The following is a 144,179-nucleotide window of genomic DNA, read 5'->3' on the forward strand; positions in this document are numbered from 1 at the left end:
AGTGATGGACATGGTTGGATTAAATCTAGTGTCTAGGGTTGGGCATCGTTTGAATTTGAACGATTCCGATTCCTGTTCCGATTCCTCGTTTCAATTCCGATTCCTAACGATTCCAATTCTTTTAAGAGGAGCTGCTAACGAGAGGTTTCTGGACAAAACTCCATGAATTTTAATCCTATGAACTTTTAATTTTTATGAATTTTACTAGGAATTTATCAAATCTCAAATCTATGTACTTGAATTGAAATGTTATACATTTTCTTTTCAAAAGAGAAAGGAAAAAACACATTTCCACATCCTGAATGTGTGATGCTACAGTTTAAACATGTTACTGATGTGCTAACCTGGTGCACAATATCAAACATACAATAAGAAACAACTGGTAAAACTTAGTCCGGATCAGCAGCAGGTACAGTAAGAAAAGAAAACAGAAACAGTTCCGTCACACACTGTTCATCATGGTTAACAATAATAATAATAATAATGTTGTACTTTATTGATCACCTCTGCATTTCACCCGTTTCCCCTTCAGGGACAGCAGTGGCTGCCACAACATTGCAGGTGCTCTGGGAAGCAATTTGAGGTGGAGGAGAGTGGGCAAACTGGGCCTGGCAGGGGGCGGTGCTCGCGCAAACCCCTGCAGATAATGGCACATCCCCCACGAGGGCGCCCGCGCCGAGTCTGTCAAGCCACTTGGAGCAGGCCGCGTCGCTAGGTGGGGGAGGCAGACTGCAAGGGTTTGGAAAGGGTGAGACCTAGACTTCCCCGGAAAGAGCAGGGCAGCCCTTGACCCATCAGTGTGGAGGAAGGGGTGACCGTCAAGTTTTGCAGTAATGCAAACACTTCAGGTGGATTCTTCTTTGTTGGTGTTCGGCAGCTTCTTCTTCTCCTTCTTCTTCTTCCGTTCGGTGGACTGGGTATCAAAAGTAGGAACCAAAATTTAAAAAATTTGAATGATCCCAAGAGAATCAAAAAGTTAGTTCTGGGTCCAATCGATGCTCGCTGCCCAACCTTACTGGTGACCCTCCGATTACAAGCCCACTTCCTTAACCACTACAAGATGTAGCCAATCGAGAGGCAAGCTGACTGATGAACACTTAATGCTTCATTCCACGAAACTTGGAACTCGTCATTTCCGAGTCTAAATATCCAATCTCCGAGTTCAACCGAGTGTTTTTTTGGTTTAATTTTAAGTCATTGACTAAAATGCAACTTAGTTTTAGTCAAAATTTTGCCACCAGGACTATTTTATTTATAGCCTAGGTTTGTCAACTAAATGACTTTAAGGCTTAAGTCGACTAAATCTGTTCCAGATATAGTCAACTAAATAATATATTCTTTAAGTTTCAATTACCATTTATCAACCTGATATTGATGGTAAGTGTGGAGTGAAAGAATAATGCCTTAATTCTGTAACGTGCTTTGAGTGTCTATGATAAAGCGTTATATAAAATCCAATGCATTATTATAGTTTTTATTAATATTAACATTTGTAAATACACAAAAACAAATTTGTGATCAATGCATAATATCACATGTTCACACGAGTTCTGATTGGATTTATTTATGTGACAAAATTGTAGTCTTATTTTTATTAGTCAATGAAAATGTAAATATATTTTTGATAGAATGTTCAATGATGTATTCTTAAATAGTCATAGTCTAGCTATTGTAACAAAATGGAGTCAACAAAAACTACGACAAAAATTACCACTGCTTTACAGAGTAAGACCTCCGACTTTAGGTGGCGTTCCAAGTCCCTTTTTCAAGTTAAAAATCTGTTTGAGATTTGTATCTTAGAGGAAGATCGGTGCCAGGACAGAATGGTTCTAAACACGTTGTGCGAGTGTTTTTATTTTATTTATCTTTAAAATGGGAGTACTAGACTTTTTCCATCAGTCAGTATCACCTAAATCCTCCCTGACCTTTTGGAAAATTGATAACAAAGACACATCTTTAAGTAATTTCTTCTTGCGTAGCGTGATCTGAAAAGAAAACCACAAACCTGACACTTGATGCCTGATTGAGGCGATGACTCATGCTCATCTTTTACCAGACTTTCTCTTTATTTAATGAACCTTATTTATAGATGCTTCCAAAGACGTCCAAGTCTCCAATATTATTGTGTTTTTATCTGTCGTAAATAAAGGCTTTAGAAGTGAGGAGATGTCTAGACCAAGAGACCAAGAAGGCACTTCCTGAAACCTAACATTGACACTTGCTCTTAGGCAAATATTTCTCCCGTCACTGATGGAACGACCTCAAAAGGAGGCACCGTGGAAATTGAAGGTCTCAGGTTTGGGGGCAGGAGGAATGAAATTGTTCCAAAGTGGATCCAGATGGTTATCCTTCTCTCTTTGGTCTTCATTTCTCCTTTCTTATTCCACAACTCATCACTCAATCATTTCTCAAGATTCTTCTTTTTTTTCTTTGAGTGAACCACAGACCTGGTCATTACTTTGGTTAGTCGTCCTAAGCCAAACGAAGTTAATAAAACAAAATCTCAGAGTTCAAAAGAGACCCCCATGAGTAAAAACATCCCTGGGGCTCCACCTATTTACGCTACTTTATCATTGATTAATAAAACACTGTAAGAAACAAACAAAGAAAAGTACACAAAATGATAACAAAGACACACTAAACCACCATTTATACACAAAATGACGACAAAAACAACAATGTTTAAGTACTTCAATAACACAGAAAATGCCAACGAAATTACACAAAATGATAGAAATAGGCACAAAATCACAGAAAAGAATAGAAAAAGACAACAATAACAAAAAAAAAATAAATAAAAACACACAAAAAGGCAACAAAAATTAATCATACTGATAAGAAAATAGCCGAAATGAATTAAAAAACACATGAAATGTTTAAAAACTCCAAGAAAACCCACACAAAAGGACTCCAAAGACAAAACCATTTATTCTTTCCTGTATTGATGCTGAGATTGGTCATTCTTCGAAAGAAAGAAAGAAAGAAAGAAAGAAAGAAAGAAAGAAAGAAAGAAAGAAAGAAAGAAAGAAAGAAAGAAAGAAAGAAAGAAAGAGTGGCTGAACTTTGTGACTGAGGTGAATTAAAGAGTAGTGAGAGAAAATATCCAAATCATGACATCAGAAGCTGGTCTATGTTTAACATCTGCCCTGTATGACACACAACCAAATGTATCCTGTGGGTTATTAATTAGCCTAATAAATCATAATATACTGTAAGCATGACTTTAGCAGCAGACATACTCTCAAATATTACGGCCAGTAGATTTATTTTAAACACAGATTACAATGATCTCCCCTTGGGCAGCGGAACTGTCTTTATTAAAAAGACGAATGACACATGTCTGGAAAGGTGCAGATGCCAAATCTGCTTCACATCATTCACAAGATAAATATAAAGGCCAACACCGGGGGGAGGAGTGGCTGAACTGTGCACCCCGTGTGAATTATAGAGCACAGGAACTAAATAAGTCCATCATGGCATCATGTGTTTAAATGTGTTTAAATGTGAAGCCTGAGGCAGAAAAACAGAGTCACTGAGCTACAGATTAAAATAATCACACAGTCCACCTCAACGATCTGATACACATTAAAAAATAATCACACATTCCCTCACAAGAATATAGATTTACACAAAATTACACACAGCAGCTAACAGAGATAGACCAATGCACACACGGGGCGGAGTTTGAGATTCCTGCCGGGGGGGGGGGTGTAACATATACAGTAATGCAAAAATTATGAGTAACATAATTGATCATGTTGATTAAAGAGATGTCCCGATACAACTAATCCGATATTCGTTTTCTGGCTCATATCTGACCGATATCCGATATCAATATCGAATCGGGACACCTCTATTGATTGCAAAAATTCTCAAATACAGCAGCATATCACAAGTATCATATCATTTAAAAGCTTAGAATCTTCCGTTTTTAACTACATAAACCATTCTAAGACAACCATCATGACAAACACACTTCATTATTTTGTCAAACTCCTCACCTTTAAAGCGATGCCATGTCTGACTGAATCTATATATTTCATCAAAAGTGGACTCAAAATCTTCCTTAGACATTAAAAAACCCAATGAATCCCAGCATTTAGTCCAAAACACAGTAAAACCACTGTAAAAATAAAATAAAATGCAACGTCCCCTTTACAAGAAGAAAGCAGCTCCGCCCTGATTTCTTCTTACTCCTTTATCTCTGTGAGGCTGAACTGTATAATTAAAACTCCTCATTTTTAGATTAATGTTGTAAATTCATGATAAAATCTGCCCACATCACTGCTTTTGACCGAGGGAAAGGATCATTTCCCAACCCAAAAGCCTGACCTCTGTTTAAAACAGGCTTCCTGACCCAACCAGGTAGGACTGGGCCCCATGAGGCCAGGAAAGTGTGTGATGATGATGATGATGATGATGATGTCCTGTAAGTGAATGTAACCAAAACCAAGGTTCCCACAGAAACAGTTTCTACAACCTGTGAAGTGGTGGTTATACAACGTGCAATAAAAGAGGAAGAAGGTAATGGACTGTTACTGTGTTTTATGGTGGAAACAAGTCATGTTACTGACCTTCATGAGTTCTTCAGTATGAGGACAAGTCTGTATATTCTGCACTTATTCCATATGTTAGAAACAAATCTAAAGTCGGTTCAAGACTAGGGCATAATAGCATTAAGTCAACCTATGGTGGTAACTCATTTGTTCAAAAAATATAACTTATGCTTATCGATCACTAACATTGATAAAAACAGAACTAAAATAGGAACTTAGTCGACATGCAAATGAAATTGGTGTATGAGATGCAATAAAAGGTGGGAGTTACTGTTTCTCTAAAGTTACTGTTTATTTCCCTCTCAGAAACACACTGATAATAGATCACAGCTCATCTCTAAGATACAAAGCATCAGCTTTTGAACCCACCCTGGATCAATAGAACAACAAAGAAAACACACACTGCCACAATAATTGTTTGGATGTGTCCTTTTAGCTAATGAAATGTGGACATTGTGGGCCTGTACTACGAAGCTGGATAAGTCTATCAGGGATATCTCTCCGTTGGCGGAGCAGGATCTTCTAACAATAGGCTGAACTGCGGGACTTTAGGACTCACCTGGTCCTGACCAGGTTAAGTATTCAGCATAAGTTACCATGGTGATTTAGCCTGGTAAGAAGTTAGCCAGCGTCGTACTACAGTACACATGGAATAAATCTCGGAAGTTAGTGCGATAAGAGGAAATTCAGCTTCATAGTACAGACCCTGTATTTCAATCCTCAACAACAAATAATAATGAAAAAAAAACCAACATATTTATTCTGAGAAAGAGAACATGAAAACTCCAAACACAAAAAATGAAGACAAAGCTTTAATTCTATGATCTTTCGGCTGTGAGGCAGAAGTAACGGAATTATTTAAGTCATACTTGGAGGAGCAAAGTTATTTTGTAAGCATTGGAAACTTTGAATCTGACAGATTACCAATGTCCTGTGGGGTTCCTCAGGGATCTGTTCTTGGACCTCTTCTGTTTAGCCTTTATATGCTTCCTTTAGGACAAATTTTACAGAACTGTAAGGTTGATTATCAGAGCTACGCAGATGACACACAACTATATCTATCACTGAACCCAGATGACTATGGTCCCATTGAGGTGTTGTGTGACTGTTTAGAAAAAGTAAACTGCTGGATGAGTGAAAACTTCCTTCAACTAAATCATGACAAGATGGAGGTGATTGTCCTTGGTAACAAGGAAAAGAGGACTGCTGTCAGCAAGTATCTGAGTGTGGATCTTTAAAAGCTAAAGACCAAGTCAAAAACCTTGGTGTTCTGATTGACTCAGATCTGACATTCAGCATCAGATCAAATCTATCACAAAAACATCTTCTACCACCTAAAGAACATCTCCAGAGTGAAAGGTTTAATGACTCAGAAAGATCAGGAGAAACTGGTCCATGCTTTTATCTCCAGCAGACTGGACTATTGTAATGGTCTTCTGACAGGAATCCCCCAAAAGAGCATCAAACGTCTACAGCTGGTTCAGAACGCTGCAGCTCAGGTCTGAACCAGAACAAAGAGGTCAGAACACATTACTCCAGTTTTAAAGTCTTTACACTGGCTCCCAGTCAGCCTCAGAGGAGACTGTAAAGTTCTGCTGCTGGTTATAAATCTGTGAATGGGTTTGGTCCAGAATACATCAGTGACATGTTAGTCAGGTATGAACCCAGCAGGTCTCTCAGATCTATAGACACAGGTCAGATAGTGGAGCCCAGAGTTCACAGTAAACATGGTGATGCTGCTTTTAGTTGTTATGCTGCAAAGAAGTGGAACAAACTGCAGCAGAGCTGAAGTCAGCATCACATGTGAACATTTTTAAATCAAAGTTAAAGCAACTTTTTTTCTCTACTGCGTATGATTGAGAGAGAGATTTTTGGTCATGTTGTTGTTAATGTAATGTGTTTGTTGATGATTTTAAATAATTTTGGTGATGATTTAATTATTTTTGGCCGACTTTAATGTTTTTATTGATTTTAACCTGTTGTCTGTTGCACTTTTTGATCATATAAAGCACATTGAGTTGCATTGTGTATGAAAAAAATCTGCCTTGCCTTGCTTAAGATAAAATATCAAATTTAATCATCTAAGTTTATTATGAATTTATCATTAAAATAGATTGTGCACTTAAGGCGGTCCAGTGGTAAATATATATATATATATTTTTTAAACTTAATTTAATTATCAAAAGATGAACTTTCCCTGTGACTCTTTTTCTACAGTTTTTCTACTATGACGCAATAATGATTTTTCTTTTTAGAAAAAAATTTAGCCAAAACCATCACAATATTCTCAGCAATAATTGCTGTTTTTAAGCGTCGTGCTTAAAGTCCAAAATGTTATGTTTTAAAATAAATATTAAATATCTTTTCTATAATTTCAATATTTGCATTTCTACATTCTCATTTGAAAGATACAGATAATTTACAAAGTTCAGGTCGTTCATGTAAAACAAGTGAGGCAGACCTTGTCAAGACATGGTTTTCTCAACAAAATCCAAAAAGTACAAATTGCCCAAGAACTCAGGTGAAGATGAATGCGGAAACATTCCTTTAAATCACGTTGACATTTCAATTAAAAAGAGTGTAGGATCTCTCAAAAGGCTCCAGGGTTTCTGTTATCAGCTCTATCTGAAGGTAGAGGAAATGAGAGCTCAGAGAAACTACATCAACTATTGTTTACACTCTCATAACGCTGATGACTGACGTATCAAAGGATTGCTTACTCTGGCTTTTATAAGCATGCAGAGAAGCTGTAGGTGTAATCTGATTTCAACACTTAGGACTTTGACATTTTTCTAAGTGAGACCGACCGTGTCTACAGTAACTGAAGAGGCCTGGCACGCAGCCAGCACACAATCGGTTAAAAAACATTAGAAACATGACATATTTCTCAAAGTCAGTTGACATTTTGGCTTTCGATTATACAAAGTACATAAACGACTCCATGTGCTGAAAGTGCTACCACTGGAAAATCCCAGCGTAGAGTTTAACCATCACCATGATGTTCTTTTTATTTAATCAGATAAAGACACATAGATCAATAAATCAATGACAATTTCCACAAAAAACAGAGATGCAAATGTTTGAATTTGCAGCTCGAAGTTTGTTTTGATCTCCATTGTAAACACACTCTAATTGACATTGCCAGAAAACTTCCAACAATAGCTTTGTGGGATGTGGAGTCCCCTAGACCACGATTCTCAACTGGTGGGTCGGGACCCAAAAGTGGGTCGCGGACCTGTACTGGGGGGTTCGCGGACAGCTGGTCAGAATAAATAAATATTTAAAGTCTCTCAGGTTGGGTTGTACTTGTCTTTTATTTTGAAATAAACTTTTCTTTTGACAGGCCTGTTGTGAAATGCTTGTTGTACAGGCAAATGTATAGATTTATGTTTAAAAAAAAGACTGTATGAATTAATAAGATTAAATTTGATTGGTTGAATTGTTAAAAAAAAAAAAAAAAGTGGGTCGCGATTTAATGACGGTGGCAAACATGGGTCACAGGGTGAGACCAGTTGAGAACCACTGCCCTAGACAGATGCAAAGAAATGTTTTTACTTCATCTTTACCATTATTTCTTGTGTTTGCCACAAAAAACTCTGCCAAAGTGACTTCCAAATGCATTTATGGTGTTTTCAAGGACTGACAATTTAGGGTCAATCTGGCAGAAGAAAAGTGCACTTGGCAGCAGTTAAAAATGAAATATAAAAACATCATTCAGAACACTAACGCCTATTTAAGTTATCATCTCACCACATTTAGATTTTAATTTGACTTTTTAAATTGTTGAATCATAATGAAGGGGATAGATCAGAATCAGAAAAGATTTTATTTGCCAAATACAGTTTAAAAACAGTACAAGGAATTTAACTTGGCAGTTGGTGCGAAGAACACACGCACCAACACACCGAGGTGGCCATCATGTTTAGATGAAAAGCGGGAAAGCAGGAGGAAAGGAGAGGGGGAAAAAGGCAGGTCCTAAACTGAATTCCCTTTGGGGAGCACAGTGAAGAACTAGTAAAAACCTCCTCAACAAAGTTCCCAGGTGCCAGTGGGGGAAGAGGAGGAGGAGAGGGACGGAGCGTAATTTTGACAAAAACATCCTGGAGAATAGATGAACCTTGTGAGGGGAGCCAATGATGATAAGTGATTTGTTTTTGGCCAAGCTAAGCATGATTTCGTTAGCCTTGAGTCCTGGTCTCCAGTAGTAAATCCAATGAGGTGGCTTTAACTCGAAAGCCGAGCAGTTAGCTTTTCAAAGCTGGACTTGATCTCGCGCAGACATTCCAAAGTAGCATTCTGCTTACTTTTGAGTTCGTTCATCGCATAAGCCTGAGTGTTGAGAGTGTACTGAAAGTGTACTGAGTGTTGAGAGTGTTGAGAGCCCTGCTCAATCCATCTGAAACGTCTGGCAGCCTTCCCAAAACCGCTGCCAACGTAATCCAGATGTTGCGATAGGTCAGAAAACTACCAGCTCCAATCAGCAGCATACCTGCTACTATAATTCCAATCATGTAGATGTCTTCCACGTCCTCAACAAAAAGGATGGACAGACACACCACCCGCCACTGATCCCAAGAGTCCATCATGTATCCCGCCGCAAACATTCTGTCCGGACAGGCGGGCTCACCTCTGCCCGTTCTTTTTGTCAAAACTATTTAGAAGATTGCATTGAGAGACCAGCTAATCAATTTCATAATTTCGGTTTTTGGCTAGAGATGTAGAGAGAGGCTATCAGATTCTGACAAAAGACAGCACAAGACAAAACAAGCAGCAGCAGGGCAGATAAGGCAAGGAGGAAGCAGAGAGAAAAGTGTCCGCCTTCGTCAAGAGCAAAAAAAAAGTGAGTATTCCTTTAAATTGACATATCATATTAAAAAGAAGTAGGCGTTTTAATGGAGATCAACCTTTCTGATTGCTCTGCATACAGAGCCTTTCCCTAAATGCCTAAGATCCACCATGTTGTAAAGAAAACAACTTTTTGCAAAAAAACGTAAAGCAGCACAACATTAGTAACGATGTGAGTGCACGTCTGCGGTGTGTCATGTTCCAAATGTGTGGTCAGAGAAGAGTGTCAACGTACATTAACGTGTTCCTTGAGAAGCGGTAGCGTTCCCAAACATATTCCTGAAAGAAAAAAAATCCCGTCTTGGACGAATACACTTCTCGCAATCTAGAGCATCTTTAATTAGTTGAGCCTCAACATCAATCGGATTTGGAACAAACGAACAATCCATGACAGATGGGTGTTCAGGTGGGCGGAGCCAGGTAGAAACCCAGGGTTTCTTAGACAAAACCTGTTGTTACCAATGTTACCATGGTGACAGACTCCGAGTAGAACTTAACTCGCTTTATACAACTGGAAACTGAGCGTTTCCCTTATTTGAGCCCGAATATACTCAGAGTTCTGGAATACCCCCTGGTCTATTTATTAAGGGTGTGCCAAAATATCGATGCAATGATATATTGCAAGTTTTCGTCTAGCTGTACGTTATCAATTCACTGGCGCCAAATATCAATATTTTTTTTTCCCTTAGTACACAAGTTAAGTATAGAACTTTATAAAATCCTCATTAACGGAATCGCGGACAGAATCAAATGGACAGAATCAACATGAAATGCGTCACCGTGAGGCAGGGAATGTTTTTTTATGGGGAAATGTTTCCGGGGAGCGCTCATCCCCCATCGCCCCTCCCATCCTGGCCGCTTCAAACAGTGCCTAAACCACCCAAAACACCATCTAAACTGCCAAAAAACTACGCAAATCATCAGTGACTCCGAAATACAGAGCCGACCAGTGCCTGCTTAACTTTGCTGTGCCTGTGAAACTCCGTCCGCTTCCCGTCCAGTGCTGCATCGCTCCATGAAAACATGAGTCAGCTTCACCTGCTTAGAGCGTTTAAACAGCATCTCATCAGAGCTACAGAAGATCCGTGGGAAAAGTTGCGTGTTGTTGTGGACGAGACCATCGATGCCAGGGTAATGCACGTTTTCAGAAGACAAGTTCATTCTGCTTGTTAAGCAGCGCTGATATGTGTCCATGTTTACAGAGAAGTTGATAATACTAGCACTGATATGAGCATTTTCTGCATTCATTTTGTTTTTAATGATTTAAAGTTAATTTGCACAAACATCATTAACAATGTTTTGGTGAAGCTTTATTTTTTATCAGTCGTCTCTGAAAGACTTAAACACAACACGAGAACATTGGACTAGTTGTAGGTCAGTGAGTGTTAAAAAGAGCCACTGTGCACTATACACTTTGTTCATGTGAAATATTGACAATATTTTCAACTTTCAATTCAATTCAACTTTTTTTATATAACGCAAATGACACCAAAGTCATCTCAAAGTGCTATCAAAATAATAATAATTTTGTAATTCCTGTGAAATGGATTCAGTGCAGTCAGTAAAGTCTGAAATTCTTCAGTGACACAGATATCGTAATGTGTTGTGGATCAAATGCCCCGTGATAAATCGATATCGCAGAATTGCTCTATAGTGATAATATCGTTACCGTGGGCAGAAATATTGTGATAGATCTTATAGCGAGGTACCTGGCGATACCCAGCCCTACTATTTATATTCTAGTTTCCAATGTTGTCACACTGTTTTGCATTTTTTTCCAAGTACCCAATCCCAATTTGCGTACCCCACCTTGGAAACCTAGGGTCTACACACTACGTCTTTATCTAATAAAAACGATCATCTCCAACAACTTATAAGCATTATTATAGGTCATTTATATTCTGGCTGTTAAGATATCTTAGGAATGCTAGCGTGGTAACTTTTCTTTAATTACTCCTTTTTTTTTATTTTTATCCAACACATTTAAAGAAGTTCACACGGCGTTTTCTGCAGAAACAGAAAGTTTGTGTATTTTCTATTCTCAGTATTTCCTAAAGTCTTTCCACTCATTCTTCTTTTTCCAGACTGGCACAGATCGCATTTTTTGGGGGAAATGTGCTTTTCTAAGTGTGCAGAATGTAGATTGAAGTGTATAGCAGCAATGTGACCTGAATTTACAACAGCTGTCCCACGTCATGAGGTGTCTAATGTTGTTAGTGTCTAAATTAATGCTGTCTCCATCACACACACACACACACACACACACACACACACACACACACACACACACACACACACACACACACACACACACACACACACACACACACACACACACACACACACACACACACACACACACACACACACACACACACACACACACACACACACACACACACACACACACTCTGTTTATAGCTGCGATGTGAACTCAATTACACAGCCCATTGAGAACGTGGCTGTTTTGCTTTTATTTGTGTGACTTTTGCTCCCAGCGTAGCCTCAAACAACTGCAAACACTTACACTAGATTGACAGACAAGAGGAAACTACATTTACAACAGAGTGACACACACACTCACACACATCTGGACCACGGAGTCTAAGAATCGTATATACTGGAGTGTTTTTCAGGCTGCTGCCCTCGTGTTGCTGACCCTAGACCCGCTCCGATGAGGTGAGGTAAGATTTGGAGCAATGCGCGGTCTTGGTAGACACTCAACTGTATGTTCTCAAACTCAGTCCTACGCACACTTACGGACATATTCTAGTCATAACGCACACTGACAAACACCTGGAGCTGGTTACTGGTCCTAGAGGGAGACGTGGATGCCCCGTGCATGCCTGAGTGTATAAGTGGGGAGTATGGGGAATACAGGGTTGGAGGTTATTCAGCGCTGGAGGCTGTGTTGAGGTTCATTTTATATAACTTTTTTTTTCTGCTTTCTGAGCCCTTGAAGCGTGAGGCCCACTCCACCAAAGTCTGTGGAAATTAAAGCAGCATCTGCTACTAAAGTAGCTACGGCCTCACTATAGGCAAAAGTCTTCTTTAGCACAAAAACAACAGTGGGATTTTGTCGAATGATCACAAGAACATTTCTATAAAAATATCGTTTCACACAACTCTTTGGGAGCGTACAGTGGCTGTGTTCGAAATGTCAGGCTAACGTACTACTCATACTAAATTTGACGTTTAAATTAGTATGTAATGTGTTCATATTAGATAGTATGGAAAGATGGAGTACGCCAGAAATACCAGGATGTATACTATATTTAGGTGTGTACAGTGGGCACACTAGACATACTCAACCGCCCCATAATGCATTGGGAGCTGAATGTGAAATCGTCCTGGGACCAGCTTCAAGCAACCGTAATTTCCGGACTATAAGCCGCTGCTTTTTTCTCACGCTTTGCACCCTGCGGCTTAAACAATGACGCGGGTAAATTGTGGATTTTTCCCGGTTTTATAAGCTTCATGCCGCCACAAAATTTGGCTCCGTCACATTAGACCAATCACATTGTTAATATTAAATCATTCTTGATCGCACTGAATCATTCTGATCACTCATTTTGTCATGATGCACACTGCCTCATCTTAGCAACGACATGGAAGAAGTAAAAGTCAGCCAGTTTGCAATAGATGGATAAACAGCATAAAGTTGTTAAGTCTCCTCCTCACTGCTCCACGTCTACATATCAGTACATTTACAGCTTTTTATGGTCACTTTTTACTGGAACCAGACTGATACACCACTTCATCGGCTCTTCTTACCGTGAACTACCGTGGTTCACGGTAAGAAGAGCAGATGAAGCGGTGCATGAACTTCATGTAGTAAAGGAAACTTACCAGTTGAAACAAGAACGTTTCCCTGTTACCTAACATGAGTACAGCAGCCCGCCTACCTGCCAGTTCTGATTGGCCGAGTTGTCTGAAGGGTTCCATCATCAGCCAATAGAGTGCGGCCTATGTTATGCTGCGGCATTTGTGTGGATTTTTCTTAGAAAATTGCTCAATTTTTGTAACGCGGCCAATAAACAGTGCGCTTCATAATCCGGAAATTATGGTAATAATCAAACTTCCCCTTTGCAAAATAAAAGCATCTCGTCTTCCATTAGTTTTAACTCTTTTGTAAATAAGTTTTGGGTCTTCCGAAATCTCTGAAATGTGTGAATGAAATGTGTCTATGTGAGTTTAATGGATGAAATGAGCACATGCTGATATTCTACTTGGTCACGTTCTCACTTCAAATGTTTTCAGAACTTTCAAAGTAAAAGGTGGAGAATCAACATAAATATTTAGCCTCAGTGTGAACAAGGTTTTTAACGCTGTAGGTTCCAAATGCATCTTGGGAAACTTGGAAATATACTAATCATTTAAACCATACTTATAATATACTAGTACAGTGCCCGTCGGAAGTATGCATTCATGTGGGAGCAAAAGGGGTATAATTGCGTATTTTTGTATCTTTATGTTGTGTTTTTGTGCATTTTTTGTATAATTACAGTTTTTTGTTACCATTGCAGTGTGATTCTGGAATCTTCTTGTGTATTTTTGTATCTTTTTAGTGCAGTTTTGTGCATTTCTGTTGTTATTTTGTGTATTTTTGTATCTTTTTAGTGCAGTTTTGTGCATTTCTGTTGTTATTTTGTGTATTTTTGTATAAATATTTAGTTTTGTGTATTTTGAGTCATTTTCATATGTTTGTTGTTGTTTGGTATTTTTCTGTAATGTATGTATTTAGGAGTAATTTTGTGTGTTTTTGGAGGCTTTTTGTATATTTTTATGCATTTCTGTTGTCATTTTGTGTACTTTTTGTTTAAATAATGTTTAGTTTTTAGTTTTATTTTACTCATTTAGTATATTTGTATTATAAATACTGTGTGTGCGTGTGCGTGTGCGTGTGTGTGTGTGTGTGTGTGTGTAAAAAAGAGAGATCTGAAAGTACCACAAAAAATAAACGATTTGCAACACCAAATCTCTCTCAACGGCTCTGTGTGAGTTCACTATGTACATCCCGATGTAGTGCACGCACGCACGCGCATCAGCCGTGTATGTGTGTGTGTGTTTACATTGCAGCTGCTAGCATCTTTCTTAGCACATAGTAGAATATGAGAAGAAACGCTCACCGTTGCGCAGAACAAACAATAATCATAGAGGACCCATCCGCTCACAATAACGTTACATTCCTCTGTCTGAAGAAGCAGAATGTTTGCGATAAGGTAACGACCATCAGCACAGGCACCGCCCACACTCATGGAGACGAAGGAGGAAGTGAAGTCTGTGACCCGAGATTTAAAGTAAGTTTGGAATCACGGGAATAAATTAAATAATCATGAAATATTAACTTAAATGACTTTTAGCGGTACAAAAACCTTTTTAATATCGACCCTTTTTTTAACTCAAACAACTGCGACACGGTGACGTCATGAACCCGGAACCGGAAGTGGTGCGCTCTCACCGAGGGAGCCGTAATTATAAAATTAATGTTTTGACCGTTTTGCGTCACCAAATTACTCCAAAATAACAGATGCAAACACTCGGAGTATTTGGAACGTGGATGAATAGCAGTTGATTCACAGTTCATCTGTTTCGCCTTCAAAATGGATGCCGGACGTCGTCTCTCAACAGATGGTGCGCTAGCGCCCCCTCACACCCTGAGGTCAAAAGTTGAATAGGTTTCATTTCAGGGCCGTCCAGAAGTGAAATAAAATTAAAATAAACATTTTGAAATGACCAAATTACTCCAAAATAACAGATACACACACTCGGGGTATTTTGAACCCATCGAGCGAGTTTCAGGTCGAACTGGCCACGCATCGGGGATATATTTGCTCCACACACACATATCCATCCACACACACACACACACACACACACATCCACCCGCACACACCTCCCTTGAATTATAGTATAGATGATAGTACATACTCATTGAGTGTGTAGTGTATTGTACAGAGTGTGACATTTCAAACACAGCCATAGTGTTTCACTTAAGTGTGGACTATAGGCTGGGCAATATATAAAGATACAAGATATATCACGTTTTCTATTTTTTAGATTTAGAACATTACAATATCGCGATATGTTTTTTTATAGCTTATTTTGTTTTAAAACACCTGTTTTCACTAGTTCTCAGAACATAAATGAACCTGTGTGGCATTTTGCATCAAGAAATTTAACCCAGACCTGTCTTTCTGGTCAGACTTTATTTGAATTAAAATGATCGAGATTTATATCTTATATCGCCATTTTGAGAAAAAAATATTCTCCATATCAGCCAGCCCTGGTGTGGGCATGCAAATAATGGCATATACAGTACAGCTGATATTTTTACTCATTTTGAGTCAAAAGAAAAAAGAAAAAAAAAAATAAATATATATATATATATATATATATATATATATAAAATACAGCCTGCATATGTGTCTAGGAAACACTTTTTTTTCATAAAAATATCATATTCCTATTTTACTAGTTACTAACAAACAACTAACTGTGTAACATGTAACATTTGTTTCAATTATGTCATACTTTACAAAAATCCACCTTGAATTTTTAAAATTATATATTTTATAAATATACTATATACATATATAATACAACCAATACACCAAATCTGCAACACTTTGTCTCAGTGTTTCAGTGACATTAACCATTTAAAGATGGTTAATTTAATACTAAAATTTTATCATGTGCAGCAGTATTTATCTCTACTAAGTTATATCATCTTTGCGAGTTTGAATCCTGGAAAGTTAATCAGATTGTTGATGAAACTCATTGGTGATTATAGAGCTCCTGAGGGCCCCTCACATGGTCCATGCGGGCTACCTGGGGCCCGCGGGCACCATATTGGTGACCACTGGGTTCGACAGATGTTGGTCAAGACTTTCACACAGTAAAAACCAAGTTTAAAAGTGTAGAGTTTAGTTTAGTTTTTTTTTGCTCTTCCTGTTTGATCCTGAAGCTCCGCCTCTTTAATCAGGTCAAGATGTGTAATTAAGATAAACAATCACACGTGTGTCAGACGCTACAAATACAGACAAAAAGACGCGATTCTCCATAAAAACTCATCTAGTAAACCATGCTGTGGTCTTTATACATAATAATAATAATAATAATAAGATTAACTCTAACATGTATTCACTACTCACCAGAGATGTTTTCTGTCTTTTCTCTTCATGTAGAGGAGCTTTTATTACCTCCTCTCTGTAGTCTGTGTGTCTGTAGATACAGCTCAGTGTGTCGTAGTAGTAGTAGTGCCCTCCTTTCTCTCACTCACACACACACACACACACACACAGCTTCTCCTATAGTGGGACTAGCACATTATTATTATTATTAAGAAGAGGAAAGTCCTGCTCTGAGTGGATAGGATGTTTCTCCTCCATCACTTCCTTATGTAATTAAGATGTCTGATAAATAAACACGTCCCACCACAGAAACCTGAAATACATTCTATAGTTTCATTTCATATATACAGAGTTGGGAGATTTCAACCAAAACTCATATCTCGATATTTTATTCTCAAAATGTCATTATATGATATAAATCTTGACATTTTTAATGAAAATAAAGTCAGACCAATAAGACAATTCTGGTTTAAATTTGGTGATGAAAAATACCACAGGCAAATTTATGAACAAACAGCAACACAATGGCTATGTTTACATGGGAACTGTAATTCCTCTTTAAAGCAGAATAAAAGTTAATTCCTCTTTAACCTCACCTTGTAAACACCTACTGATGATGTGTTGTTGCAATAGAACAAAAAAAATGCGATATATATTTATATACAGTAGGGATGTAACGATTCACTCCCAATACATTTTTTCATTACGATACGATTCTCTCACAATTTATTTTACAAAATGGGACTGTAAACAAATGACTGAAAATGTTCCTTTATATAGAAAATACTGTATTATTTTCCTTTTATTTTTCATTGCCAAAATAATCCCATGATAAACTATTCAAAACAATGCAATTTAACTAAAAATAAATCTTAAATGAAATAAATAAAGAAATAATACAAATGAAGAAGAAGACTATTAATTTAAATTCTGGTTCTATAGTAAACAATGCAAAACTGTTCTAGTTCTTTTTAAAAGTGCAACTGAAAATGTATTTTGTGCCTTAACAATTGGACTTTAAAAAAAAAAAAAAAACAGTCATTGCACTGTATTTACATCAGATATTTGTTTGGACCAGCAGAGGGCGCTGGTAACCCAGTGGTCTGTTGGCATGCAGAAATTCTAGCAGTGAAATAGAGATGCTATGCGCTAGCAGACCGAGCTAATAGAAAACCGTTTCTTTTATAGATATTCGGGTAATTTTACAGGTATTCTTTTGGTGCTAAAGGGGTAAGGAATCATTTATGAACATGTTTAAGAGTAGAAGGCGGCCAGAAAGAAAGTAGTAGCAGATTCCGCCTGCCACCTACGCTTCTGGACAAGAGAAGGATAAATATGTATCTGCTGTTTAAAAAAAAGTACTGCGATTCAATTTTCAGAAATTTGATGTGAACCGTGATACCTATGAATCGATATTTAACTGCCTTACGATTAATCGTTACATCTCTAATATACAATATAGTAATAAATACATTTCGATATCAGTATTGGCTCTAAAAATCCCATGTCAGTTGAGCTCTACCTTAAACCAATAGGAATATTCTAATGTGAATAAAATACATAAAAAATACATAAATTACAAGACCCTGAAAAATAACCTGTATCCAATAAATAAAATTTATAATATTTGTAAAGGGCAAAATAACCACTAGTTTAGTCTGGAAATGACTCCACAAATTTCTACAGCTTTGTGTTAAAAACCTAAATGTGGAGAAAAAAAAAAACCCCAAAAAACATTCAGTTATAATTGCGGATGCGGTTCTTTATGCGTCAGCTAAAAAAGTAGTAGTTCCAGAATAAGTACTATATATATACTGGGAACAAAAAACACTTCAAGTTTATATTATATACTTTAAAGAACACATTAAAAAAGACACTAAAATCACAATATTTATTCTAACACAAAAAGGAAATGATAGACCTGATTTAGGAAATGTTTTCTTCAAACATCTTCTGACTTTTATTGTAATGTGGTGACAAACTTTAGTAATATTAAGTAAACAATGAGTGAATTATAACACTTGTTAAAAAATCTGTGACTGCAGGTGGCGACAGTTCCAACCCCTGCGGCTTCTCAGCGGACATGTACTCCCCCTTAAACACGTTTGTAATTCTTCTCCAGTCTGCATTTACTTCACCCACCAGAGCGTCATGTTTAAGGGGGAGTAAAAAGCTCCTCAATAACTACAAAGAGGTTTAGACTTTTTCTCTACCACGTAGAAGCCGCAGCGGTCACAGATTTTTTTGGGTCACAGACTTTGGCACAACACCACCAGCCCCTGGGACACGGGACATGCTGTAGAAGCAAAATAAACCCATGAACACTGCTGCTTCACCTCCCGTCGGTAACTGTTAAACCCCGAGGCTTCCTCAGAGCCCAGCGTTTAGACTTTGTTTGGGCTGTTTTTACGGTGGCTTCAGCTTCCTTCACCAAAGCCAACAGGTGTTGTGACAAAGTCTGTGACCTGAAAAAATCTGTGACCGCTGCCTTGTGCCTATTGAATTATTAACAATTTGTAAAAAAAAAAATTTTTAATACCAAAGTGCGTGGGATGTCCTGAAAATTGGTTGAAATTACATGAAATTACCCAATATTCTTCTTTAAATGGTTCAGTAGCTAATTTTGGATCAGACAAATTTCACTTCTCGTCAAAAAACTTAAAAATATCAAACTATGAGTGACATTTTTTTTTAAACACATTTAAGGTAAAATAAATAAAAACACATAGGTTTAAATGAAAAACTGCCAACAAATAAATATCATTTTCTCCAGTGCAGTTTTCAAAATAGGTCAGGTGATGACAAGTAAACATACTTTTAATACTCATATTAAAATGCTGTAATGATTAATCCCTAATGTAGAATTAGGAGCAACTCCCCACAATCCATGTTGTCTTTATTTGCTCTATTTGCAACAGAATAAATGGAATAGTTAGAGTTGTACAATCAAGGTGTTAAAACCACACAAACATTAAAAAAACAAACGCTAGCTCGTTGTATTAAAAAAGAGGAAACAGAAGCCAACATCCGCTAGACGCCAGGTTCATTAAATACATTATTTAATCTACATTAATATGCACACTTTAACTAAAAAAAGACTATCAGATATCTTTAAATGTAAAACACAAACGCAGCCAAAAGGTTTTATACAATAATATTTTCTGTTTAAATTATCCATTCATTATTATTAATCCTTTTAAAAGTCCAGTAAGTTTTCTTAAGGAACGACGGTAAAAAAAAAAAAAAAAAAAAAAAGTATTATTGATTAAAAAAGAAGAAACTAAATGCAAAAAAAGTTACAAGAACAGTTATGAATATAGCAAAAATTACAATCACACATTATTTAAACTAATTTAGGAAATATTTAAATAAATATATATAAAAAAGTGTGTAAAAAATAGTGAAGTAACCCAAAATATAAGTATTTTTAACGTAAACAGTTAAAAACAATGTTTATCAGAAAAAATTATACCTTTGGAAATATCTAAAATTAGTAGAATTATACACTGAGTGTTTTTAGTTTACATGGTGAAACATTCCAAATAAAGTCTAAAATTGTGAGAAAATATTCTTTAAATCTAGTAACCAAGATGCAGGATTCAGTTACTTTAGGTTCAACTGTTGATCACAGGAGAAGAAGAAAAATGATGGTTGAGGAATGAAAAAAAAGAGAAGCCAATCTTCAAATCTTCAGACTGAACGCATGTTTCTTGCAGAGAGGTTTGTCCTTCTTAGAGAAGAAACCCTGGCCTTCTAGTGTGGTGCAGCACACCTGGAAATAAACACACACGCACACACACACACATGCAGTCAATAGGAATTATTATAATAATAACAAATGTTGCACTAGACCACACGTGTCAAACTCAAGGCCTGGGGGCCAAATCTGGCCCTTAGAGCATCACACACTAATTTAGTTTTAGATATCTCCAAATTAATACACTAATTCAATTAAACTCCACAATATTACATACTAATATCATAAGGTGTCAGTCAATTTTAATCTTAAATTGTTAAAACAACTCTCAATTTTTCCCAAAGTCTTTAATTTTCCGTAAATTATTCCACAAAATTTCCTCCAAATTACATAAAAATTGATCACGAAATCAAATAAAATGAAAGTGATGTCACTTATTGCTTTAATATTATCAATGCCGTACATATTTTATAAGGTGCTTATATATGGAAGTGCAAACTAGAGCACAATAATGATTAAATTATTCATTATTATTAATTTGCCTAAAATCTGTATTTGGCCTAAAACGAGTTTGACGTCCCTGCACTAGACATATTAAAAGTATAAAGCAGACTAAGTGATAAATAAATAAAAAGGTATAGTGGTGACTTACAGCACAAACAAAGCACGTATCATGCCAGGTGGAACCAAGAGCCTCGAGGAATTTGTCTCCAGCCTCGATGGGAAACTCACAACCATGACAACTGGTTCCAAACAAAGTGTAAAAGTCTGTTTCACAAACAAACAAACATCACACACAACAATTGATGATTTACACTCGTGATCTGAATGAAAACACAAGCATTTCAAATCACTGGGCCATCCTCTAAACCAGTGTTCTCAACCTTGGGGTCAGGACCCCATTTGGAGTCACAAGACACTGGGAGGGGGTCACCAGACGCCTTCAAGAAACTTAGAATATTATTTGAACAATTTGAGCCAATTTTTGCTTATTTTTACCCTTTTTCTGCAACTACACCAAACTTACCATATTTTAACCTATTTTAATCACTTTTTCTTGCCATTTTTTACTCTTTTTAATCCATGTTATGCTACATTACTTCCATTTCTGCCACTTCTTTGTCTAAGTTCTGCATTATTGTCCCACTTTAAATACATGTTCAGCACTAATAAACCATTTCCACCACTTTTCCACCTTATGTCACAAATGTTGACCCATTATTTTCACTTTTAACCTATTTTCACCGTATTTCATGCTTATTTTTTTTTTTGCTAATTTAACCACATTCATGATTTGTCATGCCCATTATTTGCCAGTTTGAACCAATTGTTCTAATATTGACACTTTGAACCATTTTTACCCACTCTAATTTCCACCTTTTAACCAATTTCTGTTGATTTTAAGATCATCACTTTTTACACATTTTATTTCTGACTAAAACAAAGATTTACATCTTTAAGATGACTATGTACTATGACACAAATGATAATAAACTTCCTGGATAACAGTGGATATTATTCAGATCAATGACTGTTCTTCAATAATCATGTCTGTGTTCAAACACCTTCAGCTACAGTGGGGGGTCCCCAGTCTCTGGAACCTTTATTTTGGGGGTCGTGGGCTGAATAGGTTTAGAACCACTGCTCTATTCATGGTTTGTAGAAGATGGAGTTGGTTTGCCACGGGCGACTAAACGTGGCTTTCTGACCATAAATGGGTGGTTTGGTTTTCTTTCTTTCTCCACCGACTCTGCCAGCATGGCATGTCTAATAATCACCATAATGGTCTGTAATCTACGACCCACACAAAACCAACACTTGTCATCTGGAGCACTTTAAAAGCCCACAGGAAGTAGGCAAGTGTGTCACACTCTATACAAAATAAAATACACACAGAGAAGAATCACTGTTCAGGAGGTGAAAGGAAAGAAAATCATTTCATTTATTCAGATAAAACACAAACTGTAGAATAGTTTTGATTAGAGATGTGAGGATAAATCTTAAATCGGATAAAAACGATGGAAATAAGAGGAGATTAAAATCAGTAAGTGTTTTGATACTCTGCTCAAACAATAGGGGGCATGCAGGATATGAACTCAGCTTTATTTAGAGTCACACGTTCTACACGTTCTACACGTTCTACGTACAACTATAAGCATGCCAGGTAGCTTCATGTGATGCTACATGCTACGTAGCGGTTGCTGCTCCCTCTGTGACAGCACACAGCTCCACAACCAATCAGCATCCATTTGTGTGTCTTTATCGAGCTGATAGAAACACGTCACATGTTGTTTAACTTTGCACGGTGATAAATTAAGAAATATGTCCTTCATTTTGGTTCAAGAGTTCAAAAGGTTTGTAAGAAAGTTGTCGGGAGAAAATATATTTTTGTTAAAAAAAGTTATTCAGAATTTAAATGATATAATAATAATCTACTTTGACTAATCATTTTTTTTTCTTCTCCAAAATATGATAGAATAGATTTATTGATCCCGCAGTGGGGAAATGTACTGTCATTACAGCTCAGATGAAGTGCCAGAAAATAAGACAACAGAAGGCGACACACAGAATACCCAAAAAAATAGTGCAATAAAGGTAAAATAAACAATACAATAATAGAGGCTATATATACAGTGCCTTGTGAAAGCATTCGGCCCCCTTGAACTTTTCGACCTTTTGCCACATTTCAGCCTTCAAACTTAAAGATATAAAACAGTAATTTTTTTCAAACATTTTTAACAAATAAAAAAGTGAAAAATTGGGCGTGCAAAATTATTCAGCCCCCTTAAGTTAATACTTTGTAGCGCCACCTTTTGCTGTGATAACTGTTGTAAGTTGCTTGGGGTATGTCTATCAGTTTTGCACATTGAGAGACTGGAATATTTGCCCATTCCTCCTTGAAAAACAGCTCGAGCTCAGTGATGTTGGATGGACAGCGTTTGTGAACAGCAGTTTTCAGTTGTTTCCACAGATTCTGGATTGGATTCAGGTCTGGACTTTGATTTGGCCATTCTAACACCTGGATATGTTTATTTGTGAACCACTCCATTGTAGATTTTGTTTTATGTTTTGGATCATTGTCTTGTTGGAAGACAAATCTCCGTCCCAGTCTCAGGTCTTTTGCAGACTCCATCAGGTTTTCTTCCAGAATGGTCCTGTATTTGGCTCCATCCATCTTCCCATCAATTTTAACCATCTTCCCTGTCCCTGCTGAAGAAAAGCAGCCCAAACCATGATGCTGCCACCACCATGTTTGACAGTGGGGATGGTGTGTTCAGGGTGATGAGCTGTGTTGCGTTTACGCCAAACATAACGTTTTGCATTGTTGCCAAAAAGTTCGATTTTGGTTTCGTCCGACCAGAGCACCTTCTTCCACATGTTTGGTGTGTCTCCCAGGTGGCTTGTGGCAAACTTTAAACGACACTTTTTATGGATATCTTTAAGAAATGGCTTTCTTCTGGCCACTCTTCCATAAAGGCCAGAGTTGTGCAGTATACGACTGATTGTTGTCCTGTGGACAGAGTCTCCCACCTCTGCAGTTCATCCAGAGTGATCATGGGCCTCTTGGCAGCATCTCTGATCAGTTTTCTCCTTGTATGAGCTGAAAGTTTAGAGGGACGGCCGGGTCTTTGTAGATTTGCAGTGGTCTGATGCTCCTGCCATTTCAATATTATTGCTTGCACAGTGCTCCTTGGGATGTTTAAAGCTTGGGAAATCTTTTTGTATCCAAATCCGGCTTTAAACTTCTCCACAACAGTATCTCGGACCTGCCTGGTGTGTTCCTTGGTCTTCATGATGCTCTCTGCGCTTTAAACTGACCTCTGACTATCACAGAGCAGGTGCATTTATACGGAGACTTGATTAAACACAGGTGGATTCTATTTATCATCATTAGTCATTTACAGTAGGTCAACATTGGATCATTCAGAGATCCTCACTGAACTTTTGGAGAGAGTTTGCTGCACTGAAAGTTAAGGGGCTGAATAATTTTGCACGCCCAATTTTTCAGTTTTTTATTTATTAAAAATGTTTGAAATATCCAATAAATTTCGTTTCACTTCATGATTGTGTCCCACTTGTTGTTGATTCTTCACAAAAAAATTACAGTTTTATATCTTTATGTTTGAAGCCTGAAATGTGGCAAAAGGTCGAAAAGTTCAAGGGGCCCGAGAACTTTCGCAAGGGACTGTAAATATAAATAAATAATAATAAAAAAAATTATATGAAAAGTAAAAAGAATGTAAAGAACAACTCTATATATTCAAATTTAAAGGAGATACTGTAAGTGCATCATTACATCCCAATCTTTGATTTGAATTTTTTATTTTATTTAATTTTTTTATTTTTTAAATTGGTTGTGTATCCTTGCACACCGAGTTTTGATGGATTTATTACCAAGAGTGTCACCATCCGATATTGTTATTGGGTATTGGTCCGAAATCAGCAAAAATAAATAAATAAAAATAGAATATATATATATATATATATATATATATATATATATATATATATATATATATATATATATATATACATTTTAGATTATTCTATTATTTTAAATTTTATTAATTTTTATTTAACTGTATAATATTATGTTTATGGCTAAAATGTATGAAATCCATTGGTTAATAATAAATGGCTTTTCTCAAACCTATTGTTGCTAATTATTGTCGTACTTTTCGGACTATAAAGCGCACTTAAAATCCTCTAATTTTCTCAAAAATCGACAGTGCTCCTTATAATCAGGTGCTCCTTATGTATGAAATTAATATGTCAAAATGTTTTAGTACAACTTTGGTAAACTATGAAGCTGCACTGCTTGATGGATTTTTGTTGCTTTAGGGCTACCGTAGTCAGGCGCCTCGTGGAGTGATATGTACCTGTACTGTACTTCAACATACTGAACTGAAAAAGTGAGTGTATTGTTCTATATTTTATGTGTTAAACCTGAACAATGTTGAGAGTTATTGTTAATGAGTTGAATAAAGTTTGACTTATCTGACTATTTTGTTTTGCTTAACGCGTCTTAATAATAATAGCAACAACAACAACAACAACAACAACAACAACAACAAACCGGTGCGCCTTATAGTCCAAAAACATTACACAATGACTATTAAAAGTATGCATTATTCATACTCGGATGATATCAGATCACTATCGACATCAGACTGTAATATCGGTATCGTATTGCACGTAAAACGCATCGGGACAACTCTAATTCTGACCACTAATATTGTGCGATCTCTTTCAGACGCACCTTGTTCACAGTACGGTTCTCCATCCTCCAGGTGGAACATGTTGTTTCTGATTGGCTGCTGACAATAAGCACACAGGAAGCAGTAGACGTGCCACGTCTGTTTGAGGGCATTCATCACCTCCTGAGAAACAAAAACAAAAGAATCTGTTTAAATCTGTGAAATGTGCTTCAATGCTTCACTTTAGTTATTCTATAAGTTTTAGATCATCTTCAGGGTCATTTTAAAAGAATATAAGGGAACATTTGTGTCATAAAACACAGTTCTTAGGGAACATCAGACAGGAATGTTTGTCATAGTCTCATTTAGATATGAGCACATCACATGACGAGGCTTAAAAAGACACAGTGGTTTGTTTCCCAGCCTTAAACTGATTCAATAGAAAGGTTGGTGGGCTGCAGTGAAACCAAGGATTAGAAGGAGTGAGAAAAAGCGGTTAATGAGCAGCTATAAGCAGCTATAAGCTGGTTGAACATGTGTGAGAAATGGAAGGTTGAAAGGGATTGAGGCTAAAAAGTTAAAACATGTGAGGGATGAACGTCAAAGCTGTGACGAGAGCACAAGATGAAGTAGCACCTGTTGGCCTCCAACACTGTAGCTCTAGATAACTCTAGCCCTGGCTCTAACTCTAACTAACCTTATAGCTCTAAATCTGACTCTAACCTGAACTCTAACTCAAGCCCTGTAGCTCGAGATAACTCTAACCCTATAGCTCTAACTCTAGCTCTAACTAACTCTAACTCAAACCCTGGAGTTCCAGATAATTCTAACCCGAGCTTTAACTCAAACTCTAACTCGAACCCTGTAGCTCTAGAACCCTCTAACTAACCCTATAGCTCTAACTGTAACTCTCATCCGAGCTCTAACTCTAACTCAAGCCCTGTAGCTTGATATAACTCTAACTAACCCTATAGCTCTAACTCTAGCTCTAACTAACTCTAACTCCAACCCTGTAGCTCTAGATAACTCTAACTAACCCTATACCTCTAACTCTAGCTCTAACTAACTCTAACTCCAACCCTGTAGCTCTAGATAACTCCAACTAACCCTATAGCTCTAACTTTAACTCTAACTAACTAACTCAAGTCCTGTAGCTCTAGATAACTAACTAACCCTATTGCCCTAACACTAACTCTAACCTTAGCTCTAACTCTAAATAACGCTAACGCTAACGGTAACTCTAACTCAAACCTTAACTCTAACTAACTCTAATGCAAACCCTAGACTTTAACAAACTCTAACTCAAACCCTAGCTCTAACTTTTACTAACTCAAACTGTAAGTCTAGATCAAACTAACTAACCCTAACGCTAACTCAAACCCTAGCTCTAACTCTAACTTTGACTTTAACTCTAACTCAAACTCTAGCTTTAACTCAAACTCCTACTCTTACTCTAACCCTAACTCTAACTCTAGCTCAAACCCTAACTCTAACTCTAATTCTGAAAGTACATTGATGTCTAGAGAGTTTTGATAGTTGTCTCATACATTGTTTTACACATTTACTTCACATCTGTGGTTGTTCTAAAGTTTTTCATAGCCTAAAACAGTGATTTTAAATCATTGTGCTCATGCAGACTAGTAGTTTTAATATATGACCAGAGCCATAACCATTAGTTGACAGAGTATTGTTGATAGTCATTTATTAGAAGGCAATAGAGACGACAATAGGGCAGCAAAGAGGATGTTTTTCACAATAAAAGGTGTGCAGTGGTTCACAAAAGCTTGAAATCCTGTCCTGAATTTTGAGAAAGACAAGTAAATATCTTGTTTTTATTGGTATGTTCTCACCCCAAGTATCTTGGTCTGGCAGCGGCTGCACGTTGGTGCGAAGAACTCTTCATAGCAGTGTTCACAGAAAACTGTTCCCTGTTCTTCAACGAAACCAATGTCTGCCAGAGACGTACGGCAGCGAGCGCAATTAAACTCCTCCTTGTGCCACGACTTCCCCATCGCCACCAAAAATGGTCCTCTGAAAAATAAACAAAAACAGTCTTCTGATAAATAAACAAAAACAGTCTTCTGAAAAATAAACAAAAACAGTCTTCTGAAAAATAAACAAAAACAGTCTTCTGATAAATAAACAAAAACAGTCTTCTGAAAAATAAACAAAAACAGTTCTGAAAAATAAACAAAAACAGTCTTCTGATAAATAAACAAAAACAGTCTTCTGAAAAATAAACAAAAACAGTCTTCTGATAAATAAACAAAAACAGTCTTCTGAAAAATAAACAAAAACAGTTCTGAAAAATAAACAAAAACAGTCTTCTGAAAAATAAACAAAAACAGTCTTCTGAAAAATAAACGGTGTCAGATTTGATCAGGAATAAAAAATAAAAAAATGGTTTTGAGCTTAATTAAACTCAAGAAAACCTGAAATTTACAATAATGTTGAAATTCATTTAACTGGAAAAAAAAATTTTGTCAATAGTTTGTATATTAGCTGAGATAATTAATGATTAATCAATTGATAAATTATGATTTCGTTTTTGAATTGTTGCTCTTTTTAGTTTTAAAAAAATTATATTTCTATTGGTTTTCAGCAGCGCGTATTGTTTCAGGTTACAGTTTATAGTTCAGTTTATTCATTTGTAACTATTTTCTTCAGGAAGTTTTTGGCTCGTTTTCTTTTTTGTTTTGGTTAACATAACAAAAAACTTGTACATTTATGAAAAATCTTAATAACATCGTAATTTTATGACATTAAAGTAATGTTTCAAGATTAAAGTCATAATATGTCAAGATTAAAGTCATAATATTTCAAGATTAAAGTCATAATATTTCAAGATTAAAGTCATAATATTTCAAGATTAAAGTCATAATATTTCAAGATTAAAGTCATAATATTTCAAGATTAAAGTCATAATATTTCAAGATTGAAGTCAGAATATTTTAAGATTAAAGTCAGAATATTTCAAGATTAAAGTCAGAATATTTCAAGATTAAAGTCAGAATATTTTAAGATTAAAGTCAGAATATTTCAAGATTAAAGTCAGAATATTTCAAGATTAAAGTCAGAATATTTCAAGATTAAAGTCAGAATATTTCAAGATTGAGGTCAGAATATTTTAAGATTAAAGTCAGAATATTTCAAGATTAAAGTCAGAATATTTCAAGATTAAAGTCAGAATATTTCAAGATTGAAGTCAGAATATTTCAAGATTGAAGTCAGAATATTTTAAGATTAAAGTCAGAATATTTCAAGATTAAAGTAAGAATTTTATGAGAATAAAATGGAATTACGAGCTGGATCTTGTCTGCATTTAGTGAGATTATATTTCTCTTCAGGTTTCACACATGGTGAAAAACTGAGACTGATTTGGAGCAAATAGCTCCAAGATTTAAGATATGGCTTTATTCTCGTAAAATTACGACTTTATTTTCAAAAAATTACGACTTTATTTTCAAAAAATTACGACTTTAATCTCGTCGTGCTCAGATTTCTTTTTATCTTAATGTGCCGTTGTCATGACGAACATCTTTAGTCGACAACTTAGCACAGTCCTCCAGCGGGCCAAAATGAACACTCTGGCAGACCAGGTTTGGCCCGTGGCCCTTGAGTTTGACACGGTTGTTCTCGACGTCTACGTAAAAAAATTCAAACATTCTTAGAAACACTGCTCCCATCCTCCTGGTGCTTCTTCACAGAAAACATTCCAATCTGAGCCTCTCTGATAATGTTTAAGAACAACATAAACTAATTTGTTATTTTCACAGAAGGATTTCATTAACTTGATTTTGTTAACCATTAGATTAGAAAAACTCAGGCTTTATTGCTTTCCCACTTTTTTTTAAAATCTTGACTCTGTATCATTTCCATCTCCAGGTTTTAATAAAGAAAGTTTATTTTGTAATAGTTTCTTTAATCAAGCATGTTTTGCCATATTCACGTTTTTAGTTCCTGATCCTAAAATTAGCGTTTTAGCTCCAGATAAAGTAGGAAACTGAAGTAATGCTTGTTCTGAGTCAGTTTGTGTGTAATCTTGTTCCACTGGATAATCACATGTAACCTAATATATGGAACCTCAACAGTTTAATCAGCAGTTTGTTTACTCCAGACAGTTTGGGACTAAATCTTTCCATGTGCCAACTGTGCAGTAGATTAGTTCAAGTGGACTTTTCCTTCTTTTGACCACAGTTTAATGCAGGGTTTTTCAACCTTGTGGTCGTGATCCCAAGTGAGGTCGCCTGGAAATAAAATGGGGTCGCTTAAAATGCCTGGTAATAATAAAAAAAAATACATTACTGATTAAAAATGTATTTTATTTTTATTGATCCATTTTGCATGACATAATATCACTGAAATAGATATACATATAGGAAGAGACAGAAAGCTCAGAGCTTAAATAAATCTTCTTTTTCAAATTAAAACACCACACACAATCTGTACTTTCACTTTCTCAAATATAAATCTACTTCAAATAAAATGCAGTATAAAAATATCTGAGCTGGCGAATATTGTGCACTAATGTTCACTACTCTGTATTTGTAACACAGTATAAACAATATGATCAAAAAAACTAATTTTAGAGAAAAAAGTCTGGAGGATCACCAGAAATGTGTAATATTAAAATGGGGTCATGTCCCTAAAAAGGTTGGGAACCACAGGTTTAATGTGTATGAAGCCATGCTAATAATGTGACCACTGACCAGGTTTTTATCAATATTCAGGCAGTGATATTAACTTATTCATACACAAAGTATATAGGTTTATTGTTATTATTGTTGGACAAACTCCACTGTTAATTACCAGCTTTTTAATATTATCTATTTTTATTTTGTGACATTTTCTGAGACCTTATGTACTTTGTCGTAACTTTAGTGTTGTTTTATTAAGAAATAATATTATTTAAAAAGTCATTGTAGATGTCAACATAGAGCACTCAGAGAGCACAAACCTTGACCAAACACCAAATCTCCTCTTTGTCAAATACTGGCAGTTATTCTGGATCAATAATCCTGATCATTAATCCATGATCATTCACAATTTAAAGGTTTGAAAGAAATGTATATCCCTGTTTATAACGATACAGCAGGTCCAAATATATGAACACCCCTATTTTTTTGGAAAAAAAAACACAATTAAATGTGCAATCCAAATCCAACCTGGTGGAGGAATGAAGGAACCAACCAGACGTCATTTAGTCAAATTTCATAAAAATCGTTCAATTGCAAACTGCAATATGAATTTGTACATTTTCACCAATAATGAGAGATAGAGATTTTTTAATTTTTTAAACTAATTCAGGATCAATATATGTGGCCAGATCCCCTCCAAAATTTAATGGAATCTTCCATGGCATAAGGCACATGTGTCAAACTGATGGCCTGGGTGCCAAATCTGGCCCTTTGGAGCATCGAATTCGGGCCGCAGGAGAAAGTAGAAATGAATGAAGAAAACATGAATTATTGTGTGAAAGAAACTCAACAATATTTGCAGGTGCTCACAGTTTTCCTGAAGCTTTTATCACATGATTGCAATCATTTTTATTGTTAAACTGTTGAAAAAACTCAACTGTTACAAAAATCCTTCAATTTTCCTCAAATTATGACATAATATTTCCCTTTATTAAATAAAAATTGGTCACAAAATCTAGGAAATTTAATGTGAAGACCCTGTTGGGCCTGATCTCTATCACTCTTTGCTTGGATATTGTTGTTTTTTTGTTGTATATTTGGTATTTTATGGTATTTTATGTATACGTAGAAGTGCAAATGACTAAATTACTCATTTTCCTGCATAAACTATGTGGCCCACTTGAGACCAAACTGCTTCGTATTTGGCCTCTGAACTAAAATTAGTTTGACACCCCTGGCAGAATGTTTATTTATTTTATTAAATCTGTGAACTACTTTTGACTCGGGCTGAACGATTTTGGAAAATCATCGAATTGTGATTTTTTTTCCCCTCAATATTGCGATAGCGATTTAATATGCGGTTATTTTGTAAAGGGCGTCTTGTCATGTATTTTTCAATGAACACAAGCAATAAATCAATCTGTTTTATAATCAATCAATTCAGATTTATTTAATCTTTAAATAAATACAATATTTGTGATTAGAAAATCACGTTTTATACAATCGCAAATACAATAAATTGTTCAGCCCTACTTTTGACATAATTTTACTGACAGACAAACAAACAAACAAATGCTGGTACAAATATTACCTCTTTGGTGGAGGTAAAATTGTCTTTCATTGGGTTCTTTTGCAGAAACTTCTGGTTCTATTCTATGTAGTGATTTGTATTCTACGTTCTATTGTTCCTAAAATATAATATGTAATATGTGTAATTTACCTGATGACCTTGTTGCAATGGCCACACATCGGGGTACGAGCACCAGCAGGGTAATGTTCTGCCATTTGGACGAGGGTGTCCTCATCTTTAGGGTGGGGCTGAGGGGCGGGCCGATGCGGGACTGGACCTTGTGGTACCGCGGCGCTACCATTACCCTTCATAGCAAAGGATGGCGTAATCAAACCTTTCTGAGAACAGTAGCCTAGATGAGAGCAAAACAAACAGAACATGGAGCATGACTTTAGATTCAGTGGTTCTCAACTAGTATGGCTTTGGGACCCACGTTCCGTACATACAGAGAACACTTTCAACATCTCAAATGTATTTAATGAAACTATGTTGCAGTTTGAACCTCACACATGGTGCATATATCAGTGTACACAAAATTACAGTTTATGATGCACGAAATGTTGTCCTGCTAGTGAGGAAAATGGTCCTTTTCCATTTAGATTTCACATTTAGATTCAACATTTACATTTAGATTCAACACTTACAATTAGATTCAACATTTAGATTCAACATTTAGATTCAACATTTACATTTAGATTTAAAATTTACATTTAGATTTAACATTTAGATTCAACATTTACATTTGGATTCAAGATTTACATTTACATTTAGATTCAACATTTATATTTATATTCAACATTTACATTTATATTCAACATTTACATTTATATTCAACATTTACATTTACATTTAGATTTAATATTTAAATTTAGATTTAACATTTAATTTTAGATTCAAAATTTACATTTTGCATCAACATTTACATTTTGCATCAACATTTACATTTTGCATCAACATTTACATTTAGATGTAATATTTACATTTAGATTAAACATTTAGATTTAGATTTAACATTTAGATTTAGATTTAACGTCTACATTTAAATTTAGATTTTTCATGTTTACACATTTTTAACAATTATACAGAACACACTGTTTTACGTGAATTTCTATCCCAAATGAAAAAAAATAAATACAAATTAGCTAAAAGTTCAAAATATGTTGGCAATGAAAAAGTAAATCTTAAATTGGCTTGACCAAGGCAGTCCCGAAAGTGGGTCGTGACCCAGCAGTTGAGAATCACTGGTTTCAAAAAGCCAAACTGAGGCAGTAAAATAAAGGATGATCACATGCACCACCTAAAGAATAATTAATGTGCTACGCGTGGTTGTCTGTGTGTCTTTGTTTCCTTCCCAGGTCGGTGAGTTATTGGACCTCGGACCCCCATTGACTACAGAACCATCAGAACCAGTAGAACCAGCAGGTGTCATGGTGGTGCACACAGCTGGTCCTACTGCTGTTGTCACATCCATGGATTCACAACATCAATCTTCAACACCACACTGAATCTTTCAGCCTTAAAACACATTCCTGTATGTGCGTGCACACACATGACCAACACACGTGGACCACCAACACATTCCTGGAGCTAAAACTAAGACACCTGGTAAAACACGGAGCCTAGCTCTGGATCTAAGCTCTAAAAAAAGAAGCTGAAGGGTTTTTGTATCTGACTTTAGACTGTTTATGTCAAACTCAAGGCGTGTGGGCTAAATCCGGCCCTTTAGAGCATCAAATTGGGCCTAGTCAAGAAAGTATAAATGATAGAAAAAAACATGAAACATTTTTTAAATGACCAGCTAAATCAGTTGAAGATATCCCAGCCCCTCAAAATACAAAAAAAAATCTACTAAAATCCACAATTTTTGCAGAACTCAGTTTTCCAGGTTCTTATATCACATGACAGCAGTCTTTTTTTTATTTTTATTGTTTTATCTCAAATTGTTGAAAGAACTTTACATTTTTCCAAAATCTGGCAAATTTTCCCCAAATTATTCCACACAATTTGCCCAAATTCCCAAATACAGGGAAAGTTAACTTTATACTTTATCATTTAAATATAATGTATATGTTGAAGCGCAAACCAATGCACATTAATGTTGAATAGGCTCTTTTATGGCCCACTTAGGATCAAACCGGTCCAAAAAAAGATCTGTTTGGATTACAAGAATGTTGGCAGAGCTGTAGAGGATCCTATTAGAAATCTCTCCAAAACATAGACGTCTACAGTAGCATGGAAGGTTGTGCATTGCCCCATGAATATGACAATACGATACGATTCACGATTTGCATGTCACAATGCGATATATTCCACTACTAAATGATATACAGAACATCGCAATATCAGAAATGACACATTTCACCTTTACAAGTACAAAATGGTATAAAATACAATTTAAAAAAAAATAAAAAAAATTAACTTGTGAGAACAAGTAAATGGTAACTAGTACAAATATCAAAAACAAGTGGAATGTTTATCAAACTGTCAAATTATATTTTTCAAAAAAGTTGCTTCTAAAACAGATTCTGATTCTGTTAAATTGAAATCTTTAAAAAAAAGAAAAAAGTAACCACATACATTTATCAAAGTTTCCACAATGTTTGATAAAAAATAAAGTGCTCCAGCTGGAATGCATTGAGGAGTGAGGGATAGTTCAACAAGGTGGTGCGTTCACTGACACCTCGTGACCGGGTGTTTGTGTTATACACATGTAGGCACAATTGAATTTTTTCGTTTAAAGACATGATTAAAACAATCGATTTGGAAATTTTTTGGATCGATACGATAATTGTAAAGCACGATGGAGGACGTAAGTAGAAAAGTAGCCGTTGGAAAAAGAGTGAGTTCTTATAATTAATAAATATTTATTATATTATATATATTATCAGTGCCACACACATGCCAAGATGAGATGCCTCCATAACAGTATTTACTTTCGTAAACAGTGCGTACCTCCGTGCGCACGTAGTACCCCAGGACCTCTTTTGTGCACGCCCGTCACTTCAGGGTCGCATTCCGTTTATACTCCAAACTGAAAGAGGACACACTTAGGGGCGGATTCACAAAGATCTGAAATAAAGGGAGGTAAACCAGGTGCGTCCCTAAATCCTTTGGTGGTGCAAATAGTTCCAGATTTAATGAGTTGCATTGCGTCCGCTGCATTAATTTATTTGCATTTCCTCCTCCCATTTTTTTGCATCCCTTGTAAGATTTGCCTACTTTACATATTCATCAGAGGGGAACACACTAAATGGCATATTTGAACATGCACAGTCCTGATTCCCTGGGGTTTGTACCCCTTATTAGCACGTGGAGTGACATTTGCACATGTTTTAATACCCCTAAATCTTTAGTGAGTCCACCCCTTATTGTGTAAAATGATTAAGCACCCACACACACACACACACACACAAAAAAAAAATCATAAATATCCAAATTGAGTATTAAGACTTGCAGTGTGAACGTAGTCTAAATCTGCAAAAGTGTATCCAAGATGAAGTGGTTAAACCTGAGGATCTGTTACACTACCATTCCTCTCCCTGGTGATTAGTGATGTAATATAATATATATTTTTTAGATTCAGACTATTTAAATGCACTCAGCTATGGAAGCCCATTTCCGCCACTAAAAAAAAAATCACCAAGGAAAGTCATAATTATGAGAAACAAAGTCATAATTACGAGTTAGTATGTCATAATTATGAGGAAGAAAGTCATAATTATGAGATAGAAAGTCATAATTATGAAAAAGAAAGTCTTAATTATAAGATAAAAAGTCATAACTATGAGATAGAAAGTCATAACTATGAGAAAGAAAGTCATAATTATGAGAAAGAAAGTCATAATTATGAGATAGAAAGTCATAACTATGAGAAAGAAAGTCATAATTATGAGTTGGCAACATTTTTGGTACATTCACCAATGGCACTGACCAGAAGTCAATAAAACGTTCTACTTCAGCCACATCAGTTTAACTCTTTCAACGCCAGAGCCTCTTTTTGCTGAGTATCTTTTCTATGGTGAGTTTACTCAGCACAATTCCATGTTAATATACAAGCAAACAAAGTATTTCATCATTTGTATCTACTTTAATAGTCTTATCAGCCATCAGTATCTCATAATTATGACTTTCTAACTCATAACTATGACTTTCTATCTCATAATTATGACTTTTTATTTCATAATTATGACATCTCATAATTATGACTTTCTTTCTCATAATTATGACTTTACTAACTCATAGTTATGACTTTCTTTCTCATAATTATGACTTTCCTTGGTGATTTTTTTTTTTTTTTTTTTTTTTGTGGCGGAAACAGGCTTCCATACTCAGCTATGTGTGTTTGTGTCAGAAACAGAAAAATGCCCAAAACAAGCAGTTCTTTCAGAGTTCCTGCTGAGCACTGATAAGAGTATAAGTGTTACACAGCAGCTCTACATTTTACTTTGAAACGTCCATTCATTAATCTCGACAGGTCTTTTCCATAAATATTATCTTTTTGACAGAGTAGAAGTGCTGCATGTGAGTGAGCAAGGCGCCGCAGGCAGCACTGGGCCTTCTCACCTGCAGCTCACACACACACACGCACACGCACACGCACACACACACACACACACACACACACACACACACACACACACACACACACACACACACACACACACACACACACACACACACACACACACACACACACACACACACACACACACACACACGAAAAGGAAAAGAAAATGCAACGACCTATTTCACAACATACGTCACGCCTCAGCCACTAAAAATAAGCCTCCTTTTCCTCGCTAAGCCACTGTAACAACATTCATAGCTACAGTCATAAATCAGTTTCTCACTATGTCAGGATTGGGAAGCAATGAGAAAAATAAACCCACTCATGTTTCTGCAATAGCAGCGGAGAATGTAGAAATCAATGATAATGAAACCTAGACCGACACTGCTCACTGCCTCCTGTCTGACGGTTTATTTATAGGAAGTCTTCATTGGTATGTATGAAGTTTATGTGAGACGTGGTATGAAAACACATCTGGAACTGAAGTGTGATTTAAAGTCTTTGGGTAATTTAGCAGAAAATACAACATGAGTAAAAACAGAATGTGCACACAGATACGTACTCCATGGTATACTAAGGCGTAGTTTTCGATTTTTGCCGGGGGGCAAAAAATATAATTCACTGTATGTGTAACATTCAATAATGCAAAAAACAAAATTGTAACTGAATTGATCATTTTGACGACAAAAAATTGCCTCGATGCCTGGATCAATGTTGTAAATTCATTATACAATCTTTCTGCTTCATTTTGCTGCAGTACCATACATGACCTGCTAGGTGCAGTGTCGCTTCACTATTTACATTGTGAAAACGAAGAAGAACCAACCTAAAGTCTCAAAAGTTTGCGACCATTTCATTGAAAACAACCGGAGGAGTGATGTGTTGGGAAACTCGTTGCCGATTGGAAGCTTGGGCGACTTCCAGTGACTCAGGATGCGTGATTGAGTCACTGGAATCGCGTGAGTTGCGTCGCTAGAAGGGAGGTCGCTCAGTGTTGCATCATTTAACATTGATTTTGAATGTAATCTAGTCACCAGAGTCGCTGAAGTTGTGTTCAGTGTAAATCGTGATTTTTGCGTTTCTTTGACAGAAAAGGACGACAGTGATTCGCTAGACACCATTTTTGTTGTAGTTTGTTCCCAATATTCCCCGTGATATCACCTCACTCTGCAGATATTTGATGAACACTTTTGAGCAGCAATTGTAATCTTTTACATCTTTTTTTTCTTCCAGCAGATGCTTTTTGATTCATTGATCTACGAGGCCTACAGAACACACGTCTTTATCTAGAACTGTGGGAACGTTTTGGTCTCCAGCAGCTTTAAAATAGGTCAAATTTACACGTGTGTTCAATTTTCAAATACTTTAAGCGTAGCTGACGTGTGTTAGGCTGGAAATGAAGGAAAAAAAAGCCTCAATTATAGGCGGGGCTCCTGTTAAGACACGCCCAGTTTATACTATAAAATCTCCAAAGAATAATCTATGCTATGCTATGCTAACTACCTACTCTATACTCACTATAGCTCTCTATTCACTCTGCTCTCAATCCAACCGACTCACCACAGATTGTGGAGCCCACAGGTGATAGTTTTTATAAAAGGGGCGGGGCCAACAGTGGTGGTAGGTGCCAAACACTGCCTCCAAAACGCCATTGATCTCCATTCTCAACCAATAGCAACAATCGACCATAATAGCCAGATTTCAACCCACAGAGGGCGGTCACTTCTATTTTTACAACAAAATACACCAAATTTAGAGACTAAAATTCCAAGAGTTGGACAACAATCAATCAACAACACTACCTTATACCCAAATACATTTGTTTTCAGCAGAAAAGGGGTTCTGTTACTTTTTAAGTAAGACATGAGAGCATAGTTCATGTAATCTTACTAAACTATAGCTGAACTGGTAACTACTAGGCCTACTGTATATATGCAGAATATCTGCTGTTAAAGGTTCGATTTCATTAAGTTCAACCATCCCTAGACATTTACTGTATATTTGATTGTTAAAAAAGAAACAGGAATGTGTTCAAAATCACATATTAACGTACTACTTAAACTAAGTTTGACATCAAAACGAGTATGTAATGTGTTCACATTAGGATGAAAAAATTGAGTACGCAAGAAATACCCTGATGTATACTGTATGGGGACATTATTTACTGTGAGTATGCACAGTGAGCACACTAGTAGATCTGGACGATATGGACCAGAACTTATATCTTGATATTTCTTCTCAAAATGGCGACGTAATAAATCTTGATATTTTTACTGTAATAAATTAATACCAGAAAGACAATTCAGGGTTAAATTTGCTGATGAAAAATGCCACACAGGCTCATTTATTAACAAATAGCTGGACATTTTGTGACACTTTAGTTTTTTTTTTAATGTGATTTCAAACACAGCCTAATTTGGACGTCTAAATGAGTATGTAGTAAAATATGATTTTAAAGATTTTTTAAATATGTGTAAAGTTGACATGTCTTTCAGGTCCCTGGGCAATTTGTTCCCTAAGTGAAAAGCTCTAAAAAAGACTTTTCTTGTCTTCCATTAGTTTTTAACTCTTTTCTAAATAGTGCTCTTGTTTTGAAGTTAACAGGAAGTTTAGTCAGTAGCACAAAGGAGGGTCTCTGAAAATCTCCAAAATGTCAGAATGAAATGTGTCTACGTGAGTTTTATGGATGAAATGATCACATGTTGATATTCTACTTGGTCACTGTCTCACTTCCAATGTTTTCAGAACTTTCAAAGTAAAGGTGGAGAATCAACAGCGATATACTCATTAAGTGTGTAGCACTTAGTCTTTCAAATACATCCCATGATGCATTGCGAGCATAGCGTAAAACCATCCTGGTACCCGCTTCAAGCTAAAAATCAAACATCCCCTTTTCAAAATAAAAGCCTCTTTTCTAGTATTCCATTTGTTTGTTTTTTTTAACTTTTTTGTGAATAGGACTATTATTTTGAAGTTAACATAGTCAGTAGCACAATGGAGGGTCTCTGAAAATGTATGAAATGTGTGAGTTTTATGGATGAAATGAGCACATGTTGATATTCTACATGGTCATTTTCTCACTTCAAATGTTTTCAGAACTTTCAAAGTAAAGGTGGAGAATTAACAGAGATATTTAGCCTCAATGTGAACAAGGTTTTTAACGCTGTTGGTTCCAAATGCATCATGGGAAACTTGGAAGTCTACTTCAGTGGGAACGCTCATCATCCTAATCATACTACAGTGTATACTAGACAGTATATACTCATTGAGTGTGTATAGTGTGTAGTACAGAGTGTTTACCCTGAGGTGTAGCAGGTCCTTTGATCATCGTCCTGATAATTGCTGACTCATGGGTGTTCACTTCAGGTTCTTCACTTTCTTCACTGTTCAGAGACACAAGAAAGACACATTTTTACGGTTTACAAAATGAAAATATCAATCACATCTATATTACATAGCACAGTTTAAATAGCAACATATTCAGGTATAATTACAGTATAAATGAGTCACTGTAATGGGATTACATGGGAAAAACATCTCAGGAATTAAACATTGCCACTTCCTGTCCTCAGAATCCGTTTAAAACCAGGAAAAGTAACACATACAAAAACCCAGTATGGTTCACGTTATACTTCCTGGATTTTAAATGTCCAGTAATGTAAATCCCAGAACAAAAAACACAACTGTACAGTATTTGCTCAGTGCCAGTCAGAGAAAAACAGTCGAGAACACAGAAATATTCATGGTTAAGAAACAAGTTAATATGATTTGTCATTTTTTTACATTTTCATGTATTTGTCAGAATCAGAATCAGAAACGTTTTAATGGCCATGTACAGTTTTAAGGACAGTACAAGGAATTTGTCATTGTATGCATCTCAAAAATAATTAAATTTAATTTTAATTTATATATATATACGCACTTAATTTTTGTATATTGCATATTGTATTTTGTAAATTTTGTATATGCACTTTTTTGATATTAATATTGTACTGTTTTTTATGTATAAAAACAATCAGAAGAGTCAGGTAAACCCAATATGTATTTTTGTTTTTAATTGAAAACTTATTGATTATAGAAAATGAGAGCAGAATAATTTAACATCCTGTTAAATTAAACTAAAGTGTTGGTTGGACTTTATTCAGATGAAAATGTGAATATATTTGACATTAAATGTTGTTTATGGCCATAGTTAATTTATAGATGATTTCCTTACAATAAACAACAGGAATCTATGAAAGCTCACCTGTACTGTACAGTGTCCAGGGATTTATTTCACTTACACTGGTTGAATTATTATTATTTTGGATAAAAAGTCACTGAATTGATTTGGATTGAATTGTTCTAAGTCATTAACATAATCCTTGAATCAAATCGTTACACACCTAATATATATATATATATATATATATATATATATATACTGTATATACACACCTTTATGGCAAGCAGTCTAGGAAATTTAATATATATATTTATTGACTCTGGTAATATATGGAATGAATGAAAAGTCTGAATATGTTTACTGTATATGAAAGTTTAAGCGTAGCTTAATTATTTATTTATGTATTTAATTGTGGCACTCCTCGTCCTCCAAGTGTGGTGAGCGCCCTCTACAGGTTCATGAGGTGACATAACTTTTAAATACATTTTACAATATATTTACAGTAACAGTAATGTTGGTTCACTTTAATTGGGATAAAAACTAGTAAAACTAAACTGACTGGACTATGATTTATCATATTAAACTTAAAACCTGAAAAAAAAACATGGTTTCTTCATAAAACATCATATTATTACTGTAACGTTGGTGAAGCTCTTAATTGTTAAATGTTACATTATATTGCAGTGATTGGTTTTAGTTAGATTTAAGAAACAACTGAAACAAACATGTGGTGCTTTATTTGTGTGTTTTATAATTTAAAGCAAACATCGGTAACTGGTGGCCCGGGGGCCACATTCGGCCCTCGGTCTAATTTTATGCGGCCGTCAAAGTAAATGTACAAAATGACAGAAAAATACACAAAACAAAAAAAAAAGAATTACAACATTGCAGGAAAATACTGTAAAATACAAGAATAAAACACAGAAAATACTTTAAAACACACAAAACTATCACAAAAATGAACAAAACCACAACATTAATACACAAAATTACTCAGAAAAATATACAAAATCACAGAAAATGACAACAAAAGTACACCAAAAGACAGGAAGAACAAAAAAACAAAAAAAATGTCTCCGCAAACCCACAGTACTAACAAACAAGCAAAACGACAACAGATATACACAAAAAATATGCAAAAGGACAACACAAATACACAATATGACTCCAAAAAACATACACAGCAAGACAACATACACAGAATGACAGAAAAACACACAAAATGACTATAAAAACTCTTTGTTTTTTCTCAACAATATCTGCAGGGGTCCACATGTACGTATATCACATGATTGTAGTCATTTTTAATGTTAAACTGTAGAAAAAACATAAAATTTTCCTCAAATTATGACATTTTCCTTAATTCACTTATTGCTTGGATATTGTCAGTTTATTACATATTTTGTATTTTATGTATATGTAGAAGTGCAAAGTATGTCACAATAATGTTGAATTACTAATTTTAAGCATAAAATGTTGTCCCCTTGAGATCAAACTGCTCCGTATTTGGCCCCTGAACTAAAATCAGTTTAACACCTCTGATCTAAATAAACAATTTGATAGATAAATAAATATATTTGATCGTTTTTCCAAAACTTGATTAATTTTCACTCTTTTCACATTCTAAAGTAGTCAAATTTGATCACTAAGAGGTGTTTTTAAACATGTTTGAACCTGGTTTACTTACCACAAGTGTTTAAAGCTGAAGGTAAAAATGAAGCTTTACAAAAACCAACGTACGGTTCTACTGTATCAGGGTGGATCATCCTAATCCAGTTATGGAGCTATTAAACCATTATATGATTCATGTCATTCATCGACATAAATGATCTTCATTTGCTGACAGCAAGTGACAAACAGAGCAGGAAACAGGAAGTGAACCAGCCTTTCACTCATTAACCAATTACAGAGCAGCTCATTAATATTACCCACCAATCAGACCAATTACAGAGCAGCTCATTAATATTACCCACCAATCAGACCAATTACAGAGCAGCTCATTAATATTCAGACCAATTACACGTGAGCCTGAATGGATGAGGTCTGTAATTGTTTTTTTATGGAGCGTTCTGTTGTTTCTCTACAGTCATAGAAACCTATAGATCATTTACCGTCTGAATAATAATAATAACAACAACAACAACAACAACAACAACAACAACAACAACTCACAAGGCAAATACGTATTTGGCTATTTGAAAAAATTGGCAAAAATGACAACCTGTATCTGGATTTGTTGACAAGTTTGTTCTTTTTACTAATTAAACTGAAAGTAATAATGCAGGAAAAACAGAAAACTGACCTTGACCTTCGCTCAATGTCATATTTAAGGAAATGTTGAAAGGAAATGTTGTTCAATGGTACCAGTCTGAGCACAGTATCTCAATTTATGGCCAAATTATGGGGAAAAAAGTTTTTTTTTGTGACATCATGAACTTTGACCCCTACAAATCTTTTTACTGGTAGGTCGTACAGCTTTGGTCCAATTAAATAAAATACTCCACTTGAGATGAGCTTTTCATAAATGTAAGCATCAAACTTGTACAATAAATATTTATAGATATGGAAAATGTAGGTTTTTGACACTTGAAATCTTGGCTCCAAAAAAGGTTGACATCAGTGACATTGACCCAGTGAGATAACATACATGTCATCAGTGCTGCATTCATTTAAAATTGTGTTAAAATTGTAAATGAGTCGTTTAAGGCACTGTTTGTCAACCTTGGGGTTGGGACCACATATGGGGTCGCCTGTGAGATCGTAAACAACTTATATATACACTTTTATGGCAAACAGTTTAGGAAATTAAATGTATATATTTATTGATTGGGAATATATGGAATGAATGGCAAGTCTGAGTATATATTATATATATATATATATATATACTGTATATGTTAGAATATGTATATTTGAAAGTCTGAAAAATTATATATATTGATACATATACATAATTTTCCTGGATTTAAGATATACTGTATATTATTAAATTGTAATATACAATATTGCATTTCTTTTTTTTTAAGAAACAAATGAAAAAAGTCTAAATGTACTTTTTCTATACAGTTAGTCAGTATTGAATGATGTAGTAAAGCTTATCTGGTCATTTATTTATTATGAAAGAAAGAAAGAAAGAAAGAAAGAGAGAAAGAGAGAAAGAGAGAAAGAAAGAGAGAAAGAAAGAGAGAAAGAAAGAGAGAGAGAAAGAGAGAAAGAAAGAGAGAAGAGAGAAGAGAGAAAGAGAGAAAGAGAGAAAGAAAGAAAGAAAGAAAGAAAGAAAGAAAGAAAGAAGCATAAAGTTTTATTAAATGAAAAAAATAAATGCTATGTCAGTTTTGTGGTTTGTTGTAAGAAATTAAAAAAATGTGGTTTTCCCCCATGAATATTTTTAAGAAACCATAAATGCAGATTAAGGACAGAAATAATTGTAAAATAATGAAGGTTGTCAATTTATCTCCAACACATGTACAATTAGTTAAAATCCTGAGGTGACATAAATAAAAATGTAAATTACCATGAAAGATGAAATAAATATAATTAGAGTTTAGTTTGTAAATCCCTTCAACATAAAGACAGTTCATTTATAAATGTAGCTGTGGTACATTATATGGTGAAAAATAGTGTTCTTTTCTAATGAGTACTGCCCCCTGCTGGAACTGTGTGGTAGCTGTCAGTAATAATAATAATAATAATAATAATAATAATAATAATAATAATAATAATAATAATGCATTAAATGACTACAGTAAGTGATTTATTGTTTCATATTTGTTTGAATGTATATTTGTATAATTTGTCTTGTATCATTGATTGCAGAAAAAACTGAACCTTTGTATTTATATCTTAATAATCAGCTTTATTTTTAGGATATAAATTAAAACAAGATCAGTTGCAAAACTGAGTTTTTAAACGTTGAGGTATGTTTGTAAAAAATAAATAAAAATTCATACTATTTTTTACAGAAGTGTTGGATTTTAAAAAAGATTTTTTAAGTAAAAATAAATAAAATATTTAAAGAAAAGAAAAATCTCTTTACGCACTGAACTGGTCAGTTTGTAAGACATTATGATTTATATTATTTATATGGGGTTATACCTGAAACAGCAACTTTTTTTAATTAATATTTAGTGATGGGAATAAAAAATCAAAGAGGAAAAGAATCAAAGAGACACCAGAGACAGAAGAAAGGAAATAAAGAACATTTACTAGTTTATTAACTACAAGGAAGAGTTTTCAAACTTAAACACAAGGAAGCAAAATAGCAAATATAATTATTTTTAAATCCCTACAGATTACACAATCTACAGTAAATAACAGTAAAAGCACAGGAGGAATATGATACATAGGGAACAAAGGAAAATGCTTTTTATACAGTCATTTAGCACATCATTATTTCATTAATAGTTCATAATGTTGAATATTTATGGCTTCCTTCATGCACGGATGTGTTTATGGAATAATACACACACACAGACACACACACACACACTGTTGTAAACACATCAAGAACACACTGAAAAGTGCCTCCCATAGCAAACAGGTACAGATACACCCTGGGATCATCACAACATTTCATTATATCACTTTTTTCCGTTAATTAACATTCCTCAAAGTCACACTCCTCCTACAAACTGTTCTGTATTGTCTTTGTTCATTTGTAACAAGATGCTTTATTTATAAGCAGCAGACGTATTTGATAAAGTACCATTTTCATGTCTTTATGCAGGATGTTTTTGGAATTAAGAATAAAGTCTCAGGGTTCTAGCCAGCACTGTTGAGCGTAGGGGCCCTACTTTGTGATTTTAATCATATACGTTGTGATTTTAATCCCCTACGTTATGATTTTAATCCCCTACGTTATGATTTTAATCCCCTACACTGTGATTTTAATCATATACACTGTGATTTTAATCCTCTACGCTGTGATTTTAATCCCCTATGCTGAGATGTCGGCCCCTACAATGTTTAAACCAGCGTAGGGGACTTTTCTGTAGTTTTTTTCCTTTTTTAATCAGTACGGTCCTAATAATTGTTGCACACTTGGACACAAAAGGGACTTCCAGGGGTGCACGAGTTGTTTTAACTCTCTTTTTAATCTATATAACCAAGAAACACGTACGTCAGCCGCACCGTCTATTTAATACATTCAATCTGCTCGGATACTTCCGTCTTCACCTGAAAACCCCTGCAGCTACTTAGCTGCCCCCAATGTTGCCTGTGTACATCCTCCGCTTGGTGACTGTCAGTGCTGGATCCTATCAGATTCTTTCAACACATGTGCGAAACGCATCTACATGCAGCGTTCGGCTTATTTTACAGCAGTTTGTGTACTATTCAAAAGGTTGAAACCCTGCTATTTAAAAGTAATTAGTTTGTGCAAGATTTCCCAAATTATTGAAAATGTATGTTTTTAATGAATTTCAATTTTTTTTGTTTTTTATTTTTATTTTCTGTTTGGTTTTTCATTGTCAGTGTTGAGTAATGTGTTTTGATCCGCTTATGTATAAATCGTCTTGTGGCAATTTTTCCTTTTTGTGTTGTTCTTTTCAATTAACAATTAAAAACACAACAAAAACAGTCACATATTTACATGTGTACTATTAACGCACATGTGATCTGAAAGGATCAGGCACCGACAGTAACCAAAATCTCCGTCCAATAGAAACAATGCTTCAACCAGATGTAGCGTGGAGCATCACATGAATCAGTCTTTTGATTAAAATGTTACTTCTTGTCTGTACAGTGTGTGTGAGTATTTATTAGTGAAGGACCTATACCAAGCATGAGTAACTCTATAACTACATTCATTATCTCTCAATGCAATGGACCAAATTTTTTCAGCAAATTGGAATTATGGTTGCAGGTATGTTGCTGATTGGAGCTGGCGGTTTCTTGACCTATCGCAAAGTCTGGATTAAGTTGGCAACTGTTTTGAGAAGACTGCAAGTCACTTTCTGAAGGATTGGGCAGGGCTCTTAACACTCAGACTCATGCGATAAACATACTCAAAGTAAGCAGACGCTACTTGGAACGTCTACGCGGAGTGGAATTCAACTTGGCGAAGTTAAACTGCTCAGCTTTTGAAAAGGCCACCATATTGGATAACTGAAGTTTGAGAGATGGACCCAAAAGCTGAAGTTTTGAAAAGGAGCACAGTCTGGGACCTGCCTTTTTCCCTCTCCTTACCTCATGTTTTTCCACTTCTTATCTAGATACGGAGTGCTGCCTTAATGGCTTGCGACTCATGCTGCGTTCACACCGGATGCGTCACAAAATGTCTGTACGTCCAGATCACATACAAAGTCAAAGGACAGATGCGTCCTAGATGCGAAATCTTTGCTGTGCGGCAGTGCGGTTTGATCTGCATGTCAAGTGTGTTGGCCGTGTGAGCGCGCTCCCAATTATACGCATATCTGCACATCCACCCATTCACAACAGTTGAAAATATTGAACTCCTGCGACTGTTTCCCATGACGAAAGCCAATCAGTGTTTGTTGACAATGATGTCAGGCCATCAACACGGACACCGGTCTGTTCATACATTCAACCATGGAGTAGAAGCTGTGTGTGACCACCTGGAGCCTTTATAACCAGGACCGGACTAGGAAGAATAAGTCGTGGAGGAGAATCAGTGAGGAGGTGGTAGTAGTAGATAAAGGTTCTCTCTGTAACACTGAGCTAGCATAGCATTAGCTGCTAATCACACCGGCTTTTTTCACTGGTGGTTTATGTTTATGAGAGGAGAAAAATGAGCACAGCTCCTCGCTTCAGCAGGCAGTGAAACTCACCGAGTTGGATGATTCGTTGGTGGGCGGGGCTTTGCTTCAGACGTGTGTATGAAGCGAATTGGGGACATTTTTTCATCCTGTGGACCCTGCGGTACGTTTCGTGCAGCAGATGCATTCGGCGCCGCAGAAGATTCGGTGTGAACGCAGCGTAACGGTACTTCTGCTCCTGTACTCACATTTTATGTGATTGGCTTTTCATGTTTCTTGGACGGGATGTAACTGGAACCAAATTTTCCCTCGGGGATGAATAAAGTATTCTGAATCTGAATCTGAATCTTCACCAATTCAACAAATAACTTTTAGCTTTAAAGTAAGGCTGGAACAACAATATAAAAACCAAAAACTTAAGCTTTACTTCACAAAATTTGGCCGTCAGAGAGTTAAACGGGGGGATGCGCCCGGACCCCCTTACAACACTCGACCTCACGATCCCCCTACGCTGTGGACAATTCCTGGTGAGAACCCAGGAGTCTTATATGATTTCTTATTTGACATTTCTTTTGTATTTCTTTGAGATGTGTCACACAGATTGAGATATGTTCACAAATAAGCATCAGAATTTAGGCAGGCCATGTTTTCAAAGGTCTTTAAAGTCTTTCTTGCCTGTTTAAATCGCTTCTTGGGGACAATTGAAACTCAACTCAAAGTATGTTAAGGTTTCAGTTTTACTGGAAATGTACTTTGATCTTCTGACATGTTTCGAGAGTCAACCACGTAATTATAAAAGTTCTCTGTATAGATGAAACCTTAACATATTATTTAAAAAAAAGAAAAGAAAAAGAAAACATGTTATTATTACTAACCACTGTGTGGATACGGACCTAAAATATCCCCTAAAGATAAATTCAGAGATTTTCTGTAACAACTGATCAGCTGTCATATTTGGTCAGGAGCTGGATCTGACAATATTTTCTGTATAATTGTAATTTGCATATTTGACTTTGACATGTGAACATACCCCCAGGGTTGGGCTCAATTACATTTCTCATTTACAATTATGTCTTCAATTAATCCATGTTCAATTAAACTTGGTTACGGTGACCGGCGTTTTTCCAATTACAACTATTAGTTTTTTCCCCTGAAAGTGAATTACTTTCTCAATTACTCAAGATCATTTACAATTAATCACAAATACTGAGCCAGAAATAAGTAACTACATAAAACGTAACCTTCATCTTGTGTTAGCTTTCTGTTAGCATCTCTAAGACCATGTATTAAATCAGCAGTAAAATAAACTAAAATATATTATTTATTATCTAATTGGTTTTTCATCTGTTGGTTACCTTGCTAGGCTTCATAATCATCTAAATTATTGGTATTATTAATAATTTTGGTGTGGGCTAGATTTATATATATTTAAATATAAAATGATCTTGAAGAGAAGTGAGGTCGTGGGAATTAACTATATATATGTATTAGACATAGAACTGTAACATGATTTCACAGGTTTGCGTTTAATTACATTTTAATTGACAGTTTTTATAGAAATTTCAGGCCAATTACAATTACAAAGTCAATTATCTGAACACAATTACAGTTCAATGTTAGTTATAATAGAAACAGATTAAAAAGTTACAATAATGAATTAGAATTACAATTACGTCATAATTGTGACAATTATAATTGTCCCCAACCCTGGATAAAAAGGGCCCTAACAAGCCGTCACTCTTGGGTCACGTTGGTTTAACTACTTTCCCCATGAATCCAGTCTTCAACACACACACGCACACACACACGCACACACACACTGACACACACACGTATGTTCTACTGGACGTTAAGGGTGCGAGCAGACACTCCATGGTGCCAGTCTCTCAGCTCGTTGTACTTGGGGCCAATGACCAACCGATTGGTGGTCTTGTTCTCTCTGCCATGAACCCAACAACCAAGAAAGAAAGAAAGAAAGAAAGAAAGGAGAGAAAACAGACACAAGAACCAACAAAAAAGCGTTGAAGGTCTAAAGTTTTCCCGTTGTTCTCAATCATCAGATTATTAACCAGAAACCAAACTTTAAATCCATTAATGTGATCAATAATCCATGGTTAATCCAGACCAGAAACAAATAATCCACAATCAGGCCAAACACCAGCGGGTCAGTTTGTAACGTTATCACCAAGAACTCACAGTGACCTTTGGAAAGCCTTTGAGCAATTATTATCAGCATTATCAACCACAGTTCAGCTCGACTAGTCCTCAAGTTTAGAGTTGTACTCAGTTTTAGTTTAATAATTTAATACACTTTACTATTGGAGAAAAACATAGTCGGTAACACTTTGATTGAAGTTTTATACGTAAAGGCTGACATTGCGTTGTCATTATTTGTCATTAGCATGAATAAGGCATCATGAAGGCTGTCATTGAGTGTTGTTCGCTTAATTATGACACCTTTGGAGCTATGTTGGCATTTTTGGGAACAATTGTCTCGACAATGCTTTCCCAAGAATGCCAACATAGCTCCAAAGGTGTCATTTAGCGAACAACACTCAATGACAGCCGTCATGACAACTTATTCATGCTAATGACAGATAATGACAGTGTAATGTCAGCGTTATGGATAGAACTTTCAATAAGTGTTACAAATTAGTCACTAGTGCAGTGGTTCTCAACCCAGTGTGGATCGTGACCCCATTTTTACACCCCAAATTTTATAGCAACGCCAAATACTTTATTTTTTTAGAATTAGTCTTTATTAGTCATGTTTGTTATAGTGTGTACCAAATAAGATTTTCTCATGCTGTATTTTATTTATTAATTAATTAATTTATTTCTTTTCTCTTTCTTCTTTTCTTTACACTGCATTTTATTTAAACTATATTTACAGTATATTTGAGGAAGTGAAAGGCCAGAATACAGTTTGTTTAAAAGTGTGTGTTGTGTTTTAATTTGAAAAAATAATAATAATTTAAACAAAATTATACATCAAATATATTTTTATTCAGTCCCGGTAATTAATTTTATCAGTTACTTGACATTTCTGGTGACCCCATTTAAATTCCAGGCAACTCATTTGGGGTCATGACCCCAAGGTTGAAAAACACTGCATTGGTAGTATAAATAAGCATTATATGCTAATAATGGGGCGGGGAAAAGCTAATTTAGATTTACATTTACATTAGGTCTACTAGTACTACTAGTGAATCTATTGGCTTTACTAGCGCTACTAGTAGACTAGAGATAATCTACTAGAATTCTTCTACTAGTAGACAATTTTGTGTTGCTAGTAGTTTTACTAGAAACATTTTAATTTAAAGTGTATTCACACACTAATAAATCAAATTTAAGTTCCGTACATGTACTCCACATTTAAACACCAGCTAAGGTTGGTATCATGCATATCAAAATTCATGCTGAAATGGTTTTTATTTGTAACAATAAAATCAAGCATCACCTCAAACCAACAAGAGCAATTAATACACAGTTGGTTATTTTACCCAAGCAATGAAGGCAGTATGGCCGGTTTTCATTCATCTACTTTTATAACATGCTAGGACAACAATGAAAATTAACATTCACCAATATTGACTTTGAAAAATGTAATTTTTAAGAAAAGCAGCATAAATAAATAGTGGAATATTCCCCATTTAGTTTTAAATCAAGTGTTAGAATGTTATGTGGGACATCTGAGTGAGTAAGTGACAGAATTTTTATCTGCAGTATAAATTTTGTTTTGCAAAACCATGCAAACGTTCTGGACAAACTTGACATTTTTTATTGTAATTGACATAAACTTACTTAGTCTTCTTGGCTGCATCATCGTCCTCATTTTGAAGAGCAACTGAAAAGCAGAAAGCATCAAAATGAGAGATATTAACACAAGTAGGGGCCACAACAAGGTGATTGTATCTGATCCAGAGGCCAGATCATCAACAGTCATGTCACCATTTACAATAAGAACCAATCTGAGCGTTGACAAAGGAAAGAACACAGGGTTTTAGTACATTTGTGTGATTGTTTTTTTATTTTTTCCTGTCATTTTTGTATATTTTTGTTGTTGTTTTGCATATTTTAGGAGTCATTTTTTGTGTTTTTGTTGTCCTATTGCAAATCTTTTGAGTATTTTTGTTGTTGATTTGCATATTTTTGGATGATGTTTATGTTTTTCTTCTTCTTTGGTCTATTTTAGTGGAGTTTTTTTTGTATTTTTGTCATTGTTTTGCATTATTCTGTGTATTTTCGTTACCCTATTTGATATCTTTTGTTGTTTTGTGTATTTTTCGTTGCAGTTTAGCATACTTATGGATTAATTTCGAATCTTTTTTTAGTGTGACTTTGTGCATTTACATTGTTGTTTAGTGTAAGTTAAAGTATTTCTTTGTAATTTTGTCATGTCAACATTTAGAATGAGGACAAACTTGAACGCTGGCAAAGGAAAGAAGAAAGAGTTTTGTTCTTTTTTTGTGGTTGTTTAGCATATTCATTTAGTCATTCTTTGTTTTTTGTTGTCCTATTTGTTGTTTTGCATATTTTTCAATTAATTTGAATTTTTGTTCTTTGGCCTATTTTAGTTGTCCTTTGTGTGTACGTGGAGTCATTTTGTGCTTTTGTGTTGTTGATGTTGTACGTAGTATTTTACTGTAATTTTGTGTTTTTTTTAAGTCATTTTGCTTGTTTCCACCATTTACATTGAGGGCTGCTTGTTGCTCATGTAGTTCTAGTTTTATTAGCAGCTCAGGCCTTGCAGTTATACCTGTGAACAAACATTATATACATTGATGAATCTACGAGACAAACGCTGACTCACTGTTCTCTGTTCCTGTGATCTGAGCCAGAATCCTGAAGGATCTGGACTGGGTGGTTCCTGTGCGTGGGCGCCAGTCCTCAGTGTCCTCAGTGATACGCTTCCTACTGGCATCAGCGTGAGTAGGAACGTGGTAGAAATGGATGTCTGTGTCCACGACATGTTTCCTGGGAACGCTGACAATGGAAGACAATTATGAAACCTTACACAACATTGTTTACTCTGCACATTTTTTACACATAGCACGGCAGTTATACATTAGCTTAAGATGTTCACTTCTGGAAGAAAGCATGAGCATTTGTACATGGGGTTTTTGGGTATACTGAATACATTTTCAATGGTTCCCTCTCAAAATCAAGAAATCCAAGATGGCCGCCATCCATATTGCCAATTTCTATTTGACGTAGAAACATGATCTTTGTGGCAAAATATAGGTTTTTGGGGACAAGAATTGCGATGAAATAGTTGAAAATGCTACAAATGCATATAGTGAATGGTCTTATTAATGGGTAAGACTGAAAATAAATCATCTTTAGCACAAAAAGTAATGAAATGTGTTCATGTGTTAAAGTTTTTTGTTTATTTCCTTTTTAAATGTGATGAGCAGCAGCGCTGACTATGTGGGTGACAGTGACACCCATAAAAACTGCCAAATCTTCTTACCTCTACTTTTTGCACTTGTGTTGAGGTTTTATATAAAATCCTCTGTGATTTTGCCAACATTCAATGTTTAATGTCTAATGTTACAGAGAAATTCCCCTTTTTCTGACATCACTGTACCGTTATATTAATAATCTAGTATGAATTATACCACTCTTTCATAAAGACTGCCTTTATCTACTTTAATTTACTGTAAGAGCTCACACTCATCTTCCACTCACAAATCAACATGAATCCAAAATAAGTAGGATTTTATGAAATTGTTACATTTTAAGAAGAAAAGAAATAAAACTACTGTACATAATGTTGTAGACATACACATGTACAATCATACAAAGCATTCCTAGGTGAATGAAATATGTTGACTGAAACATAATGAGGCTAAAAATGTCTTGAACCACCGGCAGCCGGGAGTGTGCATGCATTCAGCCTGGGTGAAATAAAGTTATTCTTATACCATAATCTATGTTGTTGGACTTTTAAATGCTTTTCATCCTTATGTATCATTTTATTCTATCCTACCTGTGTCTAACTTAGTGATTTACAGCAAGTCTATCCCTCCATGTTAAAGTGTATTTCACATTAAAGCACATGTATTCAGTGTTGTATCATATATCATGTAGAACATCATAAATAATAATAACTGCTTAATTTGAGCTACTTTACTCTCTCATTCTTTAAGAAACAGGAGGTTCTGAACATTTCAAGCTGCATTTTGGATTTTATCAGTTCATGTTTTGGTACTGCAGCTAAAATGAAGCAGAAAGCACTAGAAGGCACTTTAAATGTATCTCTTTTTTGTAGCAAAGTTACAGTGTTCACTTAAGTCTTCAAGGTGCAGCTATTTCAGTTCAGTTATTTACTTGTTTGTGAAATATTTTTATCAAAATAAGAAAAATGTCAAAAGTAATTTTGTTAATGTTTTCTCCTTTATGTAAAGCGTCTTTGTGGGTATGGTGAAGACCACTATGCAAGTGTTAGAAAGTATTCTGATAATAATAATAATAATAATAATAATAATAATAATAATATCAATTACTTGGTATTAAAAAATACAAAAAATGCCATATAAGGGGACTGTTACGGCTGGTGCCTCATGGCCTCTCAGCCTGCCCTTCCTCCTCTCCTAACACACCTGACTCACATCAGTAATCAGGTAGGAGAGGGAGGAGGAGCTTATAAAGGGGAGAGAGGACCAGAAGGAGGGAGGCACAACAACTGACCAGCAGCAGACATGTGGGGAGAGTTCTTCAGCTCCCCACTGGAGATCTTTGTAAGTTTGTTATTTTAGTTTGGACTGGAAATTTCTGGTAGTCCTGTTTTCGTGTTCCGGTAGTTTTAGTCTTTTGTATGTTTTTGTAGTTTAGAGGGTGGACGCTGGGACGATGGCCCTGTATAGGGTTGGCCCAGTGTCCTCCCTACTTTTGTTCAGTTTGGCCAGGGTCTCCAGTCCCTTTAGTTTGTTCTGTTGATACTTTTAGAATTTTGTTAATAAATACTTTTGATAAACCTTTGATTTCTGTGTGGAGTCTTGTTTATGTTGAGGCCCCTCGAGCCTTGACATAACATCCTAGAGGGGGTTGTAACAGGGTCACCCAAAGAAAATCTGGCCTAGGGCGCCAATGAGGCTAGGGCTGGTACTGTAGAGAAAGATCTAATATGGCAACCATCTGTGTTAGAAATTCAACAACCCTCTATAACGTCAATATTGTTGAGTGAAAACAAGAGAATGGTTTTCAAAAGTCAGGATGAAAAGGGAAGGAGGGAAATTGTGATGCATCAAGTTGAATAATCAGCACATATCAAAATAACTGTATTTCAAGCCGATTCACCGCAAACCTACATTTTGCCACAAAGATCACGTCTCGATGTCAAACAGAACTGAAGTTATGATAAGGTTGAAATTCACAATACAAATAGTGGCCATGTTGGATCTTCCTCTGAGCAAAATTTACGGTATTTTAAGATATAATTCACCACTGAGATCATGTTTCTATGTCAAATCAAACCAAAGTTACAACAAAATCCAAAATGGCATTATGGATGGCGGCCATCTTGGATTTCTTGATTTTTGAGTGGGAACCATTTAAAATGGATTCAGCATACTCAAAAAAACCCATGTACACATTTTCATGCTTTCTTCCAGAAGTGAACAGGTTTTAGACAAATCTGCTGGGCTTAATGTAAAGATGAGACGAGCAAATTAATGATGATATGAGGTTGTTTCTTTTTGTGAGAAAATGAGTGATCAAACAAAGCAAATCTAGTTTTTAAAATGTAATTTCAAATGAGATATTTCATGTTACATGAGTTGGCACACTGCACACTTTGTTAAAGATAAATGGTCAGTTAGATTTTAGCTAGATAAAGCTAAACCTATATTGGATACCTTGGGGCTCTGGGTTTTCTTAAAACCAAAGACAAACACATAGAAATTATCATTAGGATTTTTAAAGAAAATAAAAATAATGCATAAAATAACAATGAAAAATAACAATAAAAAGTCTTACTTCAAAATACTTTGAGGTCCACTAGGAGAAAAAAAATACAGTAAAAAGACAAATATTTGAGAAAATATAATAATAATAATAATAATTTGAAAACAAATTCAACACTTTAGTTTAGGGAACATCTATTAACCATTAATTAGTTGCTTATTAGCATTTGTAACATATTGACTCTTAATTATTCATTATTAAGTACTTATTAATGCCTTATTCTGCATGGCCTTAATATACAACCAGTAAGCCATGAACTAAGAGTTTTCCCTGAATAACCTCAGAAATATTACTTATTAGTATTAAGTAAGGAAATTGTTGTATATGAATTACAATCTTAACATGCTATGGTTAGGATTAGGGTTAGGATTAAAGTAAATCCAATCCTAATCCCAACCCTAACCCTCATTGGAGTGTGAGACTGCCATGAAGTGTATAATAAGGTATTAATAAGTACTTAATAATTACAAATTAAGAGCCAATATGTTACTAATGCTAATAAGCAACTAATTAATGGTTAATAGATGTTCCCTAAACTAAAGTGTTACCACAAATTTGTAATTCAAGCAGAAAAGAAATAAATCCATGCTGTTCTATTTGTGTCCACGTGGTGGTGCTGTTTCACTATTAAAAATGTTCCATATTGGGGCCTAAGTGTAAGTGTGAAAAATAATTACATTTGTGTATTTTATGTTAATTAAATAAAGATAAGTGCAACTGTGCCCATTGGCAGCAGAAGCTGACACTGAATAGTTGATGAAATATTAACAAATCATCACCAAGTGTGTGTGTGTGTGGGGGTAAAAAATAACATGCGTGTTTAAAGGAACTGAAACTATTCCTGGAATCAGTGTCAATAAATCACCAACCCATGGCACGCATTGAACCAACAAGTGATTTATGAGTGTGTTTCAACACGTCCGTGTTAAACCAGGAGCTGAGGGGGTGTGGCTTTATCAGCTCATAGTGAGTCTGGTCACACACTAATATTAAACCTGAACGTGTAGAAGAACACAACACAGTAAGTGTCATTGTGTGAGAACAAGATTAGCTTTGGAAAGTTATCAATCTGTATGGAAGAGGATTAGGGCCTATTTTTGTGGAGAAAATAATTTGGCAAAATGTCAAGAATAAAGTTGAAATATCGAGATTGGGGATGTCGGGCATTCGGGTAAGTAGTGACGTTTCTGCCTAGCAATGTCAGTTGCCATTAGTTTGAGGGTTTCACCATGCTGGACAGCTGCTGTGTGTTTGGCTGTTTGTCCTATGGCAAAAATAATTAATATATAAAGTTTTTTATATTTACAAAAGAGAAAAAAAACGCTGGCTTTCCAACATAGGAGGGCGGAATTGCTGGAGTCTGGTAGGGTGGACAAGGGTAAAAAACTTCCCATTCCTACGTGTGCTATCTACATTTCATAACGAGTAAATGAAGTGAACAGTTAAGATCTGAAATGAGGAATTGGGGGTTTTCGGGGCATCTTGATGGCTTTAGTTTTCATTCTAGATAGTAACATGTTGTATTCATATCTGGTGTAAAGTCCCATGAAATGGGCTTTATTTGACTTTTTGATGGAAATGAAATTTACAATACTTTGAAATTCCATACAAAACTTTAATATAACTGACAGCAAGTCATATTTAATACATTTAGAGTAATTTTAAAGATTTATTGAAACAGCAATTGTGGTCTCACAGCCGCACCACTTTAAAAGATTTTAACATTTTATATTTATATGAATCTTATACAAATACTGAGCTATAAGTCACTCCAGCATTTAACTAAAGGCAGTTTTTTCATCGGACATACAGGTTACTGATGAGTAATTTTCCTCCATCTCAAGATGGCGCCCGTTTATTTACTACTGCTAACGTCATTTGTGACGTAAGCCCATCTTCCCGAATTAAAGTTGAAATGACGAGAATTGGGTTGAAATATAATGTTAAGATTAAAGTTAAAATTTCAAAAATTAACTCTCAATACAATATTGTGATAAAAGTCAAAGGTTTGCTAATGAAGTCAAAACTACGGAAACTGACTTGGGCCAATTCACCATATATGACAACAAACAGCAGATCATGGCCGTGTATAGATGAATGCATGAAACTATACTTTAAAGTTGGGTTCAATAACAAAGAGATTCTTTCTCTTTTGGCTCATGATCATGGTGTTGAAATCTCTTTAAGGCACATGTCAAACTTTAGGACCGGGGGCCAAATCCAGCCCTTTAGAGCATCAAATTTGGCCCACATAAGAAAGTAAAAATGATAGAAAAAAAATGAAATAATTTGTCGATTGCCAACAAATTCAGTTGTAGATATCTCAGCCCCTACAAACACAAAAAATCGATTAAAAATCCACAATATTTGCAGTCATTTTTAATCTCAAATTTTTGAAAGACCTCTCATTTTTTTCAAAATCTGGCAACTTTCCTCAAATTATTCCACAAAATGTACCCAAATTTTCAGAATCTGCTTTAAGAATTTTGAAGAGTTACTGACAAACACTGGTGTATTATGAGTTTATTTTTGAAATTTCAACTTCATTCTCGACATTTCCTCTTTATTCTTGATTTACCCAAGATTATTTTCTCCATCAAAATTGGCCCTGCTCCTCTTCCGTACATCTGTAATAGACCTACACTGTGAGAGTAAAATCCTTCAAGAATTATCAGAGCTAATCAAAAACTGAGTTAGAAAAGTTCAGAAAATGTCATAATTGAAAAATTATGTGCATGCACTTGACTAACTTTGTGACTCGTGTTGATGCTTCTCCCTGCAGAGCAGGAAAAGAGAGAAAAGGAAAGAGAGAGTGACACTATATGATATACACTGATTTTAACCAGCAGGAAAACACAAACAAAGGTCCCGTCTGAAACAAGCCATACAGCATAAACAGCATATACAGCATTAAAAAGCATGCGACATACAGACAAGATGAAGGACACATGCTATAAAACATGCATTTATAGTAAGAATATCTAACCTTAAAGCTGCTGGTGACGATCCCCAACATTTTTAAAATTGTACCTGTATGTCAATCAAAAGTTGCTCTTATCCACTACTGATGCCAGTAAGCCTCCAAAAACTGACAAAGTGACATTTATGGTGTTTTCATGGATTGAAAACTCTGCTAAAATGTGGATTTTCCATGAGAACGCCTGAATACGGCAGAAAAGTATTGTCTCATGGACTGATGTCATATCACAGAGATATATGACACCATAAACAAACTAAAATAAAAAAAATCATCAAGCTAATCACTGTCTTCATTGTCTGGCAAAGAACCTCCAGAAAACACAGTAAGAATGAAAAAAAAAAACTTCTTATCAGAAATGTAACTTCTATTCCCTGTACGACCAGAGTTAGAACTTAGTCCGCATCACCAAAAGTAAGTCGGACTTGGTTCCAGTGAGGGTTGGACTCGTCCAGGAGGTGCAGACAGGGTGTAGAGGGGGTCCAGTTTGAGTCCATGGTTCTCGACCGGAGAAAGTTGGAGTGCCTTCTCCGGGTTGGAGATGAGGTCCTGCCCCAAGTGAAGGAGTTCCAGTTCCTCAGGGTCTTGTTCACGAGTGAAGAAAGGATTGAACGAGAAATTGACAGGTGAAATGGTGCGGCGTCTGCAGTGATGGAGTCTGCACGGATCCATCGTGGTGAAGAAGGAGCTGAGCCAAAAGATCTCGATTTACCGATGGATCATGGTTCCTACCCTCACCTATGGTCATGAGATTTGGGTCATGACCCAAAGAACGAGATCTCTGGTACAAGCAGCCAAAGTGAGTGGCTGGGCTCTCCCTTAGAGATAGGGTGAGAAGCTCAGTCATTTGGGAGGGGCAGAAGATGGTAACTTCCAAGATAGCAGTCCAACCCTGTATCATAAAATTTACGTGATAACGTGAGGAATTTCATACAATTTGTGGCAAAACCACGAAAAAGAATAAATTCTACTTCCTCCATGTGTTTGCACAGATTTAACCTCTCCTTGTCCACAGTGTCACAAAATGTTTTTGCTTTGGTGCCATCTTTGCATTCTTCTACAGGATTCCTAATCCCACAATGCAATGTGCAAAACTTTTCTGAAATTCGAACCACATGATCATTCGTCAACAAACCCAATTTTTGTGATGGATTCAAAAACAGTGAATTTTAATCTTTGACATTTGTTTGTGCGTAAAGTCTTCCATTTTTGTGACAGAAAAAGCATCTAGGCCCACACTCTGTCATCATCTGTGTAAAAAGAGGTGCTGGGATCGTCACTGGCAGCTTTAAATGTAAATCTGAAATAATTCTCACGAGGGATATGAACCCAACACATGGCAGCATTTGCGGCTTGGCTGTCCATAACTGTAAGGTTATATTGAGTCTCACTAAAAGAGAAACCAATGATGAGTGTTGATGCAGAGAAGAAACTGAACATAACACAACTATCAATACTTTTGTCTTTCATTTGCTTTTATCAGAATTAATAAATAAACCTTCAGCACATTCACTAGATTCAAGAATAAAAAGCTGAAAAACCGACACCACAGTAGAGATCAAACAACCTGTTAAAAGCTGGTTGGTTTAGCCAGAGATAAAGTTAAAGTGTAAATCTACATGGACTGAAGACTGAAATCTTTCTGTGGCTGATTGAGGAGATGAGAATACCATAGAGATCATGTATCCAATGCTAGATACTGTATATATAAACATCATAGTCATAGCATCAGAGCATAACAACAGTCACTATGACATAGGTAGTGTTTTGGGTTAAAGTAAATCAAGTTTACTTTAGATGGTGAAACTGATTATGTTAATGAAGAAAAAACAAAACAAAACAAAAAAACAATGCAGTTTGAATGGAAAAGATGAAATTTTGCCATAATGGAATAATATTGTGCTGGACTTTTCATTCATTCCATATATTCCCAGAGTCAATAAATATATATCTTGCTGTTTTCGTTCATTAATTCTTCTATTTTAATGCTACTGACCGGTACAGTGGAAAGATGGATGGATTAATCAAAGGATGTATGGCAAACATTGTTTTTATAGCAAATGTTATTTTTTTTTTGCAAATAGTGTCTGAATTTTGTACTTATATCCTCACTTATATATATATATATTTAGAAATATACACAAACAACTCTATAGCTTACCAGTAATTAGCTTAGTTGACAACCTTTACAGCCATATCACTGATTACTAGGGGTGGGGCGATACGTTGCGCAACAAGATATTGCGATATTAAAACGTTACAAGAGGTTTTGTTGAGGGTACAAGTGGTATCATGATCTGCAGCTACAATCTGCAGTTTTTATTCTTTATTATGCAGGAGGCATTACACGTTTTTTTCTTCCGTCACAGACGCGTTTCAAAAATGTCCTCTTTCATTTTGATCTGGAATTTCAGCGTTTTCAGATTTAACGGCTTCATCTTTGAACTTCAGCTGTTCAACCATTCTTAAACAGATTTCAATCATTCAAGTTTTAAAATATTTAGCTGTCATTTGTCTTTTAACTGGTATTTTGGTAACTTTTCTTTATTTTCAACTGTTTTTGACCTACAGCCATTCAACTTCAGCGATTTTTCAGCTCCAATCCCATTTTCAGAGTGGATGGATGGATCTTCTTAATTCCCTAATGCAGCGTACTGCGATACATCCTCACAATACCTTCAGGAAATGCAAATATTCTAGTTCCTATTGAGTTAAATAGGTCATACCTAGAGTAAGTATGTAAACATGTCCAGAGTTAAAGTAAAATAAAATAAGGTCATTTTTTGTTTTATTTTTTTTTTTCCATCGTTATAGTAGCAAAGCCTTTATCATCTATGGTATCACATCATAATCCCAGTATATCTGATTTATTACTCAATCTATAATTGCCTTTGTAAATTCCTGGGTGACCAGCTGAGTATAAAGTCCTATCTCCTTTAATATAACACTGTCATAAAAAGCCATTACTGGCATTTGATATATTTTTTAACAAGTTGTGGAAAAATTCCATCCACTAGAAAATAGCTTATTTTATGTATTTTATTTAAATCTGTGAGGATGTCAAACAGACAGATATAGATTTAGATAGTGAGCAGAGCTTTAAGGAACAGAGATAAAATAGTGCAATAATAACCTGTGTGAATCACCTATCAATATTATTACCACTCACCCATTAAACTGCAAGGACAAGGCTCCGCCCTGACTCTCCAATAGGCCCCGCCTCTGCCCCATGGCCACCTCACACGCATTCTCAGTGGAGTAGAGGTTGATTGGTGTGTTATACACCGACGGCTGAGGCGGAACCAGGACGGGGGGGGAGGAGGACGAATAAGAAGGAGGAGGGGGTGGGGGTGGCGGTGCGGTACAGGAGTAGGGGGAGGGGGAGGCAGGGGTGAAAGCAGAGGATGGAGACGGGATGAAAGTGGAAGGAGGGAAGTGTGGAGGAGGAAATTCACTCTCTGATCTGGAGCCTCCGAAAGGTTTGGGGGCCTTGTTGTAGGGGTCATTGGGGAGGCTGGTGGAGTGGGGGGGATGGGTGATGGCTACTGGTTTTATAATGTCCGATCTATCGCCCTATACCAGTATGAGAGAAGAGCATGCACACACAAAGACAAATAAATGACAGCAAAGCACACAGTATATACTGATGTCTCCCATAGGTCAGAAATGATAAAACAACAGATGTAAAAACTCTGATTTTGTGTTTTAAAGTTCCAGTTCAGGCCATCACCTACACATCGTGTCAGTTTCCCCCTTTCTATTTTGTTTCAACGTGTCACGCTACATTGTGAGAACTTTAGCAGTGTTCTCGCCAGCGCTGTTCAGCGTAGGGACCCCCTACGCTGTGACTTTGATGCCCTACACTTTGTTTCAACCAGTGTAAGGAGCTTTTTTGGTAGTTTTTCCCTCTTTTTAAATCGGTACCGTCCTAATAAATGGGGACTTCCAGGTGTGCCCGTGTTGTTTTAACTCTGTTTAATCTGCATAACCAAGAAACACATACATCAGTCGCAGCTTCTATTTGCTCAGATGCTCTTGCCTTCACCTGAGGACCCCGAGGACCCCTGCAGCTACTTAGCTGTCCATGATGTTGCCTGTGTGCATCCTCCACTTGGTAACCAATACTCACCACTCAAATTGGTAACACTTGAAGTGTTATACATAAAGGCTGACGTTACGCTGTCGTTATTATGACACGACACCTGTCATTAGCATAATTAAGGCTATCACTCATTCAGTGCCAGCCGTTTTTGAGCATTTGACTGATTTTAAAGACCCACAGAATATTTTGTATATGACAAACTGAAATCTGACACCAGATTCTGAAAGATTGAAGCCTCTACTTTCATCAGAATTTTTTTTTGTTTTTGTTTGTTTCTGGCTTGTTTCGTTTTGCCGTAATCAGCCGTTGAATAGACCTTTCGCGGTGACATCATCATCCGGGACATTTGCCTTAGCAACGCCCACCGCCATTTTAAGAGGGCTGTACATTTGCCTGACAACCGCTATTTACACTATTTACCGTGGACAACACAAAGGTTTTACTCAATGTTGTACGAATATTTCAGCAGATTAGAGCCAAAGGCCAAGCACTGATATGAAGGGAAGTTACATCTGGTTGATTTGGAATCATGTCCATAACAAACACCTCAAAATTCACGGAAACCTGAAAACATGGCCAGATCTCCAATGGCTGCTATTTACGAGTAGCTCATTAACAGCCCTGGTGTGTACACAATGGAGAAGATGAGGACTTACAAAAGCTTGGATGCATATTTTTTCTTTAAGGTAGGCTTATGTATGTGTTTTTGGGTCTATATAGGCCTGTGTCATCATAATTGGCTCGTTACGCAATGTGGCTATGCTAGGCTAGTATAATAATAATAATAATAATAATAATAATAATAATAATAATAATACAGCCTAGAATAAAACAAAAATGGATATATGAAGCACATTTGTTTATTTAATAAACTTAGTTCATATACAAGTCAAGGCATTGCATATTTACTGATAATTTCATGTTGCTTGTCTTCAAGTTATACATACTACACATACCACATGAAAAATTCCTGGTGTGAACCCTGTTTAGCATGCCCCTTCAGCTAATAGCATAAGCATATTAAAGCTCTGCATTCATATTCAGTGACAGGATAACATGATCACTAGTTAACCTCTAACGCGTACAGCAGCATTTTAAATGGGATTAGAAGCCAAATTTGACATATTTATTCATTTGCTACACTTCTTAGACAAGCATTCACCCATTTTGTGGTGGAAAATTAAATATCAATTATAATTAATGTTATTTAAGCAGACGTTTTTAAACAAGAATGAAAAATAGCATGTACATTTGTGGTATTGTCCCAAAACATGCAATTGAGTTATTACCATATCATGTTGGGGTCAAATTTTGAATAAAAATGGAGAGAAAAAAAATGGTTCAAATTGCTTTTTCTGTTCTAGAACGTAAACTTTTGTGTTTTCCGTTCTTGTTCTGTGATCACGGTGTCAATCCAAATGTGTTAAAGCGGTGGTTGTATGATTGTAGTCAGGGAAACATCAGTATATTTCACAGTTAACTTAAAAAATATATCGTAAGCAAAACACACATCAAGACCCAAACTACGTAGCAGTCATGCAACAAATCATTTTTCTGGTGTTGTTTCAGACGATGGAATAAATGCTGAAAGCTTCCCAGGTGAAATATGCTTCTCATGTGATTCCACGTTGGATTTGTAATGATATAAATCAGGACTTTTTATTCCTGGTCCTGGAGAGAAACTGTACTAGTAGAGAAATGCAGTTTATGCCTCCGTTAAATGATATCTGTAACAATTTCATAAAGCAGCAATTTTCACCTGGAAAGCTTTTGTTGAATTAAACATGTTTATTTCTTCATTTTTATTTTATTTTACAGTACCTTTGGTGCCACGGGGGGCGGGACTTTGGGAACACTGGGAGCCCTAAAAAGTAAGAAAAAGGAAAGGTAAATGACATGATTTACAGTGACGTAAAACAGTTTGATTCTTCTTTTTGAAAAATGGGGATGTTATTCAACACCATGTGGTTAAAACCACCAAAATGATTCCAAATGTTTGCTGTAATTTATGAACTTATTGAAAACAGTTCAGATCCTGCAGATCTTAAAAAAACCTGTGGGTACAATAAATCCAAAGCTGAAAGTAAAGGATTACAAGTATTCAAGTTACTGTAATTGAGTTGCTTTTATAGGTACTTGTACTTTTTTTAATATACAGTAAGTAAGTAAGTAGTTTATTTATAAAGCGATTTTTGCAGATAAAATCACAAAGTGCTGTACAGAGTTGTGGTAGAAGTACAAGTGCAACACAATAGAATAATAAAACAAGAGTGCATAAACATCATAAGAACAGCAACATTAAAGGATAAATAAAAATTAAAATCCAGTAACTAAAAGCTTTACTGTAAAGTAAAGTCTTCAGCAGTTTTTTTAAAAGTGTCCACACAGTTGAGCTCCCTGAGAGACTGGTGCAGGTTATTCCAGAGTCTGGGAGCTACAGCCTGGAACACCAGGTCTCCTCTGGTCTTAAATGTAGTTTTTGGGGTCTTTAGGAGACCCTGACCTGAAGACCGAAGGCATCGCCCTGAAGTGTAGGGGCACAACAAGTCTGAGATATATTTAGGGGCCTGACCATGTAATGCTCGGAACGTGAGAACTAATATTTTATATTCTATGCAAAACTTAACTGGAAGCCAGTGCAGAGTAGCAAGAATGGAGGTGATGTGGGATGTTCTAGAAGCACCAGTTAAAAGTCTGGCAGCAGCTTCTGAACGACTTATTAAAACAAGTAAAAACAGAATTACAGTAGTCAATACGTGATGATATAAATGCGTGTATGACCAGTTCCAGATCTGATTTTGATAAAAGATGCCTCACTTTAGAGATATTACTCAGGTGGTAAAAACAGTTTTTAGTCAGTAATTTTACTTGTAACTTATGTTTTAAAAGTAGTAAAATAATTTGTTACATTTCGACATCCAACCATTGCTGAGTAAATTAATATTACTTTTGTGTTTTAAAATAATCAACAGACATTGTGAATTTAACAAAAATAAGTGACATCACATCATAGCCGACCAATCAGATTAAACCTAATGCATCGCCCCAAAACGGCATTGAATGGAAGTTATTTTCTCTGTTTTAAAGTTCATAAATGTATCTATACTAAGAGCATGAGACGTCTTTGATATTTTTAATTGAATTTATTGGTGTTAATTGATTTAATTTTTTAAATAATTGTACATTTTGACAAACCTTTTATTTTCTACAGACGCCTTTGTGGAAAATAAATGAAGTTCCAATTGTGATAGATTTGGTCTCTGCCTTTTTTAAGTTTCTACATGAGATGTTTACTGTATGTAAGGGACCCGTACCAAGATTTATCACCAAGAATAAATGTGGAGGGTGAAAGTAACTAGTAACTTTTACATTGAGTACTATTGAATTGAGCTACTTTTTACTTGTACTTGAGTATTTTATGTATAACTTACTTGTACTTGAGTACAATTTCAATGAAGTACCAGTACTTCTACTTGGGTAGAATACATCAGTACTCTTTACAGTAAATTCCATCTGAACCTAAAGCCTAAAGATGCCCACAGATTTTATGCGGGAAAATGAGTAATTTCAACATCATTGTGTTACTTCTACATAGACATAAAATACAAAATATGTAAGAACCCAAAAATATCCAAAGCAATAAGTGACAGATATCAGCCCCAACAGGATCTTCACTTGTTATTTCCTAGTTTTTGTGACCAATTTCTATTCAAGTAAACGAAATATGTTGTAATTAAAGGAAAATTTCAAGGATTTATTTTTTTCATTTTTTCCAACAGTTTAACATTAGAAATGACTTAAAGCCCCTGCAAATATTGTTGAGTTTAATTTACACAATAATTCATGTTTTCTCTTCTTTTTTATTTTTCTCCAGCAGGCCAAATTGGATGCTCCAAAGGGCCGGATTTGGCCCCCGGGCCATTAGTTTGACACGTGTTTGTGGGGATGTGTGTGTGCTTTGGTAAGCAGCTGTTTCTAGTTTTTAAAGCCCTGTATCAACCTGATACTCTTGGTGTTTGAGACCCTAGAGCTGTGATCTCCTCTAAAGGTCATCTAGGGAACACGACTGTAACTCCCCTCACTCTCTTACATTTTAGAATCAGTTTTTATTTTCATTTTACTCAGATCATTTACTGTATCATCACTTGACCCAGTTTGTTTCCCCTGACCTGCCTGCATTCAAAATATACTGCAGCAAAAATAAAGTAGAATAATGTTCCTTAGCAGCAGTCATATATCTATAATAATTACTTACTCCAACAAACAATCCACAGCACATCATTTAAATTAACCTTTTTTAAAATCACAGCTTCATTGACTAAGATGAGAACTCCATAAACTATACAAACATTCTCTAACACATAGTAAAAGCTACGTAAACTGTGAAGTAAATGAAGACATGTAAACGTAAATGTCATCAACCCTGGATTCCTTTCAAGGCAAGGCAAATCTATTTGTATAGCGCATTTCATACACAAGGCAACTCAATGTGCTTTACATGGTAAAACATACAACAGCTTAAAATCAATAAGAACATTTAAAAGAATTAGTAAAATCAATTAAAATCATCAACAAACACATGACATCAACAACAAGACCAACAATCTCTCTCTCAATCATACGCAGTAGAGAAAAAAAGTGTCTTTAACGTTGATTTAAAAATGTTCACATGTGATGCTGACTTCAGCTCTGCTGCAGTTTGTTCCACTTCTTTGCAGCATTTCAGAGCAGCTTTGCATTCTAGAAACTTCCACAGGGAGGTTCATGTCCTTCAACCTCCTGAATTCAACCCATGCAGCTCATCATCATCATCATCATCATCATCATCATCATCAGAAACAAACTCTAGCTTGGCCTTTTCCTCTCTCTTTAAGGCTGCAGTATGTAGAATCATGAGACTTGTATAGATACAACCACTCTCCCCCTCCGTTCCCTGAGATGTTAGCGACTTTTTTTCTCCTTAAAGAATAGTGACAAATGTAGAGACTTTATCTTGTGTTAATTGAGTTTTATGACATTTTAGAGACATCAAAGCATGAAAGCACATATCACTCACTGTGTTTCCATTACAGATTTTTGCAAAAATAAAAGCGATTTTACTAAATGTGTATATAAATGCAGTAATAATTTTAAAGTCTAATGCTAAGAGATGTCTGGGTCTCCTCTTCTGTCCACACGTACCGCACCATGCTTTGCCAGAGAGTAGTGGTCATGTGACCAGGTATGTCATGTTCTGTGACTTGTATTTGCGCAAAAAGTGTTTCCATAGCGCATTTGCGACACGTTTCAATATTGAAACGTCTGGAAAAACCTCCTCCTGAAAGCGTGAAAACATTTTAGCGATATTTGAGTGTTTGTTCAATATAATCAGTTATTAAAGCGTTAGAGTTTTTGTGCATTTCCGTGTGTAATGTTATCTCTGCTTTGTAAACAGTAAGAGGCTCACAGCTCCTTCTCTGTCATCATCAGAGCAGACACTTCACGTCCAGACTTTAAATTTTTTGCGTTTATTCTCTCCACCTTGGATTTGTTCCTCTTAGTTTTACAAGCGATTTATCCCGTCTGCTATCACTCTCTCTCTCTAGCTGCTCAAACCTGAATTTCAGAAAAACACTCAAATATCACTAAAAGGTTTTTACGTTTTCATGAGGAGGAATTTCACATGTTTTGATATTGAAATGCGTTGCAAAAGCGCCATGGAAACACTTTTTCTGTAAACACAAGACACAGAATGTGATGTACAGGGTCACATGACCACTTCTCTCTCTGAGAGGATACCGGGACATTTTTTTTTAAATTATTCCTGTAACATTAGACGTTAAACAACAAAGGAATATGGTGTGTTATAAGGAGATTTGGAGGTTTGGTTTATATTTCTGCAGCGAAGTCTAGCGGGGTGAGATATCACAGGAGTTACGAGACTCCTCCCCAAAAACAACGTTCAATGGAAACGCGTTCAAAGCGCAATTATACTTTGTCGACATTTAGAAATATCGTTTTCATTTTGCGAAAATATGAAATAGAAACCAGCTTCTGACTCGGTATGTGGGGCAGATTGGTCGCAGACTGAAAGTGGATTGTGCGCAACTTTTGGCCTAAAATGTAACAACTTCTTACATTTTGTGCGCACACGCGCACACACGCACACACACACAAATATTTTGCCTGCCCCATAATGTAGCAACAGAAATAGCAAAAAGTTGTTACGTTTTGGACTTGTTGCATCATTGACCAGTTGAAACATATGTTTGTTTTTGTTCTTTTTAAATGTATCTATAAGTTGGGTCTTGTTCCATTTTGGGTCGTTATTACATATCGGGCTCTAACAGGACTCGAGTAAAAATGTATTTATTTTCAGTATGAATTCAGAGAGTGAAAGACGGACCTCTTAATGTTTCTGACTTTTGTAGTTTTATGTGACTTTTTTAGCAAAAACAGGGATAAAGGTTCATGGAAGTCACTTGTGCGCAATTGTAATAACTGGAAAATGTATATATTTGAATTAAATATGAAGTCTTTTGCTCCCCTAGCGTCTAGATCATAAATAGTTCCACGAGTGTTCTCAGCCAATCAGAGCGCAGCAGTTATTTCCCTATGATTTCCTATAGGAGGAAAAGGGTGATGTATATACACTGATGTGTACAGTATTTCAAATATGACAGCAACATTCTTGCGTTGCATAGCTTTTAATTAGCCTGCGGCTATTAGTAGAACATATGATGATGGAAGTGTGATGGAGTGGTATGTGTTGAAAGAGAAAGACGACTTCATGTTTGAGAACAGAATAAATAAAACAAGACGCTTTAATCGCTTCCTCTGGAGATTTATGAAGTCAGGGTAATTTTAAGCTTATAAAACCACAACGAAGAAGAAAAAGTTACAAAGAAGCCCTTATTATATATTACAGCACATGTCGTAAGCGTAAAGGAACTTAGTAGAGCTGTAATTATAAAGAGAGTGATAACTCAGCGGTAGTGTTTCATATGTTAAGACCAACCAAACAACAACGTTTAGTGTTGATTTCAAGAGTTAGAAGAAATTCTGAACTCCAAACAGAGGAACGCTGTCAGCATTGCTTGGTATTAAACACGTCGTCACTGGACGGTGTGTTCATAACTGAAAGGTGTGAAGGTCATAGATCAGAAAGTCTGACTGTGACAGACATAACAGCTTACGTGTGAGTTTACACTGTTAAGATTTACAAATCAGTGATTTCTTTACCTCTAGACTCCTGCTATAAAATGTTCTACTATGTTTTGTTGTAAGGTTTGTTATTTGCAAATTGCGACATTCAAATTAACATTCACGATGAGTATCCCATGAATGAGGTGGTGTATGGGGTGGAGAATGTAAAAACATACTTTCAACATTTAGCTCACGTTTCTTTCATTTGAGAAAAATTCATGTAAAACAACATGTTCTATATCAAGTGTTCACATGAAAAATGTACTTAGATCTAAATGTTAAATATAATTGTTAAATTGAAATCAAAATGTTAAATATAAATGTTAAATATAAATCAAAATCAACACACCAGGGCGCAAATCGTGCCCTGGTGTGTTGATGTGTCTTTCACTCCAACTACTGCGTTAAATTCCTTGTACTGTTTTTAAACTGCACCTAGTGAATAAAATCCTTTCTGATTCTGAATTCTAAATGTTAAATGTTAAATATAAATGTTAAATCTAAATCAAAATGTTAAATCTAAATCAAAATGTTAAATCTAAATCAAAATGTTAAATCTAAATCAAAATGTTAAATGTAAATCTATCTGTTAAATCTTATACTAAATGTTAAATCTAAATGTTGAATGTAAATATACATTTTAAATGTAAATCTAAGTGGTAAATGTTCATCTAAATGTTAAATCTAAATTGAAATTTTGAAAGTAAATCTAAATGTTGAATCTAAAAATCGGTCACCATGTGTAAAGCTAATAGTTGTCGATCAGGAGGCCCCGCCCACACTCCACAAACCCCACCCTCCAAGGTCTTCTGTGGGGGCGTGGCTTCGTGATTGACAGGCAATGACCTGCCCACTTTGTAAAAGTTTTTTTTTATTATTAAACATGCTGTTTTACATGAATTTCTGTCTCAAATGAAAGAAAAATTAGTTTTTACATTTGGCACCTCTTAGTGGTGAGACAGCTGCAAATCTCAAATAAATGCCAGAAACTGTGTGTGTGATTCCCTTGTTTTCTTGACCGATTTCTATGGGAACATAAGCTGCATTTTATAGCTGGGTGTTCCCTTTTCTCTTTATTAGGCTTCTGGGATATCTTCCAGTCAGGTTTTCTGATATTTGACCCAAAACCCTAAGCACAATGTTTTACAGAACACACGCCAAACATTGCTCTTTTCTTCCTCGCTCTTTATTTAACAATATCATAAAACAAGGATAGGTTTACTTTTTGATCACATCCCAAACCACGAAAGCCACTGTGGCTGCTGTGAGTTCCCTGTTCAACATTTGTATTTAATCTGTGTTCTATTCCTGCTCCAGTGACATCATTGACCCATGTTTCCATGGCTGTGTGTGTGTGTGTGTGTGTGTGTGTGTGTGTGTGTGTGTCACTTCACCAACAAGCCACGAGGGCCACTCAATCAATGGTGACTGTTGTCTGTGTACGTGGATGTAAGTGTGTGTGCGTGCATGCACGTGTGTGTGCGTGCGTGCGCGTGTGTGCGCGTGCGCGTTTGTGTAACATGTACAACTAGAATATTTGCATTTCCTGAAGAAAATGCAAGTGAGGATGCAGGTGCTGACCCACATCACACTGCATTAGCTTAGCATAGCATTAGCACTAACATAGGATTAGCATTAGCCTAACATTAGCATTAACCTAGCATTAACCTAGCAATGGCATTAGCCTAGGATTAGCATAAATCTAACATTAGCACTAACCTAGCATTAACATTCACATAGCAATTGCATAAACTTATCATTACAACTAACCTAGCATTAGCTGTACATTAGCAATAAGGTTAGAAAAGGTTTGAAAATGTTAAAATAAAGTTTTTAAAAAGTTGAAAAAGCAGAGCAGACCTTTCCGCTGACATCTGGTTTGTCCCAGTCTGAGCATTTTTGAAAACACTATCAAGGCTGGAGCCACTTTCACACTGCTCTCTCCCATACACACAGTACACGGGGGCGAAGCCCCTCCCGAGCGTGGGCGTGGTTCCAACATCTCTAACTGACACGCCCCCAGTGTCTTAGAGCAGAGAAAGTGCTCGTTTTTTCATGATTTTGAGACCTAATTTTATATACTTTGCAATTTGTTTCCATCTTTCAAATTTGTCTCAGTGGCCAATGACACGTTTCTGTGGTATGACAAACTCATAACGCACATTTATTTCTGCTTTACATGGACTTTAAGGGATTAAATGCTTCTCAAAGACAGCAAACAAGCCAACACTCCTCACCTTTAAAGTGACGCCATGTCTGACTGACTATATATTCCATCAAAAACTGTCTCAAAATCTTCCTAAGATATTCAAAAATTCAATGATGGCAGCCGCTTTCTGCTTCATTCTTGCTGCAGTACCATACATGAACTGCTGGATGCAGTGTCGCTTCACTATTTATATTGTGAAGAAGAATTGCACAACAGAAGAAGAACCAACCTAAAGTCACATGACTCGAGCGCCAAAAAATAACTTGTATTTTTAAAAGAGCAACAAGTTAATTCATATATATTTTGTGCAGTCACTGTGTTTCATGTCATTTAAAATCATATTTGTCTATTATGTACATTCTACAGTGACACGTGGTGTTATGTTGTGTTATAGGGTTGTTTAACTGGAGCAACAAGAACCAGTTTCATCACTGCACAAATCTACATCTGTTTCTATTAAAGTTGTTACACAATGTCTGGCTTTTGGGGATTTTAATATTCATTAATTACCTTTAATTTACTTAATAATTGGTGGCGATGACCACAGATTTTTTTTTTTTTACCAGCAGTCCCTGTAAGAGTTCTTTCTGGAAAATTTATCTTCTTATTCTATAGCTAAAATGTGTGCAGCTCAAGCCACGTACAGTATATGAGAAAGCATCAAAGAAGAGAAAAAACTGTATCTTTTATAAACTTTCCACGCATAGTTTTAAAAACTACTTATCTTAAAACTAAAGCAGACGGGTGTTAAAGCATTGAATACTAAATAATAATAATAATAATAATAATAATAATAATAATAATAATAATACATCAAATTTATATAGCGCTTTCTCTTAGACACTCAGAGTCACTTTACAGAATTAAGGGATTATTCTTTCACTCCACACTTAGTGGTGGTAAACTAAATGTGCCAAACTCAGAGCATCCAATTCGGCCCACATATGCTGTTGTAAATTGTTAAAAAAAAAAAAACTATATTTTTTCCAAAATCCTGCAATTTTTCTCAAATCATTCCACAAAATCTCCTCAAATTGAATAAAAATTGGTAAAAATAAATCAAAAATCAAAGGACATTAAGTATCCATCACTTTTTGCTTAGATATTGTTGATGCCTTCCATACACACACATTAATACATATTTAGTTTTACCCATGACATTTAGATTTAAATTTAACATTTACATTTAGATTTCGATTTAACATTTGGATTTAATACTTAACATTTAGATTTGACATTGACATTTTTATGATAAAAAAATATCACAAATTTCACAAATATCGCTGTAAATCTGGTCAAAAGTACCATTAACAAATGTGTCGCTTAATGTTGCCGTTTATTTGGGTATTCACAACTTTATAAACAGATTTTTTTTGTTTTCCCGACTAAAACCTGCGGCCCTTTTTTGATCAAACTGGTCCGTATTTGGTCCTTGAACCTACACGAGTTTGACACCCATGTTTTAAGGTAAAACTATAGAAGAGCAAAAAATAAAGTTTAATTTTAAACTAACTTTATTAGGACACTGTAAATCCAGTGTATCTACATAGTGTCAAACATATGTACTGTATAACTACCATTGGAATGTCTCATTGAAATTACACGATTGAAACCAAGACAATAACTCTCCTAAAAGTCAGATAAGCACTGCTCCGTTTTATGTACAGACCCTCAGCAGAGGAACAGGACAAACTATTTCTTGGTTGAAAGCAACTCTTGGTACTTGTTGAGGCTCCAAACGAACGCAGTCACTCAACAGTGACTGAAACTGGACAAAGGACGTCAATATAATACAAGAAAGTTTAAAGAGGCCTTTTTCTTAGCTTAGATGCCATTTCTACACTTGTAAATGCTTTGGAATCAAGATTTGAGCTAAATTATTGTGAAAGGAAATATGATTGAGTTTATTCGATTATCATTTCATGCCTTTTTATATATTTTCTTTAATCTGGCTGCTGACACTCAATTCCTACTCAGCCAAAACAGCAAAAGAAGAGAAGTCCTGAGCCTGCAGCTGAGCCCATATATCAGCTCAGAGACTGACTGTTCATCTAAATGATCCACAGATGGACCAGGAAGTCTTTTTCTAGAAGATCTGGACTGGTTTCCACACCAGGGGTTCCAGCAATCAGTTTATGTCATTGTTGCTCTGAGGAATTCAATGCAAGATTTATCTTGATCTTCTTTTCCTTGAATTGGTGTCAATACTGAGGTTAGAGTTACCATCTCACTTTATTAGCCTAGATCTCTTCCTTACGTTAATATTTCATAAATGTATCTATACTTAGAGTCTGAGAATATTCATTATGTTGAAGTTAATTCATTGGTGTTATTTTATTTAAATAATTTTATACAGATGCCTTTGTGGAAAATAAATTAAGTTCCAGTTGTGGTAGATTTGATCTCTTCCTTTATAAGTTTCTACATGAGATGTTTACTGTATGTAAGGGAACCGTACCAAGATTTATTTACAAAGATAAGAGTGGGGGGTGAAAGTAACTAGTAACTTTTACTTTGAGTACTAGCTAATAAAGCTACTTGTTGCTAGTACTTGAGTAGGATATATCAGTACTCTTTACATCTCTGGCCCGTAGTTATTGGAAATGGCAAAAATCCGTCCCAAACACAAGCAATCCGGAAAAGTTGGCAAAGTAATCTATTACACGCACACACACACGTCTGACAGACACTACAACTCAAGCAGCTGTCTGAGTTATTTTGGGAGATGGATGTTGGTTCTCACTCAACCACTAGAATCCAGTGAGTGGTTGAGTCTCAGATAGAGCCAGTGTGTGTTTACATTTTATGTTGTTTTTCCTATGTAATCCTTGCCTTGTAAGTGTATACTGTACGCTCATGTGTGTCGTGCACAGCCACATGATGGGGAAATACAGTCTAACCCCATGTGTGATATCAGTTTCCTAAAACTATAAGAGGGGTTCTCAACTCCTCTCACCCTGGGACCCACATTTTGCCACAGTCATTAAATAGCTTTTCAAAACACACATATATAGAATATTTTTCAAAACATAGATCTACATATTTTCCTGTGCAACATGCAAATTTACAGCATGACTGTCGAAATAAAAGACACTTTACTTGAAGTTTTCTCCATAAACGCTGACATTATCTGTCATTAGCATGAATAAGGTCTCATGAAGGTTGTCATTAAGTGTTGTTTGCTAAATTATGACACCTTTCGCTAACTTATTTCAGCTTTTTCTCAATTATGACACCTTTTTTGGGCTAGGTGGAGGGATTTAGTGGGGTTAGGTAGGGAGACCAGATATTTCAAACCGAGACAGTCATTTAACCAAAGAAAACAACACATTTTTAAAAGAAACTCTTTGCATATGATTTTATTTGTAATGAAAAAGGTCACATGAATTACATTTTTTTTTTAATTCCTTTTGGATTAAATATATTATTGCAATGGCTGAACAAAATTTAAAGTGGCCATCAGTTTAAAAAAGCAACATTTTAAGTTAACATGAAATAGTTTTTAATAATAGAAAAAAGCTTGGGTTAAGTTACACAATAAACTAAGAGTAATTTGATGCAATAAAGACCTGAATTCACAAGGCGAATACGTATTTGTCAATTTGAAAAAATTACCAAAAATGACAACCTGCGTCTGGATTTGTTGAAAAGTTTGTTCTTTTTACTAAACAGAATTGAAAGTAATACTGCAGGAAAAACAGAAGACTGACCTTGACCTTAAATATGACCTTGAGCGAAGGTCATGGTAACATGTTGAAAGGAAATGTTGTTCAATGGTACCAGTCTGAGCACTGTATCTCAATTTGTGGCCAAGTTATAGGGAAAAAAATATTTTTTAGTTTGAGTTTTGACCCCTACCGATCTTTTTACCAGTCGGTCGTACAGCTTCGGTCCAACGAAATGAAATACTCCACTTGAATTGAGCTTTTCATAAATGTAAGCATTGAACTTGTACGATAAATATTTGTAGAGATACGGAAAATTTTGGTTTTTAACACTTGACACAACCTTAACCTTGACCTTAACAATTTGGCTCCAAAAAAGGATGACTGCACATCCTTGACATTACCCCTATGAGGTGACATACGTGTCATTAGTGCTGCATTAATAGCCTAGGAGGAGTTCCATGACAAAGGAGAAAAATAGTATTTTCATGCTGAGGAAAACATGTCTATTTCTGTGACCCTTATCATGTGAGAATTTGTGAAAGCTTTGGTTCCATAATAGTTGGTTATTTGATATAAAACACGTCCCTGTTTCAACCTGTTCATAAAGAAACACTAATGGGAGGCATCGGCTCTACACGGCTCCACACTCCTCGCTTTCGGGACCTGCTACTGTTTTTCCGGAATGTTTCCATTGAGCATCAACCTGACGCTACCAGACTCCACAGATTGCACTTTTTGCTGCCATCCTCACAAGATTCAATCAATGGTGGTCAAATGCTTCCTCTCTGTGCGTGAGTTGATGACTCTACGCTGTGATGACTCTCTGACCCAATCAGTGTCTGCTTTGTGCCAACGTCACATGTTCAGACCAGGGCTGATTTTATCTGAACCAACATAGGAGGTACTAAAAAAAGCAGCACCAGGACCACGGAGGAGGTACTTCTCCCAGTGGCAACGGGAGGAATGAGAGTAGAGCTGAGCCGAGTAGAGCCGATACCGTCATAATACTCTCATTGGATGATGTATATCGCTCTTTTTAGCTCTCTACGAAATGACACCAGCATTAGTGACATGTCTGCACGGGACAACGTGTCTGTAGCAAGAACAGAACGCTTGAATAACATTAGCTTAGAGGAAAAAAAGTGCTGATTTAGAAATATATTAAAAAAAGTACAAGTACCCAAGTGTAAGAGGCAGTAATTGACCTAAAAATATACCTGAAGGTGGAAAAACTGTGAATAAATACAGTATATTTGATCATTCTATGAGAAAGTTCTGCTGCACTTTTCTCTTTTAATAAAGTAAAGCTGAATAATGGCCATTTATTATGTAAAGAGGTGAAGAAATAACTGAAGCATCTGCACAACATAATTTCTGGTCTATGTTGATGTGTGATTAATGATGGGGTGTGTGTGTGTGTGTGTGTGTGTGTGTGTGTGTGTGTGTGTGTGTGTGTGTGTGTGTGTGTGTGTGTGTGTGTGTGTGTGTGTGTGTGTGTGTGTGTGTGCGCAGCTGTTATTGTCACTTAGTTATAACTCTAAACTCTGCCAAAGATGCTCCGAAGCCAAAAGTTCTAAACTGGGCTCACCTGTCGCTGCCATTCATGACTCAGCACTATTAGCCAAAGATCTTCTAGAACTGATGGCCCTCATGTCTGGCCTAGCTTGTTTTATTCCAGACTAATATCCTAATACCAGGAAAATGCAGCTACAGCCCAACACACCTGCCTCTGTCCGTCTCCAGATGGTTATTATTGCCAAAGAAAATACAAATCCCAAGAACATTAGGGATCCGAGAAGGTAGCATGTATACGCTCCCAGGCCAAGAACATCATCTGTTTCTGATACATTTTAAACCCTTTTCATTATGAGCCAAGTATTTTTCACTGCGGCCCCAAACTCTCCTGCTTAAGGTTACTGAGAATCGTTGAGTGAGGTTAAAAACCTGTTGGGTAATATTTAGAGTGTAAGACACTGAACGAACCGTGCACTCACACTGCTTCCAAATGAAATAAACATGTAATTATGTTTGCTAATGGCTCTGTAATTAATTGCAATCAGTATGTTTTGAAAGACAATCCTCATGTTAGATTACTTATGTTTGTTCTATTAGCATCTCCTCCAGAATAAATTCAAGTTCAGTCAGAATTCAATCCATGTATTTATTTTTACACTGATTTTATATTATAATAATATGTCACCATGTCCAGCTTAGGTAGATAGTACATTATACACAGGACATAATGCTTTAAACACATCTCTTTCTCATTTAAATAAAACAAGGAAGACAAAAAATACTGGTTCATAATTTAAATCACCAAAGAAAGATGTATTTTTTTACTACGTTTGCTACTAGTGGTGGAAAATAATATTATTTGCGCTTCTCGTCCTGACATTTTCATTTCTTTCCTTTAATTTTTGTCATTTACTGTCAAAACTGGAATACTTGGAACCCATTCCTGAGACGCATTTAATGTCATTTAGCCATTTTACGCTGCAATATGGATCATCGTTCCTCGTTTCGTACATATCTAACTAGCTCACGGCTAACCACTAAGCTAATGCTAACTTGCTAGCTGTGTTAATCAACTTGCACCACATGTACAAACTATAGAACAAATGGTATAGTGACTGTGTGATTTGTTTGTTGAACATTATTGAAAGCTGTTTTATTCTTTTTTGTTACAGTTTCAAATATTTTACAACTGTTAAACTGTTTGTATAATGAGTGAAATGCTACTGATAGATGTATTAAAACACAATATGGCACTTTTTCCATGACTGTAACTGAAGTATTATTATTTTTGTGCCCATTATGTTTATTTGTGGAATACAACCAGTGGGGAATCACATTAAAAATAGGTCTAGAGTATTAATTCCATAGAGATATTATGTGACCTACTGTAAAATCTGGTTGAGGGGCTGGGTCTATGTACTGTATATATCAGTAATTAATCACTGTCTGAAAAAATCGGCATATCTGCAAAAGGGTCGTATTGAACATCATTGGCAAAAGAAAACGCAAAGAAAACACAAAAGAAAACAAAAGAAAACACAATGAAAACACAATGAAAACACAATGAAAAGGAGCATCACACACGTATTTATGTGTTAATTAATGCTTGTAAAAATCATGTTAGAAAATCAGCAACTCAAGCTGTGTCGTAAATCACAAACTAAAGTGCTACTCATACTAAGTCTGATGTCAAAATGACAATTTATTGTAAAACCTTTACAGAAATCAATCACTTAAAATATGACAATTGGCCTTAACGTAAATTATGTTGATCTTTGCTAAAGAAGGACTTTGGCTTTGTTCAAAATCGCATACTAACGTTCTACACTCAACAAGTATATTATACTATATACTATGATCAGCGTTCTCACTGAAGTTTACTTCCAAATTTCCCAAGATGCATTTGGAACCTCCAGCGTTAAAAACCTTGTTCACACTGAAGCTAAATATCTCTGTTGATTCTCCACCTTTACTTTGAAAGTTCTGCAAACATTTGAAGTGAGAAAGTGACCAAGAAGAATATCAACATGTGCTCATTTCATCCATAAAACTCACATAGACACATTTCATTCACACATTTCACACATTTTCAGAGACCCTCCATTGGTCTACTGACTAAACTTCCTGTTAACTTCAAAATAAGAGCCCCATTTACAAAAACTAATGGAAGACAAGAAGAGATGCTTTTGTTTTGAAAAGGGGATGTTTGATTTTTAGCTTGAAGGACCATTTTACATTCCGCTCGCAATGCATCATGGGACGGTTGAGTATGACTAGTATGCCCACTGTGCATATTTAAATATATAACATATAGTATACGTCCTGTTATTTCTCACATACTCATTCTTTCCATATTATCTAATGCAAACACTCATTTAGACGTCACACTTAGTATGAGTCAGAGTATAATTACTTGATTATAATTATAATTATAATCACGTAATTGATTAATTACAATTATGGTGTAAATATAATGTAACTGTAATTCAAAAAATCTGTTCCTGTTGTAACCATAATTAAATTGAGTTTAGATAATTTACTTTGTAATTGTAATTGCCATGAAAAATGTATCAAAATTGTCAATTATAATTTAACACAAAACTGGGGAACCATGTTACAGTTCTATATGTACAGTTCTACACATACAGTATATAGTTAATACTTATCAAAATATGTTTCATATCAAGCTTTCCCACATTTTATCATTTAAAAAAAAATTAATCTAGGGGTATAGTGACCCAAAAAAGAGCTCAGACGCCCACACTATAAATATCAAAACCTATAATTTCATTGATTATTAAGCCTAACAATGTAATCAATAAATGGGAAATAAATTAGACGATAGATGTTTGTTTTTAGTGTATTTTACAGCTGATTTAGGATATGTTAGCATTAGAGATGCTAACAGAAAGCTAACACAAAAGGAAGGTTGACTTTTATTAGGTTTTTTATTTCAATAATTGTGATTAACTGTAAATGACTCTGTGGATAAAAAAAATATTTGTAATTTAATTGTAATTCTAAAAAATGCTGGTCACTGTAATCGTAAGTGAATTGTAATTGGAAATGGATAATTGAAGATGTAATTGTAACTAAAAAATGTAATTGACCCTAACCCTGGTAGTATGCTAGCATGACATTTCAAAAACAGTCATTGATTGTTCCTCGTACACTAAACATCCTGTTTGTATATCTATAAACACTGTCTATAACCTACATTAACTCACACTCTACAACCTGATTGTGTTTATCTGTAACGTGACGTATCTGTGCTTCTTTCTGCATGAACGCGTTACATTTCAGACACATTTGTCGTGACTCCGCCGTAAGAAAGGAAAAAGCTTGTCAAACACTCCAATTATTGTCTTTGTGTTCTATTCAACAGCCACACATTCCCACTTTGATTAAAAGAGCAGTGCAGCCACTTTACACAAAACACAACTCAACAACGGCTGCTTTGAAACATCTCTGCTTTGTGCAAAGACTTGTTTACTGAGAAATATGTTCATTTCCTGCGTATTACTGAGCGCCTGCATGAATACTAGGTTAAATAAGGTCAGTTTGGTTTGAAACACATCAGCACTTTGAGACAGAGCCCATAGAAGGGAGGAAAAAAGAAATGGGCTCAGGCACAAAAGGCCATTAAATAGTCCAATAGGCTTTGAAACAGCTTCACTGTGTGGAATAAAGGCTTTAGTTTGACTGCATATTGAAATACTCAGTGATTTTGTGGAGGCATGCAGTACCAGTAATTGGTTGAAATGCACATTGTAAAAACTCTGGCGTGACTCTATAGAGAATGATTGTACAGCATCACATTTGTAGTATTTTATTAGGATAAAGTCGTTGGTTTGAATGTAGCCCAAAACCACATTCAATTACAATTCTTTTTATTCTTCAAATGAAAGAGAAATTTCTTTTTTTTCCTAGACTTTTGTTTTGTGTCCTCAAACTCTTTAAATTAAGGTTTGTGATGCTGCCTTAAAGGGGACATATCATGCTAAATCCACTTTTTTAGCTCTTAAATGCATTTTGTTGTATATCTAGATTGTTTAGAAGTACAGAAAAGTTCAAATTAGTTTCTTCAGGTGCTCCGTTGATATCTTTATATTCTGTTTTGGTCATATTGTTCAATCTCAATTTTTCGATTCTCTATTACGTTTTTTGAACAATAATTGGTTACCTGCACATGTATTATTCCAAGAGTTGTTTTTCATATTTTGATTTAGTTAAATAGGCAGATTAACCCTCTTAAGTCCAGGGTATAACTGGACGTTTTTGACTACTTTTGATTTATATTTCACCATAAAAATGATATAGCTTGCCTTGTTTGGTATCATTCTTGCCAACACCACTTCATCTCTATGAATTTATGGGCAATTGTTCATTGTAAAAGCGTGGCACGAGAAGAGTGAAAAGTGACCAAAATGGACAAAAAGCAGTCGAGTGCAAAAAATTTTTTTAAAAAATGGGCAAAAAAAAAGAGGAAACAGGTGGTTTGTAATAAAGGGCAAAATGTGGAACAAAAAGCAAAATGTAGGGAAAAACAGAAACAAGTGGCATTTACTGGGTAAAAAGGAGCTTATTTGGAAGAAAAACAGCAAAAAAAAACAAAAAAAAAACAGGTAAAGAAAGGACATAAATCAGAAAAGTGTCAAAATGAACTTGGAAAAATGGACAAAAACTAGGAACAAAGTGAAAAAAGTGTCAAAACGTTTTGAAAAGGGGCAAAAATGGGACAAAGGAAGATGGAAAATGGCCAAAGAAATGGGTAAAAATGGATTTCCTGGTGGACTAATAAATAAAATGAAGACATGTTGAGCATTACTGATTTAAAAGCTTCTATATGGTGTCCGCCAGGGCTGATTTTTAGTCCCAGTCCACCCCTGGTCAACGCTGTAGATGTCAAACCATGCTGGAACACTCCCCCTCATCACTGTTTATGGCTCTTTTTCTTATTACTACGTTCTTTCCTGTGTCCTCTCTGTGCTTCTACCTCACACTCAGTTTGAGAGACAAAAACACTGAGTTCAGGGAGTCATTGGTTTTCCATTGTTTAAAAAATGTTAACCTTTTTCACCAAACAATACAAAGTGCATTCCACTGTAGAGCCAATAGTCGTCTATTGAATCTAATGAGTCGCTCGGCTTTTAAAGATAATACTTTTCGATAAACATTGCAAACAATAGTGAAGCAGATAAACAGCAGAAACAATTCACATTGTTACAAATTGGTCAAGAATGCAAACTAAAAAGAATCATTATCTTACAGCGCTGCTCAAAACAAAAACACAACCAAGAGAAGCAGATTTTGAGGCTCTTTAGGAAAAGTCATTGTTGCTCAAATAAACTTGACAAAATCCTGAAATATCAAGACTCATCCTTTGGAAACAGATCTTACTCACAGTGAAATCCTTGTAATTTAATTAACGCACCACATTGGCAGACGTCTGCTGCTACGGCTAAAGTTAGAGGCAAGTCATCTGTAAAGTATTTCCTCAAACTGTGTAAGATGGTATAATCACAGTCAATCAAACACATGGATTTGTCTTGCTCCTTGGAAATAAAGGAAATGTCAAGAGCTTTTAAAAGCTAATAAGGAAATGACTGGGAACCATGTGACGTCTGATATTATAAAGTCATTCTGAATGATGGAGTTGGGGAAAAAGCTTGATTTTTCCAAAAGCTGATAAAAGTTGATTAACTGGTGGAAAACCCACATAAGTCTACATTTCAACTGGATTACTTTTATTTATGCCAAGAGGTGAACGACTCAGATCTGAGCTAAAAATATTAGCCTAAAATATCAAAACATGAACTTAAAGCCAGGGCTTCTGGCCGGTTCAATCCGCTGTTATTTTTTTGTTTTTTGTTTTTTTCTTAAGTGCGAGTGGAAGCAGACATGGTAAAAGGTGGCCAAAAATGGCCCAAGAGTGGCAAAAACGTGAAAAGTGACTAAACTGGGCCAAAAGCAGTCGAGTGGCCAAAAAGGGGCAAAAAAAGAGAAACCAGGTGGTATGTAATGGCAAATGGTAGCTTGAATAGGCAAAATGTGGCAAACAATAGTGAAATGTAGGGAAAAAAGGAAACAAATGGTATTTATTGGGCAAAAGTTAGTCAAAACTATTCAAGAAAGGACAGAAGTGTCAAAATTAACTTTTAAATAATGGATAAAAAATAGGAAAAAAGGAAAATTTAATGGCAAAAGGTAGCTAAAGACTGAAAAAAGTGTGAGAACTTTTTGAATAGGAGCAAAAATGACCAAAAGCAGTCAAGAGTGGCCAAAAAATCGGGCAAATGAAGAGGAATCTTTATTTTATGGCAAAGGGTAGCTTAAATAAACAAAATGTGGCAAAGAATAGTGAAAAAAGGGCAAACGTGGAACAAAAAGAGGCAGAATGTAGGGAAAAAAAGGAAACAAATGGTATTTATTGGGTGAAAGTTAGCCTTTTTGGATAAAAAGTGACCAAAACAAATCTAGAAAGGACAAAAATTGGATAAAAGTGTCAAAATGAACTTGTAAAAATGGACAAAAATAAGAAAAACAAAAGGCATATTTATAGGTAAAAGGAGCTAAAGTCTGACAAAATGGCCAAAGGACAAAGGTAAAAAGGGTAAAAAGTTTTCTACTTTTAAGGTTTTCTGGGGGAATAATAATTAAAATAAGACAAATAATATTAGTCCCTGGTTCAGGGTTTAACCCAATATTTTTATGCATTAACTTTTTATAAATTCTCCTTCTCTTCCTGCCTTTTAGGTGATGAATCAGAGCCATTTCTATTAAGGCTTTTATTACAATGTACCTTTCTGTACAAACTCCTTTAAAAGCAGCAGGACGATGTTTTTTATTGCGTGTCAGTTTAGTCTCGCGCCTTCTTGCCCCCTCACACATCTGCTGCCCATCTCTTTTCCACAACCCATCTTTATTTGGAAAAAAGAATAACAGCCTGTCTCCTTTTAAAATACACATACAGATGCTGCACGCATTGTTCACATTTTTCTGTACCTCTTTCCTCGATTCATTCCTCTCCCTCTCCGACTCGCTGACAATCCAATCAAAGCGTAGAGATAAAGGGAGAATGGAAAAAGAAGCAAATGACCCTTGTAAAGAATAACAGGAACAAAGGGTGGTTCTGCAAACTCCTCGAGGCCAAGACGATAGCCGGGCTATGCAATACTTTAAATATACACAATGTCAATCAAAGTGCCAGTGAATGCCAGGTAACAGAGTTAAGCTTTGATTATATCTCTCATTGTAAGAAAAGTCTGAGTAAATCACAGGAATTACTGGTAATCTTTCACATCCTAAAGTGTCCAAGATAAACAAAAGCTACACAGAATGTGCTTCAATTACATGATTATAATAACTTATTCAAGATTCTTTCCATGTGCTTCCTACAAAGTGAAAAATTATGTGTTTGGTCGTAAATGTGGTTGATGTGTAGTGTAGACACGATAGTACTGTTGTTTTTGTTAATACTTTTTACTATTCATATGCATGGCATGAAAACAGATTTGGTCTACGTCATTTCATGAATCATACTATTTAGGTTGCTTCTCTATACTACCAGATCTTATCTCTGTAGACCTGTTGCATGTTAGCTACATGTCACTATGACTTAACATCCACACACTCTCACTTTGATGATACCATACAAAAGCTCAGAAATCACAGTTGCAGGGGTTGACCTGTGGTGTGACTAGCCCTAACCAAACTATTACAGGGTGCATACGGGGTACACCTAGCCCAAGAAGATAAAATGTCTACTCCCAATTCTCTAGACACACTCTTGCTTCTGATACTCGCTTGCGTGTGAGTTGTTCTGTTTGCAGGAATAACAGGCCTACTGCTAAATTTGACTTGTGACTAACTTAGAATAAACTACACAGAGAAATAGAATTATTCTTGTCATCTTTTCTCAAAGCTGTTCAATTAAAAGATCTGGGAAGATTGTAGAGAGAAGAAAACCCTTACTCTTAGGTAGCATAACCTCTAATAATTGTGAGCAAGCCTTCATCGTGTGGTGCCTTTGGGGTAATATTGTGGTACTCAAGACCACTTGAGGTCGTGGTCTTGGTCTTTCTTATCTCAGATTGGCCAGACTCAGGATTTTCCATCTAGACCAGATCTGATCTGTAGTTCTTCAACTTCTTTAATGTGATAGTAAGGAGAAGCACTTGGGAACTGTTCCTGATGAATGCATGCTGTAATTTCACTACAAATATTTAGCATTAGCTCACTGATTGCTCTTCTTCCTTGGAAATATCTTCCAGTGACTTATAGGTCAGACACCTTAAAAACTCAGACATCTGATGTCACAAATCCCTGAACAATTACTTTAGACCTCATTCACCTGACAAATAAACATTTTGTTTTCAGATATTTAAAACAATTATACACTTATTAGTGGCTTTTAAAAACATATGGACTTTATTTTTGCAAGTATGTAGTTAAAGAACTTTGACAAGATTTGCGATTTTTAGCTTTTTTGGTGCTTTGAAAGAGTTGTAGACAATGATTGTCTTTGTTAAATATATTTAATATAACACAAAAGCTAAAGAGAGAATGCTCTTTCACTGTTTACCTGGTCATGTTTTTCTTTTTAAATGATCTTTATGGTTCTGGTCTCGTCTCGGTCTGAGTCGCGACTCAGTCTTGACTGCAAAAGTCTTCTGTCTCGTCTTGGTCTCGATGTATTCGGATTGTGTGGTATTGAGTACAACACCACTTTTCTGTATTTCTGATGTGTATTTTTATCTTCATAAACTAAACTGTTTTATGCCTCAACAAGTGAGAATCCAATGCTTGGTGAATTGTGCTTCACCGAGACAAAAAAGAGGTCATACGTAGCTACGAACACAAGCCAGGTAATACAGAAAATATGTGTTTTAACATAAGTTATTTCATGTAGCCTATATCTGACACTTTTAAAGGACATTTTCCTGCTTGTGAATCAATATTATGAGTAATGTGCAGTTCAAGACAAAAAGTCATTGGCCTATCCTTATTTTGTAATTTGTCCTTCCGATGACCTTTGTTTTAGGGGAAAAGCAGAGTGACGGCAACGTTTTCAGAAAAAACAACTTCTGTTACATACGTTGTATCTTTTTCCATATTGTTTTAAGCCAAACTTGGCAGCTTTCCTCTAAACAAAAGTGAACTTAAGGTGACCATACGTCTGGATTTACCCGGATACGTCATCTTTTTACATCTTGTCCTGTGATATTTTACAAATTAATGAAATTGTCCGGGTTTCCCAGGGACCTTGAACGCATCTCAGGAACATGTTTATTTAAAAGACTGTTTCTGAAAGCTAAGGAGTTGCTTTTTAAAGCCAATGTGGTTAATTATGGCAGAAAAAAGAGGAGGAAAGTCCTAAAGGAAAAAGAGAGAAAGATTAAAAGAGACTAAATACTGGTGGATTGAATTGAAAAGGTTATTTATTGAAGTGTATATTTTACAATTATTTATTGTTCTGTAAGCCTGTAGTTTTTTTGTTATAGTTTTAATTCCTAGAAGGAGATATTTATCATTGTTTCAATGATTGAGAGATTTTAAGAAGGTTTATATGATATTTTTCAAGGACAGATTGTTATAATGCTTAATAAAGGTGATTGACTTCAGTCACTAAATGTCTGTTATAAAGAGAGAAATTAATTGATAAACCTTATGGACAATAACAACTTATTTATTTATGTTTTATTTTGCTTTTACAAGGTAGATTCAAGAAATTGTTGAGTACTTTTAGTATGACAAGGTTACACTAGCTTGAGCCATTTATTGGATCCAAAATGTCAGCTTGGACAAATAGTTTTCCATTGATAGGCCAGAATCCGTGTATCATTCGTTCATTCGTTTTTCATTATGTAAACGGGTCACGTACTTTGGCAAATCGGTAATGGAGAAAACGAATAAAGGTGTTTGTTTTTTGTTTTCTGTTCTGAAGCAAAAGAGCTTGAATTTGAAAAACAAGGCGTTTTCCGTTTTTTCATTTTGGTTTTGGAAACAAATATCAAATAATGAGTGTTTTTGTTTTTCATGTTTTTGTCACATAATGAAAAATGAATGAACGAATATGAGGTCCAAAGTGACCTCTTGCTCTCATCGTAGAATTAATTGAGATTTTCACACTTTCACAAACTAATACACATGATTTTATTGCTGAAAATTTACTTACAGCTCAGTCCTCATTTTGACACAAATGAGTGTGTGCTGAGTTCAACTCAAATGGGAGGAGTGAGAGATCATTAAAGGTTGCAGAGGAAGGAGAACATTTAAGATCCAGACACTGCAAATTGCACACAGCAAAACAAAAAATGGAAAAACAATGTTTTTTAGATTTAGCAGCTCAGATTCAGAAAAAACAAACCACACATGCTGAAGTTTGCCCTGCTGTACAATCATTGAGCTTTAGGTAAAAAGTGATGGGCCTCTTGTGTGACGCTGTTGCTGTGATTCATTTCTTGAGGGAAAAGGCATAACCTTCGGTGCAGATGTGATTGACTCTTATAAAAACAGTGAAACATCTGCCTGAATGCTGGTGAGATGTGAGAGGGTCCAGCAGGGAGTGCATGAGTCCTATGATGTCAATGAGATAAACGGCTACCCTACCTGCTCATTTTTTAACCTCTTAACTACTTTTCTCTGAAAATCACATACCCATAACAAATGTTTTTTTTTTCTGAGGTTCTACATGACCACTGGCGCCCTTCCAGGGTGTATCCCCGCCCAGCGCCCTATGAGAGCCGGAGATTGGCACCGGCAGACCCCCGCGACCCTGATAAATGGGAATAAGTGGGTATGAAGATGGATGGATGGATGGATGGTTCTACATGACCTACATGGCTATTTTTTGTTCAGATTGAAGTAGAATCCTTAGTAGTTACAGATGATGTGACATTTTTGTAAATATATGATGCTGAGTGACAATAATCCATGTTTTAAATACAGAAATCTGTAGTCCGCCCAAATCAAATATAAAGCCAATTCTCATTATCGAAAGTTTTAAAAACAAAAATTATTGAACTAATGTATGGACATCAACTGCAGCAAGTTTGGTGATAATAATAAACAATAGGCCAAAGATACACATGTTTTTGTACTAAAAAGTTCAGGTGGAAGCCCACTTTGCCACAACTGTGCCAATGTTTTCCAAAAGTTTGGAAACAAGTGTGTAACTGTAATATGTCAGTCAAATTGATTCCAATCATTGTTAGTCTTATGTTTGACCAATTTGGCTTGAAATAAACACATTAATTTATATTCAGGTTTCTGCTGTGCCATGGGTAATGCTATTTTTGTTCCACTCTTTGATGCTGTTACGCATGGTTCTAGTTCAGCAATTCTTTGACCAATAAAAATGTTTAACACTGCATTGTAAATGTCAGAGACTGTCGAAATAGAGGCTTTAGCCCTGGCCAATCAGAGCTGGGTAAAAGAGGGGCCGACCACTTCAAGCGCTATGTACCTCATTGGACAGATTTTTCAACTGAGAAGTGCTAGATGTGTGTAGTGGCGGTATCTGTCTGACAGCATGATTTGGATTTATCAAAAATATGGAGTTTTATGCACATTGAAGCAACTTTTGATAAGAAACAACAAAGGTAAGACAATTTGTCATGAATGCTGACTTTCTGTGGCGTTGTTTTGATACGCAACATACCCAACCTGTATATCAGTGGATTCAGGTATAGATGTATAGCGATTTAATTTATTAATTACAACATTAAGACCCATGAGAGTCACGGAAGCTGGAGCTGCCCCCGCCGGCGGGTCCGTTGGGGTTGATTAAACAGTTTGTCACTGTTAAATGATGCTGCTTGGTTTGGGTTTATCATTTCTTACTTTTGCAGCGTGAGGCTGAGGTTTCCAGTGCAGCTTTTGATTTTGTTCTGAGCCTCCAGGTGATTCATTCCCTCGGTGGCGATGCCGTCAATGGACAGAACCAAGTCTCCAACAGCCATGCCACTTTTAGCAGCTTTCCCACTGTCCGTCAGCTGCAGGGAAACAAAAACAGAAACATTTAGAAAAGGAAAAGGGAGGCTTAAGGTGAACGTTTACCCTGTGGTTAGGAGAGGATTAGTGATGCTTTCAATTACAGAAGAATTTTAGTAAACCCAAAGAAAGTCCTGCCCCTACATGATGGAAGACCTTCTGTACAGGCAATGATGCATGTCTAATAGTAGAGGCCTTTATGTTGGGGGGCCTTTTAGATTTGAAGTGGTGTCATACTAAGCCCACAGCTTGTTAGTGGGGGAAATAACTGTTAAAGATCAAGTCCATCAGAGGGTTGTACTCAGGAACAGAAAGGTCCATTCATCCCAAAATAAACCAGTTTAATGTTTAGAGCATCCAATTTTCTAAAGACTAAAAACTTCTTAGACTTGTACCAAACATGCTAGAGTTAATAGTCAACTACGTTATTCCTTTTTAATTTTATGCTTCAGATAATTTACAGAATCTGGTTTTTACGCTAAAAACCCTCAAGATTATGTTGCAAGGGCAACGTTAGCCCATATCTGTCAAGTCTCTTGTTTTGGCAAGGAAACTCCCAGATTATAATTAAAAGATAAATAAATAAAAACATTTTTCTGCCTCTCTGATCTGAACACTGTCACTAGCCTTGCGAGAACTGCCACTTTAAGTGGCCTGGTAGGTTTTTGCGAAATTAAAAACAACTACAGAGATGGATGGAAAACAAAGAAGTAGCGTAAATAATAAAAATTTGTAACTGAAATTTTAGCATCTCCCACGTGGGAAGGAACGAAGGAAGTCAGCAGGAAAAATTTCAAACTTTCAAAAAGTTTGCAACAAATGTGTTTAATACGTCATTAGTGAATACCAGAGAATCCCATGAGTGAGTATGAGAAAGTAAAAGAAATAATGTAATGAAAATAAAATGTAAATGTCTAATTCAAAGACAAGCAAAGTTAAATTAACAGTAAATATACAATGTGTTGACTTGTAAATGAACTGCAAGTATATTCACATAAAACATTGTGCTTCATATACCTTTTTATGTTTTATTTTAGGCTGTATAATAATGTAGGAATGTTGACAACATTGCAATGTCATCAAAAATAGCCCTACCGCATTCTAATCACCTCCATTAAATTTAGTAAGTGATTGACAGGTGGCTATTTTAGATTTCTTGTACACTTGTCTTAAAAATAAGGGATTCTGGAGGTTGGTTGGAGAAGTTGAACGTCTCGTAGAAAATTTACCATATTTTCAAATCCAAAACTTGACTGATATGTGTTAGCCACACCGCTAGTCCCACAGCCACACCGCTAGTCCCACAGCCACACCGCTAGTCCCACAGCCACACCGCTAGTCCCACAGCCACACCGCTAGTCCCACAGCCACACCGCTAGTCCCACAGCCACACCGCTGGTCCCACAGCCACACCGCTGGTCCCACAGCCACACCGCTGGTCCCACAGCCACACCGCTGGTCCCACAGCCACACCGCTGGTCCCACAGCCACACCGCTGGTCCCACAGCCACACCGCTGGTCCCACAGCCACACCGCTGGTCCCACAGCCACACCGCTGGTCCCACAGCCACACCGCTGGTCCCACAGCCACACCGCTGGTCCCACAGCCACACCGCTGGTCCCACAGCCACACCGCTGGTCCCTCAGCCACACCGCTGGTCCCTCAGCCACACCGCTGGTCCCTCAGCCACACCGCTGGTCCCTCAGCCACACCGCTGGTCCCTCAGCCACACCGCTGGTCCCTCAGCCACACCGCTGGTCCCTCAGCCACACCGCTGGTCCCTCAGCCACACCGCTGGTCCCTCAGCCACACCGCTAGTCCCACAGCCACACCGCTAGTCCCACAGCCACACCGCTAGTCCCACAGCCACACCGCTAGTCCCACAGCCACACCGTTAGTCCCACAGCCACACCGCTAGTCCCTCAGCCACACCGCTAGTCCCTCAGCCACACCGTTAGTCCCACAGCCACACCGCTACTCCCTCAGCCACACCGCTAGTCCCACAGCCACACCGCTAGTCCCTCAGCCACACCGCTAGTCCCTCAGCCACACCGCTAGTCCCTCAGGCACACCGCTAGTCCCTCAGCCACTCATTTTAAGTTTTTTAACCAGTGCCTTTTCACATTTGAATGCAGTCACAATAAACTGAACCAGTTGTTCTTACCAACACATAAAAAACACACCTCAGATGAAGTTTAAGATTTACTTTCAGTCACAAAATAACATGATCACTATATACTGTAACACAAAGAGAACAAGTAAATTAGATTAATTCCTAGTAAAACAGATAAATAACAGGTCTCTATTGGTCTATATGTTTAGACAATAAATATTACATCTATGGTTTATCAAGAAAAACTCATTTTAACCCAGTGAGCCTTTGTTCACACGCACCATTAGAAACACATTTAACTCTTTTTTCGATGTTCTTTAAGGTATGCCATGTCTCAGCAAAGTTTAATTGCTACGGGAAGTCTGTTAATTAGAACCAGACGTACTGTACAGCAAACAAAACACTCATGTTGAGCAACAAGGTTGCTATTAAAGGCAATCCCTGCTGGATTCAACCTGGTTCCAACGTAACATCAGTTCTGCACTTTTACTAATTTGGTTCCCAACACTGTAAATACTTTTATTTTTATGTCGAGGGATTGACTGTGACATACTTTTACTCCCACAAAATTGACTTTGTTCACTATTTGTTGAGCTCACATTATAAACACGAAACAGAAGCTGGTTGTGAAGCAAAAATATATTTAGCCAGAGAAAAAAAATGGCTGACTTCGTCAACATTTATGGATTTTAAAACATGTTTGATTCACTCATGATTATTATATTAAATGTAATCTGATGCCATTAAACAGCTGATTTCTATCGGTGACAGTGACTTAAATGTAATTTTGAAGAGTTAAAAGAAAGGGAGAAATGCTTCTTTCTAAAATGAAGCAATTAATTAATAAATAAATCAATTAAATTTACTGATGACTATCACTAATATATTAAATGTAATTTTATGCCATGAAGCAGAGGTGAAAGTAATGGATTACAAGTTCTCACGTTACACAGTAATTGAGTTGCTTTTATGAGTACTTGTACTTTTCTGAGTATACCTGTAATCGGTAAATTTACTGTAAAAGAAGTAAAGTCATTTGTTATATTTTTACACCCAAAGGTTACTGAGTAAATCATTTTTTTTGTTTTAAAATGATCAACAGACATTGTGAAACTACAAAAAAAAAGGAAATAACCAGACAACAATCAAACGCATCACATTATAGCCGACCAATCAGATTAAACATAATGTACCACATTTTCCTTTGAGGAAAATAAATTTAGACCAAACTGACATGAATTTAAATGAAATATCACCTTTTAAACATACAATGCACAACATGCTTTAATGATACTTGTAAATTATCTAAATATTATTTTAAAAATGGTCAAAAATCAAAACAGATAAATGTTCATAAATGACATTTAAACTTCACTTTCTTTAGACTCTGTGTTTTTCAAACACTGTAAATATTGTCATGTTTTTCCAGCAAGTTAATTTTGTCTTTTTTTTTAATAATATGTTAAGGTTTCATTTATTCAGACAGAAAATTTTACTTTGAAATGTACTTTGATCACCTGACAATGTTTCGACTGCCAACCGTCAGTCTTCCTCAGAGGCATTTACTACATTTTTACTCTCCCACTCAATCAAGTAACAGTATTCTATTTGAGGATCATACAGCTTATCAATACTCTTTACACCTCTGCCATTAAGATACAATGGATTTCTAGGTGAAAAATTCACTTTATAATGGTTTTTCTACAGTGATATACTGTACATCCCTTTAGTCTCATTCAGAGGGTCAACGTTGAAAAAGTTCTGTTTCCTCCTCCCTTGTTATTCCACATTTTGTAAAAAGTCAGCTCCAAACGGGCCAGTTGGATTTTTCTTCCGATAATAAGTCATAACGGGGAAACTCCTCCTCCTGACAATCCTAGCTCCTCCCTCTCAAACTACCTCATAGCTAAAACTAACAGCGACGTCAGGTTGATATTACAGTTAATATCTTATGTTCAGTATATAGATAATCCATTTAAAGATAAACTGAAGAGCACTCACAATCAGTTCCACTTTTAGTAGCTGTTACACCACCTCGTATCTCCTTTATGGGATGATCTGATGTGTTTGTGACCCAATGAGATGCAGTGGTCGGACAAAACAATGGACTATCACCTTAAATGGACTATTCCTGTGGTCAGTAGAGGCGTGAAGGAGAAGCAAAGCTGTTAATGATTTACTGCTGCTGTGATAAACACACACGCTGGAGCATCGCCTGAAGTAGCTAGCGTGTGTTTACGCCCACTCATGCATATGCACGAAGGCCAAAAAACAGCGTGTTTTTGGGAGCGCTCTGAAATGGACTTTACAGAGGCTAAAACTCCAGAAAACAGATGAGTTTGGGAAAATAAACCTCAAATACTATGTTGTTGGGGTTCTTAGAACAAATGGAGATGGGTGAAAAGTAGCACATTTTTTAAAGTTAAAAAACAGGGATTAATGCTTGTTTCTAAACATTTAGTCACTGGCTCAATCTCAGTATTACCGTCACAAATAAGGCAACACATGGTCTCAGCATGTGTCACGTAAACCAGAGCTGCTCTTATCTTTAGGCTGATGGAGCTCAGCAACAGATGTGGAAGTGCGCGTAGGATGACAATTTGACTTTTTTCCCATGACGCTGAAACCCTTTTGTTCTTTAAACGTGGTGTTACCATGAAAAGGTCCCTTCATGATACATTTTACATGAACTTGAAGTCGCTTCTTAAGTCAGTCCTTTGGTAAGTCTTTGGCTTTATAGCAAACCAAAACACCTCAGGACTGTGGTCGTGACCATTCTTGGTCACACAGAGATTCACAGTGAATCCAAAGGAAAGTGAGGTCATTTGTTTCTTTAGACACCATCTATTAAAAGACCACACGGACCTCTTCACTCAACACTTATTCCCACAGGAAAACATCTTACGTGACTCTGAAGCTAACCTTTAGAGAAGTGTTTCTCAATGGAATGGCACTAAAGGGGTACAAGAGAGAGAAAGAGAGGAAAAGTAACAAATGACAGCATTAAAATATGGGGTTTTATAATGTTTATATTTAGTTTAAAATTATAATAATACTAAAAATTACCAGCAACTCACAAAATGACAACAAACCACACAAAACAATAGAAAAATATACTTAATTTTAATAAACAACAACAAAATACACAAAACAACACATATTGGGAAAAAATCCTACCATTGCCAGCAACACATGCACAAAACGACAACAAAGACACACTAAATGAGATAAAAAAAATACACAAGATTGCTACAAAATACACAAAAATAACAGAAACTTACATAACATAAACAACCAAAAACACACACACTGAGAGAAAAAATTGAATGATACCAACAACACACAAAAACAACCACAAAAACACACAAAATTAAAGAAAAATATACTTAATAACAAAAAAAGAACAGACAAACGACAACAAATTACACAAAATGACACCAAAAACACACAAAATGACAACTAAGACACACTAAATGAGAGAAAATTACACAAGATCACTACAAAATACACAAAAATAACAGAAAAACATGCAAAATGACAAAAATAACAGAGAAACATGCAAAATGACAAAAGAAACAACCAAACTGCACTAAAAACACACACACTGAGAGAAAATAATTTAAATAATACCAACAACACAGAAAAACGACAACAAAAACACACAAATTAAGAGAAAAAATTATGTTGATTAGAACATGAACTGAAAATACAAAGGTCAGTGTTGGTCCCACATCAGGAAAGAGATGACCGGAAATGATTTTTGAAAAAAAAAAATATATATATATATATATATAGAAATAAATCTATTAATGAGGCTCTAAATACTGTTTAATTCACTTATTTACAAAATGAGATTCTTTAAAAGGTGAGTTATCACTCAGTCATTCCATCATTATGATCTATAGTTGTTTTTCCACAGAAATCTGAGCAAAATGTTGTAGTCAAACATAAGGTGGACTGTACATGGATTCAAAAGTAAGAAAAATGAGACACGAGCCTAAAAAGTTTGAGAACCATCGCTTTATATTAAATATATGAACTATTATCAATAGAAACATTGACCTTTGGAAAAAGTAATTTAGGGATGAGATGCAGGTTCATACTCGTTCTGCTCTGTTTCCTTTGCTTCTATCGTTGTCACATTCCCAAACACACACACACACACGCACACGCACACAGAAACATGAACAGACACAATGAGGGCTAATAAAAGAGACTCTGCACTCGGATTAGCCTTTAAGCCTCTGTTCCCCAACCTTTTATAGTAATATTAGCTGCTCACACTAAACATACCACTGCTCTCAAGCAGAGAAAAAAAGACACATAATTGCATGTAATCATTACTTTGATTAAAATTACGGGTTATTTCAGAATAAGTATGTGAATAAGTCAGAGTATGACGTAAAATTGTGGTTGTTATGTGGTGCATATTTTCACTTCTTTCCATGGGCGTTTTTATGCAAAACACTATGGCACTATGAACAAAATACCACAAAACACTCAATTATATATGTTTTTTTCTTAATAAATCATGTGTTTTGGCCCATTTCTATCAGGAATGACAACCATTTCAAACCCACCTACTAACTGGGAACAACTATGCTGTGTTCACCACACAAAGAAGATGAATCACTGAAACCCAGTGGGTAAAATACAAAACAAACATCCTGATTTCTAATATGCTTAGGTCTAATATATTAGCTGGTGAAATAAATTTGTGGTTAAGGAGCACATGCATTTTTAATGCTGTTACCTTGTCCCTTGGAAGCAAAACAAAAACAATATAAAATCCAAATACCCAAGTTATTTTTGTGCAACTAGCAAAAACATTCAAATATTAGAGTAGAATAGAATTATTTGTAGTGGTGTTATGGTTCTTTTACACTATAGGCCTACAAACCCTGAGCATGGATGTCTCAGGGTGGTCTGAGTATATATGGTTGGTATTTGGACATAGGTCTTATTATCCTGGCTCAGACACAGAGACAACCCCCTTAAGCCCCCTGTCCACTCCATTAACTGTGATGTCACTGAGCATTTAGCTATTTAGTAAACGCACCAACAGAAAAAAAAAAAAAAAAAAGTACAAGCTGAATCTCTCCCTTAAAGCTGCAGTATGTAAAATTTTCTTTTGGCATCATTTGGATTATAATATTCCCAAAGATGATCATTGATTATAAGTGGACAGTGAATCTCTGTAAATGAGCTTTAGAAATACAGGAGCGTGATGCTGGACTTCAGCCAATCAGAGATCTTTCTACCAACAGAGTGCTCCATGAGCTGTTTTAAGCATTATTATTGGTAGCTCAAGCTGCTCGTCGACAGTCAATGTGCATTCACAATCTGTGAATAGGGAAAGTGGAATGGCAGATGTTCCAGCAGAAGTTTCTAATGCGGCTTTTGGCACAGCGGTTACACGGAAAATCAAGAAGAAAAAGGAAGACAGAGGTGGAGAAGCAACAGAATAAAGGCACAAATGTGTTCAAGAGGAACAGAGTCCGATCCGCTTTCAGTCCGTGCACAGTCTGCCTCACACACAGACTATAACAGACGGGATAAATCCCTTGTAAACCTAAGAGAAATAGAACAGACGCAATTCATTTGCAGTAGGATGTGGACTGAAGTGCATGTCTGCTCTGATCAGCTGGGTTCAGCTGCTTGTGTGTGGAGCAGCTTTGAGCCTCTTACTGTCCTCACAGCAGTGAGTGATACGTGCTTTCATCAGAACATCAGAAAACTCTCCAATAACACAAAATAAAGTCCCTACTATTGTTACTAGTGTCTATGGAGAAAACAAAGAGTTCCACAGTTTGTGAGTACCAGGTAAAGGGAGTTTTAAGTTTCGTTCAGGATGGGAGGGGGGAGCATGGAGCGTCTTATGATTCTACATACAGCAGCTTTAATATTTTAGTTATAACCCACAGGTGTCCAGTAAATCTGTGCAAAAAAGATGGGCTAAAAAGGACCTAGGAAAGTTGTGTGCTATGCAAATACATTGGCCTTGCCTTCCCTTCCTTCTCCCATGTGACTTTCCAGTATGTTTCCATCTCAGCTCATGGTGGCTGTGATACGCTGTTATATCCCTGCCACTGAGTGTCAGTTCAGTGGAGAACATCCAGTTTATTCTTTTGGCCTCCACTATTTTGGTGTACTGACCTCTTCAGTTGGATGGAGAGAGCTGTAAGTCATTGTTCAACAATGACTCAAAAATCAGTTAATCATCTCTCTCTTATACAGACACACACACACGCACACAATCAATCAGTCAAACCATCACATTTCAGCACAGAAGCTCACTGCTTTAAGTGCTTTAAAAAAAAAAATCAGGTTTCAATGCGTCTTAATGAAAACTGCTGGTTTTACCACAAACAACCCCATGTGTTTTAAACATACCGTAGCCAGTCTGAGTGCTTTAGACAATGCTTGCTTTTCAGCACTGGCAGTGACAGAGATGACAGGCAGATGGTTCACGTCACAATGGGACTGAAACTCTAAGAGCCAGAGACACAAAAACCTTGTTGCTTAAAAAAACATGCAAAAACCGCTTCTATTCTACCTCAGATGCTTCAGGGCAATTAATAAAGTTATTCTCATTGAATTCCAATATATACATATTTTCAATGTCATGCATGGATGAAGAACACTAGAAAGTATTACCCAAGAATTCATATAACGTGCAAGTCATTTGTAGCCCAAAGGAATTCTTATAATGATGTGTGTCAGAAATTGCAATGATCATGGTAGTTTTATTCCTTAGCAACAAGGAAAACATGAAAGTTTCTGCAAAAAGTTAAACTGAGAACAAAAGGATTTATGAGGCTGATGGTAATTTATTGAAGTGGAACAAAAGCAAAAATATGTGGGCAGAGAAAACATTTAAGAACAAATTCAGGGCAAAAATCTCACTGATCCAATACTTTAACCTCTTAAGCCCCAGCCACTTTTTCGACATGACATGCATGGCTAATTCATATTATTATTTTTTTTATGATTGAAGTAGTGCCCTTGGTGATTACAGATGATGTGAAAATTTGGAAATATATGATACTGAGAGACAATAAATCATGTTTTAAATACAGAAATCTGTAGTCCGCCCAAAAAACAACCTGGAGATTTACATCAGATATAGAACCAATTCTCAGTAGGGAAGGCTATAAAAGCTGAAATAGTCAAACTAATGTATGGACATCAACTGCAGCAAGTTCAGTGATAATAATAAAGATTAGTCCAAAGATACACGTTTTTGAACAAACAAAGCCAAAGTGTGTGACTGTAATAGGTCAGTCAAATTAATTCTAATAATTGTTGGTCGTCTTTTTTTTTACCACTAGATGTTGCGATTTGGCTTGAAATGAACACAAATCCATTTTTATTCAGGTTTCTGCTGTGCCGTGCGTAATGCTATTTTGTGTTCCACTCTTTGATGCCGTTACGCATGGGTATTATTGAGCAATACTTTGACCAATCAGAATGCTTGACTCTGCGTTGAAAAGCTCAGAGACTGTAGAAATGGGTGATATCAGACACTATGCGAGTGGCTTTAGCCCTGGCCAATCAAAGATGGATAAAGGAGGGACCGACCATTTTACGCATGAGCACTATGCGCTCATTGGATGTATTTCTTTACTGAGAAATGCCTAAATGTCTGTAATGGTGGTATCTATCTAACGACACGATTTGGATTCATTAAAATATGTAGTTTTATGCACATTGGAGCAACGTTTGATAAGAAACAACAAAGGTAAGGCACAATTTGTCAACATAGCTGACTTTTGCCACTGTATATTTTCTGATTTTGTGGCGTTGTTTTGCTACGTAACAGTTGCACCACCAGGATTCAATATCTCTGTACGCACACAGATCTTCTCCCTAAAAACAAGGACACTTTTTGTTTTTTCAGACTTTAGCCAATAAACAACCCTTTTTCCTATTTTTTGTCCATTTTTGCAAGTTTTTTTTGACACTTTCCTCCAATTTTTGTTCATTCTTAAACCATTTGACACTTTTCATCCTTTGATCGAAGTCAAAATTCATCAACACATTCCGTAATCAAAAATGCCCAAACAGACCAGTTTAGGATACATTTAGTGACGATAGGTATGTAAATTCTTTGGTAAGCCTATTTGCAAACATGTATATTTAAAAAAAACCTTTGAAAAATAAATCTCTGGGAGGGTGAAATGTCCAAAAACAGCTTCGAAATGGTCATACTTCAGTGCTAAAAGTCAACCATGACTGCCCTTTGCATCAACTCATTTTAGGAATTCTTACTCACAAACACTCAACTTCCAGTCTGCTTGTCTTTGCAGTTAGCCAATGTTATTATGAATGAACATTATCCGGCCATGCAGCCAGAATCCCGAGAGGAAGGCCAAGGAGACATGATGGGATTAACTGGAAAAGTCATTATTACTGCATTCAACAATGGGACAGACTTCATTTCATTGTGTGAGTGAATCTGGTTATTGTCTGCTTCAAATCTGTTTCAAATCTGTTTCAAATCTCACTCCTGAGATCAGTGAGTTCAAGAATATCAAATATATGCTCACACTTCAAGCACTAAAGTTGTCAAAATGATGAATTACAGACAACCTGATGGTCTTATACAGTGGTTCTCCAACTTGAATGTAAAGGACTACAACATTTTGCTAAAAATTCTGTTAAAAAACAACAATAAATCATAATGATGGAATGAATGAGTGATAACACACATTTTAAAGAATCTCATATTGTAAATAAGTGAAATTAAACTGGTAATAGTAAGTAGATTTCTCTCTTAGTGTGTGTGTGTTTGGTGTCATTTTGTGTATTTGGTTGTTTTTTATCTGTTCTTTTTATTATTCAGTAAATCTTTCCTCTTTTTTTGTGTATCTTTGTTGTTGTTTTTTGTGTGTTATTGGCTTTATTTAAATTATTCTCTCTCAGTGAGTGTGTTTTTTTGTGTCGTTTGGTTGTTTGTTATGTCGTTTTGTATGTTTCTCTGTTATTTTTGTGCATTTTGTAGTGATCTTGTGTATTTTTCTCTCATTTAGTGTGTCTTTGTTGTCGTTTTATGAATTGCTGGTTATATTCAGCTTGAAAATCACTTTTAATCCAAAAATAAACATTAGAAAACCCTATATTTTTAATACTTTGTTAATTTTCCCTCTCTCTCTAAAGTATCCCCTGTTGTGCCATTGTGTACCCGGGTACACATACCTCTATTTGCGAAACACTGGTACATATTACATCACAATTAAAACATGTATTTTTTTTTGTTAAGTTCTTTTCCATCACTACATCAGTCCATTTGCAGATAGACTAGCTGGCTTAAGTGCTGTTGAAATAATGAATTACCAGTGAATGACACCAGAACAAACGGCTAACCACCGGTGCCAGAGGAAGAAGAATGTAAGGTGTGATTTGTACTTCAGAACTCTTCTTGTGTTTTGATATCTGAGACCAATTTGTCTGTTATGATGGATTAGTGAAGCCATTAGACGTGAGGACAGGAATGTTTGGTGAGGTCATTAAAGTAGAAACAGATAGTTTAGCATTGGAGGAATAGCAACGTTTCCCTGGAGTACGGTCTACAGCAGTGTTTCTCAAATGGGGGTACGTGTATAGCACTACGGGGGTACTTGAGCAAGAGAGAAATAAATAAATGAAAGCATTAAAAATATTGGTTTATAATGTTTATCTTTAGAAAATATAATCATACTAAATATTACCAACAACTACCAACAATTACCAACAACTCACAGAACAACAAAAACACACAAAATAAGATGATATATAATAATCAATAATAAAAAGAACAAACAACAAAATATGACACCAAAAACACACATACAGAGAAAAATACTATCAACACACAAGATCACGACAAAATGCACAAAAATAAGAGAGGAACTTACAAAAAAACACAAAATAAAAGAAACATATTCTGAGTAATAAAAAGATGGGACAAACAATGACAAAATACACAAAATGACACAAAACACACAAAACAATGATATAAATGATCTTGATTAGAATGTCAACTAAAATTTTCAGTGTTGTCTCACATCAGGAGGGAGATGACCAGAAATCATTAAAACTATGGAAATAAATCTATTCAGGAGACACTAAATACTGTTTAGTTCCATTTATTTACAAAATGAGATTATTTGATTCTTGGATTCCGAAATAAGAAAAATGGGAACTTAAGACTAAAAAGTCTGAGAACCACTGACCTACACAATTAGTCTGTTTGTTCCACTTCTACAGAAATCATAAATAACTACACACAAATACAGATAACTAATCACACAATGGTAAATTAATCTTTAATAAATTAAGATTAAAAGTCTATTTAAATAAAGTTAGACTAAGGTATTTACTCTCACAGAGCCCAACACATGCTGACAGATTGATTTATTGATTTTGGCTCAGGGACTGTTTTAACAGAAATTATATCGTAGATACTCTGAGGTCACCATCGGGTGTTTAGGATTAAGATAGATTAGGGTTTATAATTAGGGCTGGGCAATATATCGACATTCAGGTTATATTGAGTTTTCCATTTTGGAGATAAAGAAAATTACATTATTGCCTATATATATATTTACATATATATTGCATTTAAAATACTTTGTTTATGTATTTTGTTCTCCCATTGTGTATTTGTTCCCATTCATATATTGATATGTGTCAATGACTTGTTACCATCAACTGTCACAATATTTGTCTCACAAATAAATGAGAAAACGACTTTAAGGGAAATTGCCATAAAAAGAGGATGGGCCCCCAGGTCCCTAATCGAATTGTGCGAGGCATAATCGTAATCTACGTTGAATTACCTTTGAAACAATACATCACATGACTATGTTCCCATAAATTTGAAAATAACCGGACATGGGGGGTGGACCCCGGGCCCAAATTCAAAAGAAGGGCTCCGAGCGTCTCACCAGTATTCATACAAAACTGTATTTCAATCTAACGAGAACTAACGATGGAGTAGTCATTTGAAAAATTGGGGCCCCCTGGTGCCTCCGTGACACGTATGGGGTAATGAGCCCCATTTACATATTGGTATGTGCCAATGATTCGTTACCACCAACCGTCGTAATATTTGAAATTAGAAATCGACTTTTTGTTTTTTTTTTCTTCTTTTGGAGCCCCTTGGGGCCCCCTTGGGCCAAAAATCAAAAATCTGGCTCGAGCGATGATACGTACACATCCAAAAGATTACAGCTACCAAATTTCAGCCCGATCCGTTCACAAATAACAGAGGAGTAGAGATTTTAACTAGTGTACACAGCGGCAATAACAAGAAGAAGAACAAAGTGAGGGCGTTTTGAGTTCGGTCGTCTGAAGAATGACATGATTTGAAACCCACGGTCTGTGTGTTGGTTACGGATCAAACAGTTGGTCAGTGACATGATGTGAGTGTGAGAACGAGAGATAAAGTCAGGAAGAGGAAGGGAGGAAAAACAGAGAGAAAAGACATTTTAAAATAGACCTTACATTAGTGACTTGTTATCTTTGAAACGTCTCAGAGGAACCCTTTAGAACTCACTAATTCCATTCAAACGCTTTATGTGTAGAACTCGTTTTTCAATCAGTTTTCCTGTGACCCCATGCTTTTAAACCTGGTTTATTGTCATCACACGTTTACCCTGAAAATAGACATAGTTACTTCTCTGTATACTTTATGTCCAAATCCCTTTAGATCAGTGGTTCTCAAACTGTTCATGTACCCCCTATTGTCCGACAACAACATTTTGCTGAGAAAACGATTCAAAAACATCTATAAATCATAATGACGGAATGAACGAGTGATAAGACATTTTAAATAATCTCATTTTGTAGAAATAAACAGTATTTATTGCAGTGGTTCCCAACCTTTTTTTTTTTGGCTCATGACCCCATTTTTATATGAAGTATTTTTGGCGACCACAAAGACGTTTTTTTTTTTCAAGTATTAGTTTTTGATCATGTTTGAGCTCAGATATTAATTATATATTTATATACATATATTGCATTTAAGTTGAACTAGATTTAGAAATACAATAAATAATAATGCTTCAAAAATCTATTTTATTTTTTCAGAAATTTCAGGCGACCCTATTTAAAGTCCAGGCGACCCCACATGAGTTCCCGACCCCAAGGTTGAAAAACACTGATTTTGTGGCTCCTGAATAGATTTATTTCTATAGTTTTTTTTAAATCATTTCCAGTCATCTCACACTTCATTTGTTCATTTTTCACATCACATACCCCTAGGGGTACACGTACCCCCATTTGAGAAACACTGCTTTAGAGCATCTAATTTGTCCCGCAGCAAAAAGCAAAAAAAGTCAGAGAAATCATTAAACGTTGTGGACATTACCAACTAATTTAGTTGTAGATATCTCGATTTCTCCAAAATAATACACAAATTCAAAGAAACTCTATAATATTAGGACGGCTCACATTTTCTCTTAAACTTTATCACATGACAGCAGTCATTTTTAATCTTAAATTGTTAAAAGAACTCTACATTTTTCCCAAATCCTGCAATTTTCATCAAATTATTCCACAAAATGTTCCCAAATTAGATAAAAATCACTCACAAAATCACGCATGCGCGCACACACACACACACACACACACACACACACACACACACACACACACACACACACACACACACACACACACACACACACACACACACACACACACACACACACACACACACACACACACACACACACACACACACACACACACACACACACACACGTGTTGCATAACGTTTATTTTTCGTGGTACCTCTGTGTCTCTCTTAACAACCTGCGACGGATTATGTGTAAGACGCGCGCGAGAGATAACATGCGAAGGAGATGGATGGAGAGACACACACACAGTATTTATAATAGAATAAAACTAAATGAGTAAAACAAAACAAAAAATAAACAATATTTATACAAAAAATACACCAAATGACTCCAGAATCACACTACAATGGCAACAAAAAACAATGATTTTACAAAAAATGCACAAAAAGACAACTGAAAGATAAAAAAAAAAAAAACACAATGATGACATTAAACCAGGAAAATTTCACCTACATTTTGCACCCACAAATATACCCCTTATGCTCCCACATAAATGCATACTTCTGACGGGCACTGTACTAGTATTTATAAATGGAAATGCAAAGTAGAACATAATTATGACTAAATTGCTTATCTTCCCGCCTAAACCCTGTGACCCACTTAAGTTAAACTGTTCCGTATTTGGCCCCTGAAGTTTGAGACCCCTGCTTTATGTCATGTTAGCCTAAAACTGTCATGTTAGCCTTTATGCATTTACACTATTTAAATTATTACAAAAAAAATCGAATGATTTTGCAAAGCCAGTAAACAGTAAATAAATAAAGCAGATAAACAGAGATTGTGGATCACTGTTGATACAAAGTGGTCTTTGTTAAGCTAGTTGTTGTTCACACATAAGGATGTGATACACATTCCAGTTGGTGGTTTCACACCGTGGTGGTGGTGGTGGTGGTGGTAATGTACGGGAAACACAAACACAGTTAGGAAACAAGCAAACATGTGAGAAAAGATGTAAAGAGTGTGAAATTCCAAACAATCTAAAAAGCACTTTTGCCAGAGAGTAAAACACATGAAGCACAAACTTCACTTAGTTTTGTATAAACACAGTTTGTTTTCCTGTAAATAGAGCTGAGGTTTCACCCAGTTTAAATGAGAATGGACCATTAGGGTCTGAGAGGGTGTGGTCACATAGCGCTGACCTGTAAAATGATGCATCTATTCTTAGCAGCCTAATGCATCCACTCCCTGGGGTTGTTTCTCCATCAATTACTTGATTTGTGGATCCGTTAAAAGGGTTCCCGTCAGAGAGCTTTAAATATTGATTCCCTGTGTTATAAACTTAACTGTGGGATATTTCTGTACGTTTCAGCCTTTAATCAAAACATTGCAATCAGTTAAAAGATTAGCATCTTTCTAAGTTTAAATCTGAACGTAATAAGAGTAAACCAATAAACCTGGAACTACGATGTTACATAGAGGAAAGAGGGGGAAGCTATGATCACGTTTCTAGGCAAGAAGGTTGTAGGTTCAGTTCCTCATTGTAAGAATAATATAAATAAAGTAATTATCTTTCACTACACAATAAATAAAAAATCATACGTTCTTGGACGCCGGCGTCCAACTAAATTCTAAATCCTATCCTATATGTTTATGGACATTACAACTTCACCTTTCTGCATGTACGGTGCACATTTTAGGATATCCTCAGAATCAGAATCAGAAATGTTTTATTTGCCATGTACAGTTTTGAGGACAGTACAAGGAATTTGACTTGGTGGTTGGTGCACAAAACAAGCAACAAAAAGAAATAAAAGAAATAAAAACAAAACAACAAAGAACAACCCAGCAACAACAATAATAATAATAATGATAAATATAAAGGATGAGGGATAAATAAAGGATGGATAGAGAATAAAGGATAAATAGGATAAATAGGGTTAGGGTTAGGGTTGAGACTCAGGTCTCAGAGTGAAGTATCAGGTATGAGGAAAAGCTCTCAGACCAAACAGACTCATGACTCAGCAAAACCTCTGTCAAATAAACATCCTCCAACCAAACGTCGTCACATGACACGGCCTCAGACTTCAAAATAATAGTCAGACTCAACGACCTCAGGATGTGAAACACAACATGACATATTTTGAAGAAACAGGAAATAAACATGACGTCATCAATATGTGCTGTTAAAAGCTGTTATTTTCTATTTATTTTTAAAGGTTAAAATATATCAACGTTTCATTTAACTATGTATTTATTTATCAAACAATACATTGATATATCTTAACTTTTAAAAAACTTCAACTTACTTCGTTATGTGTAATTTTTGTTCCTTCAAAATAAAATGTCATGACGCGTATTAAGGCCGGAGGCTGGTGAGTCATATAACTTATTTTGAAGCCTGAGGCTGTGTCATTTGACGGCACTTGTTTTGATAAGGTAATACATGTAATATATATATATATACACACTGTATATGTTTCACTTTAGTCTTTTTCTCCTGTGAAGGACAGCACGTGTGAGTGAGTTTGTGTTTATGGGAAAGTGTGGGTCAGGAGGCACTCAGAAATCCATCTCACTGTGCTTCTAATGCTGTTCTGAATTTAAAAAATAATATATATATATCAATATAGGTGATATTCTAATTTACCATTTTGCCAAAACAGAAATTGTGATTGCCCAGGCCTATCAGTGGAGTTTTACGATAAATAAAAACAGCTTAAATGCTTCTGCTAAACCTGCATTGCATTACATGGCCTCGAATGAAAACCATGGAAAAACATAGAAAACCATGTTGAAAGTTCAATCAGTGTTTAAATTGCTAAAGGATAAATAAAATCACGAATGAATTCGTGAAACCTCTGTTTAGTTCCGTTCTCCATCTCCAATATTAAACATGACAAACAAACCCATTGTAAACCACTGGGTGACCTCCACTCACACAGGGGCATAAAGCTGTACTCGCCCACTATGTCATATATTAAAACACACACAGCTGTAGTGTATACTCATGTATGTTTGGAGCTTAGCTTTACGTGGTTTGGCACTGCCTCCTTTAATGATCCACAATCCTAGAAACCACTCTGTGGTTGTAACCAAAGAGAAACATCTGAATGTGTGGGCCTGTGAACATGGTCCTGGTCTGTGTATGAACATCTGAACGCGTCTGTAACAGTGAGCAATGATCAAATCCTTTATTATAAAATACACTGTAAGGGACTTTTACAATCATAGAATAACCTTAGAGAAATAAATATAATGAAAATTGGATTGGCTGAAGAAAATTAGGGGGGAAAAAACTACAAATAAAAAAACTAAAGTATGTGTTATGTTACTTCCAAGAACTAAAATCTGAAAATAAGTCAGAAATGTGAGAGACTTGGAAATGTTTCATGGGAATGAAAGTGACAGAAGGTTAAATCCAGATTGATTCAACACCACATGTGTGACTATAATAAACCGACAATCATTAGATCACATTAGTTAGTGTGTGGATTGATTCCCCTTATCGTATTTATCAGGAACCTGTCACACCCCAAGTTAGACAAACTCTGACAGATATAAATGAATTAAAATATCTAAAACATCCAACAATAAAACAATAAGAGCACTCACAGAACGCAAACCTCCCCCAGGTGCCAAATATTCTCTGGTGTCATAATCATTTACACTTTAAAGCAGTGTTTTTCAACCTTAGGGTCGGGACCACAATGTTGGGGTCACCAAAAATGTAAAGTAATTGGTAATGATAATAAATAAATAAACATTAGTGATATAAAAATGGGGTCATGACCAGAAAAAGGTTGTGAACCAGTGCTTTAAAGGCTTGGACCAAATGTCAATCCACATGATACAGTAGGTCCAAATGTATTGGTGCCCGATTTGTTTTCCTTTTTTTTAAAACCGTTATGAAATGTGCAACCTGGATCTGATTCAGATGAAACTCAGTGGAATATTTCAAGAACCAAACAAAACAGAGTCAAATTTCATAAAGGTCGATAAATTACAAAAACAAGATGAGAATTTTTTGGCAATTATGCAAAATAGGGATTTTTGTATTGTTTTTAAACTGATCCATAATCAGTATATTGATCCAGATCTTCTCCATGGCTTAGAAAATAGGTGTATTTTATTTATTATTTGTATCTATTTATTTTTTAAATGTTGACAAAATCAGTTCCGTACTTTTGTCGTTATCCTGCTAACAGAAAAATAAACACGGGTGAAAATATGACCAATTTTGGCGGAGGCAATTATTTGAAAATGTGAGAGACCAACGTTGGTCTAAAAACATTTACAATAAAAAATATTTAAATTTCTCTGTTAACATTAATATGTTTTCTGGTAATATTGGGGGCAAAAATATTATTTTTCTACCCACTAATAATAATAATAATAATAAGACCGTCATCAACATCCACCGCCGAAGAAAAAAAAAAACAACAAAAATGGAACAAGGGCAACAACTCCGGAAAAAATAAATGCGTGCTTCTCATTTTCAAACTCCATCAAGGTATTGATATTCTGAAGCCACACACTGAACATCGTTATCGTGTCTTAAACAGTTTATGGGAAAAGTTCTTCCCTTTAACTCGGACGGACGGAGTTCAAACCTATGTCCCCCTTCCACACTTTAATGGCTTGGATTTATATATATATATATATATATATATATATATATATATATATATATATACACACACAGTATATATATATACTGTATATATATATATATATATATATATATATATATAAAACTCTTTTTTCGAGGAGACTCAAAGTGCGTTACAGAAACCATTATTCATTCATACCAGTCACTCACATCAGTCATACCGGTGGTGGTAAGCTACAGCTTCACGCACATTTCATACCCATTCATACAAGGCTATGTGTGTTAAGTGCCTTGCCCATGGACACAACGACAATAACTTGGATAGAGTGGGATTCGAACCCCCAACCCTTCAGTTATTGGACGTTTATATGTCAATTTATAGTTTATATGGACAATTATATGTATCTATAATTCTAAAGTTGTTTGTTTATAAAACACCTACAGGACGTTAAACGACTACATCATTAATAGTTCTAAATTTAGGCTTTTTTTCTCTTACTCAGTTTAAAAACAACAATAATAGGATCCAATTCTTTCCTTGTTTTACCTCACACAGACTCTTTAACTAATACATATCTACGTCTGATGTCACATGGTTTCATTTAGTGGGAAAAGTATCAACATCCAAAAACACAAACATGGCAAAACCAAAATGATCCCAAGGGAACGTTGCTCAGGATGTAGTGGCCATTCATCATTAGACTCGTGTGTGTGTGTGTGTGTGTGTGTGTGTGTGTGTGTGTGTGTGTGTGTGTGTGCGTGTGCAGAACTCAACGCAAGTTGGAGAAAAATCTTGGTAAATTGTCAAGTTTGAGGTTATTAGATGTCGGAGGTGGATAATGAGAAAGTAAATGTATTCTTATTTTTTTTAAGTGAACACTTTTACTGAAACTCAAATACATTTAAAAGTTAAAATTAGTGCTGGGCAACATTTTTTTTTTTTTAATCAAGATTAAATTACATTATTCTCTGTGCGATAATAACACATTAACTTGCTCAGCATTAGTTAAATTATATACTTTAACTTGGTTTTTGCATTTTTATGCAAAATGTTCATCATTCAAGACAATAGTTCACCTTTTCTTTTTTCTTCATATTTCATGACTAACAAAGTGTCAGTCTTGGTTCCACACCAGGCGTGAAATGACAGAAAATTATAAAAACTATAGAAATAAATATATTCATGAGCCACTAAATCAGTGTTTTTCAACCTTGGGGTTGGACCCCCATATGGGGTCGTCTGGAGTTTAAATGGGGTTGCCTGAAATTTCTGAAAAATTATTTTTACTATTTTTTGAATTATTCTTTTTTTTTTTTTTTTTTTAGATTAAAACAGCATATAATCTAAAACAACTGTATTTCTATACTTTCACTTGGTGAATCTAGTTAAACTAAAATACAGTTAAAAAATAAAAATAAAAGCATCAAAAACTACTTCTAGAAAAGAAAAAATTTCTTTGGTGTCACCAGAAATTCTTTGAATTAAAATGGGGTCACGATCCAAAAAAAAGTTGGTAGCCACTGTACTAAATACTGTTTATTTATTTACAAAATGAGAATATTTAAAATGTGTTTTATCACTTGTTCATTCCATCATTATGATCTATAGTTGTTTTTAAATAGTTTTTATAAGCGAAATGTCGAACAAGGGAGTACATGGACTCCGAAATAGGAGAAATGGGGTACTTGAGCCACTGCCGTAGGGCATATGTATACTTTCACTCAAGTAATTTTCTAATGGGGGACTTTCACTTTTACCAAAGTCATTTTGGGTTAATGTATTTGTACTTTTATGAAGTTATTATTTTTTTCAGGTACTTTCTACACCTCTGGTAATTGTTAATTAAAGTTTGACGTGGCTGCTAATGCTGCTTTTTCATTTTAATTATATTAACACCTTTAGCTTTGTGGAATAGTTTAAATTGCATTAGATTTTGAGTAAAATAAATTCCAAAGAACTGAACACAATGGTTTAAATGCAATTAAAAAGGTTTTTATCTTCTCCAGTGATAGTTTATCATCAGTTCATGACTCTGATTATGTGTTCTTGGCCTGCGTTTGGTTTGGTTTCAGATTAAATATCATGAGTCAGTTGTGGTTAATATTTAGCAAATGTATTTGAATAATGCTAGCATGCTTGTGGCTATAGATAATAAATAATAAATATGGGGTTGAAAGGACTGCAGAGGCCGATGGTGACCTGAGAGGGTGAAGAATGAGAAAAAGCAGCTGAGGAAGTCCATGTTTCACTAATGTACCAACCACATCACATTTATGGGATACCATTCTCCAGAAAAAAGAAAAATGTACTTTTATTGTGTGATCAGACGATGTACAGATGTATCAGAGGTGGACAAAGTACTCATCTTTATTACCTAAGTGAAAGTACTGAAGTATTTGCATTGAAAAAATACCAAATACCATAACTGAAAAAATACCTAATACCATAACTGAAAATAAGAAAACGCTGATACACAACCATTTACATGTTTACAGTATGTAGTACAACTGAATAACACTGTTTGTTGTTTGATTAACTAGGTTTAGGTTTAATAAAACCACTTCAAACCCCATTATTTATAGAGAAAACAAAAAATGTTCAAAGGGCTCAACATTACAAACATAAAAGTAAGAAGTCGGAGGTTAATAAATCAGCTGCATTCATCAATACAACTGTTCTATTCTCCAAAAACTAACCAAAAACTAATGAAATTCTCAGCGAACCAGACTTCATATTGCCACAATTCAATTGCTGCTTTTGAAAACCTTAACGTTGTCCTAAAATGCTGTATAATTTCATAGCCATCAATGCTCAGGTGGACTATTTTTGTGCATTTTTTGTATAATTATTGTTTTTTGTTGCCATTGTAGTGTGATTCTGGAGTCATTTGGTGTATTTTGGTATCTTTTTTGGTGTAGTTTGTAGTTGGTGCTCATTCCAATCAGGCACCGTACCAAAATCCCTGAAAGTAGCTGCTGTTAAACCTCTGTTAAAAAGAGAACACTGGATGCCTCTATACTGGCTAACTATAGACCAATGAGAACCTTCCATTCATGGCCAAGATCATTGAGAAGGTGGTCTTCAACCAACTGAGTCAATTCTTAACATTCAACAAAATATTTGATAAATTTCAGTCAGGTTTTCGTTCTCATCACAGCACAGAAACTGATCTGATCAAAGTGATCAATGACATAAGGTTGAACACTGATTCAGGAAAAGTGTCTGTTCTCATTCTATTGATCTAAGTGCTGCATTTGACACTGTAGATCATACAAGTTTGTTGCACAGATTGCAAACATGGGTTGGACTAAATGGAAAAGTAATGCAATGGTTTAAGTCATACTTGGAGGAGCGAAGCTATTTTGTAAGCATTGGAAACTTTGAATCTGACAGATTAACAATGTCCTGTGGGGTTCCTCAGGGATCTGTTCTTGGACCTCTTCTGTTTAGCCTTTATATGCTTCCTTTAGGACAAATTTTACAGAACTGTAAGGTTGATTATCAGAGCTACGCAGATGACACACAACTATATCTATCACTGAACCCAGATGACTATGGTCCCATTGAGGTGTTGTGTGACTGTTTAGAAAAAGTAAACTGCTGGATGAGTGAAAACTTCCTTCAACTAAATCATGACAAAATGGAGGTGATTGTCTTTGGTAACAATGAAAAGAGGACTGCTGTCAGCAAGTATCTGAGTCTGGATCTTTAGAAGATAAAGACCAAGTCAAAAACCTTGGTGTTCTGATTGACTCAGATCTGACATTCAGCATCAGATCAAATCAAAAACATCTTCTACCACCTAAAGAACATCTCCAGAGTGAAAGGTTTAATGACTCAGAAATATCAGGAGAAACTGGTCCATGCTTTTATCTCCAGCAGACTGGACTATTGTAATGGTCTTCATCAAACATCTACAGCTGGGTCAGAACGCTGCAGCTCAGGTCTGAACCAGAACAAAGAGGTCAGAACACATTAGTCCAGTTTTAAAGTCTTTACACTGGCTCCCAGTCAGCCTCAGAATAGACTTTAAAGTTCTGCTGCTGGTTATAAATGTGTGAATGGGTTTGGTCCAGAATACATCAGTGAGATGTTAGTCAGGTATGAACCCAGCAGGTCTCTCAGATCTATGGACACAGGTCAGATAGTGGAGCCCAGAGTTCACAGTAACCATGGTGATGCTGCTTTTAGTTGTTATGCTGCAAAGAAGTGGAACAAACTGCAGCAGAGCTGAAGTCAGCATCACATGTGAACATTTTTAAATCAAAGTTAAAGCAACTTTTTTTTCTCTACTTCGTATGATTGAGAGAGAGATTTTTGGTCATGTTGATGATTTTAATTGATTTTACTGATGATTTTAATTGATTTTACTGATGATTTTAATTGATTTTACTGATGATTTTAATTGATTTTACTGATGATTTTAAATGTTCTTATTGATTTTAAACAATTGAATGTTTTATTATGTAAAGCACATTGAGTTGCCTTGAGTATGAAATGCACTATACAAATAAATTTGCCTTGCCTTGCCTAGTTTTGTGCATTTCTGTTGTCATTTTGTGCGTTTTTCAAATAAATATTTAGTTTTGTGTATTTTGAGTCATTTTCATATTTTTGTAGTTTTTTGGTGTATATTTCTGTAATGTATGTTTTTTGGCATCATTTTGTATATTTTTGTGCATTTCTGTTGTCGTTTTGTATAAATATTGTTTCGGTTTTTTTTATTATTATTTTACTCATTTAGTATATTTTAATTATAAATACCTTACCAGTCGCTACCTCCATCTCCTCCGTGGGCTCTCTCTCACACGCATGCACACAATCCATCACAGGTTGTTGAGAGAAAAAGAACGGACCCGGAAGTGCTACAAAAAACATTGCAATACAAAAGTCGCAACTTTCTCTAAACGGCTCTGTGTGTGTTCAGCATGTACATCCTGGCACTCTCACACATACGGTTGATGTGCGTGCATGTACATCATAGCTGCTAGCATTACCTAGCCTTCAGCACAGCCACCGCCCACTGTCATGGAAACTATATAAATGTAGTGAAGTAAAAATACAATATTTGTCTTTTAAATGTACTGCAGTGAAAGTAAGAAGTAACCCCCAAAAATAATACTCAAGTAAAGTACATATACTTGAAAATACACCATAAGTACAATACTTAAGTACATTTATTTTTTGTTAGTGTTCAGTGTAAATCTAAGAGGTTTTACTGTTCAAAGTCAAAAAGCTACTTTAAATATTTTACAAGGGAAAAAAAAAAATCAGCAATTTGAAAATATAGTAATAAATAAATAAAGTAAAAATGTTGGTAACACAGTTGTCTGATATTTAACCCTAAAATTTACAGAGCCCCAAGTTGGAAAAAATACATTATAAAAATGCATAAATGTTTATTTTAAATGGGATCAGAAAAAAAGGATAGATTAAAAAAAATCAAAGAGGAGCAGAAAGTTATTGAAAAGTAACAATATTTATTTAAAAAAAAAAAAAAAATCATATTTAAAAGAAACGAGAGGTTTTACTGGTTACGAGTTTCTATAGCCTTAAAGTCAAATAGCTACTTTAAATATTTTCCAGGTAAAAAATATGCAAATTTAAAATGTTTTGCAACCAAAAAAAAAAGTAAAAAGACAGGTAACATATTTTTAAGCTGATGATAAAAAGATAATATTGCAACCTCACCATAACTCAACATTCCAATCACTGCATGGAAATGTTTATTTATATTTTACTGATCTAAAGGATCTGTGCAGCAGTACATTTTAACTTTTTTTGTTTTTTTGGGGGGTTTTTTCCCCATTGTTGTCTCATCCAGATTTAATGCTAAACTTCACAGACCCCCAAAGATATGGTTCCCAGGTGCTGGAGGTCCCTGGACCTGAGGGGGAGGAGCTAGTGCAGTGCCTGACTATAGTCTATTATAAAATCGAGTTATACATATTACATACATCTACAGCATCAGTGTTTGAGTCTTACCCTGGAGATGGTGAGGGGCATGTTGAAGTCCTTCCCCCCTTGCAGCCTAAAGCCCCAGGGGGCGGGGCTTAAGAGTGTCACACTGTAGTTGCTGCTCATGATTTCTCTGATGATTCCTGATGAAACGGTAAAAAGCTTCAAGATGATAATGATGATGAAGATGAGGAAGAAGAGGCTCCTGGTCAAATGTTGTTTGGAGATCTGAGGAATGATTATTGAGATTAAACAAGTCGGACAAAACTATAAAAGCCTGTTTCAGCCACTGAAAAAAATACAAAAAAATCACCATGGAAAGTCATAATTATGAGTTATTGAAGTCATACTGATGAGGAAAAAGTAATAATTATGAGAAAATACATCATAATTGAGAAAATCATTTTTTTTATATAAATTGGCAATGAAACATGCAAAAATGTGACTAATTTGGCAATAAAGATGTATTTATGAACTTCCACTATTTTCTAAACTATGAACCATGTTTTTAATTCTCAAAACTGAATAAACAGATAAAATATGTTTTGAATTAATTAGTATTGATTAGTAGTGTAATTAAGAATGGTAACAGTTTGTATCTCAATGATGACTCTCATAATACTGTAATGACCTTCATTCTCATAATTATGAATTTCATTCTTATAAATGACTTTTTATCTCATAATTAGGACTTTATTTCTCATAAATGACTATCTTATAATAGACTTTCATTCTCATAACTATGACTTTCTATCTCATGACATTTTATCTCATAACCAGGACTTTTTGTCTCATAATTATAACTTCATTCTCATTATTATGACTCTTTCTAATGATAATTATGACTTTTTTTTCATAATTATGACTTTATTTCTCATAAATGTAACTTGCTTTTTCACAATATGACTTTCTATCGCAAATTTATGACTTTATTTCTCATAAATGTAACGTGCTTTCTCACAATATGACTTTCTATCACATAATTATGACTTTATTTTTCATAATTATGAGTTTCAACTCATAAGTATGACCTTCGGTGGTGATGTTTTTTATTCTTTATTAGTGGCGTCAACTGACTTCCATACAAAACACATGATTATAAAAATGCATAATGTATATTTTAATTGGGATACAAATAAAATAGAGAATAGACTGGAGAGTTGTTAAAAAAGTAACAATATATATTAGAAAATAATGAGATTAAACAAATGTTTAAGGAAGTATTGGTGCAGGTAATATATAGAAGCAGGAGAACATTAGTAGAAAATATATTTGACTACATGATAGCATGATATGAATACATAATCTGACTAGATTATAACTAAACACAAATACTGTGCGTGAGCTCCCTTCATAAAACTCAGCATATCAAGCACATACTTATAAAAGTATTGATATAAAATGTACCTTCTGAACTGGATTTCCACAGAAGAATAAAAAGCCTTTTTTGTCAGGACGGTTTAGTGTATTTCCTTTGGTCTAGTAAACACACAGTGTGTGTGTGAGAGAGGCAGAGAAAGATGCAATGCTCTTATATACCAGTTAATGACGGGTGTGTGTGTGTGTGTGGGGGGGGGGCAGGAAGACTGCAGAGGTTATGTGGGAGGAGAAAGAGGAGGAGAAACCATCTGTGGGTGGAGTATAAAAGGGGGGGGGAATGAAGGAGATAATATGGAGGGGAGGGGCTAACACGGGGGGGGCTGTGATGGATAGAGGGGTGATGGTTGGGGATTATGGAAAATAGCGGGGGGGGGGGGGGGGGGTTATCTTTCAGATATTTTGGGAACATGGGCTCATTGCAGCCGACGGCGTCATTTAACATTTAAAGCAGAGGTTCTAGAACTTTTTCTTGTTTATATCACTATTCCTGGTGACCCCAGAGACTGTTTTTACTCTAAACTTAGTTTTTCTGATCGTGTTTGTTTTACAAATGCAGAGTAAACATGAGTATTAGTGCACAAAGTAACAATATGCACCAGCTCAGGTATTTTTAATCTGCATTTTATCTTAAATAGATTTGTATTTCAGAATATGAAAATGAAAAATACTATTATTTGAGATTGTGTGTGGGGTTTTCATATGGGAAAAAAAGGTTGTTTTTTTTTTAAATTGCGCAAAATGAATGAATAAAAATACAATGTAAAAAATAATTTAATTAAATTGACTGGTGCCCTGTCCAGGGTGTACCCCACCTAACATACAATGAGAGCTGGAGATAGGCACCACCAAGTTTTAAAACATAATTTAAAATATAATTTTTTTAATTATTATTATTATTACTAGACATTTCAGGCAACCTCAAGGTTGAAAAACCCTGATTTAAAGTGAAACCAGTCATCAACAGATCAAGGCCTACCTATACGTCCCACAGGTCACTGCTAACATGCTAACGCTAATAATGATAATAAAGTGTTCCCACTGAAGTATATTTCCAAGTTTCCCAAGATGGATTTGGAACCAACAGCGTTAAAAACCTTGTTCACACTGAGGCTAAATATCTCTGTTGATTTTCCACCTTTACTTTGAAAGTTCTGAAAACATTTGAAGTGAGAAAGTGACCAAGTAGAATATCAACATGTGCTCATTTGATCCAAAAAACTCACGTAGACACATTTCAGAGATCGTGCTACTGACTAAACTTCCTGTGAACTTCAAAATAAGAGCCTTATTTACAAAACAGTTAAAACAAAAAGAGATGCTTTTATTTGAAAAGGGGAAGTTTGATTTTTAGCTTGAAGCCGGTCCCAGGACCATTTTACATTCTGCTTGCAATGCATCATGGGACGGTTGAGTATGACTAGTGTGCCCACCGTGCATACTTAAAAAATGTCCCCAGATAGTATACATCCTGGTATTTCTCACATACTATCTTTCCATACTATCTAAAGTGAACGCACTACATACTTATTTAGAAGTCACACTTATTATGAGTAGTACGTTAGGGTGAGCGGTACGTTAGCGTGAGCGGTACGTTAGTGGGAGCGGTACGTCTGCGTGAGCGGTACGTCTGCGGTACGTCAGCGTGAGCGGTACTTTAGGGTGAGCGGTACGTTAGCGGTACGTCCGCGTGAGCGGTACGTCAGCGTGAGCGGTACTTTAGGGTGAGCGGTACGTCCGCGTGAGCCAGTACGTCCGCGTGAGCCAGTACGTCAGGGTGAGCAGTACGTTAGGGTGAGCAGTACGTTAGGGTGAGCAGTACGTTAGGGTGAGTAGTACGTTAGCGTGAGCCAGTACGTTAGCGTGAGCCAGTACGTTAGCGTGAGCCAGTACGTTAGGGTGAGCAGTACGTTAGGGTGAGCAGTACATTTGGGTGAGCAGTACGTTAGCGTGAGCCAGTACGTTAGGGTGAGCAGTACGTTAGGGTGAGCAGTACGTTAGGGTGAGCAGTACGTTAGGGTGAGCAGTACGTTAGGGTGAGCAGTACGTTAGCGTGAGCCAGTACGTTAGGGTGAGCAGTACGTTTGGGTGAGCAGTACGTTTGGGTGAGCAGTACGTTTGGGTGAGAAGTACGTTTGGGTGAGAAGTACGTTAGGGTGAGTAGTACGTTTGGGTGAGTATGCAATTTCAAATGCAGCAAAACTCCAGATCAACATCAAAACCACAAATAGTGCAACCATCAAGGTCGTACAGTGACAAGCCTATCATTCACCTGCATTCTTACATTTATACTCTAATATTTAATGTTTTTTTTCCCTCTTTCATTTTAAACCTTGACAAACAAGAAATTTCAAGCTGCTCCCCTGATAATTTTTTTATTAGTTATAATCATTGTATCGGCCTCTTAGATCAATTAATCAACAATTTACTCAAAAAAGATCAAAATTGTTTTTATATCCACCCTCATTGCATTGTGGGATGTTGAGTCTCGTAAACAGATGCACAGAAGAGTTTTTACTTCTTTGTGAAATCATGGGGAATACCCAGAACAAAAATAGGACAAAAGGGAATCACTGTCGACTAAACAAACACAAAGTTAAGAATGACATAAAAACACTGACACAATATTTGCAATCATTTTTAATCTCAAATTGTTGAAAGAACTCAATTTTTACAAAATCTGGCAAATCTTCCTCAAATTATTCCACAAAATTTCCCCAAAATCAGGGAAATCGAAGTGAAAATAAAAGCTGGACTCATATACATTATCATTAATATGGAAAAGTGCAAACTTCAGCACATTAATGTTGAATTTGCTCTTTTTCAACCTAAAAACTGAGCTCAAACTGGTCTGTATTTGATCCCTGAACTAAAATGAGTTTGACACCGACTCTCTAAGTCGTTTAGTGCCAAAGACGAAACCACACTGTACATTGATTATTTATCAGCTGCTTCATTATTCATGTCCACAAGGCAGGGAAAATGTTCTCATTTTGCAGTGATTGTTTTCCAGGCTCTTTTTAGACCAAAGATCAATAATGGCTTTGCATAGTTACAGATATCGATATAAATGTCATACAAATAAAACACTGACCTACTGTTGGATTATCTTGTCATAACAGCAGTTTGTCTTCACATCAGTGCTAGATGTGTACTCATTGACATAACATGAAGATGGGACATTTGAGTGTAACTGGTAACTTTGGTTTTCACACTGGAGCGTTAGGGTTGGACCTGTTACTAATCATGGTAGGTTGTAGAGTCAAACAACTCTTTTTCAGGGTCAGAGCCTTGCTTTCACACGTATACCCACGTACTAGTCGTGTCCCGTTGGGCCTTAAGAATTGGGTAAACGCTAAATGTCTCTTCAGTACATTGTATTTTTAATACACAGTCATGTTTCAGATTTAAGTACATGTTGCGTTGGAAACAACCTACTGCAGAAATACTTTTTGCACAACAGCACTGCATAATAGTCATATTCCTAACGTTTTTTTCTTTTTCTTTAAGCCATCTCATTTGTTCTTATGGGCTAAATTATTTTTCATAATATTTTTTATTATGATTTCAATCTTTGACTTTTAAAATGTAACTTCCATTCAACACCCTGAAATCGTGTTGCTGTCATACCTTGGAGTTGAGGATGACCCAAGCACAGCGAGAAAGAACTTCATATAAAAGTCTACGTTGAATGACAAAAAAAAACGACCAAAAATGTAAAGAGAAACAAGGAGGCACGAGGAAACCAGGGATTAGAACATCAACAGCCATCATTCATTGTCCAAACACTCAGCTAAATAATGCAGGAGGCCTGATTGGGAATGGGTCACACCTGGGTGGAAAACACGCACAACCCAAACACAATGACATCACTGGGAGGAGGAGCCATGAACCGGAATACCTGGAAACACAAAGACAAGAGTTAACACATGGAACGAGAACTGAAAACAGAACAAACAGAGAGTCAGAAAAACAAAAAGCGGACAACAAGCGCTAAAGACAACTAAAAGCAAACAGAACCTGACTGTTGTAATACCCAAGACTTGGTCTGCATCTGAATAGTCCCTCTTATCTCCTTTCCTATCCACTTTTCTATAACCCCGTGGAAGACGTCACGGAGTTAAGGAAAGGTGTTAGGAGAGGAGTTATGAAAAGGTGATCACGTTTGTTTTGACGATCAGACGCACTTCCACTAGATGACGTAATAATCCTACAGCGGCCAGACAATTCAAACGCTCTTTTATCATGGCCGCCACTTAAACACTTCCAGGGGTTAAAGAACGGTGGATAGGAAAGGAGATAAGAGGGTGTTATGGCAATTATTATATTCATTATCATATCATCAAATGTGTGTTCTTGTGTACAATTTGTCATGTTTTAATTAGGGATGTAACGATTCACTCAACTCCCGATACGATTCGATTCACGATACTGGGTTCACGATACGATTCTCTCACGATTCATTTTACAAAATGGGACTGTACTTAAATGACTGAAAAAATTTCCTTTATTTTTTGGGGGAAAAAAAAACTAGGAAATACTGTACTATTTTCCTTTTATTTTTCATTGTTAAAAACTATTCAAAACAATGCAAATTTAAAAATAAATCTTGAATGAAATAAATAAAGGAATAATAAAAATGAAGAAGCCTATTCATTTAAATTATGGTTCTATAGTAAACAATACAAAACTGCATAATAGTTATTTTTCTTTTTAAAAGTGCAACTGAAAATGTATTTTGTGCCTTAACAATTGGACCTTTAAAAAAAAAAAACAGTCTGCACTGCATTTGCTTCAGATATTTGTTTGAACCAGCAGAGGGCGCTGGTAACCCAGTGGTCGGTTGGCATGCAGCTAAGTGCAGTGAAGAAGAGATGCTACGTTAGCAGACAGGGTTAATAGAAAAAACGTGACTTTTACAGATATTCACGTAATATTACAGATATTCTTTTGGTGCTAAAGGGGTAAGGAATCATTTCAGGGTGGAACTTTTTCTGTTATCTGTATAAAAGCTTAAGCTGTGAAACTGTTAGTTAGTGGGTCTTGCTTTTTGCTCTGCCAGGAGCCTTTTGACCATCCTTGTTGGGGGCTGCCTTTCATTCTTACAGGATGGAAGCTTCTTTGCACTCCTTTTTTTTAAATTTGATTTTATAATAAATCTTTTTTTATAAAATCATCATGCTTCGACTGGACTCCATCATTCAACCAGAGCATAAATCATGTCTCCAAATGAGGTCAACCACAAATTTGCCGTGACAAGGGTCTATTCGGACACAGACTTGGTGTCCACACACCATTTTGAAGATCTTGGTCTTGTCTCAGACTGGGATTGGCAGGATTCAGGATTATCATTAATATGATAATGAGGAGAAGCACTCTTGGAACTGTTGCTAATTAACTAATGTTGTAATTTGACTTAAAACATTTACCGTTACCTCACTGATTGTTCTGCTTCTGATGTGACATCTGCAAATACCGAAATATTTTCAGATTATTCTGAATTTATCTGTGATTTCAAGATATATACACCTTGGATTTCTTGTTGTTGCAAGAATTTAATAAAAACAAATTTGAGAGTTTTTGTCTGTTAATCGTTTATTATTATTATTATTATTATTATAGAGAATGCTTTTGAATGTTAAACCTTGTCAGGATTTTAAACATTTATTGATGTGGTCTTGGTCTCGACTCCCAAAAGTCTTGGTCTTGTCTTGGTGGATTCTGGTTTCAGGCTGTGTTCGAAATGGCATACTAACGTACAACTCATACTAAGTATGATGCTGGAATATCTATTACCATCGGTAGGCTAGCTTGTTGTTGAGCACACTCAAAGTAATAAAATCAAACATGTACAGTAAGTGGCGATCTGCACTTATTCAAGTTAATTGCAACATGCGCCAATAACCAAGAAGAAGAAGAAAATCTGACATCAAAATAAGTATGTAGTGCGTTCACATTATATAGTATAAAAAGATTACATGAAAAATACCAGGACGTATACTATATGGGGACATTTTTTAAGTACTCATACTCAACCGTCCCATGATGCATTGCGAGCGGAAAGTAAAATGGTCCTGGGACCAGCTTCAAGCTAAAAGTCAAACATCCCCTTTTCAAAATAAAAGCATCTCCTTGTCTTCCCTTGGGTTTTTTTTTTTTTTTTTTTAAACTCGTTTGTAAATAGGGCTCTTATTTTGAAGTTAACAGGAAGTTTAGTCAGTAGCACAATGCATAGTCTCTGAAAATCTGTATCTGGAATGCGTCTACGTGAGTTTTATGGATAAAATGAACACGTCAGAACTTTCAAAGTAAAGGTGGAGAATCAACAGAGATATTTAGCCTCAGTGTGAACAAGGTTTTTAAAGCTGTAGGTTCCAAATGCATCATGGGGAACTTAGAAGTATAGTTCAGTGAAACGCTCATCATCCTAATAGACAGTATGAACTCAATGAGTGTGTACTGTATAGCAGTGTTCCTCAAATGGGGGTACGCAATGGCAGTATAGGAAGGGGAAATTGAAAGAGAATGTGGAAAATTAGCAAAGGAAAGCATTAAAAATATGGGGTTTTATGTTTATTTTTACAGTTTAAAATGATAATCACCCTGAATATTACCAGCAACTCACAAAATGACAACAAAAACACGTACTAAATAAGAGTAAAAATACACAAGATCATGACAAAATACATAAAAATAACTGAGAAACGTACAAAACGACATAAGAAACACACACACACAGAATAATTAAAATAACACACAAAAATGACAACAAAAACACAAAAAAAAAGACAAACAACAACAAAAAACAAACAAAATGATCATAGAAATGATGTCGATTAGAACACGAATTGAAAATACAAGAGTCAGTCCTGGTTCCGCATCAGGAGGAAGATGACCAGAAATAATAAAAACTATAGAAATAAATCTATTCAGGACAAACTAAACTGTTTGATTCCACTTATTTATTTTCATTCCAACATTATGCTTTATAGTTGTTTTTTCACAGAATTCTGAGCAAAATGTCGTATGTAATATGTAGGATATTAGGGGGTACTTGAGCCTAAAAAGTTTGAGAACCACTGGTGCATAGTGCGTTAATGTGATTTCAAACACAACCTTGGTCTCAGATAGTGTGGATGGATATAAATAATAGATATATTGTATTATCAAGAGAGATATTGTGTCACAGATTGTTTCCCATGTAACAAAATCTAATATATTGAAACATCAGTTTATACTGAACTATATGAGAATGTGACCAATCGATTGTCTTGCCAAACATTGCCTTTGGCCATAATCTTTACCAGAGAGAACAAAGGATCATAATATCAAAGACTAACAATAGAGTCACTCTGCCAGTCTTTTGTTCCAGTGGCCATATGCTCACCTCGCCACATGCTTAATGACCACGGCTTAACAGCCTGCAGCCAAACACACATGCTCCCTCACACCCAAGCTCCGCCCACTATAATCTATCCTTTTAAATGGCATTTAATGCATCATCCACATGAAGCTGTGGGGCCAGCTGTTCACCTGGAAAATAATATTAAACAATGTTTAAAATCTCCTGATGCGCTGATTTATTATCTCAGTCTATGGCAATGAAAAATATTAGTAATAAAGAGTTAAATATGTAAAAGATAGGAGAAAATATACATTATTGCTTTACCTGCAGAGTCAAATGCATGCTGTGTTATCCAAAACAGTGTTTCTCAAAAGAGGGTACGTGTACCCCAGCCTGTACGTGATGGCACTACAGGGGGTACTACAGAGAAAAACGGTGGAAAATTAACAAAAAAGTGTCAGTCTTGGTCCCACCGCAGGCGTGAGATAACCAGAAAGGATAAAACTATAGAAATAAATCTATTCAGGAGGCACTAAATCAGTGTTTTTCAACCTTAGGGTAGGGACCCCATGTGGGGTTGCCTGGAATTTAAATGGGCTCGCCTGAAATTTCTGAAAAATTTAAATAGATTTTATTTATTTTTTCTTATTATTGTTATTTTTTAAATAAAAAATGTAAAAACACATAATCTTAACTATTTCTATACTTTCATTTTGTGAAATATGAATCTAGTTCAAGTAAAATGCAGTAAAAAAAACATAAATAAAATACAAACATGATTATGATTGCCAGAAATTCTTGATATCAAACTGGAGTTACGATCCAAAAAGGTTGTGAACCACTGCATTAAATATTGTTTCTTTCCACTTATTTACGAAATGAGATTATTTAAAATGTGTGTTTTCACTCATTCATTTTATCATTATGATCTATAGATGTTTTTAAATAGTTAGCAAAATATTGTAGCGGGACAAAGGGGGGTACATGAATTCAGAAATAAGAGAAAAAGGGGGACTTGAGCCAAAAAAAGTTTGAGAACCACTGATCCAAAATATACCACATAAGAGTTTGATGATATTATATATCTTTTGAATGAAATGGGATGATTGAAGTAAATGTATTTTCCTTCTGTCAGACAAACACCAACAAACTAAAACTGATGAACAAAAGTCAGTGTAAACACAGACATCATTCTTTATAGTATGGATGAAGTATGAAGTTGCAATTATTGTCTTAAAAGTGGCAGAAATGGGGGGAGATTTAAAGTGGCAAATAATGGGCGTGATAAATTATGAATGTGTTTAAATTGGCAAAAAAAAGGTAAAAAGAGGTTAAAAGTGAAAATAATAGGTCAACCTATGCAGAATTAGCTCGTAAAAATGGTGGAAATAGTTTAAAAGTGCTGAAAATGTCTTGAAAGTAAAAAAAAATGTGCCGTAAATTGATGGAGAAGAGGCAGAAAAAGTGATGAAAAATGGGCTCAAATTTTTCAAAAAATATTCTCAGTTTCTTGAAGGCATCTGACGACCCCTCCCAGTGTCTCACGAACCCAAAAGAAAATGTGCAATTTTCTCACAAACTGTATGCCTGAATTAAAAATTCATCGTCTTAGTCAATATTTCCAATAAGACAGGAGAAAGTGAGTCACAATCACAACAATGATTTAGAGATTGACTTTTATAAATCTTCAACATCTCCGTGAGTGAGTGACATGCCCTGGAAACCAGAGATGAGCGTTTTGGAGGGCTGCACCTTTGGTCTGAGCTCACTCCCCATTTAAAACTTCTCCATTTCACAGTGCAAAATATTCATCCCGACTCAATAAGCCATTAGACAGAGATAGAAAGACTAGTGAACACACACAGAAGGGATGAATACTACAAGTCAGGCTTCATCATTGTCTGAAGATTAGGGAGGAAATATGACTACAAAGTAGACACACTATGCAGAGGTGTAAATAGTTCTGATATTTGTATCTTTATTGTTATTTCTTTACTTTTCTTAATTTTGTGAAGTGGATTTGAGTTCCAAAAAAACACTGTATAAAATTGATGCATCATTATTATTAGTATTATATATCCAACTCAAGTAGAAGTACTTGATTGAAATTGTATGTGTATTGTTGGTAATAAATCTTGGTGCAGTTCCCTTGCATACAGTAAACATCTCATGTATAAACTGGAAAAGGCAGAGTGCAAATGTACCACAATTGGAACTAAATTTATTTTCCATAAAGGCATCTATATAAAATAAAAGGTTTGTCAAATGTAAAAGTATTTAAACAAATAAAATAACACCAAAGAATAAAATAAACAAAAATTCTCAGGCTCTAAAAATAGATACATTTATGAACTCTAAAACAAATAAAATAACTTCCATTCAATGTTGTTTTTGTGCCGTGCATTACGTTTAATCTGATTGGTCGGCTATGATACAGGCTATGATACACAGTTTTTGTAGTTTCACAATGTCTGTCGATGTTCTTATCAATAGGTAAGACTAAAAATAAATAATCTTTAGCACACAAACTAAGGAAATGTGTTTTTGTTCATTTCCTTTTTAAATGATGCCACATTTTAAAGGTGATGAGCAGCAGCGCTGACTATGTGGGTGACAGTGACACCCATAAAAACTGCCAAATCTTTTACCTCTACTTTTTGCACTTGTGTTGAGGTTTTATATAAAATCCTCTGTGATTTTTCCAACATTCAATGTTTAATGTCTAATGTTACAGAGAAATTCTGTAGTAGGAATTATACCACTCTTTCATAAAGACTGCCTTTATCTACTTTAATTTACTTTAAGGTAAGTAGAATTTTATGAAATTGTTACATTTTAAGAAGAAAAGAAATAAAACTACTGTACATAATGTTGTAGAAGGACTAGTTATTTTCACATCCAGTGCAAATTAAGTCTGTAAGATACATGTAAAATAAATACATGTTTAAAAATAATTGAGGATATTTTTCTGCCTCAGCCTGTTTTGTATTTTTGTTATTTTATGTCTTAATGGAGTCATTTTGTGTTTGAGTTGTTTATTGTGCGATCTCAGTCGTTTTGTGTTTTGTTGTTTTTATTTACAGTATTTATCATGAAATGAGCTCACAGGAAATGAACCTATGACATCATCAACAGTCGGCCTTTGATGTGTATGTTCTGTGATGTCATTGAGGTGAAGTTGCTACTGGTTCTCTCCTTTTATGTTCATTTAGTTCTAAATTATCTGTCACCATGTTTGGCTGTGTGAGGAAACTTTTCCAAAGAAACAATTGTTGGGGCAGAATAATTAGTTATGTTTAAAAATATATTTAATCCTTAAGCCTTGGTTGTAACTTTCCATTATGTGATTTTCCTTTCTTCAACTTTGCTCTGGGTCAGACTGCCTTGTCCAAAGCACATGATATGCTTACACACACACTCACATAGTTCCCCAAAACATTCCCAAGGACAGGTGCGTAGGCACTCTCTGTGTGCGCACTCACATGCACACTCACAATCAGTCCCACATACAAACCCCACACACATCCATTCATACACACAAACACATTAAACGCACACACCTCCGTCTACAATCAGATACCAAGAGAACTGGTTTTGACCAAAAAAGGAACTGTCTCCTATTCACCCTTTTCTATCACCTCCTCCCTCTGTCCTGTCCTTATCTCTCTTGGGATGGGAGGAGGGAGGGGGGGACTGAAGAGGATATACGTGATCTGTCAGTTTTGTCTGCCCACTCTGTCATCGAACGTCTGGCCGGACGGACATAATTTTGTACTCTCTTTTTTTTACTTAGTCTTAGTCTTAATAAATCTTTTCTATAAAATCATCAATGCTTCTCCTGGATTCCATCATTCAACCAGAGCAATGAATCATGTCTCAAATGAGGTCAACCGTAAATTCTGCCGTAACAATTGGCGTCGACGAACTGAATCCATCTTCTACTCTGTGGGGCGTCGACCGTGGACCAGCACTGGGTCGACACATTTGAAGCTCCGGGGCTGGCCCGCCGTGGTCCGCCCTCGGACAGAGACTGGAGCACGAACCATCGGTTGAACCTCAAACACCAATTCGGACTAAGGTAAAGCTGCCTTTATAAACATATATGTATAAATTTTCATTTACATATATATATATTCGCTCTGTGTTGATTTTTTTTTTGGAACCAGTCAAGCATTGTATTGATTTTCAGCTTTGAGCTTTGATTTTGATCCTCAGCTGTTCTGTGTTTTGACGCAGTGAATAGCCATGAGAAAGGCTCAAATGGTTGAGGTTCTATGTTTTTTAATGCTGTAGGTTCTCTCTGGTTTTCTTCGGGCTCGGATATTTTGTTTAGGCATAAAATACGGCTGGTCATTATTTACTTTGGTTTTGTTTGGACACCCACAGCCTGTGAGGTCCTGACCATAGATAGACGGGCAACCAAAGTTTCCAAAACATCCCAGCGGTGCCATGATCTGAGTTCACCTCTGTACCGAAAGCAAAATAGATTAAAACCCCGAATCTAACCTAAATTGTGTTTCTGTGATGAACAACCCAATAAACAAATAATATATGCATACGCATATACAATCTTGGTATGATGTGAACTCAGATCATGCTTTCAGGCGAGTTTTACTTTTTTTTTATCTTTGTTTTTATTTTGTTTAAACGTGGAATCAGATTTCTCCCTTTGGCTTGGCTTTAATGCTTTCATTTGGAAAGACAGAGAAAGACAGAGAGCCAAACACACACACGTCGCTGCTGTGTTTTTCTTTTTTTTGGACGTGTGAACACACACACACACACACACACACACACACACACACACACACACACACACACGCACACACACACACCCCCACACACACACACACACACCCACACACACGTACAGAGAGAGAAAGGGAGAGAGAGAGAGCACACGCACAGGCACGCGCACGGGCGCACGCACACACACAGCCACACCCATCCCAAGAGAGAGAGGTGGCGCCCATCACTGGCCAGTTTAGTGCACTACACACTTGTGACACAACATTGTGATTTCTCACCTCTCCTGTGCCTACAGAATAGTGCCATTACACACAGACACTATTTTTATTTTATTTTGATTTCATGTTTGATGGGCAGCACACACTCAAACACACACACACAGATGAATACAGTATTTCATTTTATTTTATTTTAATATTACTGTTACCATCATTATCATTTTTTTTATTATTTAAATTGTTAGTTTCTGTTGGCTTTGTGGTTGTCCCCTGAAGAAACGACATCTTCAATGAAAGAATGAAATCACCTTCAACTCTTACGCTAATGGAATGTCAACATCATTCAAAGGACCAAGCATCAGAAGGAAAAGGACAATCAAAGGTGTGTGACCTTTCAGGACTCAAGGACTCAACTCCCATTCAGCAAAGCAATGCTGAAATAACTCGCTCAGTCCCAAGTCAACTCTTCATCGTCTATGAATGGGCCGCATGCCAATGCCCCATCATCAAAGACTGAGAACCTGTGGGCGTCGGAGTGGACACTCCCCCCACCAATGAGTTGCGAGTTAAACGCCACGACTACTGCCTGAATGATGGGCAGCAACTGCAGACTGGTCACACGTCTGCTGGAAATCTTCACCAAAAAGACACTGTTTCAAAAGCCACAAGGATACCAAGCCACAAGAAGTCCACCACAGCCTTTGGTGGTAGAGCTAAATCACTTTAGCCTTGAACTTTGGCATGGAGGGGGACAACTAGCAAATAGCCAACAAGCTTCTCCTTCGCACAATACTAACCCCTCTATCTTCTGACTGTGCACTAGATTATTTTGTTTTCATTTATTCTCTCACACGCAGACAGACCAGACATACAGTCACACACCCACATTCATAACTATGAGAAACACAGAACTTCACACAGAACCCTTCTGTTTGCCACATGAGATCAAGTGTGCCCATCATTTATCTTTGCTTTTATTCATTATGTTGCTCATTTATTTACACTGCTTTGGCCTTTATGAGAAAACAACAAGCAAAGGGGAAGAAAATAGTGTTACTGATAAGGTTGTTTTTGTTTGCTTTTCTTTCATTTATTTTCTTGATTGAGGGGAGGGCCCCCACAATGCAAGATATGGTTACATCCGCTGAAGACAGAGCCCTCTGTTGCCTCAGCTTTTGGAGCTGAAGTTTTAATTTTTATTGGCCATGATTTTTTTTGAGCTCACACGTTTTTCTCCTTTGTTATTTCTGAACGATTCTTCTTTTTCTCTTTTGTTTTTACTCAATTTCAGGAAAATTGAGACAGAGATTGAGGACTGCAGCCTCAACAAGTTTAAATTTTGACATTTTTTTTGACCGATACCCTCGTAAACAATCTGTACCTTACCCTTTTTGAAGCTGCTTGCGACAGACAGCCTAGTTCAACATTCATTATTTTCATTTTGCGCGCCTCCCTCTTACCGCGTCGGACTGTCTGGCCGGCCCAAAGCCACTCGACAGCATTGGGGGGGGTACCAAATTTTTCCTGAGAAAAAATGTCCCATTAGTTGCTATGAGTACATAGGCAATTACTTTTCAAACAAGAAGTCCTGGTTTAATGTGCAGAAAAAGGATAAACCTTGCTAGGGAAAGCGCTCTTTGGGGGATAGCAGTCCACCTGATTTGATACATGCTTGGTAACCAAATACCGTTCTGAACAAATTTCTACATTCCCTTAGAGTGAGGGTTATTAGAGGTTGCGTGCTCCGTCCAATCTTAGAGGTGCCCAATAAAAGTCCTGACAGTCTGCGTTCTCCCCAGTTAGCCGGAGGTTAGAGAGTTGTTCTCCCCAGTTAGCCGGAGGTCGAGAGTTGGTGTTTATTGTTGTTCTCCCCAGTTAGCCGGAGGTTAGAGAGTTGTTCTCCCCAGTTAGCCGGAGGTCGAGAGTTGGTGTTTATTGTTGTTCTCCCCAGTTAGCCGGAGGTTAGAGAGTTGTTCTCCCCAGTTAGCCAGAGGTCGAGAGTTCTCCCCAGTTAGCCGGAGGTTAGTTCTCCCCAGTTAGCCGGAGGTCGAGAGTTGTTGTTGTGCCCATAGTTCTCCCCAGCTTTAGTTGTTGAGCTTTAGCCGGAGGTTGAGAGTTCTCCCCAGCTTTATCTTTTACAAAGCCGGAGGTCGAGAGTTGTTGAGTTTGTTGAGTTAGACACGGCCGTGCGATTCCTGCCTGATCAGCAGATGAGCAGACTGTCGGTACCACACGGGCAATAATCTAAGTGTAGACTCCGCAAAGGCGGAAGTAAAAAGGAGCATACCTCTTAGTAATCAGATGATACCAGTAAAAAGCAATTAATTAACACTAAAAGGTTGCCAAGCATGGGGGGGCAATAAGAGCTCATTGACCCCGAGAGACGAGGTGGACTGGCTATCGCCATTGGTGGGTTAGATGAGACCTATATTCTACTTAGACACTATGCAGCAAAACCTTGTGAATGCATGGACGTGAAAATTGAGGCATGAACGTGTGCGGTGCATGAGTGACTGAATGATGACACGTTGCGTATGCCTGAGAGAGTGGACGTGTCATTGAGTGATTGACCGATGAATGGCTGTTTGACTACACATGTTCCTCTGTTTCACCTTCCTTTCCTCCTGGGTTTTGATGCACTAGATCTTCTCCCTGTTTTTGCCAATTATGTAGTGGGGTGTTCAGAAAACACTGCTGCTTGTTAAAAGAACTATGGTTTTAGGCCTTGGGCCTTCTAAAAAGTTACCAGGATTTAAAGGTTTTTTCTGGGTGTTTAAAAACACCAAACGACATTTTTTTTATATGATACCACTTTCAGTGGAATGACTGGCTTTGACCTTGACTGACCTTACATGTTCAGTGTCCATGTTTTTTTTTTTTGTTGTTATATGTGTATACTCGTTGTGGTGTGCACTTGTCTATGTCTTCGTCTTAGTTGTTGTTATTATGTAGCTTTTTCCAAAATACAGGTCGCTGTAAGGAGACGAATCAGATCCAACTAAAGAAAAGAGATATTTTAAATTATCCAGTTAAGTCTTAATGGTTTCCTCTCTTTCTGTTTCTGAGTGTTTCCTAACAGAATGCCACCGCCTTCTCGACTCCGATCCTTCCTCCAGCCGCCATGCCTGGTCACTGCTTGTTATGATGAAGGATGAGAATTAAAGGGAAGTATTGTCCATAACTGTAACTGGGAAGCAAAGGGGAAATAGATTGAAATAGACACGTGACAATATGACATATTGTGGATGTTCTAACATAATATCTATTCCAGAGACTACAGCGACTTCCAATCCAACTGCAAAAGTGGGGACAGATCTTCAAATTTCCAAAAGGAGCGTACAGTTGACCCTGGCTTTGACCTTTATGGCTGAGGAGAAGGAGGTCGAGGAGGTTGGAGGGCACGAAGGCAGGCGGACACAAGAGAGAGGAAAACGGAGACACATCCAAAATGATCAGATAAGTGATTTTCCAATGATATTTATCATATGGTTTTAAGAATCCAAATGTATTCTTATGTAAAAAAAGGGAAGGGAGGGGCCAACGTCCCTCTGATTTTTTATTTATATTTTATCATAGGAAAATATACATCAAACCCTCCAACTATTTTCTTCTTGTTCCACCAGCACTTAGCGTGCAAGACCATAAAACACCTTCACTGGGTTTAGACACTTTTAAGGGAAAAATTAAGTGTTCTCAACATTGGGTTGGTGGCCCAATCTGGGTTGCCTGAGATTTAAAAAAGGGTCCTCCTGAAATTCTTGATAAATACGAATGGGATAAATACAGAGAGCAAAAGACAATATGATTGTTCGACTCAACTTAACTTTAATTCTGTCTAACCTTAAAGGGCCAATAATCTCGCTAAACTCTGGTTCAGACACAGAATAGGAGACACTTTTGCCACTAATTGACCTTCAAAATTAAGTAAATTACATCTCAAATAATAATTATGAGGGAAAATAATGAAATAAATGAACTGACAAATTCAGCTCTATAAAAGAATTAGGCTATGTAATTAGGTGTGGAGTGTTAACATTATTCAGAATAAATAAAGGATAGAATAAGATTTCTCCTTCACAAATAAGAGATAGCAAAGAAAATAAACAAACAATTTAAATAAATAAATAACATTATTTATTTATTTGGTTAAACTCATTTAGCTTTCTCACATCTCCATGTCTCCCAATTGTATGTTTTCATCTTGAGAAGACATGTAATCACACTCCACACTTCTCCGTCTGACTTGCATGTCCTTCTCCGTCCGACTTGCATGTCCTTGTAAACAGTGGTTCTCAAATTGCTTCTCACCAGGTAAGTAGATGTACCACAGATAATCACTGCAACTCCAGTTATGCTTCTTCTTACTCCAGGAAAAGAAAATTGAATTAATACTTCCTGCTTTTCTTTCAAGCCTCATATTTTCCCACTCGCGTGCGAATGGGCTACAGAGCTAGCATGGCTAAAAGCTCACTAACCCACACCTAACCATTGTGTGATTGTGCAGCAGCACCTTTTAGGATCTGAAAAGCTCTCAGATCCTGACCTCTGACCTGTCTCTGCCTTCCTGGCCATACTAACTATTCATTTAGTTAGTTAACTAAACCTAACACCCCTAAACTTTTATTTTATTCTATTCTATTCTATTCTATTCTATTCTATTCTATTCTATTCTATTCTATTCTATTCTATTTTATTTTATTTTATTTTATTTCATTTCGTTTTATTTTATTTTATTTTATTTTGTTTTATTTTATTTTGGGTGAGTGTTTTTCCCCCCACCCCTTTTTTTTCTGTCCAGGTACCAGGTACCAGCTAAAGCCTCAGTAGTGGGATCGCGCTTGTGTTCAGGTACCAGCCAATCCCAAGAGTTTTGTTTTGGTGTTTTTCCCCCTCTTCTGTTCAGGTACCTTCCGATCCCAAGAGAGGTTGCCAGGTGTGTGGAGACTACCCTTCCACAGACAACAACCAATCATCTACAACGCCGACCGGAAACGAACGACCCACACGGCTGTGAAGGTCGCAGAGCGAGCCACGTGGATTCACGCATCACACTGCAGGAAGGTGCCAACACCAGTCGACCCTGATCTTGAGGCGACTGGTCCAACGGAGGAAGTACCAACATCACCACTGATCGTGGAACCGCAGTAAGGAGCGTTTCCTCTTTTCTGGATTAGGAGCAGTGTTTTGAGGAGCCTTTGTTTGCCCTGAAAGTTGCAACGAAGGGCAGAAGAAAAGTCCCCGGGGTTACAAGTTAATCTTTCAAACGGGGCATATGGTCTGTTGAAACCTTTGAAATCCAACCTTGAGGACATCGTGGGAGATCACAAGCATTTTCTCGCTGTGATGAAGAGGTCACGAGCCCCTCTGTTTATGCCCCAGGAGCAGGCTGGAATTATGCCACTATTCTGTCGTTTCATGTCACTCGTGTTCTGGTCATCGATTGGCACGATGGTCTTGTCCGCAAGTCCAGTACTCCTCTGGCTCCTGGCCTCCAAGGGGGCAATCGAGGACACTGGACTTGAACCAATGAATACAAGTGTTGTTCCTAATGAATGCTTCTTTTTACAGGGTGACGAATGCAAGCAGAAATAAATGTTGGATAAACGACATCGTCCTCCACAACACTTTAGCTGCGACCAATGTTCACGAACACTTGGTACCGATACGCGCACTATCAAGCTAAAAGGAGGGGGCCTATCCAACTGTTTTTGTTCTTACATGCCTGTGTCATCAACACACCCCCGCTTAACCGATACCAATGGATGCTTCCGACTCCTTTTGTTATTTGTCTCACTCTAATTTCGGCATGGGGGACCCCAACCGTTGTTCTAAACCGCCAGTAAAAAAACTGACTACACTACGCGATGACACATCTTCCGCTATGTATGTAGATTACACGCGATCCACACTTTTTTCCCTTCTGTTTCGCCAGAAACGGAACTCGCAAACTAGGCCAGATTCCCGGTCATAATTTCAATTTTACTTAGTCCTGAATGCGACACCGCACATAATTCGCACACATGTGCCCACATTCATACACCCGGGACTAATAGCTTTCATCCACACGACGATCTGGGGTACGGCTGCGCGTCGAAACCTTAGAATACAGGTTTAAGTCCTTTGTTAACGCGTCATTTTTGGCCCTTACTGGCCTCTCTGGGGGAAATCACGAATATACGCTTAATGGTCCCACAAAGTAGAATGGTCCTAGACCTACAGACCGTGGCCAAAAGAGGCGTTTGCGCAATGGTAGGTGCATCTTGCCACGCGACGCCATGAACAAAGACCGCCACGTCCTATAACCCTTCCGCCGCCGGAAGCCCAGCCTGAAGTGTTTATGATGAGTGTTTTTGATGTCTCAGATGATGACTCTGCTTACTGAGGACACCTACATATATTTTTGTTGCTGTGCTGTGCTGACATTTATACCATGTGTGTTTTTGCTACTAGTGATATATATTCCATATTCATTGATCACCAATGATGTTAGTTGCTAAGGATATTTGATTTTATTGTGTCCCCTGGAAAAAATAATGCTTATATCCATAGTGTTATAACGGTGTCAATATCATTTGTCCTACGGACCGTGAGGTTGCGCTAGAATTACACTAATTTTGATTAATGTTTTATGTGTTTTGGGCTGTGCTAAAGTTAAACAACTTACTAACTAATTTCGCTTTTTTTGTGTTGGACTTTGTCCAAAAAGAGTGGATTGTTGGGGCAGAATAATTAGTTATGTTTAAAAATATATTTAATCCTTAAGCCTTGGTTGTAACTTTCCATTATGTGATTTTCCTTTCTTCAACTTTGCTCTGGGTCAGACTGCCTTGTCCAAAGCACATGATATGCTTACACACACACTCACATATTTCCCCAAAACATTCCCAAGGACAGGTGCGTAGGCACTCTCTGTGTGCGCACTCACATGCACACTCACAATCAGTCCCACATACAAACCCCACACACATCCATTCATACACACAAACACATTAAACGCACACACCTCCGTCTACAATCAGATACCAAGAGAACTGGTTTTGACCAAAAAAGGAACTGTCTCCTATTCACCCTTTTCTATCACCTCCTCCCTCTGTCCTGTCCTTATCTCTCTTGGGATGGGAGGAGGGAGGGGGGGACTGAAGAGGATATACGTGATCTGTCAGTTTTGTCTGCCCACTCTGTCATCGAACGTCTGGCCGGACGGACATAATTTTGTACTCTCTTTTTTTTACTTAGTCTTAGTCTTAATAAATCTTTTCTATAAAATCATCAATGCTTCTCCTGGATTCCATCATTCAACCAGAGCAATGAATCATGTCTCAAATGAGGTCAACCGTAAATTCTGCCGTAACACAATAATAGAAAAAATAATAGTAATAATAATGAATCATTTTTACAAAGGGCTTTTTTGAAAACTAAAAGACACTTAAAGAAGTTTGTCCAAAAGTTCAAAAAGGACAAATCCAAAGCTGGGAAGCGGAGCTGCATCCCACAGCAGATACCACAGCAGGAGGATGATGAGCACTATGAGGGAGACATTGAAAACAAAGAAATATTCAGTCAGGACATGATCTTGTTTCCAGACTTGTCAATCACATCTTCAGACTCATCAGAGTTTGGTTGTGGTCAGACCATCATAAATCCAAAGAGTTGGAACTGGGAAACTATACCGTCTTTCCTTTCATCCTCCACTGGTTCAAACCCTAATGTATCTTCACCAGACTTGAATGACTCTTTGCTTGAAGTGCTGGAATATTCTTGTCATCACCCTGATGCCAAAAAAAACAACATTCCACCGCAATTCAGCTGTCCTGAGCAGCAGCGAGGAGTTCACAATCAGGTACAAAGAAGAGGAACTGCTCGGTGAAGGTGGATATTCACAGGTTTATGCTGGAGAACGTCGGTCCACTTCTACACCTGTGGCCATTAAACATATCTCCAAGAAGGACGTGCAGCTTGTGAAAGTGAACTGTCAGGGTAATGTTTATGATGAGATCTTGGAGGTGTTCCTCTTGGAGCAGGCGGCCGGTCGTCTCTGCGACGGCAGCTTTGAAAACCCTGCCGTGATTGGCCTCATGGACGTCTTTAACCTGGGCACAGAGATAATTATCGTCATGGAACGATCGCCGGACACAGTGGATGGGCACAATTACTTATTTCAATTAAAATATTTATCAGAGGCCCAGGTCAAGGTAATTTTTAAACAGATCATCAACGCCGCATTGCTAATGCACAAAAATGGCGTCTTTCACCGGGACTTGAAGCTGAAAAACATCCTGGTAAAAAAGCACAATGGAACTCCTGAGATCAGAGTCATCGACTTTGGATGTGGGGATTTTGTAGAAAACGAGCCCTTCAGTAAGTTCAATGGAACTCCAGCATTTGCACCACCAGAAGTTTATTATGAGGAAACTTACATGGCCGAGGCTACGACGGTATGGCAAATCGGAGCCATGCTGTATATTACCTGTACCAGGGACCTTTTCCATACATTGGTGTACAAGAAAAAAGACAAAGAGGTGCTGGAAAATGTATCAATGGAATGCAATGACTTCTTGAGCCAGTGTCTGGCCTTGGACCCAAATCAACGTCCAACCTTAGAAGATCTACTTCTACATCCCTGGCTGGAGTTAACTGGTACCCACTCAAATGACTTTTTCCTTGAAGTGCTGGAATATTCTTGTCATCACCCTGATGCCACAAAAACAACATTCCACCGCAATTCAGCTGTCCTGAGCAGCTTCGAGGAGTTCATATTCAGGTACAAAGAAGAGGAACTGCTCGATGTAGATCGATTTCCACAGGTTTTTGCTGGAGAACGTCGGTCCACTTCTACACCTGTGGCCATTAAACATATCTCCAAGAAGGACGTGCAGTTTGTGAAAGTGAACTGTCAGGGAAATGTTTATGATGAGATCTTGGAGGTGTTCCTCATGGAGCAGGCGGCCGGTCATCTCTGCGACGGCAGCTTTGAAAACCCTGCCGTGATTGGCCTCATGGACATCTTTGACCTGGGCACAGAGATGATTATCGTCATGGAACGACCGCCGGGCACAGTGGACGGGCACGATTACTTATTTCAAGTAAAATATATACCAGAGGACCAGGTCAAGGTCATCTTTAAACAGATCATCAACGCCGCATTGCTAATGCACAAAAATGGCGTCTTCCACCGGGACTTGAAGCTGGATAATATCCTGGTTGATAGGAGCAAAGGAACTCCTGAGATCCGAGTCATCGACTTTAAATGTGGGGATTTCGTAGAAAACGAGCCCTTCAGTTATTTCGATGGAACTCCAGAATATGCACCACCAGAAGTTTATCGTTGGGAAACATACAAGGCCGAGGCTACTACGGTATGGCAAATCGGAGCCATGCTGTATATGACCTGTACCAGGGACCGTTTTGATACATTTGTGTACATGACAGAAGACAACGAGGTGCTGGAAAATGTATCAATGGAATGCCATGACTTCTTGAGCCAGTGTTTGGCCTTGGACCCAAATCAACGTCCAACCTTAGAGGATCTACTTCTACATCCCTGGCTGGAGTTAACTGGTTCCTATGAACCTAAAAGTTGTTGACAACATGGCGGACACTGCGGGTGCTTCGTAGACTCATTAGTCTGTTGTTTGTAGTGATGCACAGAGAAAACAAGCGACTGGAACAGAGAACGAGCAAACACTGCACTCAGTGCGCACTTGTCTGGATATAAAGTAGTGGATTGAGCGGTTGTTGTTCCAATCTGCTCCCCCCTCCCTGGCAAAATCAGCGTCCACCAGCAGCCGGGAGTGTGCATGCATTCAGCGTTCAGCAAAGGTGGAATAAAGTTTTTCTAATGCCATAATCTGTTGTTGGACTTTTAAATGCTTTTCATCCTTATGTATCATTTGATTCTATCCTACCTGTGTCTAACTTAGTGATTTACAACTGACAGCAAGTCTATCCCTCCATGTTAAAGTGTTTTTCACATATTAAAGCACATGTATTCAGTGTTGTATCATATATCATGTAGAACATCATAAATAATAATAACTGCTTAATTTGAGCTACTTTACTCTCTCATTCTTTAAGTAACAGGAGGTTCTGAACATTTCAAGCTGCATTTTGGATTTTATCAGTTCATGTTTTGGTACTGCAGCTAAAATGAAGCAGAAAGCGGCCGCCGGCCTCATTTTATCATTAATTTACAAAAATAAACGATGCGTCGACGCAATTTTTTGTAGTCAACATTACCAATTATATTACTAATCGTTTTTGCATTATTGTATATGTTACACACATTGTGGTTGGTGTGAATCTGGAGACTTTCTATATATTTAATTATGTTTAAATCTGGACAACATCCGAATATTGCAACAACACACCATCAGTAGGGTAAAAACTAACCTGCAATTTTGAGTAGTGCAAAAGGATGATGAAGTAAATATGTGATTATCTTTTCCAATATTTACATTAATGAGTGTGCGTAAACGTACATTTAAAATAAATAATATGTGTTTGTACATTCACAGTTACAATTTAGTTCCAGGGTTATTTCACAGCAACAGGTCTGACACTCTTTGACTGTTTAGCGTTTATTAGAGTGACAGCCTGGGGGAAGAAACTGTTCTTATGACTAATTGTTTTGGCGTTGATATGAATTATATTATTATCATCACACTACAGAATTAGTTAAGAGCTGCTGCAAACACCAATTTACTTACCTGATAAGAAATGGGCTGAACAAAGTTGGATGTTGTCCAGTAGGGATGTAACGATTAATCGTAAGGCTGTTAAAAATTGATTCATAGGTATCACGGTTGATAGTGATTTTCTGAAAATTGAATCGCAGTACTTTTTTTAAACAGCAGAGGGCGGTATACAGAAGTGTTGGTGGCAGGCGGAATCTGCTACTATCTTTCTGGCCGCCTTCTACTCTTAAACATGTTCATAAATGATTCCTTACCTCTATAGCACCCAAAGAATATCTGTAATATTATGTGAATATCTGTAAAAGGCACGTTGTTCTATTAGCTCTGTCTGCTAGCATAGCATCTCTTCTCCACTGCTAGAATAACTACATCCTAACCGACCACTGGGTTACCAGCGCCCTCTCCTGGTCCAAACAAATATATGATGTAAATACAGTGCAGACTACTCCAAATGTGTCTTTCTGTTTGACCGATTGGTACAGCCAAAAACACGGCAATAGTTCACCATTTTGTCTCGAAATTCGGGATTTTCTTGTGTGCGTTCTGTTTGTAAACCTGCTGTTTTATCTCCAAAATGGCGACTTCCGGGTTGATGACACGCCGTGAAAACCCTCTATAACTTGATGAGTCAAACTACCACTAGAAGGCACTTTAAATGTATCTCTCTTTTTTGAAGCAAAGTTACAGTGTGCACTTAAGTCTTCAAGGTGCAAATATTTCAGTTCAGTTATTTACTTGTTTGTGTTCGGTTTGTTTATGTGAAATATTTTATCAAAATAAGAAAAAATGTCAAAAGTAATTTTGTTCATGCTTTCTCCTTTATGTAAAGTGTCTTTGTGGGTATGGTGAAGACCACTATGCAAGTGTTAGAAAGTATTCTGATAATAATAATAGTTTAACAATAATGTAAATAGTCATCTACTTGGTATAAAATTTTAAAAAAAGGGGCGCCATAAGAAAATCTGACCGAGGGCGCCAAAGAGCCAGGACTGATAATGATCATAAACAGTTGGGTCTAGAAATGTAAAAAATTACTGTACTTGACAAGTGAAATTACTGATTTTGAAATATACTCAAAAAAAGTACAAGTACCCATGAAAGCAACTCAATCACAGTAACGTGAGTACTTGTAATCTATTACTTTCACCTCTGCACACCAGTCACCAGCCTTTGCATTTTTATTCTATAATTTATGGCTCAGATGTTTTCAGTGAAGGTAGACTCTGAGTGATGTATGTTAACACTTGACCCATCCTTTGTGCTTCCTTTACTCTAGGGCATAAATTACCATTTTTACACGGATAATCCAATGTCACAGCCTTTCTGTTATGAACTTACAAAGGTACAGTACATGCATGTTCTCTATTATTATAAACATATCTTTGATTTTTAGATCTATCACTGAGGTAGAATAAAGTATATCAGTGGTTCTATAAATTTTTTGGGCTCAAGTACCCTTTTCTCATTTTTCTTAATCCAAACCCCCCTTTGTCTGATTACAACATCTTGCTCAGAATTTTATTAAAAACAACCATGGAGCTACTGGTGGAATTTTTAAATAATCTCATTTTGTAAATAAATGAATGAAACAGTATTCAGTGCCTCCTCAATGGATTTATTTCTATAGTTTGCATCATTTCCAATCATTTTCCACCAAGACTGACTTTTGTACTTTCATCAACATTATGACTTGTTTTTAACTAAAGATAAACTTAACAAAACCCCCATATTTTTAATGCTTTCATGCGTTAATTTGCAACTTTCTCTCTCTTTCAGGTACCCCTTATAGTGTACACCTGGGGTACACGTACTTCCATTTGAAAAACACTGTATTGGACGATAAGCAAGAAGGAAGTACACAGGTTTGTTTTTAAAAACAAGGAATACTATTAGGTAATACTGGTTTTTTAATGTTAAATATGAAAACAGTTGAAAAAACATTAAAGAAACAACGTGTCTTCTCCTATTTAACAGACAAGTAAAAAAATGGTTTTAAGAAGTTAGAACTGTAAATATCAACCATTTTGGACTTGTTGCATGTAACACCAAGCAAACACATTAAAAAAATAAATAAATAAATAAGATCAATAAATAATTGAATCTCTTTTCTGTGTAGAGTTTACATGTTCTCCGTGTGTGTGTGTATGTTAGCTCCGTGTTACCCTGGCGCCCTGTACCTATAGCGCCTGTTAGCGTTTTTCAATGAGTATGTCCAATCTGTAAATAAAGAGTATTCCTAACATTTTGGAAAATTGTGGAACATAATAAACAAGCGTGTATTTGGTGAATCGGCGTTTGTCAGTGGTTGCTTCGATAATCATTGATGTGTTTGTAGGGAATAAAATCCTCCAAGTTGAACTCTAACTGGGATACTAGTCTCACCATTGAACAAAGTCAGAATGTCTGTCTCCCACTGTGAAATGCAAACGTGCACCACAGGGGCACCTTCTCCCAATTCCTGTCCGAACAAAGGAACAGGAGAATCCAAGAACAGTTTTGCTCCTGTTATCACCTCTCTGTTACATTAAAATCAAAAGGAAGTGTTTACAAGCTAAGTTTTCAAACTCTGGGCTCTGACCCTCTGCGGATTTTGTCACCTCCAGAACCCAAACCAGAGGTCACACAGTACGCTGGAATAATACCAGCTTTTTGTTTCCCGCTCAAATTAGAACAAAGAAAATGTACTTGTTTGAAAAGTCACAAAAGGATGCATTATTGAAACGGTTCCTGCAGAAATTTAAATTGCAAATATTGTCTGTCCTATGCCAGTCTTAAACTTACTTACAGTTAACCATATGGTAAAGAAAACACCTAACATGAATTTAGACATTCAGGTTTATGAAGTACTAACTATGCTGTTTTTCAGCCATGTCTGGTATCAAACTGTTTCATAATACATGATATGTTAAGATATGATGTTGAAAAGGTGTTTTGAAATATGTGGAATTCATTATTAGACATTCTTCTATGTTTAGGAACTCCCTCTGTTGTCTATGTCATTCCATTTCACACCCACACTTGAGACACACCCACAAGCTGAAAACAGAGACATTGACCAATCACCGATGTGATCTCACAATGATCAATCAAGACACCTCCTCCAAAAGGCGTCTCCAAATTCTTTTAAAAAAAAGACACGCTCCAGAAACTTTACTTTTGGACGTGGGTGTTCATGCTCACACGTGTCCCTCATGTTTCCAGTCTTTCATTTCATTTTTCTTTTATTTGTAGTTGCATCAGTTAAACTTTTTAAGAACCTTGCTCGCAGCGAAAGCGTAAGACGCAAAAGCGCGTGCCTGAAAGCCGACCTTCCATAATCTGCATCGCAGACCAAAACGTGGTCCCTTCTCCTCGTCTGAAATCAGCTGCGATCATCCTTAAAGGGGTTGTGGATCAGCCAATAGAAACCCTGCTGTTTAACGAAACAGAACTCAAAGGTGACACGCCAGCGCAGCTATACTGCCACACGGGGGCATAAAGGGGGCCTTTATGTTTTCAACAGCAACACAATGATGTCACATTATATTGTGCAATGGAATTACCTACTGTGTTCACTATAGGCTATTTGGTCATTTTACTGTGAAAGAGTCGTGGCATACACACGGCTTTTCTCCCTGAAACAAGCCTGTAATGGCTTCCATAATTATAATTTTTAATGATAGTTTTTGGCCCTGACAGTGTCAAGTTTGTATGTCTTTGTAACACCACTGCCCAACTTGAAGGACCAGAGAGGAAGACAGAGGACGCTGAGAACATCTCTGTGCTTGGTTGACAGTTTATTTTAACTGTTCCTTGGTTAAGCAGGTTAAGCAGGTTGTTAACCTGGACAAAGGAAGAAGAAGGAAAGTTAGAATCAAAGCATAATTAACAATTTTCTCATGCTGGGATTTTATCTCTGCATGCATTTAAACAAAAAAATCTAAATTTACCAGCTCTGTAATTTTTAGTTAACTTGATCCATTTTCCTAATTTAAACTAAATGCTTTTGTAATATTAAACAGTATGCTCAAATTATACTCACCTAATATACCAATACACAACTAAAAATCAAACCTAAAATGTACTTAATTTATAAATAGTTATTATAAACCCTTAGTTTGAAATGTATTTAAACTTGGAAATACTTGTATTCTCAATTACATTTTCCTCAAATTGCATTGCATTTATTTGTTTATTTATTTAATGTATTTACTTATTTATTCATTGTTAATTTATTAATTAAATTGTAAACACACATTTTACTAAGTATTATTATCAATCACTTTAAAATAACTATTATAATTTTCAACTTATGACATCACCTGGAACTTTTCTTTATCTTTAACTAAAGACTTACTTTTAATCATTTTACTTTAGTTATTTAACCAAATAGTCATTTTATTAACTTAAACACTACTCAAATCAAATGATTCTAATAAGAAAGGATGACGTCTCACTGATTAGACCATTCCGCCTGTCTGTCCAACACGCACTGACCTGTCTGTCAAACCCCAGCATTTTATCCTTAACGCACATTAACCAATGATTTACATACCGTCTCTGCTCCTCTCTCATGCACTGCACTCTCATGTCAGCTGGATGGCTCTGCTCGCGCTGTGCATCCTGCTGCTCTGAGGTGATGTCCTATGCCCATTACGCAGCTGATCCAACCCGACCTGATGGTGCACCGCCCTTTTAAGGCCCTGTCCCACGCAACTAGACAGCCCAGCATGAGAAAATTATTTACTTTAAAGAAAGAAGATGAGAAGGAAAAGGCGGAAATAAGAAAGTAAATATTTTTAATTCTTTTTTGGATGGTTTGGACTTCACAGACAGTTTGTTAGAATACTTTATGATCAACGTGCCCTCATCACACTCCACGCGTGACATAGAGCCTCCAGTCATGACACAGTGCTGCTGGGTAATGAATTATACCTGGGTGTGTTGGAGGTGTACAACATACATTCATAAACCTAAAGGAACAATAAGTGAAAACACATATGCAGCACATTTTGATCCACTGAGTAAACTTCTGTGAGTCTCAGATGTGTTACTTTCTGCTGCACTAGTAGAAAAACAGCTGCTCTGTTTTATGTATACATGTGAACAAAAATTACATTGTTGTTCCACTGATAGGAAGACATTATTCTGTTCTTCAGCAGCTCAGCTTCTATACCTGGGGTGTCAAACTCATTTTAGTTCAGGGACCAAATACGGATGTTTTTTTTTTTTTTACAAAAAAGTTCAGGCGGAATCCCACGATGCCACAACTTAAAGGTTTCCACAAGTTTGGGTGTAAGTGTAACTGTAAATTGTCAGTCAAATTGATTCTAATCATTATTAGTTTTATTTTTGACCGCTAGATGTTGCACTTTGGCTTAAAATAAACACATTTTTATTCAAGGTTTCTGCTGTGCTATGCATAATGCTATTTTTCTATTCACTCTTTGATGCCATTAGGCATGGGTGTTTTTCAGCAATGCTTTGACCAATCAAAATGCTTGACACAGCGTTGTAAAGCTGAGAGCCTGTAGAAATTGGTGATATCAATCACTATGGGGGTGGGCTTTAGCCCTGTCCAATCAGAGCTGGATAAAGGAGGGACTTGCCATTTTACGCAAGGATGCTATGTGCTTATTGGACGGATTTCTCGACTGACAAAAATCGTTTCCTTACTGTACGTCCTTCATTTCTCATTCTGAGAGCAAGGAATGTCTTCATTTTCAGCTGTTCATAGTCATCATTGACCTCCTCACAGAGACGGACATTCTGCTTTGTAGTAAAATACCACAGAAGAAGAAAACGGCTGAATGTGTTTTTTGCTGAATTAAATTTTAAGTTTGAATTTGAAGTATATGGAATGTATATTT

The 144,179-nt window shown here is 36.3% G+C and overlaps 1 protein-coding gene across 1 annotated transcript; it reads right to left on the reverse strand.

The window, feature by feature from the left end:
- Positions 1–20,193: 20,193 nt before the first annotated feature.
- On the reverse strand, positions 20,194–115,494 carry pdlim5a (PDZ and LIM domain 5a). The gene is made up of 13 exons (XM_028456503.1): positions 115,355–115,494; positions 113,975–114,175; positions 88,553–88,704; positions 63,953–63,995; positions 61,199–61,602; positions 51,898–52,070; positions 50,889–50,931; positions 39,493–39,586; positions 31,787–31,974; positions 27,280–27,460; positions 25,492–25,612; positions 20,884–20,999; positions 20,194–20,306 (listed from the first exon to the last, which is right to left on the reverse strand). The coding sequence occupies exons 2-13, from the start codon at positions 114,071–114,073 to the stop codon at positions 20,217–20,219; spliced, it is 1,704 nt and encodes a 567-aa protein (XP_028312304.1). The 5' UTR covers positions 114,074–114,175; positions 115,355–115,494; the 3' UTR covers positions 20,194–20,216.
- Between the last annotated feature and the right edge of the window lie 28,685 nt (positions 115,495–144,179).

Source organism: Gouania willdenowi, chromosome 9 (genome assembly GCF_900634775.1).
Source record: "Gouania willdenowi chromosome 9, fGouWil2.1, whole genome shotgun sequence".
NCBI classification, from domain to species: domain Eukaryota; kingdom Metazoa; phylum Chordata; class Actinopteri; order Blenniiformes; family Gobiesocidae; genus Gouania; species Gouania willdenowi.

Coding starts and splice junctions, on each gene's coding strand:
- pdlim5a (XM_028456503.1), bottom strand. CDS start 114,073: ATGAGCAGCAACTACAGTGTGACACTCTTAAGCCCCGCCCCCTGGGGC. Junction 61,603..63,952: donor CGCCCCCCGTGGCACCAAAG/GTACTGTAAAAT, acceptor ATACTGGTATAG/GGCGATAGATCGGACATTAT. Junction 39,587..50,888: donor GATGCAGCCAAGAAGACTAA/GTAAGTTTATGT, acceptor GTCTCTGAACAG/TGAAGAAAGTGAAGAACCTG.